At 32.5% G+C, this 111,225-nt stretch overlaps 15 protein-coding genes, 1 long non-coding RNA gene and 1 other non-coding gene across 32 annotated transcripts in view; 7 read left to right on the top strand and 10 right to left on the bottom strand.

Moving 5' to 3' along the window:
• The window catches only part of ABCC13 (multidrug resistance-associated protein 11), a 16,546-nt gene extending 7,869 nt beyond the window's left edge, over positions 1–8,677 (top strand). For 3 of the 6 annotated variants that reach the window (XM_068644803.2, XM_090302381.1, XM_090302382.1), the window contains 20 exons: positions 1–15; positions 104–340; positions 655–756; positions 836–903; positions 1,037–1,168; positions 1,277–1,424; positions 1,622–1,905; positions 2,014–2,173; positions 2,641–2,816; positions 2,897–3,008; positions 3,107–3,160; positions 3,409–3,531; positions 4,385–4,483; positions 4,662–4,754; positions 4,829–4,939; positions 5,024–5,185; positions 5,276–5,463; positions 5,635–5,824; positions 6,146–6,313; positions 6,403–6,817. The exon at positions 1–15 is cut by the window's left edge and continues 66 nt beyond it. In XM_068644803.2, coding sequence (XP_068500904.2) covers positions 1–15; positions 104–340; positions 655–756; positions 836–903; positions 1,037–1,168; positions 1,277–1,424; positions 1,622–1,905; positions 2,014–2,173; positions 2,641–2,816; positions 2,897–3,008; positions 3,107–3,160; positions 3,409–3,531; positions 4,385–4,483; positions 4,662–4,754; positions 4,829–4,939; positions 5,024–5,185; positions 5,276–5,463; positions 5,635–5,824; positions 6,146–6,313; positions 6,403–6,483 — 2,703 coding nt within the window. In that variant the 3' untranslated portion in view covers positions 6,484–6,817. Of the gene's footprint in view, positions 16–103; positions 341–654; positions 757–835; positions 904–1,036; positions 1,169–1,276; positions 1,425–1,621; positions 1,906–2,013; positions 2,174–2,640; positions 2,817–2,896; positions 3,009–3,106; positions 3,161–3,408; positions 3,532–4,384; positions 4,484–4,661; positions 4,755–4,828; positions 4,940–5,023; positions 5,186–5,275; positions 5,464–5,634; positions 5,825–6,145; positions 6,314–6,402; positions 6,818–8,278 lie in introns of those variants that run through there. The other 3 variants (XM_068644806.2, XM_068644805.2, XR_016520994.1) reach the window with 3 other exon arrangements.
• A 1,387-nt stretch (positions 8,678–10,064) lies between these two features.
• Positions 10,065–10,766, top strand: LOC137834437 (MAPK kinase substrate protein At1g80180). The gene has a single exon (XR_016521139.1). It is a non-coding gene; the product is annotated as an MAPK kinase substrate protein At1g80180 (transcript).
• Positions 10,767–13,996: 3,230 nt separating this feature from the next.
• On the top strand, positions 13,997–17,322 carry LOC137836008 (Pectin lyase-like superfamily protein). Its single transcript, XM_068644808.2, has 9 exons — positions 13,997–14,523; positions 14,908–15,039; positions 15,151–15,321; positions 15,407–15,427; positions 15,530–15,737; positions 16,088–16,169; positions 16,247–16,355; positions 16,441–16,557; positions 16,898–17,322. Exons 1-9 carry the CDS (start codon positions 14,308–14,310, stop codon positions 17,186–17,188), a joined length of 1,347 nt encoding a protein of 448 aa, XP_068500909.1. The 5' UTR covers positions 13,997–14,307; the 3' UTR covers positions 17,189–17,322.
• LOC137836010 (uncharacterized) lies at positions 16,832–17,387 on the bottom strand. Its single transcript, XR_011085177.2, has 2 exons — positions 17,252–17,387; positions 16,832–17,168 (listed from the first exon to the last, which is right to left on the bottom strand). It is a non-coding gene; the product is annotated as an uncharacterized LOC137836010 (long non-coding RNA).
• A 575-nt stretch (positions 17,388–17,962) lies between these two features.
• Positions 17,963–20,432, bottom strand: LOC137836009 (peptide deformylase 1A, chloroplastic/mitochondrial). Of its 9 annotated transcripts, none has more exons than XR_016521026.1 (4): positions 19,972–20,388; positions 19,780–19,869; positions 19,596–19,667; positions 17,963–18,506 (listed from the first exon to the last, which is right to left on the bottom strand). XR_016521026.1 is itself a non-coding variant. In XM_068644810.2 (4 exons), the coding sequence occupies exons 1-4, from the start codon at positions 20,347–20,349 to the stop codon at positions 18,269–18,271; spliced, it is 774 nt and encodes a 257-aa protein (XP_068500911.2). In that variant the 5' UTR covers positions 20,350–20,432; the 3' UTR covers positions 17,963–18,268. The 9 variants fall into 9 exon arrangements, 7 of the variants coding, with proteins under 7 accessions (XP_068500911.2, XP_090158595.1, XP_068500912.2 ...); XM_068644810.2 differs by having other exon boundaries at positions 19,596–19,663; positions 19,972–20,432; XM_090302469.1 differs by having other exon boundaries at positions 19,626–19,667; positions 19,954–20,391.
• A 9,353-nt stretch (positions 20,433–29,785) lies between these two features.
• LOC137836011 (glyoxylase I 4) lies at positions 29,786–30,927 on the bottom strand. The gene is made up of 3 exons (XM_068644813.2): positions 30,664–30,927; positions 30,361–30,466; positions 29,786–30,233 (listed from the first exon to the last, which is right to left on the bottom strand). The coding sequence occupies exons 1-3, from the start codon at positions 30,816–30,818 to the stop codon at positions 29,952–29,954; spliced, it is 543 nt and encodes a 180-aa protein (XP_068500914.1). The 5' UTR covers positions 30,819–30,927; the 3' UTR covers positions 29,786–29,951.
• A 3,357-nt stretch (positions 30,928–34,284) lies between these two features.
• LOC137836017 (uncharacterized protein At2g34160) lies at positions 34,285–36,770 on the top strand. Its single transcript, XM_068644820.1, has 5 exons — positions 34,285–34,510; positions 34,590–34,638; positions 36,117–36,179; positions 36,302–36,366; positions 36,510–36,770. The coding sequence occupies exons 1-5, from the start codon at positions 34,394–34,396 to the stop codon at positions 36,603–36,605; spliced, it is 390 nt and encodes a 129-aa protein (XP_068500921.1). The 5' UTR covers positions 34,285–34,393; the 3' UTR covers positions 36,606–36,770.
• A 1,713-nt stretch (positions 36,771–38,483) lies between these two features.
• On the bottom strand, positions 38,484–40,207 carry LOC137836018 (nodulin-30). The gene is made up of 2 exons (XM_068644821.2): positions 39,365–40,207; positions 38,484–38,729 (listed from the first exon to the last, which is right to left on the bottom strand). The coding sequence occupies exons 1-2, from the start codon at positions 40,059–40,061 to the stop codon at positions 38,713–38,715; spliced, it is 714 nt and encodes a 237-aa protein (XP_068500922.2). The 5' UTR covers positions 40,062–40,207; the 3' UTR covers positions 38,484–38,712.
• Positions 40,208–55,316: 15,109 nt separating this feature from the next.
• LOC137836025 (nodulin-30) lies at positions 55,317–56,984 on the bottom strand. Its single transcript, XM_068644830.2, has 2 exons — positions 56,199–56,984; positions 55,317–55,562 (listed from the first exon to the last, which is right to left on the bottom strand). Exons 1-2 carry the CDS (start codon positions 56,836–56,838, stop codon positions 55,546–55,548), a joined length of 657 nt encoding a protein of 218 aa, XP_068500931.2. The 5' UTR covers positions 56,839–56,984; the 3' UTR covers positions 55,317–55,545.
• Positions 56,985–60,369: 3,385 nt separating this feature from the next.
• On the bottom strand, positions 60,370–64,415 carry LOC137836026 (Pentatricopeptide repeat (PPR) superfamily protein). Its single transcript, XM_068644832.2, has 2 exons — positions 60,936–64,415; positions 60,370–60,817 (listed from the first exon to the last, which is right to left on the bottom strand). Exon 1 carries the CDS (start codon positions 64,299–64,301, stop codon positions 61,839–61,841), a length of 2,463 nt encoding a protein of 820 aa, XP_068500933.1. The 5' UTR covers positions 64,302–64,415; the 3' UTR covers positions 60,370–60,817; positions 60,936–61,838.
• Positions 64,416–67,180: 2,765 nt separating this feature from the next.
• LOC137836027 (Peptidase S24/S26A/S26B/S26C family protein) lies at positions 67,181–70,709 on the bottom strand. Its single transcript, XM_068644833.2, has 8 exons — positions 70,458–70,709; positions 69,821–69,933; positions 69,557–69,628; positions 69,282–69,317; positions 68,432–68,477; positions 68,024–68,111; positions 67,565–67,622; positions 67,181–67,353 (listed from the first exon to the last, which is right to left on the bottom strand). Exons 1-8 carry the CDS (start codon positions 70,534–70,536, stop codon positions 67,303–67,305), a joined length of 543 nt encoding a protein of 180 aa, XP_068500934.1. The 5' UTR covers positions 70,537–70,709; the 3' UTR covers positions 67,181–67,302.
• Positions 70,710–71,569: 860 nt separating this feature from the next.
• LOC137836028 (Putative thiol-disulfide oxidoreductase DCC) lies at positions 71,570–73,684 on the top strand. Its single transcript, XM_068644834.2, has 5 exons — positions 71,570–72,293; positions 72,397–72,454; positions 72,777–72,884; positions 73,146–73,238; positions 73,337–73,684. The coding sequence occupies exons 1-5, from the start codon at positions 72,107–72,109 to the stop codon at positions 73,416–73,418; spliced, it is 528 nt and encodes a 175-aa protein (XP_068500935.2). The 5' UTR covers positions 71,570–72,106; the 3' UTR covers positions 73,419–73,684.
• A 1,084-nt stretch (positions 73,685–74,768) lies between these two features.
• RBL5 (RHOMBOID-like protein 5) lies at positions 74,769–77,746 on the bottom strand. Its single transcript, XM_068644836.2, has 5 exons — positions 77,274–77,746; positions 76,376–76,539; positions 75,861–76,036; positions 74,946–75,202; positions 74,769–74,847 (listed from the first exon to the last, which is right to left on the bottom strand). Exons 1-5 carry the CDS (start codon positions 77,546–77,548, stop codon positions 74,769–74,771), a joined length of 951 nt encoding a protein of 316 aa, XP_068500937.1. The 5' UTR covers positions 77,549–77,746.
• Positions 77,747–78,319: 573 nt separating this feature from the next.
• Positions 78,320–82,628, bottom strand: LOC137836030 (putative polygalacturonase At3g15720). The gene is made up of 10 exons (XM_068644835.2): positions 82,412–82,628; positions 82,155–82,277; positions 81,914–82,051; positions 81,362–81,532; positions 81,201–81,224; positions 80,446–80,653; positions 80,241–80,322; positions 79,325–79,433; positions 79,081–79,197; positions 78,320–78,894 (listed from the first exon to the last, which is right to left on the bottom strand). The coding sequence occupies exons 1-10, from the start codon at positions 82,412–82,414 to the stop codon at positions 78,664–78,666; spliced, it is 1,206 nt and encodes a 401-aa protein (XP_068500936.2). The 5' UTR covers positions 82,415–82,628; the 3' UTR covers positions 78,320–78,663.
• A 4,568-nt stretch (positions 82,629–87,196) lies between these two features.
• LOC137836032 (embryo-specific protein ATS3B) lies at positions 87,197–89,044 on the bottom strand. Its single transcript, XM_068644837.2, has 3 exons — positions 88,817–89,044; positions 88,443–88,553; positions 87,197–87,636 (listed from the first exon to the last, which is right to left on the bottom strand). Exons 1-3 carry the CDS (start codon positions 88,955–88,957, stop codon positions 87,367–87,369), a joined length of 522 nt encoding a protein of 173 aa, XP_068500938.2. The 5' UTR covers positions 88,958–89,044; the 3' UTR covers positions 87,197–87,366.
• Positions 89,045–94,503: 5,459 nt separating this feature from the next.
• LOC137836033 (phospholipase D alpha 1) lies at positions 94,504–99,774 on the top strand. Of its 3 annotated transcripts, none has more exons than XM_068644841.2 (5): positions 94,504–94,601; positions 94,769–94,872; positions 95,723–97,108; positions 97,564–98,077; positions 99,202–99,774. In XM_068644841.2, the coding sequence occupies exons 2-5, from the start codon at positions 94,780–94,782 to the stop codon at positions 99,633–99,635; spliced, it is 2,427 nt and encodes an 808-aa protein (XP_068500942.2). In that variant the 5' UTR covers positions 94,504–94,601; positions 94,769–94,779; the 3' UTR covers positions 99,636–99,774. The 3 variants fall into 3 exon arrangements, with proteins under 3 accessions (XP_068500942.2, XP_090158597.1, XP_090158598.1); XM_090302471.1 differs by lacking the exon at positions 94,504–94,601 and adding an exon at positions 94,610–94,688; XM_090302472.1 differs by lacking the exons at positions 94,504–94,601; positions 94,769–94,872 and adding an exon at positions 94,992–95,624.
• A 3,496-nt stretch (positions 99,775–103,270) lies between these two features.
• LOC137836034 (phospholipase D alpha 1) lies at positions 103,271–108,342 on the top strand. The gene is made up of 3 exons (XM_068644842.2): positions 103,271–103,661; positions 105,503–107,402; positions 107,721–108,342. The coding sequence occupies exons 1-3, from the start codon at positions 103,572–103,574 to the stop codon at positions 108,152–108,154; spliced, it is 2,424 nt and encodes an 807-aa protein (XP_068500943.2). The 5' UTR covers positions 103,271–103,571; the 3' UTR covers positions 108,155–108,342.
• Positions 108,343–111,225: the final 2,883 nt, after the last annotated feature.

Consider the following 111,225-nt stretch of genomic DNA (forward strand, 5'->3'; position numbering starts at 1 on the left):
AATGGATTGATTGATGTGAGTCTTCCATATTCCATAGTTTTTTATGAACTGAGTTTATTTGTACATGCATTAGGATGAATTGTTTCTGTTAATATAACTGCAGGCCATCATATCTTCCAGACGGTTGAGTAGGTTTCTCGCGTGTCCTGAACATAAAGTTGAAGTGGGAGACACGAGTTCATTCCTAAGTGAAAAGCTTGATTCTGTACAAGGTTTGGGTGTATTTATCCAAGATGCATGTTGTACTTGGTCAAGCAGTGAGGAACAAACATTAAATTTGGTGTTGAATCATGTGACTCTAAGTGTGTCCCAGGGTTCCTTTGTTGCAGTTATTGGCGAGGTCAGATCCTTGTTTGAATTTTATCAAGATGTCTTTAGCAAATAAAATCAAATAATCTTGTATGGTAAAGTAATTTCACGGGATATGCACATCCATCATATTTTGGCATCACAACTAAAGAAAAATAGATGCTTGAGATCATTAGTTCAAAATATATAATGTATGTCATGATTCCATTCACTCAGTCTTCTGTATCTGTCAAGATCACTAGCATTTCAATATTCACAATTCAAATTGATATATGAACCTACTTCTAATATGTGAAGCACAACTTAGTTATATCTATTATTACTTCACCAACTGCGTGTATTCAGGTTGGTTCAGGTAAATCATCCCTGTTATATTCAATTCTTGGAGAAATGCAGCTTGTTCGTGGCTCTATTTATTCCAATGAATCCATTGCTTATGTACCTCAGGTTTGTATATGATAATTGATATGCTTAGTCTCTAGTGAAATTTCTTAGCTCTTTGTTTCCTCAAAGTCTCACACAGCAGGTCCCTTGGATTTTATCTGGAACGGTGCGGGACAACATATTATTTGGGAAAAGCTATGATCCTGAAAGGTATAATGCCTTCAACTTTAGGAGTTTTTTATACCTCATAATTTTAATCTAGACCTTTTTCTTCTGCTCAGTGTGACCTTGACCTTTGCAGACATTTTTTGAACCGAACCAAAAGAACTAATGCTCTTTACAGGTATACTGATACACTGAAGGCATGTGCATTAGATGTTGATGTCTCATTGATGATTGGAGGTGACATGGCTTATATTGGAGAGAAAGGAGTCAACTTATCGGGTGGACAGAGAGCACGTCTTGCTTTGGCAAGGTGCTATCTTCCAATTCTCTTTTTATTATAAGTATATTTGGGGGGTTTTATGCCTTGATTATTTTTATAAAAAGGCTGTTCTAAATTCTAATACTGTTCAATTAGCAGGGCATTGTATCATGACTCAGCTGTTGTTATGCTTGATGATGTCCTGAGTGCAGTAGATGTACAAGTTGCTCAATGTATCTTATACAAGGCCATTCTAGGTCCCCTTATGCAGAGAAAAACTCGATTGCTCTGTACCCATAACATTCAGGTTATTGTGACTCTTCAAAACTATTATTTATGATCATAATTACATTGGTTGTTTTGTCAAGTATTTCGATTAAATTCAGATGAACATGATATTTTCTCTGATATTTTTCAGAAGATATGTATTGTATATTTGGTATTTCTATAAAATGTATACTTATATAAGGATTAACTTATTGATGCATCTCAATTTATGTACAGGCAATATCTTCTGCTGATAAGATTGTTGTAATGGAGAAGGGACACATAAAGTGGATGGGAAATTCACATGACTTTCCAATTAATTCATTTACAGAATTCTCTCCGTTGAATGAAATTGATTCAGCTTTACAGAATCATAGACAATCTTGCAGCCCAAATCTTTCTTCCAAATCCAAGGAGCAGTCTCTTCTTGATACAGGTATTGTGCATGATCTGGAGGGAGCACAGGAGATAGTTGAAGTTGAGTTGAGGAAAGAGGGAAAAGTTGAGATTGGAGTGTATAAGTAAGTACAAACATAAACGTCTCTGATAGATATGTATGGGTATTGTCAGTTTGTAGATAGGATTTTGTGATCTTCAATAGTTGATTAACAATTTAGTGCCTTTTGAAGGAATTATGCTGTCTTCACTGGCTGGTTCATGACAGTCATTATATGCCTATCAGCTATTCTGATGCAAGCTTCTCGTAATGGAAATGATTTATGGCTTTCATATTGGGTTGATACAACAGCAGAAGGCAGTCAGACAAGATATTCCATCTCCTTCTATCTGGTAAGGGGATGAGCAGCAGTGATAGTTTGCATAGTACATTTTTCTTTCTGGACATGACTTATGGACAACTAAATATTTTATGGCACAACAAATATTTCGTGGACAATTAAATATGTCTTGTGCAAAACGAAATACTTATAGTTCAATTATTTTTCTTAATTATAATAGTTCTAAGTAATGCAAAGGAGTTTTTTATTGGAAACTTCAGTTTAAAGAGTTTGAATCTATTGAAAAGAAAGAACGAATTCCTCACTTTCACCCCTATAAACATCATGCTGGAGAATGGAGTTAAGTGAAGCTTGTAATTCCAGATAATTTCAGTATTAAACATTATTTGAAATTCTTGGTTCACTATTTTAAAACCATTTGTAGTACGTTAAAATTACCTGACTATTTTACCTACCACTCTATGAGCTACTATTGAATGTAACTTTCTAATTTGTTTGAGATGATAATTAATGGTGCAGGCTATACTATGTCTCTTTTGTATTATTAATTCCCTTTTCACATTGGTGAGGGCATTCTCTTTTGCATTTGGTGGATTACAAGCTGCAACTAAGGTACACAATAAATTGCTCAACAGGCTTATGAATGCACCTGTCCAATTCTTTGATCAGACCCCTGGTGGGAGAATACTGAACAGGTTAGAATAAGATGTCTTCAGGGAATAGCAGATAATGATAATATAAATTTATGTTTCACGATTTATTATGTTTTGTGCAGGTTATCTTCAGATCTTTATACCATTGATGATTCACTTCCATTCATTCTGAACATTCTCCTAGCTAATTTCGTAGGCTTGTTGGGTATTACAATAATTTTGTGTTACGTACAGGTACATTGATTTTCTTGGTTTGTCATATGTACTATGGAACTACCAAGATTTGTGTTAATGTTCCCCATGATCTGTTTTTATCTTTCGATTTTATGTAGGTCTTCTTCTTACTCTTGCTATTACCATTTTGGTATATCTACAGTAGACTTCAGGTATTATTTTTTCTTGTTGACACTCTTATTTAAGCTCTCCTTTGTAAGTTCCTAAAACTATTAGGATTATTTGTTATTAAATTGTATGAATTTGGAAACCCGCATAATTATGGAATATAAAATAAGGGTATAATACTACAAATAAATTATTTCAGTATTTTTGAGTTTCAAACGTTTAAAACCATAATCACTTCTTTGACTTGGTATAATAGACAATCAAAATCAACTGATCTATGCAGTGGCTTCAGTTCTTCTACAGGTCAACATCAAGAGAATTACGAAGACTGGATAGTGTTTCTCGTTCTCCAATATACTCATCTTTCACTGAAACACTTGATGGATCATCAACTATTAGGGCGTTTAAATCTGAGGTAAATATGTAATTTTAAAGTAATGATCTTAAATAGAACTTTGTATCATGTTGAAGAACTTTACTGAACAAGGGTACTTAAGATATAACATGCACATCACATCAATAAGATCCGAGGACGATAAAATAGCTATTTGTTTAAAATCTTTTCTTGTCATGTATAGTAATGATATGGAGTGAACCTGGCTATTGTAGTTTTCAGTGTTGGCGAAGACCAGTTTACCATGTGAAATTTCTTACAAAAAGATATTTATACTGTTAAGTAAAGATTTAGATGTGGCTTGAAACTAATTGTTTTACCTTTATGTTGCGTAATTAAGAGATAATTATTCCATAATTAGTACATATTCAGTTTTCTATTTATTAGGACATATTTAATATCTTTTGGTGATTTGATTAGTATAACTTTAATTATCTATTATTTCTTTTCTTAAGTAGATTGTAAATAGTCTATAAATTTAGATTGTAATCACATTTAGAAATACATTCAATATTTTTCCTTCACCTTGGTTACTTGGAAATACCTACCATTGTCAACTGAACTACCTTATGAGGTGCTTATTATTTGTTTGGTTTCTTTAATTAGTTGTGGTGCCTTTTGCGATACTTTTTTTTGTTGAAAATCTTACATTGACTAAAGATAAAACCAAATTGTAATGTATAAGTGGGTGAAACTTCATGTTACAAGCTGGTTTTATAGGGTTGAATTCTTGATTTTCAATGTACTTTAAAGTGTTTTTTTTTCTTTGGTCTTCTACATGAATTAGTTGTTTGTCTTATGTACCGAGAAAAATTATACTAGCCATGTGAGTTGGCGCAACTAATAACTATAATACAATGATCATTTTTACCAGGACTTTTTCTTTACCAAATTCACTGAACATATAACGTTGTATCAGAAGACTTCCTACACAGAGATAGTGGCAAGTTTGTGGCTTTCCTTGCGTCTCCAGGTAGTCTTTGAGTCAATTATATTTATTGACATTTCAAGATGAGAAAATACAGCAATTCACCTTAAACTTTACATTTTACAAGATTTCTACGTGCAAAAATAAAGTACATCCATCGGTTAAATTTGAATATGTATTAAATCTGGAGTATTAGTTGTTGCTAATAATTACTTTCTTCCAGTTATTAGGTGCATTTATCATCTCCTTCATAGCTGTGATGGCTGTTATTGGATCTCATGGCAGTCTGCCCATCAACTTTGGTACCCCAGGACTGGTTTGTTTGCTATCCTTTTATTAAATCTCTGATTTGATCAACAGATTTTGTACATTGAACTTTTTTTTCCACAGGTAGGATTGGCCCTCTCATATGCAGCTCCAATTGTGTCCTTATTGGGGAGTTTTTTATCAAGCTTCACTGAAACAGAAAAGGAAATGGTTTCAGTTGAAAGAACTCTTCAAGTATGAATAAGACTTATTTCCCTTAGTTGAAACATGTTTAGACACATATACGCTGATGCCTAATATTCGTTTAATGTTTTCTAGTACATGGACATTCCTCAAGAAGAACAAACTGGATGCCTATACTTGAATCCAGATTGGCCAAATCAAGGATTTATCGAATTCCAGTGTGTTACTTTGAAATATATACCATCTTTGCCAGCTGCACTCTGCAATCTTAGTTTTAGAATTGCTGGAGGGACACAAGTCCGTGAACTACTTTTGAATTTGCACTGAAGTTTTCTTAGGTTTAACACACCCATTACGTTTAATACTAATTGCGTGAAATGTATTCAGGTTGGAATAATTGGAAGAACAGGTGCTGGAAAGTCCAGTGTGTTAAATGCTCTTTTCCGTCTTACTCCAATATGTACAGGCTCTATCTCAATTGATGGCGTGGATATTAAAAATATTCCGGTCAGAGAACTACGTACACATTTGGCCATTGTTCCTCAGAGTCCATTTTTGTTCGAAGGATCATTAAGGTACTTCATTTGGATTTTTTCACTTAAAATACTTCTGATGCAACCTCTGATTTAGCTCCTTCTAGATGATAATGTTCTTACATTCTTTTCAAGAAGAAACTGTATTAGCATTTACTCTGACTGCACCTACACTTCATCTCTACATAACACTCTGTATTCTCAATGTTCTAGGGATAACCTAGATCCTTTCAAAATGAATGATGACTTAAAAATTTGGAATGCATTGGAAAAGTGCCATGTGAAAGAGGAAGTAGAAATAGCTGGAGGGCTGGACCTTCTTGTAAAGGAAGGAGGGATGCCATTTTCAGTTGGCCAGCGACAACTTCTTTGCCTCGCACGTGCACTTTTGAAATCTTCCAAGGTAAGAATCATGATTAAGGAATTTTGGTCTTTGACTTTTTTTATTTCTTGTTAACAAACAACTTTAATATACGACTAAATTATAAAAAATAGAAAATAAGTGAATGTAAATTTCACATACTAATTTTATAAAATTGAATTAAACTTAAAATTTACTTTTTAAAATGTTATTATAGTCTATTTTAATAAGATTTATTGGTTTATGAATCAATTTTGAAATTCACTCAAGTAAGTTTTCAATATGTATTAAAAAAAATGTTTCTGGAGAAAATATGACATGCCACTTCCAAATCTTAGTGAGAGGTTCCTCTTGCCCTTTTAGGTTCTCTGTTTGGATGAATGCACAGCCAATGTAGACATTCAAACTGCTTCACTGCTGCAAACTACCATATCTGGAGAATGCAAAGGAATGACAGTCCTCACAATTGCTCACCGGATTTCAACTGTTGTAAATATGGACAACATTCTGATTCTTGACCACGGGAAACTGGTATGCTTTATTCATGTAATTTGGTGTCATTATTAGAAAAGAATGAGGCAAGATGAAATAACATGAGCTTTCCTCCCTCGTCCGCGTAGGTTGAACAGGGTAACCCACAGGTTCTTCTGAAAGACGACAGCTCGATATTTTCTAGTTTTGTTAGAGCTTCAGCAATGTAGCCATGGAATCCTTTCTGTGATGGTATGCCTACTGTAAAATATCAAATCCAAACTTTCAATTGCCTAGATCAATGCAACTGCAAAACATGTTCTCGACTTTTCATCTAAGTTAGTAGAACTACTTTTAGCCAACAACAGGTGAGGTGACAGCATAACATTCAAGGCTTCTTCTTCCTGCACCCCTATGTTTTTCTTCCTGCACTCCCACAATTTTCTAAATTCCGAAACTGGCCTTGACCTTTTATATGAAAAAGGGCATCGTGGTTACTGGAAATAGGGATATGGGAGTGTGCTACGGATTCATCAATTCAGAACTGAATCATTTTTTTTTGGATGAGGGTGTGTTCCGGAAGCAATTTTTACATAATTATTGATTTCCAAATTGCTGAATTCGAAAGTCTAATTCTGTTACGGATTGGTGGATCAGAATGTTTTTTTTTTTAATTATGGATTTCTGAATCTGGAATGCACATTTCTGTTATGGATTTGTGGATCCAGAATGCTTTTTTTGAATGATGGATTTTTGAATGTGAAATGCATATTTTAAATTATGGATTGGTGATCCGAAATTTTACCAGAAATGCTAATCCGAAGTTTTTTCGGATTCCATAATCATAATAAAAAAAAATACAGTTCAAATGCATTTTAGGGTTTCTAAAAAGTAATAGGGACAGTTTGGTCTTTGCATAACATTGTGGGGTGTAGGAAGAAAAATGTAGGGGTACAGGAGGAAACTGCCAACTTTCAATTGCTAACTTAAATCCTTTTATTTACCTGCTTCTGTTCCAATTTATAAAAGTATAACAAATTATGCTATCATTCCAAAATTATCCTTACATTAATGTCTCAAAAATACATTTCTTAATAAATCTAGGGTACATAAATAATTTTGCAAGGAACTAGTTCGAAAATATGTTTTTATAAATAAAATTAAACAAATTTAGTTTTTTTTTTTATAAATGGGAACAGATGTAAACGAACCTGAGATTGGGCACTCAATGATTATTTAGAAACACACCTATACTACTAGTAATAGGTATTTTTTTCGGACACACTCTTTCTCTAATCTTATTATGAATTATTATTTCCTTGATTAAAAAATAAATAAGATAATTCATTTTCTATATAGAATGACACGATCTCAATAAATAAAATGGTTACACGTACCATTGAATATAGCTTTAGATTTAGTCTAAGACCTAATCTTATAGGTCATTGATTAAAGTCATTAATTTTATACTATATTGACTTTATGAATGAACTTTAGAAATACTTCATTCTATTGAAATTGATCAATTCAAGTCTAACAAATTATATTATGTTAATTTAATAAATTCAATTTTATGTTTTTTAGTCATTAATGAACTGCTGTACAAAGACTTTACCGTTAGTGGGAAATGAACTTTTTCTTTTGTCCTAGAAGAGACCCTGATATTTCATATTTCATATACGACTTTTCATTCTAATAAGTCTTGAACGGGATTCTGAACTTGAGAATTAAATTGGTGGCAATGTCTTTAATGCAACGAATTATGAGTGGAAAAGAGTTAAATATGATGCGGCCTAAAAGAAGCAAAGTTGGTTTGATTAATGCCATTTTGGAAATGCTTGGATCTAATGTCACATTGTTATGGAAAACTAGCTTGGATAATGTTAACCTTTATGAGATAATTATTGTTCTATATAGTCTTGGATAATGTTGATCTTTACATAATTGTTACACTTATTTATAGTATTTAATTAATGTTAATATACACTTTAATTAATTAATATATTTACCTCCATGAATTGGTAGTAGATACCAATCATTCCGGGAGCATTCGACTCCTAGAAGTACTGTAACTATGCAACCATCATTGCCTCTGTACAAGAGCATTCAATATCTACATTCTCTTCCGCGAAGGAAACTGGTGTGCAGATTTCATGGTTACACTGAGATCAAATGGCCTCCTTTAGGAGTATCCTCCTTGCTGTTAGCAAGTCTCATGGGCATAGATTTTATTTCAAACTATCTAACTTAAACCTTTATTTTCTTGTTTCCGTTTGTAACTTGATAAAATTGTATTATTTTGCTCATAATTTTCTTGCTTTAAAGAATTTGTAATTTATTTATTTAACTTTTAAATATTCTTGGTATCATTTTTTTTAAGGAAATGAAAGTAAATGGGTACTGTCTAGGCTGGCAAAACCCATTAATAAATATTAGATGCAAAGAGAAAATGTTCAATTAGATCTTAAGCTTAATAAAAAATACTATAAATAGGTGATTAACCCAAGAGTTAAATATAGTGAATTTTATATAATAATTAACTAAAATATGATTTTATCATCGGAACTTCTTTTAAGTGTACACCTACTCGAGAACAACTACTAAGACCATAGATCGAGAGTTCCAGTTAATTTAGTTTAGTAAATAAGAATTCATAAATTATATTCAAACCCAAATCAAGTAAGCACTGTAACTGAAAAGTCTAAATAGAATATCAAAAAACTTATAGGTCAAAAAAGAAGAAGATAAGCTGATAGGTAAAAAAAAAAAGAAGATTGTTTGTAGATCTATAATAACAAATATAGTCTAAAACATATTTTTAAGGTAAATTCTCTTTTTGCACTTCATTTTATATCAATAAATTCTTAAGTTTTTTTTTCAAAGTAAATATTTTCTATGCGTGCAAAATATATAACATTAGATAAAGAGAGTACTAGTAAATTATATTATTAGATTATATTATTATTATAATAAGCATATAAGTAAATATATTATAATAATTTAAGACGAATTCCAAATAGAAATAATTAAAGGTATTATTAGAGGCGACAAGGAGGTGAATGCGTTTTGTTAGTTTGATTCATTGAGGGATTATGATATGACAGGCCGGTGGAGTTAGTGTGCACACACTCACTCACTTGGTGGACCTAACACCCCGTCTCTCATGCTAAATTGCGCACAAACTCATAATGCCCATCATTTTTTATATCCACCGCAAATTAAAAACCCATTAATTAAAAATTCTTTATTTAATATTTTCAAATATACATTCAACTTTTCCCCCTCCACCATTTAATAATATATATATATATATAAAAGTTGAGTTAATAGTTTGTTTTGAAGTTAATTGTGTTATATTTACTGTGAAGACTATTATTTTTTTATTATTTATAGTAGGGGACCATTGTTAAAATGTGAAAAAGTTAAATTTATAATTTTTTATATTTTTATTAAATTGAATGTATGCCTTGATAAAATTGTTAACTTATGATTTATTTATAATGAACAATTTTGTTTATATAATAGTCTTTCATTTAGTCCTTCATGTGATATCAGATGATTATTGTTACTTGATATGTCGATGATATCAGATGATTATTGTTACTTGATATGTCGATATGTATTACAGATGATGATTGTTACTTAATATGTCGATATGTATTATAAATGATTATTGTTACTTGGTATGTCGGTATAACTATGGTGTCAAGTTTTATAACGATGTCTTCTACTATATTTCTTAAAAAAAAATTTGAAATTGTGAAGTGTAATAATGAGGGATTACTAATGGCTTAATAGGAGACTTCTATGAACCACTTTTAAACATTTTCTTCACCTTCACCAACTGTCCCCTCTCTCTCTCATTTATTTATTATGTGCATAGAGAAGAAAAGTGAACACAACACAACAACCACAGATAAACAGTTAGAGAAATTGGTGTGAAATAGAGCCAAAATTCAGAATTGCTTACTCTCTCTGCCATGGCTGGTCTTCAAAGATCTGCAGTTTCCTTCAGGAGGCAGGGTTCTTCCGGCTTCGTTTGGGACGATAAGTTCTTATCAGAGGAATTCAACAAACTCAATAACCAACACCAAAACAACGACGCCGATCATACTAAAGACCTTCAACTTCAACCGGCGCCGCCTCTCCAGAGAACCCGCACCAGCGGCGGAGCTCGCGCCTACCGCACCGGAAAAGTATCGCCGGCGATCGAGCCTCCGTCTCCCAGACTCTCTGCATGCGGCTTCTGCGCCGCGTTCGGAAAAACACCGCCGCGGGACCACAGCAAGCCGCAACGGACTATGGCCGCGAAGCATCGAGCGAGGTAGACGACGGAGGGTGGAGGTTGTTGCAGGCGACGGAGAAAGAATATTCCGGCGAGGTTTCTACTCTTTGGTTTTATGATGTAATGTTTTCACTTTTAGGTTGGTAGTGTAGGGCCGGTTGAGTTGAATTTATATTAAATTAAGGACATAATCATCACCTCACTACTCTATTACTTCTCTTTTCTTAATTTCAACTCTCTCCTCCATTTTTTCTATCATAATGTTTTGCTTTTTTAACACTCTTTCAACCTCAAATTGATAATATATTTATCCTAGGGAATTACTGTATTTTTGAGATATTATTATTTTAGAGATTAATATTTTATCATAATTTTGTTCTTAAAATCCGTTTTTATAAATTAAAAAGGAAAAATGTATTTAAATTATCCTTAAATGTTAGAGATCGCACATCGACTAGAAATGAGAATATTTTATTGTATATAAGTGGGTGCAAACCTCATCCCATGAGCTAGTTTTATAGGATTGAGTTAAGCTTAAAGTTTACTTCGTAATATGATATCAGAACTATTTCGAATTTATCCTAATGAGTGTTTGTGTTGGATTCTGCACCCTATTAACCGATCTTATGAACTTGAATTAAACTTAAAGTCCATATATCTAAATATATTAACGATATCAGAATATTTATAAACTGCATTTTTGTTAATTTAATTTTCCATAATTTCCAACAAAAATGAGAATGGAAGGAATAAATACTATATATATACTATTGATGATTATGAATTGACAAATCATTATAATACTTTAACTTTTTAACGGTTGTTATCCTGCTCTATGTTTTGTAGTGAAGTAATGATATGTAATTATTTTGTGTTGATATAATCTATAATATTGTTTTATATATTCAATAATTTTACCAACTTCTACAAATTTTACTAAGAAATTTACACAAGGGAATTAATTTTATATATCCTTATATTATAAATAGGAGTTGAGTTTTTAATAGCGTAAATTATAAAATGGGTTATTTTAGAATGAGGATAGAATAATGCGTAGTTTTGGTTTAACTTATGTTAGTCAAATAATTGCGTATTGTGATTTTTTATAGAGTTTTCTTTAAGAAAATAACCATTCTCCCAAAACTAATTGCAACCAATCATTACTCATGTTATTTTCTCGCTTTAATTTTTATTTTTTTTCTTTGATTAATTGTTATTTAATAGGGCAAATTTTCATTATTAATATTTATATAATAGAAAAATGTAAGTTATTTTATGGTATCCCTTTGTTTGGCGTTTTATGCGTGAAGAGGTGTCCACTAGAAGGAGAAAGTATGAGCAAGACACTCATTTTTTATCTATGCATTGGTTTTTGGTGTCTCTTTGGATACATACCAAACAAAACACAACACTTGCTTGGATAATATGAAGCCCAAATTTTATGGTGGACACTCACTAAGCTTCTACACCCACTTCATCCCAAACCTACTTTATAATATTTTTGTATTTAACGATTTTTTTATAGTATATAAATGAATGTTTTTTTTGTTGATACGAGACGGTTGAAATTTTCTTTCCTTACTTCAGTATCTAGTAATATAATTTTCAAGAAATGAGGGGTTCCATCTATAGAAAATACTGAGTTTCAGTAAGATCATCAAATTTTGTGTATATAGTGAATATAGTGCTAAAAAATGAGTTTGGATCACTCCCACCCTAAACCCTAAACCCTAATATGTTATCATCTATTTATAAGCTTTCATGGACTTGGATATTTGACAATAGTTTGTTCAGGTTTTAATGTGACATATTATAGTATTATTTCATAATAAGATTGATATTCCCATAATATAATTCTCCAAATTAATGTTATTACATGGTGATAATTCTATAGGGGTTCATCAATAATAGTCCCACGAATCTTGGTTAATTTTACTTCGTCACGGGCTTTCCCACGATTTAGGTCAAAATGGAACATATTCAACTTGGACTTGATCGATTTTATAAAGTTAAATTAAGTTTTCACTTTTAACAGTGTTCAGAGTTATTTAAAATTTATCTTAACAAAAATTTATTAAGTTGATCAGGTCACTTCTATTGGACCACACTTAGATATATAAACCTTAAAGTAAAAATGGATTGGAAATTCTATATCAAATAGAAATAAGGATATTCATAGTATATAAAAAATGCAAACCTAACCGATTTTATAGGATTGAATTAAACTTAAAATTCACTTATAAATGGATAACGTAAGATTAAAATGATAAAAAAATTAATAACTAATATTACATAAATATACTTATAAATGCATGGCAATATTAATTATTACTTTTCTTATCAATAAGTGTCTAGAACAAAAAATAGACAGTTAATTAACTTATTTTAAGTTGAAATTATGTATGGTGATTTGGGTGAAAACAAGAATAATGGATACCAATGAGAGTTATTAAAAATAATTGATATTCTGAGATATAGTGGTTGAGTTGAAGTGATTCTTGAGAAGCATAAACAATAAGATGGTATATGAGATGACAAGACAAATCCAATACAAGAATTAAACACAAGCATCCAATACAATTAATTTATAATAATATAAATAATTAATTATTATATATACTATTTTATAATTTTTTAAAATTGATTATATTTATTAAATCACTCACAAATTTTCATCATTTTTCATTTATTTTTTACTATATTTATCTTAATCCAAACAACTCACTTTCTTTATATTTTTTAAAAATTTATTCTCTAATACAAACAAAGCATAAAAAATATTTTTAAAAATATTAAATTCTTGTTGTAAAAAAGGTAAAAATTTATACCTAATCATCATGATGTTTCAATTTGCCCATACATGTTCTTAATATGTTGTAGAATCGAGGACCAAAAAGTTGTATAATTGCACCATTTTGTTATGTCCGAGTTCTTTTCTAGTGTGTGTGGACACATTCTGTTTGCAATGTTTTCTATTTGATTTATTTATTTGAAATTCATGTTCAAGGATTATTTTTTTTAATGTCTCGGAGTTACATTACATATGTAAATTTTATCTTATAAATTAATTTTATAAAATTAAATTAAATTTCTTTCTTAATAACAGGACCAAAATGTATCATTTTTAATGTTTTAGGTTAACTTTCTTAGTGTTTTTCATATATCAAAACGTTTTAGAATTCTGAGTGTATGACTATTAGTTTCAGATAACTAAAAAAACCTTTTCAATTTTAAGTTTGTTGAAATAGTATCATTGAATCAATCAATCACTTTATTTATTTAAAAGATTTAGATTTTTTTGAACTCTTTTATAATTTTATTTTTAAAACTTTTCGATAAATTAAAAAAGATAAATATATTTAAATTATCGTTAACTCAATCATAAAAAAAAATTGATGCTAAAAAAAGTTAACAATTTAGCAACCCTAGTTAAAGCAGGAAAAAAGCACCAAGAGAGAGAGAGAAAAAACGACGTAACACGAAATTCTTTATCATTTGGATCCAGTTATTTTGTATGGGAAGCAGAAGGATACAAGAGAAGGAAATTTCGGCTCTTGCAAGATTAGATTAACAAGAGACAAATTTTATGCTAAAATAAAAAACAAATAGCTTCGATTATGGTTTGATGAATACAAACATTGCCACTTACGTTGTAATCTTGTGCAGTGTCTTTAAATAGTGTTTCTGTTACGTGTTACTCTTTAACTAGTTGTTCCTACTGAACCAGCAACATAAGATTCTCTCACAAAACTTCCGAATCTGACAGAAAATGAAGAACCTCAGATATTGTTTCAGTTGGGCATTTATTATTATCTTCATTCATGTAAATGTACTTGTCACTCCGTATCTCACTGGTGCAGAAGGGTTTGATTCTGTGATCCAGCACCCACGTTCCAGGTGGAGAAGAAGCAGAACTAGAACCAAATGGGTTCTTTATGTCGATGATTATGGTGCAAAAGGAGATGGCTTTCACAATGACACCGAGGTAATTGCTTCCTTCTATTTCACATGCTGCTTTTTTTTTTATCAGCAATCATAATGGTGTAATTGTTGCAACAGGAAAATCACTTACATGTAGTGAACCGAATTGCTTGATAATCCACAGGAAAGGGTGTTTGTTTAGAGTGTGAATCAGGGAGGAGGGTAATTTGAATGAATCTTCTGCTTAAAACTGAAGTTTTCAGATTCAAGTCTTGCAAAATGCTTAGGAATAGTTAAAGATGCAACCCTGTTGTCTTAGATCTCATAATAGCCATGAAATGTTTGATAATTTGTATGAAAGAGCTAGGTAGGGTTAGGAATCTCCCCTGCAACAACTGCAAGCACAGTAACAGCCACCATGACTTTGTTTATTTATTTATCTTTTCAGGCCTTCCTGGGGGCTTGGGGAATCGCTTGTTCTCTTGCTGGAATTATAAATCTTGTTTTTCCATTTGGGAAAACTTTTCTTGTTCATCCAGTTGACATTGGTGGGCCTTGTCGATCTAAGATTACTTTGGTGGTATGCTCACAGAGTCAAATCTCCCATTCTTGTCATGTGCTCCTTTCAGTTCCCGAATGAGGTGTGATTCTATAGAAATATGCACTCTATTAACTTTCAAAGTTGTTATAGATATCAGGTACAATAGTTGCACCGCAAGATCCTGCTGTGTGGCTTGGTTTAAACCAGCGCAAATGGCTTTACTTCCATGGGGTGAATCACCTCACTGTTGATGGTGGAGGGAGTATCAATGGAATGGGAGAGGAATGGTGGGCCAGATCATGCAAGATCAACACCAAAAATGTATTGCTTCCTGGAAATAAGTTAATATTTTGTTCAAGTTTAATCAACTGTGTAACTAAAGTGGCTTCAAAATGTCCTTTCGCAGCCATGTCATCCTGCTCCAACGGTTAGTGAAGCTTCAAATATGGAGAAAACCAGATCGGTTTCCCTCATCTGATATCTGTTATGTGTTTTATTGGCTGAATATGAAACAACATTTACACTGCAGGCTCTGACTTTTCATAAATGCAAGGATCTAACAATCAGAAATCTTATGCTGATAAATAGCCAACAAATGCACTTGTCATTCACTAACTGTATGAGGGTTCTTGCCTCCCATCTCAAAGTATTGGCACCTGCTTTCAGCCCTAATACTGATGGAATCCATATCAGTGCAACAAAGGGGGTTCAGGTCAGGGATACTGTAATTAGAACAGGTACTGCTGAACACTTATTTTCAACCAAGTGTCATTTTAGGCTTGAATGATGTTAAGGTTTCAACGGTAATTTAAATGTTATTTACCTCAAATAGCAACTGTCCAGTAATTATTAAATAATTAGCCATATTACAGAACACACTAAAGAAAAATCAGAAGAACAAAAATGAGCAAAACTTGAACAATAACAGGCAAAATGTGAAGAACCATGCATGTTGCAGAATTTGGACGAGAGCTCACTCTAATTGCAATGATTACTCTCATCACTTACATTATGTTCCAGAATAAACTTTGGTAGTGAAATCATATACCAAAAGAAAAATAATTCAGTCCATTATTTTCAATTTCAGGTGATGACTGCATTTCAATAGTCAGAAATTCTTCACGGGTCTGGATCAGAAACATCTCTTGTGGTCCTGGCCATGGCATAAGGTGAAAGTAACTTCCACTTTTCAATTCTCAAGACATTAAGTGGTGTAATTGTTTTAACCTGGAACCTAATTTTTCAGCATCGGTAGCTTGGGAAAATCAAAGAAATGGGAGACGGTGCAGAATGTAATTGTCGATGGAGCTTATCTTTACAACACAGATAATGGGGTGAGAATCAAAACTTGGCAGGTGAGTTTCTTAACACTGTAGCACTTTCTTTTTATAGTCATCCAGCAATGAACACATTGATTGACTTCCCTCAAATTTTCATTAGGGTGGTACTGGTTTTGCCTCCAAGATCACATTCCAGAATATATTGATGGAAAATGTCTCTAATCCAATACTAATAGATCAATACTACTGTGATTCACAACATCCATGTGAAAACCAGGTACAGAATTTTTTGATGTTTTTGCTAGCACATTCTGACAAATTTTCCTTTATGTGGAGTGATGCATTATAGTTGGTTGGGGAAACTTTTGAGGAACTGTCTCCATAACTTTGAGAAAAAATATTATTTGGAGAATATACTTCGCATTGATTATGTAGTCACTAGACCTCTGAATCTCCAAGGAGGACAAATCACTTAGTCCTTGTTTTTTCTTTCAAAATTTATTCCAAACAACAGAGGGATTTAGCTTCTAGAATTGATAGAGAAGTTCAAATTTGTAGTAAACTATACTGAAGCTCAAATATACTGAAAGAATGTAATTTCCTGTATCAAAATACAGACTTCGGCTGTGAGAGTGGAGAATATATCCTTCATTGATATACAAGGAACTTCAGCCACCGATGAAGCAATTAAATTTGCATGCAGTGACGTTTCTCCATGTGAAGGACTATATCTTGAAAATATTTTTCTTGTATCGTGCTTCGGAGGAAATACTAGCTCTTTCTGCTGGCAAGCTCACGGTTCTGCTCGGGGATTCTTGTATCCTCCTCCCACTTGTTTCTCAACCAGTGATGATTTCATTAGACAAAATGTCTTGGTAGAGTCAAACCCTGTTATTCATTCCATTTGAATCAAAGGTATAGAATAAAATGAGTACTCTATCGTTTAAGGGGAAGGTATATATGGTGGTCACCTTTGATCCATTTTGAAGGTTTGGAAGCCTAGATTTGAATTATACAACTCGTATTTTTCACACAATTTGTACACATCAAGATATCTGCAAAACAAGTCACTGGTTAGTCACGTTTTCAAAATATCAAGTTCAACTTTGAACATGATTTTAGAACTTGTTTCTTAACTTTTCAAGGGCTTCTTTTACATAGTAGCACAAATCCAACAAATACGAAGAAAGATATAATAAAATCAGTGAATTGTGTTTACACGAAATCATCATTGGTAGCAAGCATATCATATACCACTTTACAAATTTCCAACTCAACATTCACATTTCAAAACTGGTTCATAAAATTTAAAATCATAGAATAAGAACAGACAAAAAGATTATACTATTGAACAAATGATTTGGTTTAATTATTTTGTAAACCATTGTCTATGGGGAAAACAGACATCCATGTCATGATTGTCTCGTCTCTTTTGTAAATTCCAATTACACGTTTTTTAAGTCTTGTGTAATCTCTGAGCATCAAAGTTATGCTCAATGATAAGGAAAAAGAAAATGCACAGAAAGAAAAATGTTAAATTCCATTTGCATGATGTTTCTTAATTGCCAAACTTTTGTACCATTTTCATACAGTAGAAGATGAATTCTTCAGCAGCACATAAATGGTAAAGGAACATTACTTGAATAGACTAATAATAAACATACAACTTAATATCTCAAAAGTAAAACAAAAATACCAAGCGTGTTTTATTGTACATACCCAAGATTCGTTGTATACAGTGTAAAAAGCTAGGCATAATTAACATCAAGAGTATTGAAACTTGTATGAAGTGATTTGATCATACAGAAAGGCAGAATTCAGACACTGAAAAGTGAGTGAAATTTAGTCACTCCCCAAACTCTAAATATTTCTAACTTAATGCATCTGGACTACATGCTAAGATCTACAAGTGACGACTTTTCACTAACATGAACAAGAAATTTGTGAAGAAGCTGTTTCAAAGCTTCAAGCTCTAAAAAGCAACTATGTTAGCGAGGGCCAAGTTTGGGGCATCCACGGGCAAGAGGCTTAGAACTGTTTTCTGGAGCTCTGAAAGTTCGAGGTACCATCTTATCAACATACAGTGTTCCATCCAAGTGATCACACTCATGTTGTAAAATCCGAGCCTGCCAACCAGTAGCATTTATTTTGATGGGTTTCCCGTAACGATCAAAACCTTCGACCTCAACATCAAGGTGTCGCTCTACCACAGCGTAACCAACAACACTGCAAAATGTCATTACAGATGAAGATGTTCTTATATGTTAAATTATGACAACAAAATTGACTAGCTGTTAGCTCAACAATAGTTAATCAACGAATTCAATTGGATCCAATCAGGTTGGTGGACAATCTCACTGAAAACGTGGCACATTTACAAGAGAGCGGGATAATATTGTTAAGAGATCCCACTGTTCTTTTGCACATGCCCTTTTGAAACTGCTTTTAAACCTCCACAAACTCTATTGAATATCGAAAGCCACATTTAAAAAATAAGGAAAATAACATACAGATAAGATACAAAAATTAAGACAAACATGGTTGAAACTTAAACCCAAGCTACAACAGAATATGGAGGTCACAGCTTCTTGTGATCTCAAAGTTTAGAAATCATCTAAGCAATCATCTTATAGATAATTTATAGATATTAGCAGAACTTTTACGTACCGGTTACATGCACGAACTGAAGACTCATCGTTTGGAAAGCAAATAAGAAATTTGCGACATTTTAGTTTAGCCCTTAACAACTTCAATCACATTAACTCTGAACCATTCTTTAAAATGGAAGAATATATATACATATGGTATATGTATAGAAAATCTTCAGATAATATGGTATCATACTAGTAATCACTTGAAAACAAGTGGATCTTTTTTATTTGTTCCATAATCTCTTCTTTGTTATGCTAAAGTAATTGAGAAAATTAAAGGCAGGATGCTGGTCTCGGGAAATTTGAAGCCATAACTCAAGAAATGACCGACTGCGTCAAGAGTCTAGACAGACACTTAAATATACAGCACGCTCTCTATCATTGATTAAAGATTGTTGCAAAAACATAAAACCATGATTGAGACTCATTTAAATGTGACGAAAGAATTTCAAAATTTAGTAATGTGAAATAAATTTTCAATCAATAATAAAGAGTGAGTTCAAACAAGTGTATAGCAAAGTATGTTACCAGCATTTCTCAATGTAGAATTCCTAAAAGTAAAAACACAAATGCATCTGCCACTGAATGTTACTATAAGGAGGAATGGAGATATTGAAACTTATGGAAAAGCAAGTAATGAATTGTTAACAAGGTATAGGCACACCTCAAGCATCCTTCAAAAAAGAGTGCAGACCTGTTGGTCTTCTTCTTCAGCTTAGGATTCAAGATCACCTACCTCAAATCAAGAGAGCTGAATGAATTTGCATATTATGATGTGAAGTTGAATTGAATAGTTCTCTATTGTTTGCATTGCATAGAATTGGAGATGGAGACAGACATAGACATACCATAAGATGAAAAGGTCTTCTATCTTGTTCTTTGAGCGCTTCCTCATCATCATAACCCATATATTCTTCTTTATCTTCCAAAACAATTATCTACACACAAACACATAAAAGAAATCATATATTTCGATGCGATTGCATAGGTAAGTGTTATTGATCCAGAAAATGATAAGGCACATTAGATAAGATAGAAACCCTAAGGGAAATTCCAATCTGTGGAGCAGCGAGACCAACACCAGGTGCCTTTCGCATGACGCGGATCATGTCGTCGATGATCTTCTGTACTCTCTCTGATTTCATCTCTGACGCCTCAACTTCTTTGGCTCGCTCGTGCAGAACCGGTTCTCCGGCTTTCACAATTTTCGGTAACTTCCATGCTCCGTCCATCAACCATCCCGAACCTGAGCTCATCCTCTTCCCTGCCATTCCGTTCGTGCTGGTGGTGGTGGTGGTGGTGGTGGTGCTGCTGCTGCTGCTGCGAAGGCACCCGTGCATTACGACGCCGTTTCGTAAGAGGTACGCCGCCACCGGAACCACGCGCAGCCGCAACGCCACCAGCTGCACCGCTTCCATGCTTTCTTCTTTCACCCACTCCCATATTCAAATTAATTTCATTTTATTCTATTTTCTATTTCGGAAAAGGAAAATAATAGTTTAGAACTTTATGAGATGGATTTAAAAATAAATATAAATAATTAAAAGTAGTTTATAATTAAATAATATAAAAAAATATTAAAATAATAATATTTGGAATTATAATATAATTATATACAAAATTATAATGGTTAATGTATCATTACGAAAAATATGGTTGAAAGCATAGATTTACCGTTTTTTTTTCTCTTATATATAATATTGCCAATTTATTTAGTCAAATATACTTAACTTAAAATTTAGGTTGAGAATTCGGTCAGAAAAAACCGAAATTTAAGTTTTTTTTTTCTATTTTTTATTTAAATTATATTGGTAACTAATTTTGATTTAAAAAACAATTAGATAAATTTGTTTAATAATTAATATATTTAATATAGTTTTAAAAATGGCATAAAAGTAGTTAGTTAATTAAAATATATTTTAATAAGAATTAAGAATTTATAATTAATAATCAATAATATTTAATTTCAATTTTGAGTATTATTGAAAATTAACGAAAAAAAATAATGATTATTTTAAAATTATGATAGAGTAAAAATAAAAATATTTTCAATATGAAAAAATAATTTTAAAATAGTTATTTTAATTATTACATATGGAATTATAAAGAAGGTGGAACATGTATATCAATATCATCCGGAAATGAATTATTTAGATAATAAAAGCGTGAAAACTATTATTCGTTATAAAATTACTAAATAAATTAAAAAAGGTTTTATTACTATCTTCCGAAAAAGTAAAAACCAAGTTAATTGCGTTTTAGTATGTCCTTTAAAAATATTAGTTTTATTAATGATTATTTTAAAATCCATATTTAAAACAATTGATATTACTTCACTATATAAACCTTTGCATAAACAAAATAATGATGATAATGTTAAAAGATACTAAATAATATTTGCTAAAAATTGAATATGCACTTTAACTTTTATTTTTATGAGTATCTTATCACTTTCATAGTACATATCACATTCGAATCATGTTTCTTTTTTATAAAAATGTTTTTATATTAAGTATTATTATGCAACTTGACATCTCAAACATTCAGGTATACTGACAACTCAAGTAACAACACAATAATTTATCATCACATAAAAAATATTATTAAAAATAAAATTAAAGAAAATATAAAAATATAGAAAATTAGGACAAAATCTATATATTAAAAAAAATATGTATATAAACTATATTTATTTATAAATAATTCTATAAAACCATAAATTCTAAATCTTAAACCCTAAACCCAGAAAAAATTCACTTATGTATTTATAAGTATCTGGTATGTATTTATAACTATATGGTATAAGTTTGGTTTGTGTCTGCTTTAGCATTTATGTTGTGCATCACATTCGTCTAATGCTTTTATATCTATATAATTAACATTGCTTTGTGTGTCAAGAGAATATGTGGTATAAGGTTTTCAAATTGATATGCTAATTTTCAAATTAGGGTTTTTGATAAAGATGTTGTGGTATAGAAGGAAGTGTAGGTGTTGCAAATAGAAAAGCCTTTATGTACCCATTTGGCATTTTGTGAGAGAAATAGGAATTCCCCATGCCTCTTAATCAATGCCACGTATGGGAATCACATGCCCATCATCATATTTAATGCACATACATTGCACCCATCTAATCTATTATGGTTTAGACAGGTCGGTATAGATGCTCAATAATTTATCTTCTCCATCATTGCTTTTCAACAATTTTAACTACACTTACAACTATATCAAAACATTAGCATTTCGTACAAAGAAAAAGTTTGTTTTCAACTCAAACTAGAAGATAATATGAAGATAATAAATATATGCATCTTCTTCCTCATATATAGTGATTCAAATTTCACTCACACTCACTAAAACTTTTTCTGTTGTTATTTCTAAGATGTTAAACACATTTTTTTTATGTCGATATTCATTATATATTAGTGAGTAGATATTGAGATTCTTCAACTCGTAGTTAATATTATATATTTATGGGTAATTCGATAACAAATAAGTTAATATAAAATTATGAAACTTTGATTAAAATAAATTTTAAATAACTCTAATAATATATTAAAAAGTTATAAAATTAAATTATAAAGGTTTAATTACCTTTTTCGTTCCTATATTTATAGTCAATAGTTAATTTGGTACCGTGGTTTTTAAAAAATTCAATTTGGTCCCTAAGTTTTTTTAAAATGTATTCAAAATGGTCCTTTCTGTTAAATATCACAAAACGGTGTTAAGTGGTGCTTATGTGGCAGACACGTGTAAGTTACGTGGATAGTGCTTACATTACTTTAGTGAATACTGAATTATGGTTTAGGTTATTCAAATTGGGGATTTCGAATTTCTGATTTAGGGTTTCTAATACGAGGATTGCTCCCCTGGTTGGATTCTGTGGTGCGCTTCCCAACTTCGATTCCATTCGGAGGTGTGCTCCCCTCATTCGATTCTGTGGTGCGAGTGAATTCGGAGGTGCGATCTTAATTGAAACTGCAACTCTAATTAATCAGTTAACCAACATAGTTTCAATTATGAAGTTTACTTCGCTCACTGCAACCATTGTGGAATTGTCCATTAGACCACAGAATCCAACCAGGGGAGCAATCCTCGTATCAGAAACCCTAAATCAGAAATTCGAAATCCCCAATTTGAATAACCTAAACCCTAATTCAGTATTCACCAAAGTAATGTAAGCACAATCCACGTAACTTACACGTGTCTGCCACATAAGCACCACTTAACGCCGTTTGGTGATATTTAACATAAAGGACCATTTTGAATACATTTTAAAAAACTTAGGAACGAAATTGAATTTTTTAAAAACCATTGTACCAAATTGACTATTGGTTATAAATATAGAGATGAAAAAGGTAATTAAACTAATTATAAAATAAAATTTTGATTCAATTATATTATATTTATTAATTATTTTTATATTTAGTTGATGTGTGATTCCAAAACTATTTAGAAACTTAATTGATAGTGAATGTAAAAGAAAGTCACAGTTATAATCCTATAAAATAAAATATTTATTATAATTTGTGAAACATGGCGTCTTGAAACCTGATCCTGGGAGGCAGGAATGGGCATATCACCATGTCTTAAGCCGCAAGATGAAATTCAACGGTGCATTGCACATGCCACAACCGCGTGGGATGGACAATAATTTCTTTTTTTCTTACTCAAATTTTAGCATATATTATTAAGAAATGAATTATTGAGTGAATTGGAAAATTAATTTGAATATTATATATATATATATATATTAATTATTATGGTTGACGTTGACGTGATCTGATAATCATATTTTAATGTGATTATTTTAATATGATTATGTCTATATCTTATTATGTTAATTACTTTGATTTTTGATTGATGTTTTGTAAAGTTCTTTTGTATTCTTAATTTAATTCAGTGTTAAAGAAGTTTGATCTGAAATTTTTTATATAAAAATTAAAATATTTATAAAATATCTCATTTTATTTATTCTCGTTGATAGAAAAAAAAAAACAGCTAAATATTCTGTCTGAGGCACTTTTTTTTCTTCCCACACTCAATTAACTTTGGTTTGAAGCTAAAAGCAGTGTGAAAACATTACATGAAGCAGAGGCAAAATAAAGGTATGAATTAAAAAGTAGAAACCGCATATTCCCTTCTTTGTTCATCTATAAATATGCTGCAGCATTCCACAACAAGAACAGAAGCATGAATCACCAAATTTCTGATATGGAGATGGAAGGAAGATTGAGGAAGAAGCAGTTGCAGGGATCATCAGAAGAGGGATCAGAGAAGAAGGTGACAGAGGGGAGAGAGAGAACAGAGAAGGCTGTTGAAGACATCAATGCCAGTGCTGATGCATTCATCAAGAACTTCAGGAACCAGCTCCTCATTCAGAGGCTCCAATCCATAGAGAATTACCACCAAATGCTTAATAGGGGTCTCTAAGTCTAATCATATCCTTAATTAATTTCCTTTCTCTTCATTTCTTGTTTCTTTTGTTGGAGAACCATGCATGGTTTGGACAAATAAAAGTATACAATCCCTATCAGTATTAACCAATGTATGATTCCTTTGGCAACCATGGTGAAAGTTAAAGTAATATTATTTTAAACTTTTTTTTAATCTCATGCCGATTAGAGATACGATCAATTCATAGTATTAAGAAGTATTAAGAAGTAGATTTTACGCAAAACTCAACCTCATAAAACTGGTTTATAAAGTAAGGTTTGCACCCACCTATATATTATATGTGGGATCTCCAACACATTCCTCATGTCGAGGTTACACTTATACGTGAGACTATATATTATAGGTGGTTCGATAACGATCCGATATCGTGTAGCCTGGTAAGTCAAACAAAAACAGAATAGACTCAAAATGACTCCAATACCATATTAAGAAGTAAACTTTAAGTCTAACTAAACCTCATAAAAACGATTTATAAGATAAGATTTGCACCCACTTATATACTATATGTGGAATCTCCAACCCATGATATATAAATAAGTGCGAATCTCATCTTATAAAAATATTTTATAAAATTAAGTTAGATTTGAAGTTTATTTCTAATATGATATTAAATTTCAATTTTACTTGAATTAAACTTAAAAAATCATTTTTAATAGTATTAAAATCCACTTTTTAATAGTAGATGACAACGTTTTTATATTCACATCTCATAAGGTAAAGCTAAGCCTATATCATTGATATGTTAGTTCTATAAAATGATGTTTCAATAGCTTCTTTATGATGGGTTTATGTTGGGATTTCACATGATTTTTTTTATATATAAAACATAATTATTTTTCTGCACTTTTTTTTATCTCCCACTTTTTTATGGTCATCATACTATTTATGAGTATGCAGGTTAAGTTTTATGACTTCATTTTTTATAAAATTCATAACTGAAATTTAACAATCCCAAAACTAATGAGGGAAAAGTGATTTGGTTGTTAGGTCATTGATTTTAGGCATATGTATGACAATTTTTATTGGATGATAATGCATAAAGTTTTTACACTTTAACTGTATACTAATATAAAAAGTTATGCATTATCAACTAATTAAAAATCACTATAAATATTATTTTTAAGATAATTATTACAAAATTAAGTCAACAAAGTTACTTCACAAAAAAAAGTCTAAAAATGAAATTTTAATTTATAAGTCACACCAACAAGTTCTAACACTCATTCACATATATAGAACACAAGTCCAAGAAGAAAGATAACATGTCTACATGAAATAACATGTCTACATGAAGGCTAATTCCCCTCTAATAAAATCAATTGTGATATGCACCTAATATCTGTACCGAAAATGTTTATTTTACTCTTAAATTTTCAAATATTTATATTCACAACACAAATTAGATGTGTATTCTGGATATGATCTTCCGAAACATAGGAATGTCTTTTAAACACTAAGATCCAAAAAAAAATACAAAATCTAAAAAGACGATAAAGATAATTTGGATTTTAAAAAAAAAATATGAATGCAGATCATACACTACAAGAAAATCATGAAATAGAAACCAATTTTTAGAGACCAAAATAATTAGTTACAATAGGAACTAAAATAGATACCATTTTAGAAACTAAAAAAAAAATTGGTTTATAAATTAGTTTCTATTATTTTCTATTATTGTTAAATAGTTTCTAAATTGGTATCTAATTAACAACTAAGGTTTTAGATACCAATTATTTAGTTTCTAAATTTGGTCTATAAAACCTTGGTTGCTAATTAGATACCAATTTAGAAACTATTTAACAATAATAGAAAATAGTAGAAACTAATTTAGAAACCAAATTTCTTTTTAGTGTCTAAAATGGTCTCTAATTTAGTTACTATTGCAACTAATTATTTTGGTTTCTAGAAATTGGTTTCTATTTCATGATTTTCTTGTAGTGATAATTCATATAGAAAAAATTAGTCTTACATTAAAACGGAGTCAACCTAAAACTAAGTCTAAAACTATATATGGGTTTTAAAATATTTTAAAAAACCAAAGTTTTAATTAAAATACATTGTATATTATTTATTTAATTCAAGATTAAAAGTATGCGACAAAAAAAATTAATGAATATCTATCTAAAAAAAGGAAAAATAAGACAAATCAAAATGAATTATTGTTTGTAGTAATTACTTTCAACGTCATATATCTATACGAATTTTTAATTGGTTGATAATATAATTTATTTAGTATGAAAGTTATCTCAAATTAGAATTTTATCCTTTGATTTCCCCTTCACCCCTTTTATCATAAAACGGAATAAATATATTATTTAACAAATGAGCATACAAAAGTAGTGTGAATTAATCAGGAATTATTTTATGATACATTTAATAATAATAGATTCAATTGTTTCTTTCAATTTTTTTTTTATTATTCTTTCATTTTATGTGAAGGATCGTATTCAAAATGTTCAAATATTTTTTATTGAAATGTATGACAGTTTTTTTATTATTGAAATAGTAACTAGAAGTCAGTAACCATCACTATTTTCTAACCTAACTTTTTGAACCCTTCACATGCAACTTTTATTTCATGAAGACAACCTTTTTGTAACTTACTTTTGTGTCAAATTATGTTTGCAGTTCATCAAAATTGATTCTCTCGCGTCATTCAAAGTTTAATTCTTTTATCCTATTATTTATTTTATGATAATTATATTAAAATTTCTACTAGGTTGATTTTTAAAATTTGGAAAAACTAATTATAGACGCCAAAACATAAATGGAAATGTAGTATGAAAATAATATTAACTAAACTTAGATTTTATAATAAAGTTTGATGTGAATGGAAGAAATAATTGAAGCATTTTATAATTTGTGGCATAAAAAATGGTGACGAAACAAAATTGGCATATCCAATTCAGCTTTTGTGTTTCATTGCTGGTGCTGACTCACCATGTCTACAGTCAGTAACTCTCATCCTTATTGCATCTCAATTTCAATTTCTCATCTTACTCTTTGCACTTTCTTAATCAATCCCTTTACCTATATTCTTGAACGACTTTGAAATCAAAACAACGATTATTTTTTTCTTTGATCGATAGGTCTTCCACTACTTCCTTCCTTCTCAGAAGAGATTAATAACTCTCTTTTTATATGTTTCTCCTTCTCGTACTTCGTAAATTTCAAGCTCGAATGATACTTACAAAGGTACTCCGACATTCAAGTGAGATTTTGGTGTTTGGTGTAATTAATGCGAGACAATGACGTACCTTATTTTCAAAATCTGTGACTATTTATATGATTATCATGGACCATCTGTTATTGAGCCGAATTGGAATTTTGGATCATAATTAAGAGTATAATATCTAATGCTTGATTACTATTTAGTTTTGTTAAAATCTTCTGGTAAACTTAATGATTTTGTTTATGTCGATCGAATATGATCGAATGGCGGGACTCTCACCTATCGTCCGGCCCCGACCGGTATACTATGCAATTCATTTTGATGATAAATATTTTTTTAATTTCTTTCACTGTCAAATTTATTTTCATTTCTAAGCTAAACTTTAGGTATTTGTAATAAGAAAATTACTAAAACTGTTATTGTCAGTTTTTTTTTCATAATAATTGAATTTCAATGTGGAATAAGATGTGGTAATATTACAATACAAGCTAAAATTTCATTTCTTACACAGAAAAAAATTGTAAGAAATCATTCCAAAATAATTTTCTTACTATAAATACTAAAATTTTGACAAAAAATAATTTGACCTTATAACCTTTATTTTATGTGTTTCTATGTTATAACTTCTTACCCAAAATTATTAATACGAGGATTTCAAGTTTGGATTATTTAATCAAATTTTACAATTTATTTTCCCACTTCAACGTAAAATTATAGATTCATGAATACAGGTAATTAAATAAGAAATAAAATCAACCAATTTTTTTTATATATTTTTAATAAACTCTAATATGTAATAAAAGTATATATCACTATCATTTCTCACTCTAGCTAGATTGGTGAGTTTGTTGATTCACAAATTTTACCTACTCTTGTAGATGGTTGCTTCATTCTATACACATGATTGGTTATTGATTTTAAGTTTTTTAGAAAAGTGTATGTAATGTAAATAAGTAAGACTTTTTATATTGTCAAGATTTATTTTAAGTTTGTAATCTATAATTATTATTTTTTAGATTATTGAATAATTAATTTAATATACGAGTGAATAGACTTTTTATTACATAAAAAAGTAATATATTAGGGGAGATATACACTAAAATAACCAAATATGTATATATAAAGGTAATAATTTGAAATTCAAAATATATAATAAAAAACATTTAATCTGAAATAAATAAGAGAACCCATATAATTTATATCCTAACAGTAATCAGGTTTAGGGTTTATATGGTAACACTAATTAATCATGTTTTTGGTATTTATGAAATTGAAAGAGTCATTTAATATAAAAATGTTAACATCATTTTAATATAACTTTAAAGTGGTTATTATGAAACTTAATACATTTGCCATTCAGTTGATTAATAAAGTTAATGTGTAAAAAAAATCAGAAGTTCGAGAATTATTAATTCAAATTAATATGTACGACATGCATGCTTCACGACTTCATCAAATGTTCATTGACATTAAAATGAATCAAACCTAAAAATCTGTTAAAAATTTCTTTACGTGCTTAATTGGTTAACCACGCCCTTCTCTCGAATTTCCTGTTATATCTATAGCTTTGTTTATGTTTTGAACAAATGTTTCTATACTCTTTAAATAATTTTCAGATTTAATATCTTTTGTACTGGTTATGTTCGTACGATACTTGGATGTCTGGTATCCGGTTAAAACCGACCATCACAACTAAAATCATCATACCCTAACAGAAGATTAACAAAACTAATTAGAGATCAAACATCAAGTAATACATTCTTAATCACGTTTCAAATCCTTAATTTGACCTAATAACAAATAATCTATAATAATCATATAATATATGGACAAATTTCAAGAACTAAGGTACGTCATCATTCAGTCCTAATATTATCGAGTATCGAACACCAAAATCTAATTTGAACGTCAAAGTGTCTTTTACAAGTATCATTTGAATTTAAAATTCACGAAAAGAAGACGTAAAGAAGCACGAGAAAGTCGAAAAGATAGTTTAAGTAGAAGAGAAGAAAAATAGACCGATCGCTAAGGAAATTAATCATTCTCTTAGTTTCAACCTGTTCGAGAACATCTTTAATTCTAAACTTCAATTAAAAGAAATTAAAAAAGCACTACATAAATTTAAAGTTTTAAAGAACAAATATTTCGTCCAATAATTCAGAACTTTTAAAAGCTTCATTATAATTTCCACGAGTTATAATTGATAGGAAAAACTGAAAATATTCATATAAGATCAAACTCATAATTTAATACTCTTCTTCTTTATACATTCAAGAACAGTTTGTATAGGGAGCTTCAAAACAAGAACAAAATTGAGAAAAGAAACAAGAAATAAGAACACTATAACAGCATGATGAAGAAGGAGGAGTTGATATCCATGGATGCATGTCTGACTTAAACAATAGCATTTTGAATTTTGGTCGAGTCCTGTTTCACAATCTGGTGTATCTGTCTGTGTTGAAGCATCTGAAGGTTCACTCGAGAGCATGACCTAACCATGTCACCTCCCAAAGGAATCACCGGAAGGCTATCACAGTTGCATATCTCGATCATGAACCCATCTGGGTCATGGAAAAACAACTGATCCACTTTGATCCCACCTTCTTCCACCGTTGCACGCACGTATTCCATCTCCATTTCCTCAAGCTTCTTCTCCACTGCCACCATGCTTTCACACTGTTTTCATTCATCAACCAACACCCACAAAAACCTTGTTAGTTTCCTTTCATTCAGTCAATTTGTCAAACACACACCTATCATGAACAAATCAAAAAGCTGAATCAAGTAAACACCACAATCTTGCCTGGAATGATATGTGATTATCCTTTGGATTGATTTCTTTCTTTCTTGGAATCACGTTCGGCTCCTCTAATTGAAGCAAGTGAATCCCAATTCCATATCCAAATAGCCTGCACAATGATTACAAAATTTAGTCCACCCACAAGAAAATTTGAAATTTTTTGGACTGAAACAAGTTGTTTTGTTGGGGTGATGAGAGTTTTCTACAAGCTCGTTCTCTGATAAACACGCAAACACACAATTTTCACACACAATTTTCACCGAGATACCCTTAGAGTTCATTTTTGGTAGGAAGAAATTGAATTACCATGCGCCGTCAAAATCAAATGATCCTGGCCTTCTGATGGGGAAGAAGCCGAGAACGTTCTGATAGAAGTTAATGGATTTTACGACGGAGGTGCAGACGAGGGAGATGTGGTTGACGGACTTTAGGTGCAGAGGGTTTTCTACGATTTCTTTCATTTTCTGAAGCAACAAAGCAAAGAGTTGAAAATGCAAAACCAGAGAGAGAGAAGAAGAAGATAGAAAAGGAAGGAGCAGAAGAAAAAAAGAGAGGAAGTGCACCTACCAAGGCGAAATGGCTGGGAACTATATATAGAAGGCAAGTCGCCATGAGTCCCACATCGATGGATATTTTTTTTTGACACCTCGTTTCCACGTTAGCCAATCACCGCTCAAATCCACGCCCCCATCAAATCCAATTAGAAAAACGTTAAATGCAATTCCATGAACAGTGTAATAGTATTGTCATTTTTCTTATATTTTATTTATTAAAGTTTTTTCAAAGTATTCTTTTAACAATAAAAAATAAATAAATTTGAATCACTCCTAACACTTTAGGAGTGGTTCAACCTTACACCTTTATATAAAATAAAATATCTAAGACACTCCATCTTAAAACTCGCACCGTCGAACGTCTAGGATTACAAAATACTCCTGACTTAACCTAAAAATAAATACCCTAAAAACAAACACTTGAGTTAAAAGATATATCAAGAAACCATCATCATACAGATCGAAGGTTTGAGACACCACTCGTAAAAGGAGAACAAACCAGAGAGACTACTTTGACGTAATCCAATATCAAGTCTTCACTTGAACCAAAACAACTACTTCTAAACCATCGACAACTCCCCCATTCAAAATTACGTTGTTTCAAAACCTAAGTTCTTTAATTTCTTCTAAAATAATCTTAAATTATTCAAAAGAAACTTCTTTCAATACAAAATTATATCAAATTATAAGTTGGAATCTAACTTTGGTAATTTAGTAAGATTGTGGTTGCAAATTTTAAGGGGCTATAATTAGATTTTTATAGTAGCTTTGCAAATTACTTAACAAATATATAAGTCGTATTTGAAGATTGACTATGTTAGACTTCTTAATAAAAGTCTCGTAAAATAAAATTAATTGAGCCTTATATAAATTGAATGTATTTTTGGGATATAAGGGAGTGAAGAATAATTGAGGATCACGAAACCCTTCAACAGTATAATTTTGAATTGAATGTGCCATGATTTCATCTTATATACACTGCACAAGGTCACAAGTTATAGTGCATTAATTTTTGCATTAATTTTCACAAGTTTGAAGTCTTTGATATTCTTTATGACACTCTTCTTTTATGATACACATTCTAAGCTCCAACGTAATAATTTGGAACAAACATTAAAGGATGTCACAGTGTTAAAGATGAATGAATGTCATTTTTTTCAAGTTTAGACATCTTTTTCATCAAGTTTGAAGAATAAAAAACACTTTCACTTAGAAAATAGACGTGTCAATTCATCAGCATATTTGATTTTATCTATTTAATTAATTGAGATCCTCATATCATAGAATAACATCTTAGATCATACCTAAGTTGGAAGATCCCCTTTTTAGAAAGATTGGTTATATTTTGATTTTTTTTTTTATAAATTAGTAATATATTATTCTAAAATATAAGAAAATTATCAAGTGTTTTAGTCTTTTGGTCAAAAGACTTTTTTGGATACTCGTGAGAGTAGATGAAATTTCTTAGTTTTTATCTTTCATTATACACAAATTTTAATCCTTTTTACTTTTAATAATTTTATTTTTATAGTAAATGTTTCATTTTTTAAACTTTTTTCATTCAAATAAATCAACCTTGCACTATGAATAAAAAACTAAATAATGAAAAAAAAAATATTGTTTTGGAGTCCATATTTCCCACACTTCATTTTCTTGTTTTAAATACCTCCTTAAAGATTTTTTTCTAATAACACAAGGAAGCTATTGCTTTCATTGGTTAGTATCCATGCATTATGTCTGAATTAATTTTCACTATTATATGTCTCCATTATTTTCTTCAAGATTTTCATTACTTGAGCCCACATGAATAAATAGCAGAAAAAAAAGATGTGAAGCACGATAAATTATTTCTGGACAAATAACATAATCACTTTAGTTACCTAATATAATGAAGACAACATCGATCCACTGATTTTCCATTTTTATATTTTAATTTCGTTGTTTTTTTGACAGTATAAATATCTTTTAACTATATAAAATAGATTTATACTCAATATATAAAAAAAATTATTTATATTCTTCCAAAGTCAAGGTCGGATTCTTTATAGAGTAATTTTGTTTATTTTCTGCTCCGGTCTTTTTGTATACGTAATAATATAATATTCTATTAATACAAATTTAATTAGTTCGATTTTTACAAAACTGAGTTGGTTTAAATTATAAAAAAAATTGAGAAATGAAAACTAAATCAAACGAATAAAATATAATTAGTTTGATTTTTTTCAAAAATACAGTCTAACTTGTACTTGAGAATTTACTTAGGAGTTCCATATGAAAAATATAATAAAATATTTAATGTAATTTTTAAATTTAGAGAAATATTTTGCATCCAAAGTATGACTTAAGTCGTAAAAAACATTTAAAGCAATGTAATTGCTTTGAAGTAGTGATTAAAATATGGAAAAAAGAGATTCTGTGGGCATATGTAAGGGGTTTTGGTATTATGGCGATATAATAAATTAGCACTTGCTCAACATTAATAGTACAATATTAAATATGTGTCGTTTCTGTATACTTTATAATATATAATATGGTTTAAGCAAGAAACCTATTATAGTGACTGTTTTTATTCTTAATGAAAGTTTAATTGTGAATACACGTCTTTACAAAGAAAATTATTAAATAAAATTTAACTTTAAAACAAAAAAACAAAAAATAGTTAAGAGAGCTGGAAATCCAACATTAGTCAAGATCGACCGATATAACCCAATTCATTATATCCAAATAGAAAATTAACCAGACTAATCAGTGGTCAAATATTTAGTAATACACTATTAATTTCGATTAAAAACTCTAATCCGACCGAATAACAAAGAACTCATGATAACCATATAAATAGACACCAATTTCAAGAAACAGGTAAGTCGTCATTCAGTATTAATAGTACCGAGTGTCGAATACAGAAATTTCACTTAAGTATCAGAGTGTCTTTTACAAGTATCATCCGAGTTTGGAATTCGTGAAGACAAGAAGGAAGAGAGTGAAATGAGAGTACAAATACCATTTTAAGGAGAATGGAAGAGAGGTAGACCGATCAATCAAGAAGAAAGACAATCGTTCTCTTGGTCCCAACTCTGAGAACATTTTTAATATATATATATATATTATGGAAAAGAATTTTTAAAATTCAAAAATATGTTTAAGAAATCCAAATCTGAAAATGTATTATGTAAAAGGATTCTAGATTTTCAGATTTTTTTAAGATATTTTTATGATTTTGTAGGAATATTTTCGTCATTTTAATGATAGATTGGGTGCAGGGAGAAATTGGTATGGTGCAAAGAGAATGTTTCTAAAGAACACGGGCTTGGCCCAGTATGATTGAGTTTGGTGAATATAAGATTGGGCCCAGGCCCGTGGGAGGGAGAAAGGAGTACACGGCTTTTTTTCATTTCTGAATCACATTTGATAGAGAAGTCGTTAGGGTTTTTGGTTGTTAGCATCATCGCGCGAGTGTGTGAGTGAGAGAGAAAGAGAGAAGAATGGAAGCCATAACAGAGGGAGTGAACAACATCAACATCACCGATTCCTACAAGAAGAATCGCATTCAGGTCTCCAACACCAAGAAGCCCCTCTTCTTCTACGTTAATCTCGCCAAGGTATATCAGATTTTCAAGCTCGTTAGAGTTTCATTTCATTTCATTTCTTTCCTCATGTTTCATTTTTCCGTTTCTGCAGAGATACATGCAACAGCATAACGAGGTCGAACTTTCAGCACTAGGAATGGGTATTCAAATCCCTATCGCCTTATTTCTCTCTGTTTTGAGTTTTATTCGTTGAATTTCGCTGCTGTTGGTTCTATTGCTTGCTTATTGATTTACAATGTGGAATCAATCCTTTCTGTTCATTCAGGTTGCTGAATATAACTCTGTTCTGTTGGAAATTGTTTATAAACCAAAGAATAATTGCATTTCAAAAGTCTTGCATTCGTTGAACAGAACATTACTCTTGGAAACAGACATAAATTGATTAGGTTTCACTGGCTGAACTTTTGAATTCCTTCAGTCTTGTTGTTTGATTCAGGCCTTTCGTATTTTCCTCTGAATTAAACTTTCTGTACTGTGATGCTGGTGTTAAACTTTCTATATATGTACTTATGCTCAGTTTTAAAGCATCATATCACTGGCCTTCTATGCTCCGATGCCTCGTGAAATTCCAGATAAGTCGTAGGTTTGTTTGCTTTGCTGACCCCATGGTATCCTTGGGCTAGGCCTAGGAGTAAGAACTGAAGTGTGTATAATCTGACTTTGTCAAATTGGACAAGCTAATTTTTGACGTAGCTGTATTTTGGAGGTTTGTCCTTGACTGATGATTAACTTCGTGAGAGTTACCTACATGGGCATTTCGTCCAGTTTGGGTTTGAAGTATAATCCATTACATAGATATGAAAAAATGGCGTGTACGTCGTGTAAGATGAAAATTCTATTGCAGTTATTAATATTATAATTCGAACTTACTAATATTAGAAATATAAATGGTAATAAAATCAAAGGTATTAATAATAAGTTAGAGTTTACCCAGGCAATCAATGTCAATCTAGGAGCAATAAGATGTACGGTTGAAGTCGAAAAATGAAAGTTGGTTATGAAATTAATAGAAAAATAGCATAATGAGTTAGATAAAATTAGGCTAATTCGAAGTGGAAAGTTGAAAGGAAGAAGAATGGTACATAGAAAAAAACAATAGACTGGTAAAGTGTGAAGGAACAGAAAAATTACAGTCTTATGTGTAATGTTTAAGGCAGAAGGGTTTCAAAAGCTATTATGTTCTCATAGCAAAAAATGCATAGAAAATTAGGGAGAAATCACAAATTTACCCGAAGAATATACCTAAACTATGTTGTTTTAGGGTTAACAATTTGGTTTTTGAAGCCTATATCTTAGTAACATTGATATAGCATTCAAATAGCTGCTATGCTCCACTGTAGTGTGCCATTGTCTTTTATCATCTGTTATACTGGGAGAAAACTGTTGCAACAGTCTGATAAGTATATTTCAATAATGGAATGTTAGATAGAGTAACTCATAAAATTTTATAATTGAGAGGCAATATTTTTATGTTGCTATCATGTTGTTCCCTTAATTAGTAGATTACAATGCAATGCTTTTTATGAGACTTTCTACTCCTCTTTTTTCTATTCTCTTTCCTTGATTCCAATCTTAATATGATTTCGGATTTTTCAACCCGTTTTTTTTTGTTTTGCAGCTATTGCCACAGTGGTAACTGTTGCTGAAATTTTGAAAAACAACGGACTTGCTGTTGAGAAGAGTGAGATTCTATTTTTTCCCATTTCTTTCCTGTGAAATCCCTTCCCTTCTTGTCACCTCTATCAGATTCTTCAGTGCACAAATAATCTAATCTAATTTGTTAATGACGCAATCTTCATGCAGAAATCACGACATCAACTGTTGATATAAAGGACGATTCTAGAGGTAGACCTGTTCAAAAGGCCAAGGTAAGTCTAGAAACAAATTTGTGTTCACTCTAGAATGTTTTCTTGGAGCTTGTTTGGCCTTGATGTGTGTGTGATTCCTACCCATAGTTTTGGAATCTGCTTTACAACTAGCCTAAGTTTTTGCATTTCATAACTCGTTTTAGATTGAAATAGTACTTGGGAAGACAGCAAACTTCGACGAATTGATGGCTGCTGCAGCTGCTGAAGACGGTGAAAATGGGGACGAGCAAAACGCATAAATTTCCTAAAAATTACGCCTGAATCTGTTGAAGAAATGTACCGCTTCGTAATTTGCGTTTTTATTGTGGCGAGGTAGAGGACACGTCTTTATAGACTGACCTGCTATATTGAACAACAAAATTCCTTGTTTCTTTTCTCTATAAAATAGGCATTTCTTAATTTCATTTTTTGCTTCGTTTTATGTATCAATTCTAGTGCTCTAATCTCTATGAATTTGTCAATCTATGTCAATTGCAGCTCAACCTTACATTTCCTCCCTTATTTCAGCAACACAATCTAATTAAAAAAACTTGTATTAAATTGATGAAATACACTTCTAAACAATATTTCGGTGGAAACTGAAAAGTATTATGAAAAGGGTCTATTTAAATGATAATATTCTAAACTAAGAAATTTGTCTGTGTCGGACATATGTGTCAGACACTAATATTTCTATGACACTCACACTCGTAGGACACACTAATACTTGTATGATATTTATAGGACATACGTTCATATGTTTAATTTGTGTTTAATTTGAAAAATATTTATTGAATTTTTAATAATCATAAAAAAAATATGTTTAATTTGTGTTTAATTTGAAAAATATTTATTAAATTTTTAATAATCATAAAAAAAATACATTAATTTTATGAAACTTCTAATACTTGTATGATATTTATAGGACATGCATTCATATGTTTAATTTGAAAAATATTTGTTGAATTTTTAATAATCATAAAAAAATTCATTAATTTTATGAAATTTCAGTATAAATTTTTATTATGATTATAAAAATAAAAAATAAATATTTTTGAATTATATTATGATTATAAAAATAAGAAATAAATATTTTTGAATTTTTTTTTTAAACATATTGTAGATAAAACTTTATTATCAATTTATAACATTTATAATTATATAATTATAAAGAAATCAACGTATAAATTTTGTCATGCTCGTTTTATACATTAATATTTAAAAGTTAGATTCTAACATTAATATGTTTGATCGGTCAAAATATTTATTTAAACCTTTTGGAATAAATAATCTAAGAGGAGTGATAAAGGTTTTTAAATAAATAACTTAATTACCCACCACATTGAATAATTTAATATTATTAAATTGTTTAATAGAAGTAATACAATATTTATCGTAAAACATTTGTCATAAAACGAAAATAATTGTGAAACATAATTAAAAGTTATATCATTGTTTTATGTTTTTTTAAAAATTTTATATTATTCTACCAAATGCATTCATAATTTTAATCCATAAAAATTCATTTAATTTTTTTTTCTCACCATGTTTCACAATTACATATTTAAACCATTTTCTTTCAATAATTATCTATCTATCAATAAATTAAATCGTTTTTATTATTTAACCTTATACCAAATTATTTTTAACCACCATTTTTTTTACATACCAGAGGTTAAGTTTTCCTTTTACTGTTCTGCTTATAAATTTTTTAATTTAAACTTTAATTAAGAAAAACCAATTTTAAACTTTAAATGGAAAAATATTTTCACACGCGCGAGTGATATTTAGCAAAATTTAATATCGAGTTCCATATTATTTGTAAAAAGCCTTAATTTTCTTGTATTTGATAATCTACAACAAAATTTAAATGAGTTTCTTTACTTGTTTTTATCACATTAGTTCTATAGTGATTGTATATTAAAAAATTCATTGAACTAGTGTTAGTTGTGAGTTTTTAAAAATGAATAATACTTTTTATATAACACATTTTAAATCATCATCAGATAAAAAAAATAGAGTTAAATCTTTTAGTAAGACCCACATAAAAATTTATTCAATACATGATACAAAATATTGGAAAGTAATATAAAAAAGTGTATTTTATGAGCTTATACTATTATAGAAGTTAAAGCATGTGAATAGAAAATCAAACTTCATTACCATGTATCATAGAGTGACATAGAATATTGAAGGTATAACAGATCTTTCACCATAAATTAAATTAAGAACGAGATTAAGAGTTTAATCTTAGCTAGAAAAAAGAGATTATTTATTACATATATAAGATGATGGAGAAAGCATTGCGATTATTGTTGTATTAGCATAATATGGCAATGCTAACTATAAGTACTTCCCCAGTATGATTTATCTTCTTGTCTTATCTGCACAAACCACAACCTTTTAAGCTTCTAAAATATAAACATTAATTCCAAAAAAAAAAAGAAACAATGGAAAACAGAAAACATGTGAAACATCAGATATAATAAGAACACATAATGTAAGAAAAAACTATAAGAAGCCACATTTAGTGTTATGTTTTTGAAAATCCTATAATATTAATTTGTTTGATGAAACTACTTCTATTTCCATCATGAATATATCTGCTCATGTAATGGTTTTCGAAATTATTTACATATTTTTCTAAAATTTCACATGAAATGATGCATTTATGTAATTTTATAATAAAATAAAACATAAAATTTATATATTATGAAATATTTTTATTTTTAGTCAATCTAATCTTAAAGTTTAAGGTTTAGTAAGTAGAAATCCTAAATCTTAAATTCTAAATCACAAACTCTAAATTTTAAATTTTAAACTTTCGGACAAGAAAAAGTTCGAGATACAATGAAATATATTTTTTAATATTTTTTGTTTTGGTTTTAATAAAAAAGTAGTGATGAAAAGGTAGAATTTTGTAGAGGTTAATCTAAAATGAGTTTTGTTAACAAAATACAGAAATAAAAGTGTGTTAATTATATTTCTTAAATCATATATATTATTAAAGAAGTCTTACCAGCAGGTGGAGTAGGAGGTGGTGGACGTTGAGGTGGTGGACGTAGAGGTGGTGGAGGTGGTGGAGGTATAGGTGGCATTTGAGTATGATACACACACTGGTTCAAAGATGGTAAGAGACAAGCTCCTAAAGTTGATGCATCAACATCAGAATCACTCAAACAACTTTGTGCACTGACTTGAGAGCAGGTTTTCAACACAGTTTGAAATTTTACTGTCTGAATGATAACCGGCAAATATTCGACTTTTGTGGGTTTAAGGTTTAGGATTTTGGAACGAGCAGAGTCATAAAACGAGGCTTTATGATCTGCCAAGCATGCTTCCATGGAATCAAAAATGCAGTGAGACAACCCAGTTGGGTTACGGATTCCACCCTCATAGTGCATTGGATCACTGCATGTTTCAGCAACATGTGAGCTGCAATGTGTCACAAACCTCTTGAATCTTGGAGATTCGTACGCTTCAGGTTGCCCACTAAGTGTTTGATAAATGGCTTTGCTAATACCAACTCCAGCATCTTTAGCAAGATCATTGATTTCACCAGTTCCACCAATTCCATGATCTTTTGCAGGATTAGTTGTTACAGAAATTCCTGCTTCTTTTGCAGGATCAATGGTTTCAACAATTGCAGCATCTTCTGCCTCTTCTGCAACTACCACACTTAGGATCAAGAACAGAGTAATTAGTATGGCTCTCATTTTCTCCCTCAATTGGATTTCCAGTGATAAACCAATTTACAGTTTTAGATTTTGTTTGGTGCTGAGGTACATGAATTTTACAGTATATATAGAAGAATGTAGAAACCATGAACATGTTTATTATACAAATTTATAACGACCTTTCATCTTTATTACACAACCTGACTCATTTGTTTTTCAAGAGTTAAAAATATATCTACCTCTAAGCATAAAATAAAATTAATGTATTTAATATACTATGATAGAAATCTATATGATAAAAACATTTCATAATTTATGTTAGAATTTATATTAAATAAAAATAAAAATATTTTATAGTATCTAAGTAAACTTTATCTTAGAAATTGTTTTTATAAAATTTAAAGTAAATTTCTTAATATACTAAAAATATTGTAATATTTGTATTTATTTTTTTTAATTTTTAAAAATATTATTATAACGATATATATATATATATATATATATATATATATGATACAAGAAAATCATTAAATAGTAATTTAAAGATAGAAAAAATTAGTCATTTATTAAATTAAATACTAATTTAAAAATTAAAAAATTATTAGTATTGAATGTGATTTCTATATTAATAAAATATTATAAAATAGTTTTTAAATTGATATTTAAATTAGTTATTAAATTTTTTTAGTTATTAATATTTTAGATTCTAAATTAGTATTAAAAAATTAATAAAAATTAATTTAGAATATAAGTAATTAGTAACTAAAACATTAATAACTAGTAATTAGATACCAAATTAAAAATTATTTTATAATTTTTTTATTAATAATAGAAACTACTTTAGATATCAATAGTTTTTTAAATTATAAAATGGTAGTCTCTAATTTAGTTAATATAGAAACTAATTATTTTCATCACTAAAATTAATTTCTATTTAATAATTTTCTTTTATATATATATATATAATAATAATAATAATTTATAAGAAAAGAGACCTGATGAGAAGAAAAATAGTTACGTAATTATTATTTTTCATTATGTTAAATAAGTTATCAAGCATTTGTGATAAAAAAAATATATAAATAAAATATTTTACAGCCCTTTCGGGTATTGGATGGACCAAAAACTCCCATAAAAAAATAATGTTTAATTTGGAAAAATTGGGTTCAAAAAGAGGTCGATCCTTCATTAAAATTAAGAGTTAATTCATTATTATATTACAACACGGTTATAACTAAAATTGTTTGTTTAGAACGACAATTATATAAAAATACATTTTTATGGTAAATTAAATATATAAAAATACAAACACATATAAATTGAAAATACGTAATTATATTAATTAGTTACAAGACTATATTTTTAATAAACACAATTAATTGACAAAAGAACTATATAATTCATGTAGTTAAATTTATTTAGTAGGAAAACAATTTTGTTATAGTTGAAGAATAAATTTTCGTTAAATGACAAATTGTATAATTATATTTTTGAGTCTCTTTTTAAAAATAGATTTTTTTTTCCATTAGTTACTAAATTAGACTCTCTTAAAACGTATTGGGTGATTACGAGTAATATAAGATAATTAAGAAAAAAATTGGTAAAAATATAATAGGATGACACAGCAAACTTTTACATTATTCCAGTATTTTTTTTTTTTGGATTACATGATATATTCATCAATTTCTGTGGACAATTAAACTTCGTTAAAAACTTAATTAACCATTTTTATTAGTTATTTTTTTTGCAATTACATCTTTCAAATTTAAGGTGTTGGAGTTCATGATTGGTGGATATATTGTACAACATTTTTAAATTAGTTTTTCATATGTTTTAAGTTTTAAATATTATATTTGAAATTTTTTTTTTTATAAAAATATCTTTAGAATTCATGATTGAATTTAATATTTTATTTATACTCTAAATCATAAAAATTATATAAGAATCCAATGACACAACTAACATTAAATATTTTATAATAAGTTGCAACTTTGGTATGACGTGTGTTTGATATTTACAATATTTATTAAATGTAAATATATAAATGTATATACGTTTAAGATGTAATATGTTATTTTGTGTATGAACAACTCAACATTTCTTCCATGAATTTAATTAAGTTACATAGCTTTTCAAAATTTATTAAAATTTTAAATATGTTTTTAATTATCCAAATTGGTTACATATTGTTTCTTTTTGGTGATTCGATTAAAATTTTTCATAGAGGAGTAACATGATGAATTTGATTTAAGTAAAGAAGTTTTCATTGGTGTTAGTGTATCACACTTTAGAGTTAGAGTGAGATTTTACAAAGTAGGAGTAAAATAGGAAATATCACAACAAAATAGAAGACCAAAACAAATAGTTTCCACAATTTAGAGGAGAAAAAAAGACATTTAAGTATTTGATAAATTTTCAAAAAATTATGACACTTAATTAAATATATATATATATATATAAATACTAAGTAGATAATAGTTTTTCACATCATCATCACTAATGTAGTTCAATATCAAGAACTAAAAATAACATTTGATAAAATTGAAAAACTAAAAAAATGAAATTTTTTAATTGAAGGACAAAAGTGATCCTGCCGGTTGACCAGAGCGCAAGAGCCTTGCCACGTCGATGGTTTCTCCTTCTGGATCGGCTTTGCACCACACTAGCTTCCGTCCTTCGCACCTCGATTCTCCTCAAGAACCTGAAAAAGACAGAGTGGCGCCGCTGCCGCCGATCGCGCTCCGACGCTCAAGTCAGTGACGGAACCACAAAAAATCTAAGAGAGAAAAGCTAAAACTCAAGGAACCGTGCAAAATCTCTCTCAGCGTACTCAAGTGTTCTCAAAGCGTAAAGAAGTGTTCTGAACGCGCGTACCTCATAAGTTCGTTAGAGTTCCTTATATACCTGAGCACTTTCTCTCTCCTGACGGTTACACCTCTGGACACGTGGCTCGCATCCAGCTGTACACGTGTCACCATCTGGAGTCACCTTCTACTTGAGCGTCAACTCTACTCTTCAAGCTATTTGACTAAGTAACCCCGTCGAGGAGCAACTACAGCTTCCTTGGAGCGCGACCCCTTAAGTGGCGAGTGCGGGGTGTCACCATACACATCTTCCCTGTGGTCTCGCTTGCCGCTTATGATGATCTGCTTCACTCATGCATCATGCATGTTCTGGTAAACTGTTCCCTTGCCTCAACCTCTGGCTAGGGAATGATCGTCTGATAACCTCGCCTTTCGTATTAGTACCTCTTGAAAGCCTTAAGCAAGTCTTTCTGATCTTTCGGCGATGTGCCCCTTTTGGCAGTCTCAAACCACCTGATCTCCTAAAACTCACACGGCGACTACGACGCAAGGCTGGTGACCGCCGGTTATAAACTCGCATACGGCGACTACGACGCAAGCCTGGTGACCGCTGGTTATAAACTCGCAACCGGCGACTACGACGCAAGCCTGGTGACCGCCAGTTATATATACTGGAGAACGCCAAGCTGACAATTGGCGACTACACAAACTTCCCGATGTGCTTCCCTTCTGTCATCCAGATGTCCCGCTCAACACGCCTATGTTATCGCTTGCTGCCACGTTATCATTTCCGACCACCTGATCGGTACACAAGCCCCCCAGTCTTAGGCTGGGACTTGACCAGCGAAAAGACTAAGAGGTCACGCCATCGTCGATCTACGTGGCACTGATGCAGATTTCCGTACATCCGTACCCTCTGCTTCTCTGACGCTCCACCAACCTCCTTTCCCATCGCTCGACACATGGCTTTCATCAACGGTCATCTTCAGCTGGCGTTTGCGCTTCCGAAAACGTTAGAAAACCCTTAAACCCTATCGCGCTTCTCACTGTTCCATCACCTTTCTGCATTCTCAAGCGTTCTAAGTTTTTCTCTGCAACCCACGAAACTTCTTAACTCTCTCAATCTCCAACTTTCTTCAACGCTCATCCGATCATAAAAAGGTAACTCTTTTACGCCTTCTGTTGATACTTGTTGCATTTTAACCGATTCGCATCATCCATTATCTATCTGGAGCATACGTTGTGGGCTGTTTTTTCCTTTCCTCCTCCCTCGTAACTTAGGGTTTCGTCTTCCATCACGTTCATCCCAGCGAACTCATGTTCGTTCGTTCTTCTTTCTTCGTCTTCAATCGAGTCGTTCTCTGCAATCTTTGTTCATCCCTCTCCTTTTTTTTTTCTTTGCAGTTCCTGCGATGGCTCGCACGAAGTCCACCGCGAACCCCCCTCCTTCATCGCGAAACCCTCTACCCCAAACGCGTAGGGTTGCCCCTGGGGTAAATCCTCCACCAGTGCGCAACCCACCTCGAGCCTCCGGTGCCCCTTCTGCACAGGCTGAGAGGCCTACTCCTTCTCAAGCCAATCCTCCCCAAGCAACTCCACCAGTCGCCGGAGGAGCCTCCCTACCTCCAAGAGACTACAAGGAACTCTACCCTTGGACCACCCCAACCCTATTAAAAGAGACTTCTTCAATAAACACAGAGTTGGGCGTGCACCGGCTAAGGAAGGGAGACCAGTCCGACCTTTCCTTCCATAAGGAGCACGATAGCAAAGTGGTTGTGCTGCCCTGCCTCCCGGATGAACTGGTCTGTGCGGACGATAAGGGGAGCAACGACGATTGTTCTGCTTCATCTACACCACCGTGTTCAAGAAGGTGAAGCTTAGGCTTCCTTTCACCCACTTCGAGAGGGAGCTGCTAACTGAGCTCGATATCGCCCCCGCCCAGCTTCATCCCAACAGCTGGGCGTTTATAAGGGCGTTCCAAATTCTTTATGTACACCTGCTGTTACCGGCCTCAGTCGACGTCTTTCTCTTCTTATTTGAGGCAAAAAACCCTGGAGATCGCCTCTGGGTAAGCCTGAACGGGATTGCTGGGAGATCCATCTTCTCAATCTTCCAGCAGTCTTACAAAGATTGGAAGGGAAAGTTCATGAAGGTGTGCCAAAACGACCAAGATCCTTCACTGCTCGACGGCTTCCCTTTATATTGGGTACATAAGGGGGACAAGGACGCTAAGGACAGCTTCAGAAGACCAAGGAGCCCTGACAACATGGGGAAGTTGGACAGAGACCTTTGCCTCTTCTGGAAGAGTGTCGCTGCCGCCAACATCATCTTCCCTACTGCCTCAATCATTTCCTACGAGTTCTTCGAAACCCAGCTTGAAATACATATAGGTTAGCTCCTACCTCCACACCAAGTCCTTCACTTCAAGTTAATACCTAACTTAGCGCCTTCCCCGCTCTGCTTTGGCATTCTATTACTCTGTGTTGACTCTGATCTTTTAACCATGTATCGCTTGTGTTGTCTCTGCATAAATGCGCTTATATTTCTGTTTCTGTTTTGATTGCTCAACCGTGCTTTACCTCATGCAGATAACATGTTGGGAAAAGGGAAATTAGCAGAACTGAGGACGATCGCCCGATCTCACAAACTGGCGGCGGGCTCCCAAGCTGTGCCCAATCCGGTGGTGGCGATCGCCGCTGCTCAAGAAAAAACACCCCCCCGAGGTGCAACCTCCTCCGGGGTACCACCCGCCCCCCAAAGGAAGGAACTGGTCCTGAGGAGATCCAAAAGGAAAATTACTCAGGTGGTACAGAAGGATGAAGAGGATGATGAGGAAACCGAAGATGACCTTGTCACCAAAAGGAAAAGGGTAGCTCCCTCTTCACCTCTCGCAATCCCAACAACAACACCGCCCTCACCTCCGACTCCAACACAACCAGTCCAAGCAACACCCTTGGCCGTTGCACCCCCGGTGGTCGAAAGCAGCGACCCTAACTTCATGGAGAACCCTCCAAGCACCTCCACACCCTTCATGTCTGTTGGAGAGGGTCCTCATTCTACTACTTCTATTGCTGGGGCTGCATTAGGCGAGGATGAGGGCGCTCATAATTCGCCAATTCTCATTACAGAGTCTCCGACTTCACTACAACGCCAAGAAGCCCCCCTTGCCCTTCCAACACAAGAGGGTGGTGGTGAAAGTCAGCAACAAGCTCCTCCAGCACCTCCAGCAGCAACAAACTCAAACCTCCCAACCTCCATCAGAGAGATCTTGGGGCCCTTCACAGCTAAACTAAAGATGATGGCGGAGGATCTCCCCTTGATCGTATCGAAGGCTGTGCAGGACTCCAACAAGAAACTCCAAGACGAGAACTCAGTGCTCAAAGAGTCAAACCTGATGACAAGAGCTGAGGCTGAGAAACTGTCTTGCAACTTGATGATGATGGAGCTGGACCATTCAAGGCTGGAGGACGCCATGGATGCTGAGCTCAGGAGCGCGCGGAGGCCTCCGATCTGCGCAAAAGACTGCAGCTCAAAGCCCAAGAGAAAATCGAGCTGGAGAGCAAACTGGTCCCTTACAGGCTCAAGGTGACCAACTTGGAGGCTGCCATGAAAGCAGATGCGATCAAGGTGGAAGGACTTTATCTTGCCTGAACTCACTCTAAGGTGAGAAGGACTTTATCTTGCCTGAACTCGCTCAACGGCGAGAAGGACTTTTTCTGATGCCTCAACCTGCCCAGGGTGTACATCTCCTCAACAATGATCTGGTCTTACTGGGTCAATATTGATGTTTCACTTAAAGGGGGGGAAAGGCATTTTCCTTCCCTTCCCACCATTTAAGGTCACGAACACCCCTGAATTTTCAGCTCATCTTGCTTGAACTCACTCTGCGGTGAGAAGGACTTTCTCTGGCCTGAACTCACTCTAAGGTGAGAAGGACTTTATCTTGCCTGAACTCGCTCAACGGCGAGAAGGACTTTATCTTGCCTGAACTCGCTCAACGGCGAGAAGGACTTTTTCTGGTGTCTCAACTTGCCCAGGGTGTACATCTCCTCCCCCCTGGATGCACTGAGGACTTTTAATTTTGCCTCTATCTGCTGGTGCAGAGAGGTCTTTTAATCTTACCTCTATCTGCTGGTGCAGAGAGGTCTTTTAATCTGTTCTCGCCTGCACTCGCACAAAGTCGATGAGGACTTTATCTCTTTCTCGCCTCAAGACGCACGAGGGCGTTGAGGTCTTTAATCATTGCTGGTGCCTCCGATCGCCGAAAGACGATGAGGTCTTTCAAAATTTTAACTAGTGCCACTGATCGTCGAAAAACGATGGGGACTTTGAAACTTTTATCTGATGCCACCGATCGCCGAAAATCGATGGGGACTTTAAAACTTTTATCTAATGCCGCCGATCGTCGAAAAACGATGGGGACTTTAAAAACTTTTAACTGATGCCGCCAATCGCCGAAAGACGATGGGGACTTAAAAACTTTTGACTGATGCCGCCAAACGCCGAAGGACGATGAGGACTTTAAAACTTTTAACTGATGCCGCCAATCGCCGAAAGACGATGGGGACTTAAAAACTTTTGACTGATGCCGCCAATTGCCGAAGGACGATGGGGACTTTAAAACTTTTAACTGATGCCGCCAATCGCCGAAAGACGATGGGGACTTAAAAACTTTTAATTGAGAGCATGCAATACAACTTTGAACTCGCCTTAAATCACGTACGAGTGACAAGGTCTTTTTTCTACAAGCTTTCAACACAAACATGCATGCAAACTCAGAAACTTAAGCTTGAAAACTCTTCTTTTATTGGGTGGTCTCATTAAAAACCCTCCTTAGGGAAAAAAGAGTGCCCCCTTTCAAACTGTTTTAACAGAAAGCATGTAAATCACTTCATGTTCGTTTTTACTTACAAAGCTTTAACTGTAATATAATTTGAGATGTGTGGCGTTCCAAGTACGAGGAATCACCCCCCTTCTAACGTCTCTAAGCGGTAGGCGCCGTTCCCGAACGCCTCGGTTATTCTAAACGGTCCTGTCCACTTTGGCGATAACTTGTTCTCCATCTCGTACTGATGGGCCTTCCTCATCACCAGGTCGCCCTCTCTAAACTGCCTTGACATTACCCTGGAGTTGTATCTTCGTTCAATCCTCCTTTTTACTGCCTCAGCTTTTACTCTTGCCTCCTCCCTGACCTCATCCAGTAAATCCAGATTCAACCTTCTTTCTTCATTTGAGTCTTCTGCTACAAAGTTTTGGAATCTCGGCGAGCTCTCCTGGATTTCGACTGGAATCATTGCATCACATCCATAAACCAAGCTAAACGGTGTCTCGTGGGTTCCTGACTGCTCAGTGGTATGGTACGCCCAAACTATGCGGGGTACCTCTTCAGCCCACGACCCCTTAGCTTTCTCTAGCCTTCTTTTCAAACCTCTCAGCAACACCCGATTGGCAGACTCTACTTGGCCATTTGTTTGTGGGTGCTCGACGGATGCAAACACCTGCTGTATTCCCACCTCCTCGCACAGCTTCTTCAGTAGGTGACTTGCAAACTGAGTCCCATTATCCGACACCAGGCGCTTAGGCACACCAAACCGGCACACAATGTTCTTCCATACAAAGGTCTCGATCTTGTGTGCGGTGATCTGGGCTACTGGCTCTACTTCGATCCACTTGGTGAAATATTCAATTGTCACCACCAAGTATTTCATCTGCCTGACCGCCAATGGGAAAGGTCCCAGAATGTCAATTCCCCAAGTATGAAATGGCCAAGGGCTGTAAATTGACTTCAGCTATTCTGGGGGCGCCTTGTGCCAATCGGCGTGCTGCTGGCATTGCTTGCAACACTGAGCATACTTCTTGCAGTCTTCCCTCATCGTTGGCCAGTAATAACCTGCACGGAGAGTTCTTGCAGCCAGAGCTCGACCCCCGACGTGACTCCCACATATACCTTCATGGAGCTCGGCCATAATTCTAGTGCATTTTTCTCCGTGCACACATTCTAGGAGTGGGTGTGTAAACCCAAACCTGTACAACTCGCCATCGATCATGGTGAACTTGCTAGAGTTCTTCTTTATCCTTTTAGCCTCCATCGGATCCAGCGGGAGAAGGCCATCTGTCAGGCAGCGCTTGTACTGTGTTATCCATGTGTCTAGCTCATGCGTAGCGCAGACCTGCGTCATGTTCACCCTGTCCCCCTGACACGCTTTTATTCTCGGCGATCTCAAGGTCTCCTGGGTCAAGGACCTGTGACTCCTCGCCGCTTTCTCCATCGACTTGCTTATCTGAAGAACTAGGTGGTCTGCCACAAATGCTCTAGGCGTCTTCAGAGTTTCTTGGATCACCGTCCTCTGCCTACCCCCCTTGCCCGAACTGACGAGCTTGGCTAGCAAGTCTGCTCGGACATTTTGTTCTCTGGGCACATGCACTACTTCAAATGAGACAAAGGAACTCTTCAACTCCTGCACATACTCATAGTAAGCCGTCATTTGTGGATCTTTGGCCTGGAACTCGCCTGTTACTTGTCCCGTGACTAACAATGAGTCACTCTTGGCCATCAACACCCTAGCCCCCATCTCCTTAGCCAACAAAATTCCGGCGATCAGCGCCTCATACTCTGCTTGATTGTTGCTGGCTTTAAAAGCAAATCTCAAGGATTGTTCTATCAGCACGCCGTTGGGGCCTTCCAGAATGACTCCAACACCGCTACCCTGCTGGTTAGTCGATCCGTCCACCGAAAGCACCCAACGAAAATCGTCCCCTTCGACTCGTGCTACTTCTGACGAGAGCTCGACCACAAAATCAGCGAAAATCTGCCCCTTGATCGGTCCTCGGGGCTCATATTTGATGTCGAACTCCGACAACTCTACCGCCCACTTCACCATTCTCCCAGCTACATTAGGTTTCTTCAGGACTTTCTGGATGGGCAAGTCATCAACAGCATCGTAAAACTGTTAAAATAGTGGCGCAACCTCCTCGCCGAAAATACTACAGCCAGTGCAGCTTCCTCCAAGGCCTGATACCTCACCTCCGGGCCTTGCAACACCTTGCTGACGAAATAGATAGGCTTCTGAGCCTGGTCTTGATCTTGGGCGAGCACCGCACTCACCGCCCTCTCAGTCACAGCAAAATACAACCTGAGAGGGGTTCCTACCATGGGTTTGCACAAAACTGGCGGGCTCGCCAGGTACTTTTTAAGCTTCACAAAGGCCTCTTCACACTCCTTCGACCAGACAAACTTGTTGTTTCACCTTAAACATTGGAAGTACGGATGACCCTTCTCTCCACTAGCTGATACGAAATGAGACAGGGCGGCCATCCGACCTGTAAGTTGCTGCACCTCCTTCATGGCAGCCGAGCTCCTCATTGCCAAGATGGCAGCGCACTTATCAGGACTTGCCTCTATTCCTCTTTCAGTTAAGAGAAAACCTAAGAACTTCCCTGCCTCCACGCCGAAAATGCACTTCTCGGGGTTTAGCTTTAATCTGAACTTGGCAATCGTGGTGAACAACTCTTCCAGATCTGAGACGTGATTGCTCTTCTCTAACGAGGTCACGACCATATCATCTACGTACGCTTGCACATTCCTTCTCAGCATCGGTGCAAGTACCTTATCCATCAATATTTGGTACGTGACTCCCGCATTTTTCAGCCCGAAGGGCATCACCTTGTAACAGTAGCACGACCTCTCAGTCATGAAGGCAGTTTTTTCTTCATCCATAGGATGCATCTTTATCTGATTATACCCCGAGAAGGCGTCCAGAAAACTCAGCAACTTGCACCCTGCTGCACTCTCGACCAGGGCATCTATGCTTGGCAAAGGGTATGAATCCTTTGGACAAGCCTTGTTCAGGTCTGTGAAGTCGACGCACATGCGCCACTTCCCGTTGCTCTTCTTCACCAGTACGACATTAGCTAACCATTCAGGGTACTGGACCTCCCTGATATGGCCTGCGACGAGGAGCTTCTGCGTTTCATCCCTAATCGTCTGTCTCCTCTCCTCGTTAAACTTCCTTCTTCTTTGTCGCACTGGTCTGACTTGCGTGTCCATCGCCAAATGGTGACACAAGAAGTCGGGGTCAATTCCCGGCATGTCTAAAGCAGACCATGCAAAAGCATCCAGATGCCTTTCTATCACCTTGGCGATCTGGTCTTGTAGCTCTTTTCTCAAAGATCTTTCCAACTTGAAGACCTTACCCCCGATCTCCCTCTCGAGCCACTCTTCGACGGGGGCGGGTCTGGCTTCCCTGGCGATCCCCGATTCCCTCGCTTCCTCTAGGCGGTTTCTCGCTTCTTCCCCCCGATCAACGTTTTCTCCCCCTGTTTCAGCGTCTACCATAACGACATCGCCGTTGGCGGTCACCTCCATCGCCGTCGACCTGGGCTCCACACCGGGGGGCGGCGTGGTCGTGATGTAACTCACTGACCTCTTATTCTTCAGGCTATTCTCATAGCACTTCTTCGCTTCCTTCTGGTCAGATTTGATGGTGATCACCACCCCCTCCATAGATGGAAACTTAACCTTCATGTGCCTGGTCGAGGGCACAACTCCTATTCTGTTGAGTGTTGGCCTTCCCAACAAAATGTTATACGCCGAGGGGGCGTTCACGACGAGGTACTTGATCTTCTCCGTCCTCGAGGCCGCCCCGTCTGTGAACGTAGTTCTCAACTCGATATACCCCCTGACCTCCACCTGATCGCTAGCGAACCCATACAAGTATCCTCCATAGGGCCTTAACTGGTCAAGGGGTAGTTGCAACTGCGTGAAAGTCGGCCAGAACATTACATCTACCGAGCTTCCCTGGTCCACCAGTACCCGGTGGACTTTCCTTCCCGCCGTGATTAGCGAGACAACTATGGGATCGTTGTCATGAGGCACAACGTCCCTGAGATCTTCTTTTGTGAACGTGATGTCCACGTCTGGCGAGTGATCCTCGAACATGTCCACCGTCATCACAGACTTTGCGTATTTCTTCCGCTGTGATGCAGTGATTCCACCACCCGAGAAACCTCCAGCGATGGTGTGGATCTCGACATGGGTTGGCACCTCGTGCTGCTGACCCTCCCCACTCGCCGGCTGGAAGCTCGACGCACCCCCTGTCCTCCTGTGCAGCAGGTAATCATTCAAGAAACCGCTCTTGACCAGGTCGTCGAGCTGGTATCCCAGGGCCAAACACGAATCAACGGTGTTATGTTGGGAATGACGATCAGATCCGTCAACCCCATGACAAACTTGTGCTTTGGTGGGCGGTTGTACTCCCTGGGGCGCCCTGGGCCCCTTCCCTTGTTTTTCTTTGGATCGTAAGGATGGCGAGTCCTTTGATCCCTCTTGGCCGCCGCCGTCTCCAGCACCCTCTGCGGCTGGATTCAGGTTTGGGCTCGTGGCCTAGCAGGAGCCACGCTCCCTCTTTTCTCGACGACCTCACTCTCGTCGGCGATGTGGGCCACCGCAAGTCGCTTAACTTCAGTAAACGTGGCGGGGTGGGCCCTAATCAACGCCTCACAGAAGGGTCCCGACAGCACGCCATTTTTGAAGGCGTACACCAACATCTCCTCGTCTTTAGCAGGCGAGCGGACCATCTGTGCTCCAAAGCGATTCAAGTAGTCCCTGAGGGACTCTCCCTGGTACTGCCTTACGTCGAACAAATCATAAGATACCCTAGGTGGCGCCTTGTTCACAATGTACTGGTCGACGAAGAGCTTCGAAAATTGCTGGAAATTGGTTATGTGACCTGTAGGCAGGCTAATAAACCATTCCAGCGCCGTTCCCTGGAGCGTGCTCACAAACATCTTGCAATATACAGCATCTGAGCCTCCTGACAGCATCATCTGCGTGTGGAACGTAGTGAGATGTGCTTCAGGATCCTCCACGCCGGTGAAAGAGGCTTTCACGGGTACTACGCTCGCAGGGATAAGCGTGTCCGTGATCGCCTGAGCAAACGGCATTGGGAAAACGCGCGGTGGCGATGACGGCGCGACCTCTTCAGCAACTGTGCGCCCTCTCTGCTCTTGAAGAGCTTGACGCAACTTCTTAGTTACTTTACTGAGCTCCTCGTTTCTGGCCTGAGAGGCGACCAGGTCCTCATGCATCTTTGCTTGCTCTATGCGCGATGCCTCCACATTTGCCTGCAACGCACGCATGATCTCCATCATCTGCGCCATGGTCATGGCGCCTTCTGCAGCAACTGGCACAACGGGACTTGAACGGTTGCTTCTCATCTTTCTCATGAAAAATCAGCAAATCAAACTCCAGCGAACAAAACCTTCACCAGCAAACGATCGATCCAGCAATCAATCGATCAAAACTCTCAAACTCCCAAGAACTTCCTCAAACGCAACCACAACAACACGCCGATAGATTCGGACGTCAAACCTTCACAGAAACTCGCAATCTCACCACGAACCTACCACTTCTCTAGCAAAACTCCCGATTCACCGATCAGAAACGCGAACGAACGGTAAAACCTCGATTCAACCGATCGAACACCGCACAAGCAGCAAGAAACTTCAAGAAACCGATCGAAAGCTCAAACGAACGGTGGAAAACTTCAAACTACCGATTAAAACCCAAACGAACGGTGGAAAACTTCAATTCACCGAACAGAAGCTCGAACGAACGGTGAAGAATGGTTGCACCAGCACACAACCACACAGAAACTGCAGAAACTTCAAGAACTCACGCTGTGGATGGGAACAGGTTTTACACGGCCCCACGGTGGGCGCCTGATGATCCTGCCGGTTGACCAGAGCGCAAGAGCCTTGCCACGTCGATGGTTTCTCCTTCTGGATCGGCTTTGCACCACGCTAGCTTCCGTCCTTCGCACCTCGATTCTCCTCAAGAACCTGAAAAAGACAGAGTGGCGCCACTGCGGCCGATCGCGCTCCGACGCTCAAGTCAGTGACGGAACCACAAAAAATCTAAGAGAGAAAAGCTAAAACTCAAGGAACCGTGCAAAATCTCTCTCAGCGTACTCAAGTGTTCTCAAAGCGTAAAGAAGTGTTCTGAACGCGCGTACCTCATAAGTTCGTTAGAGTTCCTTATATACCTGAGCACTTTCTCTCTCCTGACGGTTACACCTCTGGACACGTGGCTCGCATCCAGCTGTACACGTGTCACCATCTAGAGTCACCTTCTACTTGAGCGTCAACTCTACTCTTCAAGCTATTTGACTAAGTTACCCCGTCGAGGAGCAACTACAGCTTCCTTGGAGCGCGACCCCTTAAGTGGCGAGTGCGGGGTGTCACCATACACACCTTCCCTGTGGTCTCGCTTGCCGCTTATGATGATCTGCTTCACTCGTGCATCATGCATGTTCTGGTAAACTGTTCCCTTGCCTCAACCTCTGGCTAGGGAATGATCGTCTGATAACCTCGCCTTTCGTATTAGTACCTCTTGAAAGCCTTAAGCAAGCCTTCCTGATCTTTCGGCGATGTGCCCCTTTCGGCGGTCTCAAACCACCTGATCTCCTAAAACTCACACGGCGACTACGACGCAAGGCTGGTGACCGCCAGTTATAAACTCGCATACGGCGACTATGACGCAAACCTGGTGACCGTTGGTTATAAACTCGCAACCGGCGACTACGACGCAAGCCTGGTGACCGCCGGTTATAAACTCGTAACCGGCGACTACGACGCAAACCTGGTGACCGCTGGTTATAAACTCGCAACTGGCGACTATGACGCAAGCCTGGTGACCGCCAGTTATATATACTGGAGAACGCCAAGCTGACAACTGGCGACTACACAAACTTCCCGATGTGCTTCCCTTCTGTCATCCAGATGTCCCGCTCAACACGCCTATGTTATCGCTTGCTGCCACGTCATCATTTTCGACCACCTGATCGGTACAAAAAGAAATAGTATAATCAATTTATCAATTTGAAACTTAAGAGCAAATTTAAAATTTAGGAGACCAAAATCAAAATTATTCAAAAAATTTAGACTACAAACATAATTAAGCAAAAATATATTATTTTATTCTATGATTACACATGTGCATGTATACGTCTAATTTTTTTTAAATGTCTTTCATTTCTCTCCTACATGATGGAAACAAGTTTTTGAAAGAAAAATCAATAATTAAGAAATGTAATTCAAATATTTTTAATATCAATATCTCATATTAAAATTGAGAAATCGCATGAGAATTGATGAATTATGCTTATTAATTTAAATTTTGAATTATATCAAAACTTTTTATATAGATAACTTACCCTTTATTTGTTTGTGTTTGTTTCTTTATTTGTGATGATCGTGTTTTACACGGGAGCAGATGAGATTGCAGGTAATAGAACTCCTTAGTGAGCAGCTGGAGGATGAGATAGTTTTATTTGAATGTTTTGTTTTGTTGTTAAAACTTTTAATGTATATATTAAATCCCTATGAAGAGGGATATTTCTTTTGAGATACACATATGAGAAAGTAGTATATGTTATTTGTAATTAGATATTGTTTGTTTTAATATATGGGTAAAAATTAGGATGTTACAGTGTGAATAGAAAATCAAACTTCATTACCATGTATCATAGAGTGACATAGAATATTGAAGGTATAACATATCCTTCACCATAAATTAAATTAAGAACGAGATTAAGAGTTTAATCTTAGCTAGAAAAAAGAGATTATTTATTACATATATAAGATGATGGAGAAAACATTGCGATTATTGTTGTATTAGCATAATATGGCAATGCTAACTATAAGTACTTCCCCAGTATGATTTATCTTCGTGTCTCATCTGCACAAACCACAACCTTTTAAGCTTCTAAAATATAAACATTAATTCCAGAAAAAAAGAAGAAGCAATGGAAAACATGTGAAACATCAGATATAATAAGAACACATAATGTAAGAAAAAACTATAAGAAGCCACATTAGTGTTATGTTTTTGAAAATCCTATAATATTAATTTATTTGATGAAACTACTTCTATTTCCATCATGAATATATCTGCTCATGTAATGGTTTTCGAAATTATTTACATGTTTTTCAAAAATTTCACATGAAATGATGCATTTATGTAATTTTATAATAAAATAAAACATAAAATTTATATATTATGAAATATTTTTATTTTTAATCGATATAAGATCTTAGAATTTAGAGTTTAGAGTTTAGTATGTGTAAACCCTAATCTTTAATTCTAAACCATAAACTCTAAACTCTAAAGTTTAAGTTTACGGAAAAAAAGAGTACAAGATACGATGAAATATTATTTTTTAATATTATTTTTTTTTGTTTTAATGAAAAAGTAGTGGTGAAAAGGTAGAATTTTGTAGAGGTTAATCTAAAATGAGTTTTGTTAACAAAATACAGAAATAAAAGTGTGTTAATTATATTTCTTAAATCATATATATTATTAAAGAAGTCTTACCAGGAGGTGGTGGAGGTGGAACTTGAGTAGGATACACACACTGGTTCAAAGATGGTAAGAGACAAGCTCCTAAAGTTGATGCATCAACATCAGAATCACTCAAACAACTTTGTGCACTGACTTGAGAGCAGGTTTTCAACACAGTTTGAAATTTTACTGTCTGAATGATAACCGGCAAATATTCGACTTTTGTGGGTTTAAGGTTTAGGATTTTGGAACGAGCAGAGTCATAAAACGAGGCTTTATGATCTGCCAAGCATGCTTCCATGGAATCAAAAATGCAGTGAGACAACCCAGTTGGGTTACGGATTCCACCCTCATAGTGCATTGGATCACTGCATGTTTCAGCAACATGTGAGCTGCAATGTGTCACAAACCTCTTGAATCTTGGAGATTCGTACGCTTCAGGTTGCCCACTAAGTGTTTGATAAATGGCTTTGCTAATACCAACTCCAGCATCTTTAGCAAGATCATTGATTTCACCAGTTCCACCAATTCCATGATCTTTTGCAGGATTAGTTGTTACAGAAATTCCTGCTTCTTTTGCAGGATCAATGGTTTCAACAATTGCAGCATCTTCTGCCTCTTCTGCAACTACCACACTTAGGATCAAGAACAGAGTAATTAGTATGGCTCTCATTTTCTCCCTCAATTGGATTTCCAGTGATAAACCAATTTACAGTTTTAGATTTTGTTTGGTGCTGAGGTACATGAATTTTACAGTATATATAGAAGAATGTAGAAACCATGAACATGTTTATTATACAAATTTATAACGACCTTTCATCTTTATTACACAACCTGACTCATTTGTTTTTCAAGAGTTAAAAATATATCTACCTCTAAACATAAAATAAAATTAATGTATTTAATATACTATGATAGAAATCTATAGGATAAAAACATTTATCTAAGTAAACTTTATCTTAGAAATTGTTTTTATAAAATTTAAAGTAGATTTCTTAATATACTAAAAATATTGTAATATTTGTATTTTTTTTTAGTTTTTAAAAAAAATCATTATAAGTATATCAATATACATATATATATAATACAAGAAAATCATTAAATAGTAGTTTAAAGATAAAAAATAATTAGTCATTCACTAATTAAATACTAATTTAGAGATTAAAAAATTATTAGTATCGAATGTGGTTTTTATTATTAATAAAATATTATAAAATGGTTTCTAAATTGTTATTTAAATTAGCTACTAAAATTTTAGCTATTAATATTTTAGATTCTAAATTAGTATCTAAAAAAACTAATAGAGATTAATTTAGAACATAAGTAGTTAGTAGCTAAAACTTTATTAGTTAATAATTAGATACTAATTTAAAAACTATTTCATAAATTTTTATTAATAATAAAAATTACTTTAAAAATCAATAATTTTTTAAATTATAAAATGGTGATTTCTAATTTAATCGATATAAAACTAATTATTTTGATGAATAAAACTAATTTCTATTATATATATATATATATATATATATATATATATATATATATATATATATATATATATATATATACAAGTGGGTTGAGTAAAATCATTTCTAAGAAAAGAGACGTGATGAGAAGAAAAATAGTTACGTAATTATTATTTTTCATTATATTAAATAAGTTATCAAGCATTTGTGATAAAAATATATATAAATAAAATATTTTACAGCCCTTTCGGGTATTGGATGGACTAAAATCTCCCATAAAAAATAATGTTTATTTTGGAAAAATTGGGTTCACAAAAGGTCGATCCTTCATTAAAATTAAGAGTTGATTCATTATTATATTACAACACGGTTATATTATAACTAAAATTGTTTGTTTAGAACGACAATTATATAAAAATATATTTTATGGTAAATTAAATATATAAAAATACAAACACATATAAATTGAAAATACGTAATTATATTAATTAGTTACAAGACTATATTTTTAATAAACAGAATTAATTGACAAAAGAACTATATAATTCATGCAGTTAAATTTATAATAAATTTTCGTTAAATGACAAATTGTATAATTATATTTTTAAGTCTCTTTTTAAAATTAGATTTTTTTTCCCATTAGTTACTAAATTAGACTCTTTTAAAACGTATTGGGTGATTACGAGTAATATAAGATAGTTAAGAAAAAAGTTGGTTTTTTTTTTATCAGCAAATAGCAATGAAATTAAATGAGACCCACTTCAGGGTGGTCCAACCCTTATACAACAAAACAGATTTTCTCAAAGAGCCTTTCCATCTACATATCAACCAAAAGACCTCCTACTCTCTATCTCATTTCAATCAATAATAAAAGAAACCCAAGAAACAACCTTTTACATAAAAACTAAACAGAATACATACATACCAAGGGTTCAAGACACCAATCAGAGAATGAGAAATTAGCTGACGGTATCTTTGATGAGATCCATGAACAAACCTTAATCTGTGTCAAAGAGAAAATTTCAGTGTGATCAACCACTCCACCTTTAAATAAACAATTATTCCTGTGTCTCCATATCTCACTAACCAACGCAATCCACAGGTTTCCCATAATAAGGTTAACTGAAATAGGTGCATCCAGAATCTTAAAATGTTCAAAATGAGACCCAGGATTCATACAATCCACTGATCTTATTCCTAACCAGTTATAACATAGATTCCAAATTATCCAAGCAACTCTGCATTCGCAAAACAAATGATTTGTTGTCTCCTCTGACCTCCAAGCTGTGACTTGAGCTGAGGGGAGCGCCTTAATTTTCCAGAAAAATTTATATCTTAAGTCTTCCTCACTACCTTCTCCCCTTAAAAACCCATAAGCGGACTTAACTGAAAACTCAGTTGAAACGCTATCCTTCCAAACCCATCTATCCACTGTTTTCGTCTCTAGTGTCTTATTAGAGATCAACTCTAATAGGATAACACAGCAAACTTTTACATTATTCCAGTATTTTTTTTTTGGATTACATGATATATTCATCAATTTCTGTGGACAATTAAACTTCGTTAAAAACTTAATTAACCATTTTTATTAGTTATTTTTTTGCAATTACATCTTTCAATACGTAGGCTCAAATTTGAGACATGATTTAAGGTGTTGGAGTTCATGATTGGTGGATATATTGTACAACGTTTTTAAATTAGTTTTTCATATGTTTTAAGTTTTAAATATTATATTTGAAAATAATTTGTTTATAAAAATATCTTTAGAATTCATGATTGAATTTAATATTTTATTTATACTCTAAATCATAAAAATTATATAAGAATCCAATGACACAACTAACATTAAATATTTTATAATAAGTTGCAACTTTGGTATGACGTGTGTTTGATATTTACAATATTTATTAAATGTAAATATATAAATGTATATACGTTTAAGATGTAATATGTTATTTTGTGTATGAATAACTCAACATTTATTTCATGAATTTAATTAAGTGACATAGCTTTTTAAAATTTATTAAAAGTTTAAATATGTTTTTAATTATCCAAATTGGTTACATATTGTTTCTTTTTGGTGATTCGATTAAAAATTTTCATAGATGAGTAACACGATGAATTTGATTTAAATAAAGGAGTTTTGATTGGTGTTAGTTTATTACACTTTTGAGTGAGATTTTACAAAGTAGGAGTAAAATAGGAAATATCACAATAAAATAGAAGACCAAAACAAATAGTTTCCACAATTTAGAAGAAAAAAGACATTTAAGTATTTGATAAATTTTCAAAAAATTATGACACTTAATTAAATATATATATATATATATAAAATACTAAGAAGATAATAGTTTTCCACATCATCATGACTAATGTAGTTTAATATCAAGAACTAAAAATAACATTTCATAAAATTGAAAAACTAAAAAAATGAATTTTTTTAATTGAAGGACAAAGGAAATAGTATAATCAATTTATAAATTTGAAACTTAAAAACAAATTTAAAATTTAGGAGACCAAAATCAAAATTATTCAAAAAAATTAGACTATAAACATAATTAAGCAAAAATATACTATTTTGTTCTATGATTACACGTGTGCATGTATACGTCTATTTTTTTTAAATGTCTTTAATTTCTCTCCTACATGATGGAAACATGTTTTTGAAAGAAAAATCAATAATTACGAAATGCAATTCAAATATTTTTTATATCAATATCTCATTAAAATTGTGTATGTATATCAAAGTTATGTATAAATGTAAATATATTTATAGGTACATATAATTTTGTAAAAAAAACAATTTAAAATTAAAAAAAAAGTGTTCTCTACTCCCTTTTTATTTACAGTATTTTGTATGCCAAATTACACAAAAATATATGATGTAGTAGGTAGGCCAATTCTTGCATTTATGCAGTGAGTGTGAGGCAACACTGATGCATTCCAGCTACATTGGGACCTCTCCTTCATTCTTTAAGGCAGAGTGAGTTAGTAGCAACAAATTTATCAGCAGAGTGACTTTGATCTAAAGTTGTTTCCATCAAACACTGATAGCATCATCAATGCATCACTTGAAAGTTCAAGATATTGATCAAAGTCAGAACATCCTATAATTGAACTTGCACTCCATGGATGGGGTTGAACATGTGCAGCATTCTTGTATTTATCAAATGTCCATTTAATTATCTGAATAGGAACACAAAACACAATTTAGCTTTAAAAATATGGTAATCATGAACCAAGAAGACCTTTTATTCAAGGTACACTAGTTGGTAAATTTATGAAAACCAACCAAAGACCACACCTGGGATGAATAAGAGCTAACAGCTCCAGAAGCCAAAGAATAACAGAAGCAACTGCACACATGCCTGCCTCCAAAGCATCCAATCCAGTAGTTCAAAGACTAGCGGACTGCAGAACCAATTACTCTTCTCTGCTCTTTAGCTCTATCATAGGATCCTTTTCAGCTTTCTCACATCTGAATCAGAATCCATGAATAATCCAACTAACTGATAAGGTGGAGAAGAATCCAATTCCATTTTGACTAGCATGCAAAATATATATCCCAATGCATTTTCTCTGACATTGATTAGTGTTGTAGGCTTGCTGCAATTTTGCCCCTCTCCCATCCCATGGGATAGCCAGCAAGGGGCGAAGAAGTGATTAAAGTAGGCCAAAATAAATCAGTGAGGGCACATTATTATGTAGAGGACCTTTCCTCAATATGATAAGTGAACTGCCAAAAACTGAAGAAATAACCTTGGGGTCCTGATACTCATGTCAGGCAAAGTTTCCTCTTATGTTCGTGGGAATTGGGAAGGTATTGGACCTTTTTCATGGCTAATGACTGCGAACCTCTTTATTGTTACTGGCAGCTGTCTCAGGCTTCAAAGCATTGATATTCAACATCTTTGTGCATGCCAGCTTCAAAGCATTGAGATTCAACATATTTAATGCATGCAGTACTAGTGCAAAAGGTTGGGAATAATAATCATTCATTGATTTACTCTTCATAAGATGATTGTCTGAAGATAATTTGTGATGTCCCTTTGCTGTTTACTGAGATCAAGAAGATTAATAGCATTCGGAAAACAATATAAATGTCTTCTTTAAAATCTATGTAGATCACATTATATACACATGACTGAAAATTGCTTGACTTCTTTAATCTGTAAAATTTCCTGATGCATGGGAATTTTCTCGGTCTCTATCTTGCTATAACCTTTAGATCTTTATCAGGTTGTTCAGAAAACTTGGAGTCTTCAATGGAGGTCTGTAAAATAACTGAGGCCTCTGAGAGCCTTCCCTGATATAGGTATTTGTCTAATGTCAGGGAATATTTCACAGCAGTTTGAAGTTCAATCTTACTTAGATCACAGGATATAATATTTCTCCATTCTTTTGATTTTCCCTTTTGGCATAAGCCATGTAGCAGAGCAGTGAAACATACAGAATCTACAAGAAATCCCTTATTCAGCATCTTAGTTTGCAATAATAGGGCAGTGTCAACCATTCCGTGTTTACAAAGACAAACAATAATAGAATTATAAGCAGCAATCACTGGTTCCCGTTCATCCAAAATCATCATTGTGAAGAAATCCAGAACCAATGACCTCTCATTTTCCTTAGAATCATTTTTCTCAACAATAACCGGAGTAGGTGCAGTATTTGTTAAACCATTTATCAGGTAATGGAATGTAGCATCGTTTGGAAGACAACCGTTCATCAGCATTAGCTCAAAAATGGACGTTGCTTTCTCAGGTCTACCGGCCTTAAAGAAACCCCCAACTAGTGTAGTGTAGGTGACAACATTAGGCTCCAAATTGAAAGATTTCATCCCTCCGAAAACTTTCTCAGCTCTGATCATATCTGCTTTCTTACAGAACCCATTGATTAAAGAGGTGTAGGTGATCACATTTGGCTTGAATTTATGTTTCATCATTTGTCCAAACATCTTGAGGGCACTACTCATGTCATGTTGTTTTACATATCCATCTATAACTGTGGAATACGTATATTCATCTGGAGTATGATGCACCTTTTTCATCTTATTTAAGCACGACAGAGCATCTGTCATCTTTCCGAATTTACAGAAGCCTTTGATCATGGCATTATACCCTACAACACCAGGGTCCATACCCTTTCCGATTATGACTTCAAAAAGCTTAATTGCCTCATCAAGTTCACCACTTCTAATAAACCCGTCTATCAGGGTGGCATAAACATATGCATCAGGTTTAACATTTCGATCAAGCATTTCTGAAAGTAGTAGTTTCGTGGCAGAAAACCTCCCTTTCTTGCAGAGACCGCTCATCAAAACATTGTAAATTTGAGCATCAGGAAATACACCCTTCTCCATCATTTTCTCTTTGACCATCAGTGCAACATCAATTTCCCCAGCAACGACAACTCCATGTATAAAAGCTCCATAAGAAACCAAGTCTGGTTTTTCTCCCAGTTCAGCAACCCTAAAAAGCATACTTGATGCCTTAGCATAATCCCCTTGTTTGCAATAAGCATGCATGAGGGGTGTATAACTAAACTTATTAGGCAGCAATCCCCTTTCTTTCGCCTTTTCTATGAGTTCACCAGCTTCTTTAGTCCTTCCACTCCTACATGAAAAGTTAATCATAACATTGTAAGTTGTAATATCTGGCTCACAACCCATCGCAGCCATCCTTCTCATCGTCTCAGCTGCTTTGGCTACCAAACCATGCTTGTATTCTGCATCAATAATATTATTAAAAACTTTCACATTCATATTCAATCCCCTTGCAGCCATTTCTGTCAGAAATTGATCAACTGCTTCAAACTCCCCCACCTTACAAAATCCATTAATTAAAGCCCCGTAAGTTTCTACTGTTGGCAAAACCCCCTTCATTTTCAACTCCTTGAGAGCTCTAGTTGCACATTGGAGATCACCCTTCTGGCAATAACCATTAATAATTATATTATAAAACACCACATATGGCACACAACTCTTTCCCCATCTATCCTTAATCAACCTCCAACCCTCCTCAATTTTCCCCGAGTTGCACAGGCCCTTCACCACTATGGAGGTGCTATAGTTATCCACAGCAGCACCAGTGCCATCATCTGTTTGAAGCATTTCATCATACAGCTGAAGCGCAACATCGACTTTCCCGCTCTTGACCAACCCATTCAGCAACGAATTGCAAGCGACAACACTGGGAAAACAACTATGCATCTCACGCACTGCATGGAATAACTGGAGAGCCCTATCAACCGACCCACATTCTGCATATGCAAGAATCAAAGCGCTGAATGCTGCACGGGTAGGGATCAAGTGTTGAACTTTCATGCTTTCCAACACCAACTCGATCTCCGAGAACACTCTGAACCTGGACAAGAGCTTCAGAAGAGAAGAATGGGCGACCCCATCGAGAGAACAAGAGAAGGGTCGGGTGGAAACCCAGTCGAAGAACTTGAGAGCGAGTTCCGGGTCGTGGATTCGGTCGATGACGAAATGGGCAATGTCGGAAACAACAACGTGAGATTGAGCTAAGCGAGATTGTAGGGATTCCTCAGATTGGTGGGATTTAAGGATTCGGATGACGTCAGAGACGAGGTTGTTGATGCGGGGTGGCAAAGAGGAAGAAGTTTTGGGGCGGTGACGAGGTTTGATTCGAGAAAGAATGGCTTTGGACATTGTTGAGTTTGAAAGAGAAGAAGAAGAAGAAGAAGAAGAAGAAAGGGTTTCATGGAAAAGTTTCAATCATTTCTCAGTTACATCTTCTTCATCTTCCTATTACCAGAGACTCATAATAATTCTTCAATTTTCTATTAGTTTATATTCAAACTAAATCAGATTTATTTTTTATAAAAAATATTGAGAAAACTTTAATCTCTAGTATCTCAGTGTTAAATCAGTTCCCAAAATTAAAAAATAAGAATTTATTTAAATACGTAATATTAGCCTTCAAGAATAATATTAGGATAAAATAAAAGAAAAAAATATAAATATTATTCCAACCTCAAATACATTAAGATACACCAAAATAATTATTTATTTTTAAAATTTAAAATTCTATCACAATTTTTTATTAAATTTATTATGAGTTAACAAAAGAAAATGTATTTAAAATTTAAGATATATAAAATAGTTGAACATATCAAACTAAATACAATTCTAAAATTTTGAAAGACTTATTTTGTTTTTTTTTCTTCTTCTTAATTTCAAAAGATTAATATAATATCCCGATATTCTTTCAAAACTGAATATGTCCTTACAAAGTAATATTTAAAATATTTCTTTATATTCACATAAAAACATAGTCATCTGAAAAGTGAAAGTATATTTTTAAATATAAATTGAAAATTGAAAATTCACATATCTTTAATTTACATTTCAACAATTGAATCACTTGGGAAACCTCCCTGAAATATGTTACATGAAATGTAGCACCAATGATACACTCACTCTCAATAATTGTTAAATAATTTTAGGTTTAATTACCTTTTTCATCCCTATATTTATAACCAATAGTCAATTTGGTACAGTGGTTTTTAAAAAATTCAATTTGGTCCCTAAGTTTTTTAAAATGTATTTAAAATGGTATTTTCTATTAAATATCACCAAACGGCATTAAGTTGGATTGCTCCCCTAGTTGGATTCTGTGGTGCGCTTCCCTTCTTCGATTCCATTCGGAGGTGTGCTCCCCTCATTCGTTTCTACAAAATCCAACCAGGGGAACAATCCTCGTATTAGAAACCCTAAATCAGAAATTCGAAATCCCCAATTTGAATAACCTAAACCCTAATTCAGTATTCACTAAAGTAATGTAAGCACCATCTTACAGGTGTCTGTCACATAAGCACCACTTAACGCCGTTTGGTGATATTTAACATAAAGGACCATTTTGAATACATTTTAAAAAACTTAGGGACCAAATTGATTTTTTTAAAAATCACTGTACTAAATTGACTATTGATTATAAATATAGGGACGAAAAAAATAATTAAACCATAATTTTACTCTAAAACTCACTAATGAGCTAAAAGTTTACATCGTATAAATAAAAATTAATTATAATATATATATTATAATAGTCTCATGGAAAGTAAAGTCTATAAATAACACGTAGAAACATTTAATTTAAAGAATCATTTGATTAAATATTCATTAATATTCAAATTTCAAAAGATTTAACACGAATTAAATTATGCATTTTCCTTTTTTATTATTTTCACAGACGAATTAAAATTCAAAATGGAATGAAAATGCGGTTATTACATTGTCTTTAGGAGGTATTAAAATATTTCTGGAATAATTTTGGAAGAATTATTTTCATTCTTCGACCTTTATTTTTTATTTTGATTATCATGATGATTAGCTCATCTATAACCGTTAAAAAAATGATGAAGATGGAAATTAAATAGAAATTTCTTCATTGTTTTAAGTGTCAAAACTAAAAATTAAAAGTAACAATTAAAAATAATGTCGTGATTACAAAAATATCAATAAATGTTGGTAGTCAGCCATTCAAGTCTTTTAATTATTATAAAAATAAAAGACAAATACATGCTGGATATTTTTGCATTTATCAAAAGATCTGTTAACTGAATTCTTGATTTGAAAAAACTAAAACGTATGCTTGGCCAAATAATAATTGCTGATTTCTTTTTGTTTTATTTTTACATTTTTTAACATGTAAGTAAATAAATCATATCACAAGCTTTTTCTTTCTATCAGAAAAAAGATTAAAATATGGCGTACATCCCCATTGTTCCCAGTCTGAATGATAAAAGATTGGCACTAAGATTAATATCTCCTTTTGGTATATATTTGGTAAGTTGAATTGGTGGATTTCAAAAATATATTTCTTTAATATTTTGCATTATATAATTTTTTTTTCTAAATTCATAGTCTAATTAGACTCCTAATTACATCATCCGAATGATATTTCTATACGAGACTTACTTTCAGATTAAGTAATCCAATTTTTTTTTTAATATAAAATTCACTTTCAAATTATGTAATTCAAAAGAAATGCATTTTCAGATTACATAATCTGGAAGTTTTTTCTAAATATAAAATTAACTTCTGGATTATATGATCCATGGACTTATCTCAAATCAAAAAAAATTCTAAATTTTGTAAATCTAAAAACAATACCGTATCCAAAAACATCTTCCTCATTATGTATAGAAATAACACAAAAAAAGATAAAAAGATATTTCCAAATTTAGTATAGGGTGGCACAAAGTACATGGTATGATCAGGCTGAGTAACCCAAGGGAAATCCGTGATCATACTAAAAAGGGGTGAAAGCTACAAATAACCAACTACAAAAATCCAATAACCCCCACAAATATTATATTAGCTTCGTTTAGGATCGATCAAGATAAAAATTTCAATAATTATATTAGATTCGTAAAGCATGGGCAAGCTAAAAAATTTCGCAAAGAACTAAGCAGCCTTTTATGAACATAGACAGCAGGTGACATTGTGGATAAGGAACTGCACCAAAGTAGAAGAATATAAAGGAGGGGGGCGGTGGGGTTCGATCAGATGCCAACTCATCAAGGTAAATATCAAAATTCAACTATTTTTGCATTAATTCTTAACATTATATAGTCCTCCATACTATGAATGGTACAAAATGACACCTTCAAGAAAACCATGATGTCTGCTCATACTACCATATCATTTAATCTTTTGAAGTTATCACGAGCAACCCCAAAGCACCAATGAGAATATACTGCAAAGATGAGACAGCTTTAGAATACTTCACACTTGCTTCAACTTAAAATATGTCATGCATCTTGAAAATGGTCATTTTATGGCAGCGCAGAGTAAAATATCATCCATTGTTTTGCATAAATCAGCATCACAACAAAACTATTAAGTTTCAAACCGTAAACACCCTACACGAGCTAGATGAACACAATAGATTGGCACAGAAAACAAACCTTGATAATAGGCTTTTCAGTCATAATTATGGTCACCCAGCCCACGTAAGGTAAGAACCTGCCATTGACAATACAGACAATTTTTAGAGTACCAGAAAATTACTTACCAATTGAAATGCTTCATAATATTAAATGTCAAACTGTTGGTATCATTACGGGATAAAGTAGGATTAACACTAAGGATGATGCTCATATTCAAGAGCTTATTGGGTGTAAATTGCGCACATTGTTAGATACTATGCTCCCCTAGTGCATTTAGCATGTAGCCAAAAAAAGCCTACTTCGTTGATGTCACACATCTCTCTCTCTTATTATAGTTGGAGACTTGAAACATATAACCTAAATATTATAAATAACTTTGTGTGGTTGCCACAACAAGTGAGTGTGGCTATAACAAAGCAGGTTTAGAAAACAGTTATACAATAAGTGGAGCAAGTGTAACTAAACAAAATACCATACCCGACAGCTCTACCCATTATGTGGTGCCTTTGCAGCCAAAGCTGACCATGAGCATACAATAGCCTGTCATCCCCATAATTGTTGTCTCCTGCCAAAGACAACAAAATAAATCAAGGGAGAGCACTGCATTATGAAATAGAATACTAGAGAAAATAATGAATTTCAAAATTTGCACTCTAGTAGGTGTAGTACAAGAGAGATCCCAACAATAGACTGAACTAAAACACTTCAAGCATTTCTCACAAAATAGAGAATGGGTCCATTTCTTTTACTGGAAAATTCATTCAATAATAATGTGTTAGAAAAAGTGTGTTGCAAGCATCACTAGTATTTCTGTAAAATGGAGGACCAAAAAATCAATATAGCCAACATTTCCATTAAGTAATCTAGTCATGAACCAGACATTACCTTTTGTGAGAACATCAACCTCTCCAGTATCTTCCCTTTCATGTACCTACAGAATGATCAAGTATTGAGACTCTAAAACAGGGCAACCATAATTATCATAAATTTCAGAAAGCATAGAGAATGCTAAACCAGAGAGTTCGTGTTTTAGAAAACATATAGAATTTAAACAAGTGAATATGTAAGTGTGCGTGAACATGTGTGCACTTGAGGGATTGAAGAGTTTCTTGCTGGAAAGAAGGATAAATCCAACTAATCAATCTTATGAATTATCCAGAGATTCTTGATGTTCTCCATTTTTCAGTGACAATAAGTTGATAAAACTAGTTTAAGCAACAAGAGAAGGGCAGTGATTGAAGGAGGAAAGTAGGCGTGTTTTAGAAAGCATACTGTTAAACTAGTGAATATGCATGTGTGTTTGGAGATTCAGGAAGTTTCCTTTTGCAAGGAATGATAGTCCCAAGTAATCGATGATATTCATATCCATTACCCTGAGATTATGATCCTCTCAGGTTTTCACAATGTTGTCAATGGAAATAACTAAGTAGTTCAATCACGCAACAAAAGAGGGGCAGAGAGTGAAGGAGGAAAGTTCTAATGGCAATCTACATTGATGTTCCTTATGCTTCAAAGATTACGTCAATAGATTAAAATAAGGAGAACCACAAACTGATGGCACATATGTCGATAAAACCCAGGTTAGGATTTGGTTCGTAGTCACATCACATCAAACTGAATAAGCACAGCACTTCAGCAACACACTTATGAAATGGATCTCCCCATGTAATGCTGTGAACCGATTTTCCCTAATTTTCCATCCAAAAATCAATTTAAGTGTCTCAGAGGTGCTTACCTTAATTACACGATGAACAATTGGAATCTCACGCCCCTAAATAAATAAAAAAATACATGTCAATAAAGTATCTCATTTACGTCAATAATGACAGGAAAGTGGTGAGCAGAAAACAGAGAATCAAACTATGAATATAACTAACAAGACTAAGCAAACCTATTATTCTGAGTTAAGCCATTCACAATGGTACTCATACAATATTTTTTATAGATTGATTCTGATAAATACAAATTAGCTAGGCAATATATAAAGAAACAACCCAAGAGAGAACTTACATCCACATTAAACACAACAATCTCCCCCGCCCGAATTGGATCTTTACTCATGTGCAGGAATAAGATGTCTCCCTGCACATTAGCCGCATTTGTTAAAACCACAAAGTAGCAGACAAATTAAGCTCACAAGAATAGTTTACATATATACACAGCTTCTCTCTCATTGAAATATATCCGGAATCAAGAGTACAAGAAACACAAAAATACTATTAATGGTAAAAAAAAAAAAAAAAACAGAAGCATTCCTGCATAAGACCGACTCACCCGCTTGAATCCTGGTTCCATGCTTCCAGAAAGAACAACAACAACAGGAGATTCACTGCCAGTAATGCACATCAATGCCTTCCATATTATCAACGCAGACGTAACAATCATGCCTGAGTCAAAACATAAATTACCTTGGTAAATAAAAACCCTACATATAGACCAAGAAAACCACATTGTCGACGGTACTTGTGATTAAACACTATAGCCTATATAGAGTCATCAACCAAATGTTGAATTACTGTCTGCAGCATATACATATATAAACTTTGAGTATGATAGAGGAATCATATAAAGTACGGAAGACAAACACAATCCCTATGTTGTCTGCATAATCGAATTACAATAAATCATATTGATCCTCATAATCTATAACCTGGCAGTGTGACAGTGAGAGTGAGAGCCGCTAAAGATAAACCCCTAAAGACATCCATGCTCGCGTAATGCTCTTGCAAATGCTAACAGTGAAAAAATTGGCAATCGGAGTTGATTATAAAAACCCTAAAAAAGTGGGGAGTGAAGAATTTGGTTGCAGAAGTTGCAATTTGGATTGATTTTGGAGTGTAGGCACAGGAAATTGAGGGTAGATAAAATGAAAAATTGAAACGGAAAAAGAGAGAGGAGAAGAAGAACGAACCGAGGCTAACGGCCTGGGTGAGAACCTGCCGGATCTGAAGAGATTTGACGGAATCCACAGTCTCTCCGATCCAACCCATTGTTGTTGCTTCTTCTCTTCCCTTCAACGCAGAACGAAGAACGAACGCAAAACGCAGAACGCAGAACGCGAAACGCAGAAGTCTATGGTTGCTGCTGCAAGTCCCAACTTCACTGCAACACCAAGGCGTAACTCTCCTTTTTGTTTTCCCCCGTTTGCAAGAGGATATTTTATTATGGATTTAATTTTAATCATGTAGGTCATTTAATATTACGAATAATATTTTTAAATATTTATTTAGATTTTAAGTATATATTATATTTCAAATTTATAATAAATAATCTTTATTGCCGTATCATATTATTTTTATTACATTCGAAACATGTTGAAGTTAAAGCTAGAATTAACATAATAAATAATAAATTAATTAAAATAGAAAAATAGTTAAAAGAATTCTCAAGAATACCCTAAACCCTCTAGATTTTATCTTTTTTAAGTCAGAGTTGATAATAATATCATTGGTCGACATGGTCAATAAATAAGGATTTGGTCAAAATCCCTAACTTGTTTATCCCTAATACAATTGCATTAACTTTGATTTTGTGTAAGAGATAAAACCTAAAGATGAAACCTTTTAGGAAGATATAGAGAGAGTTATTTAATGTTCTATTTAAATAAAAATTTAAAATATTAAATTTTTTAAATAAATACAAATTTTAAATATTTAATACCGTATTTAAATAAAAATATAAAATATTCAAAAATTCTAAATTAGTTTAACCTGAATTATTCTCCTTCAAACATCAACATCAATTTTCATGAAACAGTCCTTCAATATTAATTATGCCCTTCAAACATTATTAAAGAAAAAATAACAACATCGATTATCTAAATAGAAAGAGGGTTTCATCCCACAAATTCACACAACACAAATAGAATATTGTAATATTCTATATATGAGCACTGATACAATACAAAAACAAAAATATGTATATATAATTATAAATTATATAAATTTATAAAAAAAATTAAGGATATTTTGTTTTTTTTTCTCTGAGCACTCACTTACATTCAAATTACACTGTCGTGTCACTACTATAATCAAATATTTGCATAGAAAACATTGCAAGTTACCTCTGCTACAAACTTCTTTAAACAAAAGTTTCATGACATCTAAAATCTTATCTACAACAGTTTTTAGACTTATTAGAAACATTTAAATATGAATAAACAATTATTAAAATACAAGTTTTATACAAAATTTCATAACCAAATCTTACAAAAGATTTGACATAATAACACCCACAGAAAAAGATAAATCAGATGAAAATTTCACATGGGAGATTACCTCTATAAAGTTCATGACATTTCTCAATATTTTAAGCAAAGAACTCTACATTTTTTTTTCTTAGAACTCTGAAACATTTCTTCCTACCCATGTTGCATTAATATTTTAAATATTACATGTTCACTTGTAATTTAGCAATTAGTCTTTTTTACAATAACATCCTTAAAAAAATCACTTCAAAATTAACCCTTTTGTTTAAAACTCAATTAAATTGACAAGAGTATGTTTCTGAAGAGTTTATCTGGTTTTTCCTTTTGCAGGGCTTGGTGTTTCTCAGAGTTCAATGGCTCTTCAACTTCCAACACTTTCTGGTTGTGTCAGGAGCTTCAACTCAAGCGTGTGCTCGATGTCTGGTCGGAAATTCAGCACCTTTGCCACTCTGTCACAACCCCGTGGTGACACAACCAACTGGGTTGAAGCAACTTCCAGTTTCTTCGACCAAGACAAGCGACCCATCATGCTGTTTGACGGTAATTAACCCTCTATCGTCTTTTTTCTTCATGCTACCTTTAACAAACAAGTGATTTTTTCTTCCATGCTAAGGTTGAGTGAAAAATCTTTCTTGTGACTCAGGAGTATGCAACTTGTGCAACGGGGGTGTGAAGTTCGTCAGTGATAACGATAGAAATAAGTACATGATCCCTTTTTTCTTTCTCCTTGTGATAATTCCTCCCTTTGATTACTCTCACATTAAAATTTTATCTCCTATAGTTGTATATTGAAGTTGTTTCTTTATGTTCGGGATCTCTAATAGAAATTAGGATATTTTGTTCTTTATAAGTAGGTGCAAACTCATCTTATATTATGAGTGAGTTAGGTTTAATATGGTATCAGAGCCATTTAAACGTGAGAGTTTGTTGGGCCTATCGTGAAACTGTGTTGAGATCCCACGTCGACTAAAGAAAAGTTGATCAGTTATTTTCGTTTGTTTACGCTTTTTTGATGATTGTTAGGACAATTAGATATGAAGCTCTTCAGAGTGAAGCGGGTAAAATGTTGCTTAGGAGATCAGGAAGAGCTCCTGATGACATCTCAAGTGTTGTATTGGTTGAAAAGGACAGGTATGCTATTGAAGGTTCAAAAGCTTTTGTAAAAATTTTAAGGTTTCTTCAACAATTTTCATCACAATAAGATCACCCTTTTTCTGTTAAATTTTCCATTATTTCCTCAACCAAGTTAATGTATATGTGAGGAAACAAGAACTTCATGATTGTAAATTACAAGAAAAAAGAATTAACAGTGGAAACAAATGACTTTTTATTGCATAATGATGTCTAACATGAAAGCTTTTATAAAAAAATTGACTGTCTGGTTGATTCTAGATCGTACATAAAGTCAGAAGCCGTATTGAAGATAATGGAATACATAAACTTGCCATTTCCACAACTAGCAATTCTTCTTCAATTTGTTCCTCTGTAAGTAGTATTTTCCCCTCTTGCTTTGTGGATTTCATGGTGTTCTTTATTTGCTTAAGGGCAACAAGCTTGATGATATATGTCATGGATGATTGCAGGTTTATCAGAGATTTTGTTTATGACAATGTTGCAAACAACCGTTACACGATTTTTGGTCGTTCTGAATCATGTGAAATATAGCATCATCCTGGCATGAGTACATGGGATAATAGCAACCTGCCAAGTTCAAAAAGTGGGGTTCTTTATAGTTGTTGTCAGATCATGTTGTCCTCAAATCTTTTGAAGCTACCATGTACTGCTCTGTATATGAACTTTACTTGTTGTTTTATTTTATAGAAGTAGAGAAGAACATCAATTCATAATTTTTTTTCTGTACCAAATTATGCCACTACATACTCCCAATAGTTTCATAGCTTCATCAGGAATCATTAATTAAGCTGTCTAAATGTGTTCTTCTTATAACTGTTCTTGTTTAACTGTTTGGGGTCTTTGTATGATAAAAAATGTCTCTTTGTTTGACACAATTTATGTTTTTCAGCTTTAACAAAGAATTAAGTTTAACCAAAGACTCAAATCTCCATCATATTAGATAAAAAAAAGGAAGAACTATTCATTGGTTAAGAATCTAGTTGTAGTGAGATCTTGAAATCTTCACAAATATGTTCTTTACCTAAAAGCATGTTAAGATGTATATTGTTCCATTCTGTCTGCATGTTTGTCAAGATTCTAGCTACATTTTCCTTTTTTTTTATAAAAGCTTTCATGTTAGGTATCATTATGCAACTTGATAGCTACATTTTCCATTTGACATTGATTATTTTTCAGTTAATCAAGAATTATTAGGGTTGATACAATGACAAGGTACAGGAAAATAGGAAGCAAAGGACTCTGTCCTTAAAATAAATCTTTAACTACTAAGTGCCAGAAGTGTAAAAATCGTGCAGTAAATTTGCTAGTTTTGTAACTACCAGCTTTAACAAAGAAATAAATTAAATCTAAACCTCGATTTTTCCTTCTTTTCTTCCTTTCTATTGGATGAGATATTAGTTCCGCCACCAAAAAAAGGAAGAACTATATTCATTGTGTTTGGATTCAGTTGTGATAAGATCTACATACAAGCTGATTCTGGAAGTAGAAAACAGAACAGTTTTGAATAAATGATGGTAGTACACTTTAGCACTATTCCACATGGTCTGATAATTAGGAAGTCAACATTCAAGAATTTCTTCTATCCATATAAGAAGCCAAGTTGATACATGTATAGAGTGTCTAATCTCTCAAGAACTGGATTTTGCCCTTTTCTTCTGGATCTAGCATAAACAATCATGTAACTGGGAAGAAGAAAGAATTTCAAACCAAAATTCTCAGCAGTTGCAGCAAATCATGCAGATCTCTTAGGCCAAAGAAAGTGATGGAGCTTTATTTATCTGTTTCTGCAAGACTTTATGTGCTGTTGTAAAAGCTTCTAAAAGGGAAGATTTTCAGTTTGTACATGCAAACTTGAAGAACTGAGTGTGAAATCAGAACCCTTCATCGTGGATAACTTTGTAGGAAGGGATATTTTTGAGCTGTATTTTCTACAAACAGTTTGGCCAGGCCATATGCAAATCTGTGAAGTTGTAGTCATTGAATCAGGCTCATGGATGTTATACAAGGCATGAACATGCATTGTGAAAATTGACATGTAAGAAAACTGTAACCATTTACCCCAGAATTAAAATTATCAGTGACACAAACAGGAAGAAATACTGATAGCATTTGTACTTTGATTTGCGTTTCACATCATATCCTGGAGGAATATATTTGCGATTTACATATCCGTATTGAGGGCGCATTAAAAGGACAAAACCGAGGAAGAATCCTGCCAAGAACCCTCCAACATGAGCTGAATTGTCCACATGAGGTAGAAATCCAACAGCCAAGTTTAGGCCAACAATGATCAAAAGGCTTGCAAGAGCTGCACACTGAAGTAAGTGTTGATTAAAATTTGTCTTTCCTCTTGGAAAAATCAGAACTAATTCTCCCTCTTTGGTGCAAATACAAAATGAACACTTGCGGAAGTAATGAACAGATAAAAGAAAATAGAGCATAAGAGAATAATGAAATGTGAGAAAACTTCCTCAATTTGAGAAGTAAAATCCATGGGACCTAGTACAGGAAATGTCTCCACTATGAAAGTAGGATTACAATATTGGTTTCTCTCACTCTGTGAGGATACCATTTAATCTCACCCAGTAAGGATGGAATACAAAGTCTGACTAGCATCTCACTAGAACAGATAACCACCATAATGGTGAGATTAGAAATCCTAGTGAGATGCTAGAGAGACTTTGTATTTCATCATTCTTGAGTGAAATTAAGTGTTATCCTCCCAGAGTGAGAGAAACAACTACTGTAATCCTACTTTCATAATGAAAACATTTTCTAGATATGTCCTGTGAGTTTTTATTTTTCAAGTTGAGAAGGTTTTCCTACTTGTGATTATTTTATTTTACTTTATTTTCTATTATCTGCTTATTGTTTCCGCAAATGTCCATTTTGTATCTACACCAAAAAATGAAAATTAATTCTGATTTTTCCAACACTAACTGTCTTCCAATGCTGATAGATTATATAAAGTACCTTATTTGCATAGATACTCCAGTTAGTTAGAAGCTCAGAAAGCATGGCTCCCAGAAGACCAAAAAGTGCACCAGATGCACCAACTGACACCGTACTTGATCTAGCTTCTTGCAAATGCAAAATAGATAGCAAACTTCCGCCAATACCAGAAATCATATACAAGAGTCCAATTCTCACTGCCAAATCCACAGAGAAGAATTTAACTAAAGAAAATCATAGAGGTTCAATTCAATCTGTAAAAATATTCATTAGCAAAGACTGAGTTTAGTTGTTGGACTTTTGTGTATTGTCTTGAGAATGTGTTCTTTTGGAGGGTTGATGTAATTGTATATTGACATGTTCTTGTATCTTGTTATGGTATGTTAATGTGGCTGATGTATTGTAATGTTGGTGGTATACCCAACAGATTGGGAGATAAGAAACTTATGTTGTAATTATTTATATAAGGGTTGGAACACTTCTGAAATGTTTCATTTTATTTATTCTTTATTGATAAAAAAAAATTCAGTAGTTACCAAATCCAAATTCTTTCTCAAGCCGAACCCCTATGAAGAGAAGGCTGAACATATTGGCTAGTAAATGCACGACTCCAGCATGAAGAAACATGCAGGAGAAGAAGCGCCATACTTCATATCGTTTCACCACTAGATCCTCTTCAAGTGCCCCTAACAGCCGCAGCCTGCAGAAAGTTAATACAACAGCCCCATTAATGAATGAAGAACCAAGGTGAAACTCAACATTGTTTTATTTTTATTTCTATTTCTACCCCGTGCATCATGCATGCATTGTCAGCAATGGAAAGAGGACACATAATGATAAACTAGGATGATGCAAGCATCCTTGTTTTTTTTAAAAACTTTCATAAACATTATTATGCAACTTGACATCTTAGTTAAACTGACACACCTCAAGTAAATAACAAATCATTTGCTGATGATTCATTCATCCTTATTTCTACCCCGTGCATCATACATCCATTGTTAACGATGGAAAGAGGACACATAATGATAAACTAGGATGATGCATGCATCTTTTTTTTATACAAATTTTCATGTTATGTATAACTATGCAACTTGACATCTCAGTTAAGCTAACACCTCAAGTAATAACAATCATCTGTCTAATGCACGCATCCTTATTTCTACCCGTGTATTATGCATGCATTGTTACCAATGGAAAGAGGACACATAATGATAAACTAGGCATTTGTTTTTATAAAAACTTTCACGTAAGGCATCAACTTGACACATTTCAGTTAAGGTAACACCTCAAGCAACAAAAATCATCTGATGATGCATGCATCCTTAATCAAAGAGAAAATTATTGTTTCATGCAGATGGTTCAATGTGATCCACGATGATGGTGAGGAATGCAGAAAAGCTTTGGGTGAGAGAGGGAGAGAATTATTCTCACGTGCGGATGGCAGGGCCAAGAAGAGGGTTTTCCCTGAAAGGTTGGAAGGAGAACCTGCCCAGATACTTTGTGAAAAGACAAGAGTCGTCGTTTGAGTATGCAGGACAATCATTCTCGTACATGGTATAGACGAAGATGGCAATGTTGGCCAAAAAAATGAGTGGCACCAACCATGAAAACCACAGACGAGGTTGTGGCATGTGGAAAGTAGGTGGTGGCGGTGGGGGGTACCGTGCCGCCTCTATGTCGGACATGTGCGGCGGTCTCTTCCCCATGCTGTTGGGATTGCAGATTGCAACACAGACACAAAAACAGACAATGAAATATGTTGTTGTGTTGGCATGCAACTGCAATAACAACCAATCTACCCACCCTCCTTGCCGTTGGCTAGCCTAGCAGTTAAATTAGGTAACCATGCTTCCTTCTTATAGAATTCGTTACATTATATTATACCATCCATTACATTATATTGCATACCTTCAACTTTTTTCTTTCTCTTATTCTCATTTGCATCTCAATATCTATTTCGGTCTAGTAATTAGTTGGTTGCAAAATAAACACAAAACTCAAAAGTAGGACAACATTTGATTGGCTTAATCACTAATCATACGTATCACTTGACACGTACATATATATATATATGTATTCAGCATAGTATTTTCACACCCTTATGTTATTGACTAAATATATTATTGTTTTATTTTAAAACATTGAAAAAAATGTGGTTGTGAACAAATATTTGGGATAATATTAAGTATTAGTAGGAAGTGGATTTTAAGTCAATGAGTGGGGGAGATAACTAATATTTTGGTGTATTTTGTAGTTGCACTTTGCAGTGCTTATAGCATTCCAATACGAGCACGGTGCTAGCTGGAATAGGATGTCTAGCTTATGCACTTCTGGGGTGTTTGTTCATTTCTTTATTCTTAGAGATTCTTAATGTGGTTTGGTTTATGTAAAAGGGTTGGGATACCCCTTTTGTATCCCTCTTAATTTACTTGAATGTTGATAAAAAAAAAGTAGATTTGAAAGTTAACTCAACATCATAAAAAATCAGCTTATAAGGTGAGATTTGCATTCACATATATAATGATGAAATATCCTCATCTAATTGAGGTGAGATCTCCAACACACATCCTCACCGAAAGTGACAACTCGTGCGTTGGACAATATATTATCGATGGTCCGATAACGACCCGATACCAAGTGACCTGATAAGTTCAATAAACTCTCAGTAGAATATACTCGAACAAGTATAACTCTATTTTCTTCTGATAATACTATTTAAAACACAAATCTTTTACATGAATGATCAAAAGAAAAAGAAAATGCAACAAACATATATGCCAATTCTGAAGAAGACAACCACAGATGAATTGTTGTGGAAGGGCTACTTGAGCAGACACTTTACGGATGGTTTGGTGTGGGTGGCTGTTCCATGTGCATTATGGCAAAAGGAGAAAACCTTCTTCCCTGGAACTGCAGACGTTATATAAACATGATCAAGCACAATGTTGGAGCATCCCACGTTTTCATCACAGCTCAAATTGATTGCTTTGTCCGTCAATGATGTCCCAACAATTCCTTTGTAAGTTATATCACTTACCTTGATTGATTGAGTCTTTCAAGAGAAACAACATGAAAAAAGTTAGTAAACTTTTGGAGTAAAATGTTAGTTATGACACTATAAGAAATATTAATTGATGTTAGTCTCGAAGTTTTGTGAGTTTTTTGGCGAGACTAACATCAATATTTCTTGTAGTGTGATAAACAGTCAAATTGGTTGGTTATTATCTTCTTGTGGTACCTTGTTTTGGCAGTCCGATCTATGAGGGCAATAAAACTGGTCAATGATAATGGGGTTATTGGCTCGAACAAACTTGATCTTTTCAAACGTGATCCTCCTAGCAAATCCAGCACCACCCTAATGCAAAAAATAGAATACAAAAGTCTATTATATTCAACATGATGATGACAAGTTGCAGAACTTTTGCATGTAACCAAAATATGTTTTAGTAATTAGCATTGTTTTTTTTTATGTGGTCAATTACCTGCCATGTCTTGATTCTTACTCCAGTTAATGTTTCAGTCAAAGTACAATTCTCCACATGCACGTCCTCTACAATGTCGGTCTCTCCACGTGTTCCCAATGATCCAATGCTACAAAAAAAGTGATTTCTTCATCAGAAAGTAGTAAAGGAACATGATACCCTTTGGGGAAGCACACATGTCTCCCAAACAAGTGGGGGATTATATAAAAATTATCATTGATAATTGGATTTGTGGGTCAAAGAATTACATTTTTGTGTAAAAAAAAAAAAACTGAGTGTTCTATATTGTTTCCATCAATTAATGTAAAATCTAGACTTGTTTTCACTATAAAACACTGACACAAACACTGATACGACACGGACACAGAGATACATATAATTTCTAAAGTGTAAGACACGGAAACACAAATCTATATATTTTATAATTATGAATTATATTAATTGACAATAAAGATTTATATGCACGAGAGTATGTTTCAAAAAAAATTTTGGGACAGAAAGATATTTTTCATGACTGGTTCAAAAGGATTTGTTCCTTATTTTTATAATCATAATAAAAAAGGTTATATAATAAGTTTGAGCTTTTTAAAAATTAATGTATTTTTTCTTTTTAAAATTGTGTTAGAACAGTGTTAGGATTGTCAAAAATCCAACAAATATTTTTTGAATTGGACATTTTATTGATACATGTTCTACGAATTTCGTAAAAATGTCGTAGAAATGTCCGTGTTCGATACGTCACGGACACGCCATTTAAGATAAGTGTCCGAATCTCATAAATTTTCACAGAGCTGATATATGAATGTCTTGTCTTACTGAGGAACTACTGAACAAAAGTCTTAGTTATGTGAAACCCAAGCCAAAGCAAAGGGATAATAGGATTTCAAAGCATTAATACACCGAAATACTAACTAACCTGATACCATGGCCTGGACCACATGTTATACCAGATATTGTGATCTTGGAGGATCCAGCACTAATAGCAATGCAATCATCACCTGCAGTTAAACCATCATGCCATTTGTATAACAGCCATAATCATGTTATAGGAAACAGAGAAGTTGAAAGATTTTACCAACAAATTTGGGTGTAAAATTACATGCAAATGTAAAGTTCATTACCTGTTGCAATAGAAGAATTGAGTACTTGAATGTCTCTAGAGCCAGAAATATCAATGCCATCGGTATTAGGACTTGTTCCAGGAGCAACCAGACGCAGGTTAGAGAGGGTGCCTTTCTGGCAGCTAGTTAGAGTCATGTGGCTTCTTGCAGGATTAATGCTTGTATATCCTTTCAGTTGAAGTCGGTTGCATCTGTTGAATGTTACTGCCTGTGCATCCACAAAGATGTGTTTATGCTTATCAAAACAAAATAAGATGAAAATATTTGAGAAAGCAGTGTTGATTTTTCATGTGTGTTGAGAATACAATCTATTTATTAGGTGTAACAAGGAATATGTACAAGGGTGGATTTAGATTTTGGTTCTCAAATGCGTTTTTTCAGTATAAAAAAACTGATTCTAATTTGAAGGAAATCAAAGTTGTCACACTATGCTGATAATATCAGGTAAACCCTAATATCAGGTAAACCCTATGAGGTTTAGACACACTTTTTAAATGGCGTGTTCGTATCAAACAATGACACTCGTAAAAAAGTCATAAAATTTTCAATTGAAAAAATATTTGTTGGATTTTATACATTAATTTAGAGATGGTATGTATCTATGTGCCCGTGTTGTATCAGTATTTGTTCATCTTGTATTAGTATTTGTGTGTTAGTGTATGTGCTAATAAACCTTATGAAAAAAACAACAATGATTGTGACAATAAGCTTGAATCATTATTTAGATAATGAAAGTATCAAGAGATATTACTCACTGTTGGTGGACGGCATGTTGTGCCCTGAAAAAGAAAATAAAAGTCATAAAAATTTGGGCTATATTGTTAAAGAATAGAATGAGGAATTATGTAGTCAAAAGAATAGAGAAAGCAAAACTGAAAAAAAAAAAGAGAAAGAAAAGTAGTAACTATTTACTTACAGGTTGTGAATTTCCTAAGCAAGGTTGTTGCCACCAGATAGAGCCTCGACCATCAATGGACCCTTTTCCACTGATAATTAAACCATCGATGAATGAGAAGCCAAGCCATGTGTTCGTGTGGAATCCAGAATATTCAGATTTTGTCTTTGGTGCAACAATGTTCCCTGAAAGCTGAGGTCCCACAAACACTTCAATTTTACTACGAAAAGTAAACTTTAAACCTAATTCAACCTTATAAAACTGACTTATAAAATGAGGTTTGTACCCATTTATATACTATAAAATATTATAATTCCTAGTCGATGTGAGATCTTCAACATCTGTATCAGAACTTCTTACCACAAGGCAACCCAACCCAAATCATTAATTGATCATACCGACATGTTTGTCTGAGTGTAGTATGCAAGAAGTAAATTTTAAATTCAATTCAACCTTACGAAACATGCCTATAAGATGAGATTTGCGTGAAACTATATATTTATAACTTGATAACAAACTCTCACCTTACAAAATCCGACTTATAAGATAAAATTTGTACTCACTTATATTTACCTGAATGTAGGTATAATTAGATTTGCATGGACCACTGAAGCTAGTAGGCTTGAGCATGAATGTCCTTTTTGCTGGTATGATGAGCTGAGATATGTGTGACTTGCTCTGGCAAACGTCTTTCCATGCCTTCAGAAAGGCCTGTTGAAGATTGTCAGAAAGGCATAATTAACAGGTTTAAAATGGAAGAAACTAATAATTTGTGAAAACTAAAATGATGAGAGATATAATGATTGTAATTTACTGGGGAATCATTGGTTTTTCCATCTCCAACTGCTCCATATTGCAAAACATTGAAAGTAGTTGTTGTGCTGCTCAATCCGGGTGCAATAACACTCAGAATGATCAAAACAGTGAACAAAAATTCCTGCATGAAATGAACATTTTCCATGACAAATAAGACTTTGTTAATAACACTGTAAGAACTTTATGTATACAAATCAAACATATCAGTGAAGTCACTACAGCATATAACAGAATGTGACATTGTGAGATTCTAACCATATTATATCCAAATTTTCAGTGTTCTTGAAGATTCACACACTGATATATGCAATGTACGTACCCAGTTTCTTCTTCTATATATATATATATATATAAGGAGTAGCTATAGAATCTGTGTATTTGAAAGCAGATTTTAGACGTTAAATTGGGGTCATTTTAGTGATAAAGATACGTTGCAGAAAATGAAAGTGCACACAATCTAATTGGAAAACACATGGGTTGTGAAGACTAAGACATTGTTTTTACAGTAAGCACATGAACCAAATGCACCTCTCTACGCTTTCTTCTGAACCAACATTACGAAGCTCCTTCATTTACACTCAATAGTAAACTTTGGTAAATATGTCAAAAGATTGCTAACTTTTGGTTGAAAAAAAACTTATACTTTGATTTCAAACCACGTTCTTGTCCATAAATATATGAAAATATTCTTCAGTATATTCCTTCAAATGAAATATAATTATGGAAAAACAAAAAAATTTCATCAAAATATAATTGGATCTTTAATATTTTTCATGTTAACTCCTACATGTAACTATATAATATATTTCTTAAATGGTGTCCGATGAAAGTGTCTAATTATTTGTTGGATTTCTGACAATTCTAGCAGTGTTCTAATACAATTTAAAAAAATACATTAATTTTCTAAAAATTCTTAATTGTATAAATTTTTATTATGACTATAAAAGTAAGAACAAATCATTTTGAACATCCATCATAAACATTCTTCTGCTATAAACAAAAAACTGAACATTATGTTCGTGTCATATTAGTGTGCGATACATATATTTTTCAAACTGTGAAACTAAATATTTATAACTTAATCTTACAAAAATTGATATATTATAAACTAATTTTATATATTTTAGGATGTAAGATCTGCAATATTAGACTTAATTTATAAGAATATTTACTTATTATATATGGTAATCTATGTTTACAGAAAATAAATATACTTTTTTCAATCACCGTGCATTAAGTGGAAAATAAATCAATTTTTTGTTATTTATAGAATAATATGAAAGATATTATAACGTAAAAATGAATTCTCCTAAGGTTGAACATGCCCAAATCCACGCTTCATTCTAGATTTGGATTTAGGGTTTTGCGTTTTTGCGTTTTGACTTCAATTCAATGATTTAATTTGCACATGGCCATGACGATTGGAATATATTACTTCCTTTTCTATTCAAAATCTTTTTTATGTGTTTTTTAAGAAAAGAAAAATCATATTAAAAAATTACAATTGCTATATATGTGCTTTTCCTAAAAAAAACATAACCTTTTTTTCCTTAATTACTTCTTTTAAAGTTAAAACAATCCATTTCTAAAACAATTAATATAATTTTTTTTAATGAAAGTACTTGTATAAATAAAATATAATTTTGTATAAGTTAGTCAAAATTCATTTTTTATAACTTCCATAATTTGTAAAAATATAAACTAAAAGTCATTTAAAAAAATGAGATGTAGTTTTAATGAAAAATTGTTATTTAGATATAATTTATACTACATCATTTTATTATTTAATTTGTCAACATTGGTGGTTTTACAATAAAAATAGATAAACAAAGTAGAATATAATGAAAATAATATTAAAATTCAATATATAAAAATGAAATGGATAAAAAACAAATAATCCGAAGTTGTATTTGAAATATTAAATTTCATTGAAATTGTATTCAACATGTGTAACTTGTCCAAATTTGAAATAAAAAAAAATTCCATTTCAAGAAATACCAAATGAAATTACACTAACATTAAAAAAAATGTATTTTCTAAAAAAATGCAATAAAAACAAACATATTGTATTATTTTCTTAAAACAAAATATAATAAAATGAACAATATTATTTTTCTTAAATCAAAATACAACATAATTAATTTATTATATTTGTTCAAATAATAACTAAAATACACTGTATATACTAATCAAATTTAGTATGTATTCTAAAAAAACATTTTTCATATAATAAAAATCATTATAAATTTATTCTTATAGTGTTCTAACATATATTTTTCTCACAATATTACAAAATACCAATCTAAGAATTTCTCGAACATTAATTAAATATTTTTTCTTATATTTCACATCAATCAAACACATAATATCACATGATGACAAAAAGTCTTTTCTCCTTAAAATATTATCTAACTTTTTTTTTCTTTTACTCCTAAACCACTACAAATTCACATCAATATAAGAACACTCTATGCTCTCAAAATAATTTTTTTTTTCAATTTTTTCCATGTAATTTTAACAATAAAACAAAATAATTATAATGAAAATAATAAACTAAAAAAAAAAAGACTTCTCTTACCTTTATTTCCATTGTTTGAATTATAATTTTCTTCAACTTTCTTTTTATTAGCACCAACTCCTTCTTCCTAAATCTTTCTTCAACCTCTTCTCTCGATTTTTGAGTAACTTTTGTTTTTCCTAAATAATTCTGTCACGTATTTATATATATTCAATTCTCTTTTTCTAATAAGATTTTTTTTTTTTATTACTCCTCTTAATTTCCGTTATTTGTCTTTAATGTTAGTGATGAATAATTATGTTAATTAAAATTATTTTTAATTGGCATTATTATAGTAAAACTGTCAATTTACCAACTTTATTCCTTCTTTGAAAATATCTACACTTTCTTAATTAAATAATTAAGTTTATATATATATATATATATAGTTTATATATATATATATATAGTTAATCTTCCCTTTTTTTAACTAAAAATAATTCACACATTATAACAAAAATAAACTAAATATATATAAAAATTAATTTAATATTTTCGTATTTTACTAAGGATCTCTCAACACTTTCTACATAACGAACCAAAATTGAATAAGGTGAAAATTCTTGGATTTTTAATTTATTCGAGATCAATGTTAAAATGGGTAAATATTTATTGCTCTACCTTATAATAGTTTATTTTTAGGTTGAAAGATGCTAGGTCAAAGATCAACATGCATTTTTTTTTTAATTAAAGATGTTAGAACAACACTAGAAAAATCATCAAACTCTAACTAATTTTAGAGTCTAAAATAATTAATTACTATTGGATTAAATTATATACCATTTTATAGATCAAGAAATCATTAGTATGCAAAATAGTTTACGTTATTAAATAAAAATTTATAAAGTAATTTTTAAATTGGTATCTAACCCTTAACTACCAAAGTTTTAACTACTAATATTTTAGATTCTAAATTAATCTCTAAAAGACTAATTGAGACCAATTTATAATCTAAAATATTAGTAACTAAAACCTCGCTAGCTAATTTAGATACCAATTAATAAACTATTTTATAAATTTTTATTAATAATAGAAACCATCTTAGATATAAATATTTTTTTAGTGTCTAAAATAGTATATTTTAGAATCTTATTTAGTTAATACAATTACTAATTTTTTAATTTTTTTTGTCTCTAAATTTGATTATTATGAATTTTTTTTATACTATTTAATGAATTTATTGTAGTGAAAACATTAGTATTATTAGTATTAGACTTTTTGTCCACAAGCATTTATATAAATGTATATAACTTTTATCGTCTTTTTTAGTACAAATCATGCATCTAACTCCTTAATAATGAACCTGGTGGAAATATACTCTTTCTATAATACAAATTATGCATCTAACTCCATAACTGGTTATTAGAAATATAATGTTTATGAACAAAAGATCTTACAAGTTTTCTTACAACAAAATGTCAAGTTTCAAAATACAAATTGTTGCACCTACATCACTTTTTACTCAAAAGCCCAAAAAATTAATGACATTTAATGTAGCATTTATTCTTTTATATAAAATATCAAATGAATTGCATGATAATCTTGACCAAACTATGACTCTAAGAAGAGATAATTGCAGAAAAAAATATCTAACAAGTTGAGGTATAGATTGATTTTCAAAATCACTCAGTGTTTAGGGAAGATAAAGAAGAAGAGAAACAATGTTCTCTTGTGAAAGTCTTAATATTTTCTCAAAAACAAAGCATGAGAATCAAACATCTTTAGTCTCTTGTGTTTATACCAAGTGAGTATTCACTAAAATACTATATTGAGTAATATGAATGGAAAAAGAAGAAAAATAAGAAATTATTATAAAAGTGAGAGATGATTTGAGTATTTTCACCACAAATTTATGATTTATTGAGTGTAAGGGCAAGAAATAGAAAAGAAAAACTGAAAGAACAAATCAGATGTATGCAACAGAGCTCTTCTTTTCTGATACCATCTTAGATTTATTTCTTCAAGATAACACTTTAGCATGTATGATGAAAAGAAGAATATGCAAAGAAGAAAAGAGAAGAAGAAGCAAAGGCAGAGAAAAACAAAAAAAAGGGATTTGATTGAATTGTATCTTATATTACAGAAAGTGATAAACCTTGGCTTATGTACAAAACTGAAAAACAAATATAGAAGTAGAAAAACATCAGACGTATGAACACTTAACTTCATCAGTTGAAGAATTTATTTTAACTTCAATAGATAGATATAAATATGGAATGGAGAAAAATCTCATAACACAACCAATTGTTAGCAAAGATACAGATCAATTTTCAGTATTCATAGCTGAAACAAGGTGTCAATTGAACTAAGCCATATAAGAGAATCCATAGCTGAAAAAAGTGTCACCACTTTATTTCAGTAGGATTCATATGCAGTTAAGAATTCCACAGTATTTTGCATATTGAGGAACTATGTCAAGCATGTGGTGGGCAATTCTCAATGCCAATCAAAGAAAACAAAATATCTACTAAAAGAACAAACCATTGATCCATGCAAAAAACTAAAAAGTCTCTGGAATAAAGTATTAAGTTCATACACGAAACCACAACAAAAGGGTGAATTAAGGTTCATGTTTGGACCTATGATTATTTCATAGTGATGAGAAAGTGAAAATTTGCAGAAAGTTGAGTACTAGTAATAATACTACACTTCACTATTCTGCTGCAGTAGAAGGCAAATAACGGCGACAGTTGTCAAAGCCATACCAAATACCATTAGGTATGTAAGTATTGTAGTAAAATGTAACAGGATTGTAGTTATAGCTGTACACAGTCACTTTCTCTGGAATCCAACCATCGTATCCACTCCTGTATAAATACAGATAGCATGTTTGATACGTACATGGACCGTTTATCTGAAATGTATCCGTAGAGCACCTCTCGAATGTCCCTGATCGAGGATCATCCAATCTTGGCACATAAACCTGATTCATTCATTGATTTATTATCCAACAAAGTTATGTACATATACACTGACACGAACACTGAGAGAGAAATAAGTATAATTTTTAAAATGTAGGATACGGAATATGAATCTATATATTATATAATTATGAATTATATAAATTAACAATAAAAATTTATGTGTATAAGTATGTTTCAGATAAATTTATGGTCTTTTTTTTTTAAGATTTCAGACGTAAACTTATGGTTCGTGTTTCACCCATATAAGTTTAAAGAAAGGATATTAGACCATTAGTTATTTACAGTTAGTTGTTTCAAACTCTTTTCAGTTTCCCCTACACCTCCATTCTTTTACTATGTATATAAACCTTTCTTTTCCTTTTCATAATAATAAGAAATCATCTTTTCCATATTCTGTTTTCTAATATTGACAATAGAAATTTATATATAAGTATATTTCAGTTTTTTTAACAGAAAAATGATTTCATGGTTGGTTTAAAAGAATTTATTTCTTAACTTTATAATCATAATCAAAATGTATTCAATAAATTAGAATTTTTAGAAAAATAAAATTGTGTTAGAATTATCATAAATCTAACATATTTTTTGAATTAGACACTTCATATGGATACGTGTCTTTGTCTTACAAGTACCATACGACTGTTTATATCCGATACATGCATCCGACACGAACACACCAGGCGTGTGCAAAGCTCATAGCAACAAAGTCAGTAATCAGCACCAAATTAACCAGCACACCTCCAATTTGTATTTTCAATTTTCATTGGCCTAATTTCATTTGATGTAATCATAATAGAGAAGGAACCTGATAGCCATAAGCATCACCAAATGAAAGACTAATCTGATCTCTGGTGTAAGAGGGAGAACTGCAGCTGGTTTGGAAGGTCACCGTGTACTTGCAGGAACTAGCAGTGTTCTGCAAAACGCATACACAACAGAACAACCTCAAATTTCACACACAGTAACAAGATCTGCAAAATGCTTCAGTTCAAAATCGAAATCCAAGTACCCTTTCATATTCTCTGGTCTATCAATGTTCCTTCAGTAACAGCCAATACAAACATTGTTTGTAACGAAACTTTGCAAGTAAAAGTAGATGATTTTGAAGATTCAGAGTAAAGGGTATTCAATTTTACTTTCAGAAACATCTGTAAAAGTAAAAAAAGAAAACTTTGTTACCTGCGACTTGGTTTGGTTGACCCTGAAAGATTCATTGGGTTGAGGTTGAGTTTGAAGTTGAGAGAGAGTGAGTAATGGGGTTGCTGCTTGTGAGAAAACAGCGATGAGGCATAGCGTGAGGATGAGAATGAGAGGTTTCATGGTACAATGTTTGAGAGTGTTGTTGGGGAGAGAACGAGGAACACGCTTAATGTTGGACAACTTTTCTTTTATTATCACAGAACAGGGACATTAAGGGGTAGGTGTCAACCATTTAATTTCTACCTATTTAGCAGAATTCGGATATTGATAGTGACACGACATGGAGGATACAGATATGGAAATACGTATAATTTCTAAAATGTAGGACACGGAGACACGAATCTATTTATTATATAATTTTGAATTATATAAATTGAAAATAAATATTTATGTGCAAAAAGTATGTTTGAGATTCTTTTGGAAGTATGAAGATATTTTTCATAACGGGTTCAAAAGAATTTGTTCCTTATTTTTATAATCATAATAAAAATTTATACAATAAATTTGAGTTTTTAAAAATTATTGTATTTATATATTTTAAAATTGTATTAGAATCATGCTAGAATTTTCAAAAATCTAACAAATATATTTTAGTTGAACACTTCACTGATAAGTGTTCTACGAGTGTCAACACCGATAAATGTGTCTGACACGGATACGCCATTTAAAGAGAAGTGTGTCTGACACCGATATGTTTTACAGATTTTTGTTTTTTTAACTGTAAAAAAATTAAACAACTACAAAGTCATAATTTTTTAGATTAATGAATGAGCTATAATAGATTATGTGATCATAAATTGTCTAATAATTTTATTAAAAATAAATTTAAACTTAACTCAATCTTTTAAATTGATTTATAAAAACGTCAAATAGTACAAATTTATATTCTATGAAATGTTCTTATATTTATATAAAATCATTAATACACCTTATCACGGCAAGATCTATTAACTTATGCATAAATAATTTAATAAATTTAAAATATTTTTGTTAAGATAAACTCTGAAATAATCTATCTCTAGTTAATATGAAATTGTAATAGACATTAATTAATTAATATTGATATTCAAATTTTGTGTTTGAAATTTAAAATTAAAATAATATGAATGTGAAAGGTGAAAAAGCCATTTCACAATAAATTCCAGTTTTCTTTTATATTTTTCAAGAACACTTGTACATCAAAACATTTCCCATCACTTTCAATTAATTAAAACAACTTCAATTTTATATAACAATATTTTTTTTATATTTTTATATTAAGTTAAATTTATATTTAATTTAACTTTATAAAATAAAATTTACATCTATTTATATATTATAAAATATTATTATTTTGAATTCATGTGAGATTTCATATTTATATAATAAATAGTAAAATGTAAAATAATTAATTGAGGAATTATTTAAAAAAAAGCATTTGGCAGCAAAGCTTTCCTTACTGTAATAATCTCAACTGGCATTTTTCATATCTGATACTTTCTTCTTCTTTTGTTATTACAAAATTTAAATTTGATATCTTCGTTAAAGGGAAATAAATACGTATTACTAAAATTAACCATCTTTTGTATTTAGGCTTTTAAATTTTTTAATAATTGATTATATGTGAAATATAACAGTAAAAGACAAACTAATTATTAATTAATTTAAACGCCCTTACACGTTCACATTTTTTAATTAACTTTAACTATCAATTTATAGAAAACTATCGCTAAATTTCCATTCGGGGATTTAACTTATATTGACATTATCTTATAAATATTATTGGAAAGGTGTGGAATCACAGTTACAAATTTCATATGTAGTTTTGTGAAATCGAGGAGGAGACTAGTATCTATTTGTTCTTTGAGTGCAGAGTTGTCTGATTACGGTGAAACTATTGTTGTGCATCTGGGCGTGCAGAGTGTGTTTCACAACGTCCAATTGTTAAATTTTTCTCAACTTAAGATGAGCAATGCACCTGCTTAGGTGAATGAGGTTTGGAAACATAGAAACAGGGTAATCTTTATATATGAGAACTATGTAGCATAAACACTAACACAGACAAGGATACAACACAAATATGGACATGGAACTCTTCAAAATGTAGGATATGAGAACACGAATTTATATATTATATAATTATGAATTATATAAATTGACAATAAAGATTATGTGTATAAGTATGTTTCAGTTTTTTTAGCAGAAAAATGTTTTCATAACTAGTTCAAAAAGATTTATTCCTTATTATTCATTTTTTAAAACTGTGGTAGAACCGTACTAGAATTGACAGAAATCTAACAAATATTTTTCGAACTAGACATTTCACCGATATGTATCTTACAAATATCGTACAATGTCTAATATGTGTGTTCGATATGGACAAGTCATTTAAGAGACATGTATGAACCTCATAAATTTTACGATTTTTGTTGTTAATTTTATATAAACTAAAATATATTTAATAATTTCCAGTACAGAGACCAGTCCCTTTTTAAACCGTAAGCAATGAAGAGAAATTATTAGTGCCAACACGAGTTGTTGTTTTAATACTTTTTCTTTTGTGTGAGTGAAATACTCTCTCAATTCCTATTTATCGGTCTTAAGGGAAAAAATTTATATGTTGTTTTAGATTTTCAATAATGTATGTTTATATAATGAAATTTAATTATATAAAAATGATTAAACATTTTATATATACAAATATTGGGAAGAACCGACAATCTTATTTTATTTTTATTATATGCAAAAATCCATCGAATATAATATAATTTGTAAATGAAATTAATGTATAGTTGACAGATATGAAAAAAAAAATATAAAATTCAGATATTGTTAAAAAACTGACATAATTTTTTTTATTTTTGACGAAAAGTGTTGTATTTAATTTGGGCCTCGCCGAACGCGTGGGTTAAAAATAGTTTATATTTAGATGGTGAAGAACTCATCGCAATCCACATGTCAGCGTCAAAAAGAAAGTTTAACCTTTTCAAGCAATTTCTTCCTCCACTCCCTAATTTATTCTTACATTTCCATAAATCTCTTAATTCCAAAATTACCCTTTAACAAAGTTTTTCTTTATTTGTATAATCTATAAATGTTCTAATTATAGAATTTGAAATATAATTTTTAATTTTAAAATTTGAAATATATTTTCAAACCTGTAAAACACTTTTCAAACTCTAGAATTTAAAATGCTGACATCTCCAAGTACTGTGTATACAATATAAACTGACCTGATAAAGATAAAAAAATGTACAAGTAAAACATGTACTGGTCGTCCGTACGATATTTGAAGATTTGGTATCTGATAAACATCAATCAACACGATCAAAATTATTATATAGAAAATTAACTAGACTAATGAATGATTAAACACTGAGTAATACATTCTTAATTATAATAAAAATTCTTAATCCAACCCAATAACAAAGAACTCAGAATAATTATATAAATAGGGACACAGCGTGGGACTATATATTATGGGTGGTCCGGCCCGATAACGGGTGGCACGATAGGTCCAACACAAATACTCGTTAGGATAGGCTCGAAATGGCTCTGATACCATATTACGAAGTGGACTTTAAGCCTAACTCAACCCCATAAAACCGGCTCAATGGGGTGAGGTTTGCACCCACTTATATACTATGAAAGGCTCTCATCTCTAGTCGATGTGGGATCTCCAACAAGTGTCGAATACCAAAGTCTTACTTGAACATCAAAGTATCTTTTGCAGATATCATCCAAGTCCAGAGATCACACGAAGATAAGAAACAGAGGAGCGAAAAGAATACGAAAAGATCATTCAAGTAGAAGGGAAGAAAGATAGTCCGATCGATCGAGAAGAAAGATAATCGTTCTCTTGATTTCAACCTTATTCGAGAACAGAATCAAATAAAGTCACAGAATCTCTCAAATACGGTATACATATATATAATATACACAAAAGACGAGTGTACTCACTTGTGGCAAACAACTAGAAGTTCTTCCTTTTTTACACCCTTAAGGTTGTGAGCTCCTAGTTTAACCAAGAAAGAACCCCAATGTAGACGCTCCTCCATGAAAACTGCAATGAAAGAGCCACTCATTCAGACAATAAAAAAGTTGGAAGCAAGACCAATGTTAGTCTATTATTTTTAATACATTATTTGTCTATTATTCTTGAGAATTTATACCTAAATTTCTAATACAAACTTTAAAAAAATTAATTTGTTTTAGTCTTAGGTTGATTAAGAGTGCGTATGACATGACTGCCCAACAACTAGCACCAACATTTTTTTGGTACATCCACTACCTCCAATATAATCATTACTCTTTCTGTTGCTTCAACTTATCTCAGATAGTTTTCACCTTCTACCCTAGTAATCTAAGATGTTTTCTCTAAAAATATTTACATTTTTATGCAAAAACTAGAACATGAAATTATCTTAGGGATGAATATTTTGTCGTATTACAAGTCATATTAAAAAGTTATAAACTGATTCAACTCAATACATAAAGGTGCTATAAGTGAATATATAAAAGAAGATGAATGAAGGAAAAGCATAAAGAAAATGGTTGCTAAATGGTCCTACCACTATCACCAATATAATAATTATTTTTGAAAGTTGCTAAGGGAGACTGGTTCAACCTGTGTGTAGTTTCCACCTTGGCCATTGTCACTCTCATGTCTCTTGGTGGAGAAGACTGTGAGGTTAGATAAAAGAACAGTTATGAGATGAGTTTTGTGGAAGAAACTGATATATGTGATTGTTATATATGGTGTTCTACCACACATTTTTATTGAGGACACTAGAAATTGCTCACACCATTTGGTGATAAATTAATTATATGAAAGGTTTTAATAAGCATTTAGATAATTCATGGAACTAAGGTTGTATTTGCATTGGGTTGGAGATCACACATCGACTAGAGATTAGAGTTTTTCATTGTATATAAGTGGATGCAAATCTCAACCTCATGAATCGGTTTTATGGGATTGAGTTAGGCTTAAAGTCCACTTCGTAATACATTGCCTTCATACATGTACAATTTTCTTAAAAATACAAAAAATATATGATATATCATCCACAAATTCTCCCTTCACCTCTACTTGCACATCCATATTTCTTTTTTAATTCCAACAATACACTTCTGAGTATAGTGCATAGTGTGTTGTCTTTTTCTTCATTTTCAAGGAGTGGTTCGTTGGTGGTTGAAGTAAATCTTGTGATGTTTTCACTAGTGTTAATTGCGTTCTTGTTTGTTTATTTTTTTTCATTTTTTTGTGTGTATTAGATTGTATAATCAGTAACTCTCTTTAATTAAGAATCTATTTTAAATTGTACAATTCGAAAGCAACAAAACCAAAAAAAAAATCAGCAACGCACAAAATAAGAATACAAAACTCAAAAAAAATATTTTCACACGGAAGAATATCAAATATAATGAATCTTCTCGTCAACTCTCTTACACATCCTCACATGATGCAACTGCTTTCTCAAACACGGACTAGAAACAAATGGATGTGTTATAACTAAAATTGAGGTATAAAAGTGCGGAGTGTAGTGAAATTATTTAAAAATAAATAAAATTATGTTTCATTTAAGATTATATAAAAAATTGAAAAGATTAAAACTGATTTTTCTGAAAAGGTGAGGGAAAATTTGCCTATATCATGTGACATTTGACAAAAAATGGGGTCCATGACATTTGTGAACCATGGTTAATTAACTTTAATGCTTGCTCTGTTATATAGCCCTTACATTCTTGATCAGTGTCTCTATATCTTCCTCTCTGCTCTTCAAAGGTTGCTCTCTTTCAAACTCTCTTCTTGTTGCTGAATCAATTCATATTTGTTTCCATTCTAACAAGTCTTATTGAACACCAATTTTAGGTTGAACTAGCTGTGATAGCACCAATATCATGTGCTAACTTCAGGTGTTTGTAGTGATCTGATTAAATTTAATGGTGCAGGTAACTAAGTGATGGCACAAGTTGTGCTTCATGGAACCCTCCATGCCACAATCTATGAGGTGGATAACCTCAAGGCTGGTAATGGTGGTAATATTTTAACCAAGGTTTGCCTCTTTCTTTCCCTCCCAATTCATTGCCTTTTAATCTTCACCTCAACTCACAACACATATTTGTTATGGTGTCAGAGATGTCTCTGCCATTGCCTTTTTCTTCAGAATCTTTGACCTGCTCAAAGAACTTTATTCTCTTAGGCCAGTTTGTGTGTGGCCACCAAATGTGGTCAAGGAACATTTAATATACTTATTAAATATTTTTAACTTATGCTTCTCACTTTTCAAGTGTTTCGAATATTCTTTTGAAGCAAGAAAATTGGATGGAAGTTGTTCTAGATAAAAATATAGGCGATCTCAAATTCAAAAGATTCAGAATAGTTAAGAATAAGTGTACTCTTAGTATAGTATAGTGTGTAATTTGTCATTAGTCTCCTCTTGTTGTCTTTGTTGTATTTGACTTTGCTACTGACGTTCTTTCATAATAAATGTTCTCCTTTATTCACGTGTTGATTGTTCGAGATTTTTTCGGTGCTGATGGAGTAAAAACCTATTAAGACGAGATTTTTTAAACGCACTGCATCGGACTCTGTACAAGACTCTACAATAGTAATGGCCTAGGTGATTGGAAGAATGCAGGAAGAAAGAGTGTGGTAGTATCAAGATGACACAAACCTTGTTGACAGAATTGAGAAGTTGAAGATGGAGTGGAGATCATTTAGACAATGAAAAAAAACTAAAAGGATTACATGAAAATTAGTAGAGATTTTACAAGTTATAGAAATGACTGTTTTTCTTTGGTTCTTGTATGTTCCAAACACATTCTTAATGGCTCTCTGTCATGCCGCAGAAGAAAACTACTTTGCTTTTGTCTGCTAATTCTGCATGCATTTCTGATATATAGCTGCTGCACAACATGGAGGAGACCATTGGGATTGGGAAGGGAATCACCAAACTATATGCAACCATTGATCTCGAGAAGGCACGCGTGGGAAGGACCAGAGTCATAGAAAAAGAGCACACAAATCCTAAATGGTACGAATCTTTTCACATTTACTGTGCTCACGAGGCCTCAAACATCATATTCACAGTGAAAGATGACAACCCTATTGGAGCAACCTTAATTGGAAGAGCATATGTGCCTGTTGAAGAGATTTTGCATGGTGAAGAAATAGAAAGATGGGTTGAAATATTGGATGAGCACAAAAAACCAATACACACACGTTCCAAGATCCATGTGAAGCTGCAGTACTATGATGTTTCAAAAGACCTTAACTGGGGCCAAGGCATAAAAAGTCCTAAATTCCCTGGAGTTCCCTACACTTACTTTTCACAAAGACAAGGGTGCAGGGTTTCCTTGTACCAAGATGCTCATGTTCCAGACAACTTTGTTCCCAGAATACCACTTTCTGGAGGACACACTTACCAACCTCGTAGATGTTGGGAAGATGTTTTTGATGCAATCAACCACGCACAGCACTTGATATACATTACAGGGTGGTCTGTTTACACAGAGATTACATTGGTGAGAGATTCTAGGAGGCCAAAACCTGGAGGAGATGCAACACTTGGAGAACTTCTAAAGAGAAAAGCACGTGATGGTGTCAGGGTTTTGATGCTTGTTTGGGATGATAGAACTTCTGTTCCTCTGTTGAAAGAAAACGGGTTCATGGCTACTCATGATGAAGATACCGGGAACTACTTCTACGACAGTGAAGTGCACTGTGTTCTGTGCCCTCGCAACCCTGATAACGGTGGCAGCGTTATTCAGGACATGGAAATTTTCTCCATGTTCACACATCATCAGAAGATTGTGGTTGTGGACAGTGCTCTCCCTAATGGAAGATCAGATAAACGAAGAATCGTGAGCTTCGTGGGGGGTATTGACCTCTGCGATGGAAGATACGACACTCAGTTTCACTCTCTTTTCAGAACCTTGAACACTGCTCATCATGGTGATTTTCATCAGCCTAATTTTCCACATGCTACGATCAAAAAAGGTGGTCCAAGAGAACCCTGGCATGACATTCATTCTCAGCTTGAAGGGCCAATTGCATGGGATGTTCTCTTCAACTTTGAGCAGAGATGGAGGAAGCAAGGTGGCAAGGACTTGCTAGTTCCTCTCAGAGACCTTGAAGATGTGATTATTCCTCCTTCCCCTGTAACTTACCCTGATGATCATGAGACATGGAACGTGCAGTTGTTTAGATCCATTGATGCTGGAGCAGCTTCTGGGTTCCCTGAGACTCCCGAAGAAGCTGCTAGATCTGGACTCATCAGCGGAAAATTGGTAACTAAAAACTTGGTAGCTAATTAGATATCAATTTAAAAATTATTTTTTTTATAAAAGCTTCTATGTTAGGTATCATCATGTAACTTACAACAAACATAGACTGACACCTCGAGTAATAACAATCATCTATCATCGTATGAAAAAAATATTATTTAAAAAAGAAAATACAAAGATAAAGATGAACTAGACCAAAACTCACATGTTAACAAAAACGATACATGGTTAGATTATACATATTCAAAGTTAAATTATAACTATTCAAAAAAATTATAGAAACAGGCTAGATGAAAGTCTTATCTATAATACTTTTAGAAACTATATATCAATAATAGAAACCAATTTAGACACCAATAAATTTTTTTAGTCTCTAAAACTGTCTTTACTTTAGTCAATATAGCAACTAATTATTTTTTGTCTCAAAAATTAATGTCTGTCTAATGATTTTCTTGTAGTGTATAAGTGACAGAGGCATTCAAGATGCTTATATCAACGCCATTAGACGTGCAAAGAATTTCATCTACATTGAGAATCAGTACTTCCTTGGAAGCTGCTATGCTTGGAGTGATGATGGGATTAAGCCTGAAGACATTGGTGCATTGCATCTGATACCGAGGGAGCTTTCTCTTAAGATTGTGAGCAAGATTGAAGCAGGGGAAAGGTTCAGTGTGTATGTTGTGGTTCCAATGTGGCCGGAGGGTTTCCCGGAGAAGGGAACAGTTCAGGCAATATTGGACTGGCAGAGAAGAACAATGGATATGATGTATAAGGATGTTGTTGGAGCATTGAAGGCTAAGGGAGTTGAAGAAGATCCTCGGAACTATTTGACATTCTTCTGCCTTGGTAATCGAGAGGTGAAGAAAGAAGGAGAGTACGAGCCTTCAGAAAGACCAGATCCTGATACAGATTATCTGAGAGCTCAAGAATCTCGACGCTTCATGATCTATGTTCATGCAAAGATGATGATAGGTAAGTGAATATTGATATTCAGATCCAAAACAAAGTTTTTTTTATCGACAAAGAATAAATAAAATAAAATGAGTCGATTTCCAAGTCTTTATATAGATTCAGGGTATAGTGTGTTCCAATCCTTATTCAAAAAGTGGTCAAGACCAATCTGTTAAACACCTGATCTACAAATATTCTTCTGACTTTACATACTTTCAAACCAATCCTCGAATGAAAGGAACGGAAAGCCGCATCAAAAGAAATCAGTTATTACCCTATAGTCTTTAGTAAAAAACAATACACACAAAATAACCTCTAATACATCCAAAAGTCTACAAATACATTTACAAATAAAAAACCCTCACCCACAAAACCAAACCATGGTGTCGCTTTCTTCAAAACCTAAAGAAACTTTATCTGTTTACTAACCTATTCAGGAGCCGCAAAACGTATTCATAACCCACCACAAGAAACAAAAGCGAAAATTGATTCTTTCCATCAAAACACTAGAAGCTAGCTCACAACCTGCAACCAATAACAAATCCATCTTTTAGCCAAAGGTAATTTAACATTGTTTTTTTATGCAGTTGATGATAAATGGGTACAAACCTAACCTTATAAACCGGTTTTATAAAAAGTTGATTTATACTTAAAGTTCACTTCTTACAATACACAAAAAAAAAAATTCCTAATACATCCAAAAGTCTACAAAAACATTTACAAATAAAAAACCCTCACCCAGAAACAAAACCCACAAAACCATGTCATAATAAACCTTATCCAGAAACAAAACCCACAAAATCACCCGCTTTCTTCAAACCCTAAACTTTAGGGGCCTACTAACTTGTTTGAAAACTGCAAAATGTCTTCATAACCCAACACAAGAAACAAAAAGGAAGATCGATTGTTTCCTTTAAAACACTAGAAGTTAACTCACAACCTACAACCTCTAACCAACAACAAACTCCTTCTTTTAATCAAAGGTGATTGAACATTGTTTTTTATACACTTATTGTTGATGATAAGTGGGTACAAAGATTTATGGTTTAAGGATAGACTTTAAGGTTTAGCTTATAAACCGATTTTATTAAAGGTTGAGTTAGACTTAAAAGTGTACGTCTTTTAACACATTATTTTTCATGCAGTTGATGACGAATATATAATCATTGGATCTGCGAACATAAACCAGAGGTCAATGGATGGTGGAAGAGACACTGAGATTGCGATGGGTGCATATCAACCCTATCATCTGGGTGGGAGAAAACCTGCAAGAGGTGAGATTCATGGTTTCCGCATGTCACTGTGGTATGAACACGTTGGAATGCTTGATGAGTCCTTCCTCCACCCTGAAAGTGAAGAATGTGTTAAGAAGATAAACGAGATGGGTGACAAGTATTGGGATCTGTACACCACTGAGCCTCTTGAACAAGATCTTCCCGGCCACCTTCTCCGGTATCCTATTGCAGTTTCCGGCGAAGGAAGTGTGACACAACTGAAAGGATTTGAGTTCTTCCCTGATACCAAAGCTCCTGTTCTTGGGGTCAAATCTGACTACATGCCACCTATTCTTACAACTTAGTTTCATCTTCATCTTCTTCTTCTATGTTACTCTAAGATCTTTTCATTTTTGAAAGATATCAAAAATTTTTCTTTTATTAAAAATAAATAAATAAGAATCACTTTAGGGGTGGTTCAATCTTTATACATAAAGAAGAAAACATCTTACCATATTCCTACCACGAAACTCCTACCATGTTCATCATGTTCTGCTCTTCCATGAACTCACGTATGCATAATTTCTTTAAGCGTAAATATCACTTTTGGAATTTAAACTTAACTTAAATTTGAGTGTTCATAAGTTAATAAAACCACCAGATTACAATGGAAAAAAATAAATATTTTTTGAAAAAGATGAATCTGCTTTCTGTTTAATCTGAGGCAAAGGAATAAAAGTTTTACTTGTTTAATCATTATACAAGTAATCAATGTGATGTATTAAGGTAAGAAATATTATTTGTAAATAAAAATACTGATTAATCATTAGTAGTTTAAGATTGGTTTTGTTAAACCATAAATACAAATTTTCATCAACACTATAAGAAAATTAGGAAATAATAATCAAAGATAAAAAATAATTAGTTGTTATAATAATTAAATTATAAACCATTTTAAAAACTAAAAAAAAATAGTTTCTAAATTAGTTTCTATTATTATTAAATGATTTTTAAATTGGTATCTAATTAGCTACCAAAGTTTTTACTACCAAATTTAGAATTTAAATAATTGGTAGTTAAAATCTTGATAGCTAATTAGATATCAACTTAAAAATTATTTAATAATAATAAAAATTAATTTATAAATTTTAAAAAAATTAATCTTTAAAATAATTTTTAATTTAGTTATTATAGTAATTAATTATTTTTTGTCTCTAAAATTGATTTTTATTTAATGATTTTTGGTGGTTGATTGTGATATAATTTAACTAATGTTGAATACTCTCTAGTAACCACAAGCAAAATATAACATGTTCTGCAAATCTACACCAACCTAGATACTGAAGGAGATAAACTTATGAATGGGTCAATTGAAAATATTTTCCAATGTCCAAATTAATAAGAAAATAAATGATAATATAAAATGATAGTTTTTATAAAGATATTTAATTTTAACCTTTTAATTTTCACAGATAAAAGAAAACAAAACCAATAGAAATTAAAGTTGATTGATTATCATCCTAACAAATTTATAGAACAAAGTTGTCATCAAGTGTGTGTTTTGTTGTTGTTATTCTTCACTTTTTCTTTTCAATCATAAAAGTTTATTTTTTATAATAATTATATTACTCTTTAAAATAAAGTTTTGAAGTGATTGATTTAGTGTTAAAAGATTATTTTCTTTGTTAAATTTATTAATAAATAATAATAAAATAAGGAAAGCTAGTTTTGATTGATTACTTATTTATAAATATTTTTCGAAATACTTGATAAAAAAATTTGGTTTTCATGGTTTGAATAAATTATATAATATCTATTATAAGTTTATTGTTATCTACCGACACACCATTTTTGGTTAGTGGTTGAAATTGATTGTGTTTAATATATTGGACCACCATCAAAGCTTTTCACATTAATGCTGAGATCACAAAAAATAAAAAAGTGGATTCCCATAATTAAAGTAACATATCTATCTGGACTCTCATCATTTTATCTATTAACTATATAATAAAATATTTAATTCATAACAACTTAACTAATTAAATAGATATTAATTTAAAAAATTACTTTATAAGTTTTTATTATTAATAAAACTTACTTCGACAACAATACATTTTTAATTTATAAAATAATATATAATTTAGCTAACATATTAATTAATTGTTTTTTTCTAAAATTAATTATTATTTAATAATTTTTTAATAATAAATAAAATATTAATATATATTAAAATAACTGAAAAAGATTTTAAAAAATGAAAACCAAAAGTTAAGCAAAATGTTTCAAGGGAAAAAAATAGAATTATATATATATATATATATGAAATAAAAACCAATTTTTAAATACAAACAATAACTAGTTGCTATAGTGATTAAATTAGAGACTATTTTAGATACTAAAATTAGTGTCTAATTAACCACCAAGGTTTTTCTACCAAATTTAGAAATAAATAATTCATAGCAAAAACCTTAGTTGCTAATTAAACACCAATTTAGAAATAATTTAATAATAATAGAAACTAATTTAGAAATCAAAATTTGTTTAGTCTCTAAAATGGTCTCTAATTTAGTCAGTATATCAACTAATTATTTTTTTATATCTAAAAAATTGGTTTCTATTTCATGATTTTCTTGTAGTGATATATTGAATTTTGAAAATCTATAACTTTTTTTTTCTTTTAGTTTTTAACGTCATAAAATTATGATTTTTAATTATTTAAATAATTTTATTAGTACTGATTTAATCTTGATTAAATGGCTAAAGTTTAATTTTGATTAAATCGCTATAATTTAGTCTAAAACATTGACCCGTCTAATTTTAAAAATAGTATGATTAATTGAGTCTAAAAAAGCTATCCATAGTTAAATAAATTTAAAAATTTAATTATTTTGACAATTGAACATTTTTTTACAATATAATATAATCCCAAATAAAGTCATTCAATGTTTCATAACATCTTCTATTAAATAAACTATAAACCAGACGTTATTTCCTTAACAAGAATGTCCAAAATATAAGAATAATTTGAAATCAATTACTAACACTAAAGTTGTTTGGTTTAAGAAAACATTCTATATTTTTATGTTTTTTGCTTTTATAGTAAACATTATAATAAACTTTAACAAATTTATAATAATTAAAATCTTGTCCTAAGATGAATGGATGTGGAAACAATTAAATCAACATTCAAATACTTTAAAAATACTTTAAAAATATAATAATTGACTAGTGGTTGAGAGATTATTTAGGATAATTGAGGTTTCTTATAAATTAGGTTTTTTCTTTTTATAATTTAGGTATGTTTGATAATTCATACCAACCTAGTTACTTTATAAGTTTATGGTAAATTTTGTGATTTCCATTTTCTTTTTCTCCTAGGAAAATGTACATTTCCATTTCCATACACTTAAAAAAAGTTCAAAAAATAATATCAACTACTAGAAACAAAATAAAATACTAATAAACATTTAACTAGTTTAGGAAATAGAGTAATCTATTGTTATTTAAACTTTTTTATTAGTAGGCATTCTAGAAACTTTGAATTTTTTAAAAATAGAAAAACATTCTAGAAACTTTGAATTTGAATTATTCACATATATACATTGTAATAGGAAAAAAAAATACCATTTGTATTTCACTCTCTTTTAAAAGTGCGTTTGATCAGTTATTTTAATATCCTAAATATATATATGAGACAAAATTTAATTAATGAAAAAATAAGATATTTATGAAAAACTATATCGTAACTCAATAAAATTTAAAATACTATTTATTTTTTGCATTTCATGTTTATTTAAATATCAAACAAAGTAAACCAGTATTTTTAAAAGAATATAATAAATAAAAAACTACATAATGAATATTTAAAAATATAAAAACATTTAAAACGTTTAAGAGGATTAACAAAGAAAGGAATTAATATTAATATAACAAGTGCTTTCATTTGATTGGGCATGAAAAATGAAAAGTTATAAATATGATATGATTAAGGATTTTTGAAGATGTGGGACTAATTATTTGCACACCTTTTTTGAAAGGAGAGAAAAAATGTAACATAATGCCACGTGGCAGCTGACAATTGGACACAAAAAATCATAGCGAACTAGTCAACACCAATTCATCACTATTATCTTATATTGTTTTATATATTTCATTGCTTTCTTCAATCAATGTTCATTCAACCACTTCCTCTTCTTCTTCTTCTTCCTCTGTAATCTGTGATCTGATCTCATTCCACACTCTGTTTTTTGATCTCTGTGATTTTCACCAGCTTTGTGGTGTGAATCGTTAGGTTCCAAGTGATGGCGCAAATTCTGCTCCATGGCACTCTCCATGCCACAATCTATGAAGTGGATAAGCTCAAAATTGGTGGCGGCAATTTTTTATCCAAGGTTTGTTTCTTTGCTAATTACTCTTCAATCATTGTTGACTAATTAGCGCAGTAGTATTATTACAGTATAATTCGTAGGTTTTGGTTTCTTGAATTTTGTTTCTATGGAGAGCTCTGTTGCTGCCTTTGTGGCATCCGCGTAACCTAATCTCGTACTCACACCTTTCATCAATGGAGAAGTAGAACTACCCCAAACCCCAGAATCGTTTTGGGAGGAAAAAATCTTCACTGTTTTTACCAGAGTATCTCTACTGAGTCTCTGTTCTGTTCTGTTTCATTCTGTGATTTTTCAGTTTGCAAGTGTTTTCGAATTGTTGAATGATAGTAACAGGCAAAATGATTAGAAGTTGGAAGGATAGGGTTAAATCCCTCACATGGATAGATAATTGACTACACTTTTCTTCTCTCTGAAAAAATAAAATTAAGGAAAATGTTATTTTGAAAATTATAAATTAAAATACACTATTTACTACTTTGATTTGCTTGATAAAATTTTAAAATTGTTCCATCTTACTAAAAATGTTGTTTATCTTTCTAATATGGTGGATGGTTATCAAGAATCACCACTTTAAAATTAAGAGGGATGGTTGTTCTTTGATCTGAGGAAAAACTTACAGGCAATGCTTTTACAGATGATGACATGGGTGTGTTTGGAATGTTAGCTTTCAGATACACTTGTTGGTTTTTCAACAGATTTTTCGTAATCATGCTTAATTACTGTTTTTCGTGTTGGAAAGTTTATTCTTAGCTTTAAACTTGATTATGGGTTGAAGTAATTTGAGTAGCTTTAGGATTGTAAAAGTATTTGTTAATTTTTATCACTAAGATGCTTTTATATAAAATAAATCACTCTGGTTCACAACCAATTTTATTCAAAAATAATTTTATCAACATTCGTCCAAACATATATCAGGTGAGTTTACTAAAAAGTTTTATGTTGTTAGTTTTAATTAAAAGTTGCAATACATAGATTTTTTTAATTTTTTTTATTAAAATTAACAATTTATAATGCATGATAGATTATATTTAGATGGAAATATAAAAACAAATTAGTCACTCGTAGTTTATATTCCAGAGACTGTGGGGACGAGAATTGTAAGAAAAATTATCTAAATTGGGCAATAGATTAATTTGGTGTGGATCTGAATATTCTGAGCAATATAGTACCCATCTCCTTTATGTGGTCCACAAGGGAAAAAAGAGGAAAAATGAAAAAAGGAGAGAGAAACTATAGTGGAATAAAGATTGAAATGATTATGAACATGAATATGAATATAATTTAAGAGGGGCGAATATTTTTTTTAAATGTAGCATGAGAACAAGTATTAATACTTTACAATTTTCTGAAGTAAAATATATCTGTCTTTTAATATTTAATCTTAACATTTATATTTTAAAATTATTGAATTTAATCTTTACATTTCGTCTCTATCATCATGTGGCTCGCGCATGATTGTTACGGTTAATTGTTAATCATGATATGTGATAATATTAACAGGATTTAGATCAGTTATAAACTATTATTCATTGAACTTGTCTTTTACCTCAGTATTTTTTAGTTTTACAATGCTTGCACTTATGCTATGTTTTCAACTCGATAGCTTCCAGGATCATAAGCATCCTTATCAAAGCCACTGCTGGAATCTTTCTTAAAAATAGACTGAGATGCTTTGCCTTCATCTCCCTCTTTTTTCCCGATCCATGCAGTCATAGTGTAACTGTAGATTATCCATTCACGCGTGATGAAATGAATAAAAATTGTTTTAGTTAGCACCTTTACATCCATGTACATTGTTCTTAACTCTTAGAATTTCTAATTCCATATATATTTTTCTGATTTAGATCGTACATAACATCGAGGAGACCGTTGGTTTTGGAAAAGGTGTCACTAAATTATATGCAACCATTGATCTAGAGAAAGCACGAGTGGGAAGGACCAGAATTATAGAAAAGGAGCATAGTAATCCAAGATGGTACGAGTCCTTTCACATTTACTGTGCCCATATGGCATCAAATATCATATTTACAGTGAAAGATGATAATCCTATTGGGGCAACATTGATTGGAAGAGCATATGTGCCTGTTGAGGAGATTTTGCATGGTGAAGAAATAGATAGATGGATTGAAATATTGGATGTGGATAAAAATCCAATACATGGAAATTCCAAGATCCATGTGAAGCTGCAATATTTTGATATTTCGAAAGATCGCAACTGGGCTCTTGGCATTAGAAGTCCTAAATTTCCTGGAGTTCCTTATACTTTCTTTTCACAAAGAAGAGGATGTAAGGTTTCTCTGTACCAAGATGCTCATGTACCAGACAACTTTGTCCCTGAAATACCACTTAGTGGGGGCCAGACTTACCAACCTCATAGATGTTGGGAGGATGTTTTTGATGCAATCACTAAAGCACAGCACTTAATATACATTACGGGTTGGTCTGTATATACTGAGATATCGTTGGTAAGGGATTCTAGGAGGCCAAAGCCTGGAGGAGACGAAACACTTGGTGAGCTGTTGAAGAAAAAGGCAAATGAAGGTGTCAGGGTATTAATGCTAGTCTGGGATGATAGAACTTCTGTTCCTTTGTTAAAAAAAGATGGGTTGATGGCTACTCATGATCAAGAAACAGAGCAGTACTTCAGGGGCACTGAAGTGCATTGTGTTTTATGCCCTCGCAATCCTGATGACGGTGGAAGCTTTGTTCAGGATTTGGAAATTTCTACCATGTTTACTCATCACCAGAAAATCGTAGTCGTGGACAGTGATTTGCCGAGTGGAGAATCTGAGAAGCGAAGGATTGTTAGTTTTGTGGGGGGAATTGATCTCTGTGATGGAAGATATGACACTCCATTCCACTCTCTTTTCAGAACCCTGGACACAGCGCATCATGATGATTTTCATCAGCCTAACTTTGGTGGTGCATCAATACAAAAAGGTGGTCCCAGGGAACCATGGCATGACATCCACTCTCGACTTGAAGGGCCTATTGCTTGGGATGTTTTGTTCAACTTTGAGCAAAGATGGAGGAAGCAGGGAGGAAAGGACTTGCTTGTTCCACTGAGAGACCTTGAAGATGTCATTATTCCTCCATCCCCAGTAACGTACCCTGATGACCAAGAGACATGGAACGTTCAGTTATTCAGATCAATTGATGGTGGAGCTGCTTTTGGGTTCCCGGAGACTCCTGAAGAAGCTGCTAGAGTTGGGCTTGTTAGTGGGAAGGATAATATAATAGATCGTAGCATACAAGATGCTTATATTAATGCCATTAGGCGTGCAAAAAATTTCATCTATATTGAGAATCAGTATTTCCTTGGAAGCTGTTATGGTTGGAGTCCTGATGGCATCAAGCCTGAAGACATTGGTGCTTTACATCTAATCCCGAAGGAACTTTCACTTAAGATTGTTAGTAAGATTGAAGCTGGGGAAAGGTTCAGTGTGTATGTTGTTGTCCCAATGTGGCCAGAGGGTGTCCCAGAAAGTGCATCAGTTCAGGCAATATTGGATTGGCAGAGGAGAACAATGGACATGATGTACAAGGATGTTGTTCAGGCCCTCCGGGCCAAGGGAATTGAGGAAAATCCTCGGAACTATTTGACATTCTTCTGCCTTGGTAATCGGGAGGTGAAGAAAGAAGGAGAGTACGAGCCTTCAGAAAGACCAGACTCTGATACAGATTATATAAGAGCCCAAGAGGCCCGGCGCTTCATGATATATGTTCATGCCAAGATGATGATAGGTAATTCAGAAAATTAAACTCATGTTTTTCTAAAGCATTCTTACCATTTCTCGGAATCACTTTTTCAAATCGATACTATTTATTACCATTGCTCATTCAGAAAAGGTGACCAATCATTGAGAATAACTCAAAAACATTGCCTTAACTGTGAAAACAGACGATATTTTCCTTCATGATGAAGTTTATTTTTTGGTAACATGAAACGTAAATGCTTAAAAGAAGATAACAAACACTACAAAATCGATTTATCTATCTCGAAGAAATCTTCCATGATGGTATCATAAGGTCTAAAAGTGACAGAACTTTTTCTTTTTGCAGTTGATGATGAATACATAATTGTTGGATCTGCCAACATAAACCAGAGATCAATGGATGGTGCAAGAGACTCTGAGATTGCAATGGGTGCTTATCAACCCTATCATTTGATCACGAGTCAGCCAGCAAGGGGTCAGATCCATGGCTTCCGCATGTCATTGTGGTATGAGCACCTTGGCATGCTTCATGACTCCTTCCTCTACCCTGAAAGTACAGAATGTATAGGGAAGGTAAACCAGATTGCTAACAAGTATTGGGATCTGTATTCAAGTGAGTCTCTTGAGCATGATCTTCCTGGCCACTTACTCCGCTACCCAGTTGGGGTTTCCAGCGAAGGAATTGTCACTGAGCTACCAGGTTTTGAATTCTTTCCTGACACCAAGGCCCGTGTTCTTGGCGACAAAGTTGACTACCTGCCACCCATCCTTACTACTTAGGTTCATTCTATATGCTTGCTTAATAAAATATAATAGTGCTTATGGTGTCAGAGTGAGCAATTATTGTAATGGTCCTGTAAGATGGTTTTATTCTCAAGACTGACTTCTAGATTTTAGCAATCTGATGCTGAGAATGTTACCCACTTGTATGACTTTATGTGCATTATGATAAATGTTTTCCGGTTTTACTGTTGCTTCTAGTTTAGGGTCTCATGGATTGCTTCAAGATAGCATGTGTAATGTTGCCCTTTGATTTCTTCTACCAATGTTGTGGGTATAATCAAGTCCAAGTACACAGTTTGGAAGGAGATTGTTCCCCATCTAAATAGAGTCTGAGTTCTACTATCTGCGTTTCTGCAAAATGAAAGGATTTCTTTTTGTGCTAGTTTTGGAACCAAAGTTTTAATTTGCTGCAATTTTGTTCAACTACTTCTGCCTTTATGCTCCATTTTTTCAATTCTTGAAATGCAGTACTTTGAAGATACCCATGTCAAAGTTTGTTCTGAACTGAAGCGAAGTAAGCTATTGATAGATCAGTAATATTTGAAGCTTTATCATTGCTTAAATGGTAATATACACTGATATTTAACTGTTCCAATACTAGAGTATCTTATTTGTTTTCATTCTTACCCTTTTCTTTGTAATTGATATATAAACGTATTAATTTTATCTTTCTAAAAATTTTCTTTGAATTCATATATTATTTAAAATCACATTTTAAAAGTAGCTTTTACAAAAGATATGATTAAGTAAAAGATTTGAGATAAATATCACTTATTTTTCAAGAATAAAACATGATTTGAGTATATAATGTAGGAGGAGTTATATAGCATACACACTCGGATACGAAGATATGTATAATTTTTAAAATGTAAAATACGAAACACAAATCTATATATTATATAATTATGAATTATATAAATTGATAGGAAAAATTTATGTACATAAGTATGTTTTAGATTTTTTTAGAATAGAAAAATAATTTTTATGGTTGATTAAAAAAAATTATTACTTATTTTTATAATCATAATAAAAATTTATAGAATAAATTTAAATTTTTAAAAAATTAATATATTTCTCTTTTTTCAAATTTTGTTAGAACTATATTAGAATTGTCAGAAATTCGATAAATATTTTTTTAGTTAAACACTCATTTCATTTAAAAAAAAAAGTGTTATTCAACATAAATATTCCATTTAAAAAAAGTGTTCAGAATTTTTTAAAGAGGAGACTCCCTTCATTCATTTTAATTTAGTAATTTAATTTAATTTAGTAAATGATTTGAATATGATTCATCTATTAAAATGAGTAACACGAAAATCAAAGTTATGTATTCATTAATTTTTAACTAAAAAAATTGAAAAATATTTGTCAATTACTTAATTCAAAATTCAAAAAAAGTATTAATACATCTTGAAGAAATACAGTGGCAAATTTGAATAGGACACGTCTCCTAAAACGAGTAACACGATATTAAAAAATTATGTATTCATTAATTTTTACTAAAACAATTTGTCAATTACTCAATTCAAAATTAAAAAAAGGTATTAATATATCTTGAAAGAAATATACTCACAAGGTAATTAAATATAAATTTATTTTAAATAAAAAAGAACTAATACGTTAACACTTTACATATTTAAAAATAGAAACGTGATTTAGCATTAATTAAATAAAGATGAATGCATAAAATGTCGACCAAAAAATAAAGTTTTATTTTGTATTAAAATGTATAAAAAAGATAAATAAAGAGTGTGGAAGTTTTTTGAAAAGTCTATAGAATCTTGGTCCGTACACGCGTGTTGAGGTTAATGCCTTGTTCTTTTTCGTGACACAACACGTGTCAATCAGATAATTAATATTTTTCATTCAATGTTCCTATCATACTCATATCATATGACACACTTCCACACCCACACACGTGTAACAACATTTTGCATCAAATTTTCAAAACAATGCTCTAACTCTTAATAATTAACCACATCTGTTATATTCACTACCTAAATAATAATGATTTACAAAATATATATTTATATATATATATATTAATAGATTAAAATAATAAGGTGTAAGTAGTTATTATAAAGTAATCACTGACTTCAATTTAAGTTCATAGGTTTATAAATATCTTAATTTTCTTAAAAATAAAACTATCTAATTATTTTGTATATATAGAAAAATTGTGTTTATTTTTACTCATTTGAGTTTAAAGAAGTACAAATACATCACTATTGGGAGTTAACTTGAAAATTACCATATTCACATATACATTTGGAAAAAAATTACAACACATCTTTTTAATAAGAATAAAAATATCTTTTCGTGAAAAGAATAATATATGGATAAGCTTATATATGGATAAGCTTGTTAAGTTACACTTTATTTATTTATAGAGAATATTTTTATTTGTGTAATATTTTTTTAAAATTATTTATTAATATGCATAAAATACCGTTTTATTGATATATGAATTTTGGTTTATTTCGTTTTTTTTTGTTTTTTTTTAATATTTTTTTATATGATTGTTAGAATGTGAAGTTTTACTATAAGAGAGCTTTTATATATATAAAAAGAACATTTTTTTTAACTTTTTCACTTTTACATGAGATTTTAAAATTGGATTAAAGAGTATATGCTTACACTTTCATCTTTTTCCCTTTGAAGTCAAACAGATTATAAAATGATGGCTTAGAATGACTGAGTTTAATAAATTATCCAGAGAATAAATCTTTATTATAGACAAGACATAAAGTAATGTTGTTGAAATTACTTTTTCTATTTTTTATAAACTTTATCATGATATATATTATTTAATTCAAACTTAATAACTTAATTTCAAATTTCACTTAGGGTTTAGATTTAGGTTTATTGTGGTTTTCTTCCTTTGACTTAATTTTACATTGAATATAATAATTTTAAAAAACACATATATGTGAATTCATCCAAATTTCTTTATTTATTTCCATGTTAATTAAACCAAATAGTGTAAACTTAGTACAAACAATAATAATAATTAAGATGTTAACATATGATTAGAAACCTAAAAACTCAAAATATTTTAATTGTTTTAC

Source organism: Phaseolus vulgaris, chromosome 5 (genome assembly GCF_051622355.1).
Source record: "Phaseolus vulgaris cultivar YP4 chromosome 5, ASM5162235v1, whole genome shotgun sequence".
Taxonomy (NCBI): Eukaryota; Viridiplantae; Streptophyta; class Magnoliopsida; order Fabales; family Fabaceae; genus Phaseolus; species Phaseolus vulgaris.

Coding starts and splice junctions, on each gene's coding strand:
- LOC137836027 (XM_068644833.2), bottom strand. CDS start 70,536: ATGGGTTGGATCGGAGAGACTGTGGATTCCGTCAAATCTCTTCAGATC. Junction 69,934..70,457: donor CACCCAGGCCGTTAGCCTCG/GTTCGTTCTTCT, acceptor GTTTTGACTCAG/GCATGATTGTTACGTCTGCG. Junction 69,318..69,556: donor TTGTTGTGTTTAATGTGGAT/GTAAGTTCTCTC, acceptor TTATTTATTTAG/GGGCGTGAGATTCCAATTGT.
- LOC137836011 (XM_068644813.2), bottom strand. CDS start 30,818: ATGAAAGAAATCGTAGAAAACCCTCTGCACCTAAAGTCCGTCAACCAC. Junction 30,467..30,663: donor TTTGATTTTGACGGCGCATG/GTAATTCAATTT, acceptor ATCATTGTGCAG/GCTATTTGGATATGGAATTG. Junction 30,234..30,360: donor ATAATCACATATCATTCCAG/GCAAGATTGTGG, acceptor GAATGAAAACAG/TGTGAAAGCATGGTGGCAGT.
- LOC137836030 (XM_068644835.2), bottom strand. Junction 79,198..79,324: donor TAAGAATCAAGACATGGCAG/GTAATTGACCAC, acceptor TTTTTGCATTAG/GGTGGTGCTGGATTTGCTAG. Junction 78,895..79,080: donor GATCGGACTGCCAAAACAAG/GTACCACAAGAA, acceptor TTCTCTTGAAAG/ACTCAATCAATCAAGGTAAG.
- LOC137836033 (XM_068644841.2), top strand. CDS start 94,780: ATGGCACAAGTTGTGCTTCATGGAACCCTCCATGCCACAATCTATGAG. Junction 94,873..95,722: donor GTGGTAATATTTTAACCAAG/GTTTGCCTCTTT, acceptor TCTGATATATAG/CTGCTGCACAACATGGAGGA. Junction 97,109..97,563: donor GACTCATCAGCGGAAAATTG/GTAACTAAAAAC, acceptor ATTTTCTTGTAG/TGTATAAGTGACAGAGGCAT.
- LOC137836028 (XM_068644834.2), top strand. CDS start 72,107: ATGGCTCTTCAACTTCCAACACTTTCTGGTTGTGTCAGGAGCTTCAAC. Junction 72,885..73,145: donor GTATTGGTTGAAAAGGACAG/GTATGCTATTGA, acceptor GGTTGATTCTAG/ATCGTACATAAAGTCAGAAG. Junction 73,239..73,336: donor CTTCTTCAATTTGTTCCTCT/GTAAGTAGTATT, acceptor GGATGATTGCAG/GTTTATCAGAGATTTTGTTT.
- LOC137836034 (XM_068644842.2), top strand. CDS start 103,572: ATGGCGCAAATTCTGCTCCATGGCACTCTCCATGCCACAATCTATGAA. Junction 103,662..105,502: donor GCGGCAATTTTTTATCCAAG/GTTTGTTTCTTT, acceptor TTTCTGATTTAG/ATCGTACATAACATCGAGGA. Junction 107,403..107,720: donor TCATGCCAAGATGATGATAG/GTAATTCAGAAA, acceptor TTCTTTTTGCAG/TTGATGATGAATACATAATT.
- LOC137836026 (XM_068644832.2), bottom strand. CDS start 64,301: ATGTCCAAAGCCATTCTTTCTCGAATCAAACCTCGTCACCGCCCCAAA.
- LOC137836018 (XM_068644821.2), bottom strand. CDS start 40,061: ATGAGAGCCATACTAATTACTCTGTTCTTGATCCTAAGTGTGGTAGTT.
- RBL5 (XM_068644836.2), bottom strand. CDS start 77,548: ATGGGGAAGAGACCGCCGCACATGTCCGACATAGAGGCGGCACGGTAC. Junction 76,540..77,273: donor CTTGGCCCTGCCATCCGCAC/GTGAGAATAATT, acceptor AACTTTCTGCAG/GCTGCGGCTGTTAGGGGCAC. Junction 74,848..74,945: donor CTGATAATTTTAATTCTGGG/GTAAATGGTTAC, acceptor ACAACTTCACAG/ATTTGCATATGGCCTGGCCA.
- LOC137836025 (XM_068644830.2), bottom strand. CDS start 56,838: ATGAGAGCCATACTAATTACTCTGTTCTTGATCCTAAGTGTGGTAGTT.
- LOC137836032 (XM_068644837.2), bottom strand. CDS start 88,957: ATGAAACCTCTCATTCTCATCCTCACGCTATGCCTCATCGCTGTTTTC. Junction 88,554..88,816: donor TCAACCAAACCAAGTCGCAG/GTAACAAAGTTT, acceptor TGCGTTTTGCAG/AACACTGCTAGTTCCTGCAA. Junction 87,637..88,442: donor GTGATGCTTATGGCTATCAG/GTTCCTTCTCTA, acceptor TGAATGAATCAG/GTTTATGTGCCAAGATTGGA.
- LOC137836008 (XM_068644808.2), top strand. CDS start 14,308: ATGAAGAACCTCAGATATTGTTTCAGTTGGGCATTTATTATTATCTTC. Junction 16,170..16,246: donor GGTCCTGGCCATGGCATAAG/GTGAAAGTAACT, acceptor CTAATTTTTCAG/CATCGGTAGCTTGGGAAAAT. Junction 16,356..16,440: donor TGAGAATCAAAACTTGGCAG/GTGAGTTTCTTA, acceptor AATTTTCATTAG/GGTGGTACTGGTTTTGCCTC.
- LOC137836017 (XM_068644820.1), top strand. CDS start 34,394: ATGGAAGCCATAACAGAGGGAGTGAACAACATCAACATCACCGATTCC. Junction 34,639..36,116: donor ACTTTCAGCACTAGGAATGG/GTATTCAAATCC, acceptor TTTGTTTTGCAG/CTATTGCCACAGTGGTAACT. Junction 36,180..36,301: donor CGGACTTGCTGTTGAGAAGA/GTGAGATTCTAT, acceptor ATCTTCATGCAG/AAATCACGACATCAACTGTT.
- LOC137836009 (XM_068644809.2), bottom strand. CDS start 20,349: ATGGAAGCGGTGCAGCTGGTGGCGTTGCGGCTGCGCGTGGTTCCGGTG. Junction 19,870..19,953: donor GGGTTTCTATCTTATCTAAT/GTGCCTTATCAT, acceptor GTTTGTGTGTAG/ATAATTGTTTTGGAAGATAA. Junction 19,664..19,779: donor GAAGACCTTTTCATCTTATG/GTATGTCTATGT, acceptor GATTTGAGGTAG/GTGATCTTGAATCCTAAGCT.